The sequence below is a fragment of the Phragmites australis genome, chromosome 8 (assembly GCF_958298935.1).
Source record: "Phragmites australis chromosome 8, lpPhrAust1.1, whole genome shotgun sequence".
NCBI classification, from domain to species: domain Eukaryota; kingdom Viridiplantae; phylum Streptophyta; class Magnoliopsida; order Poales; family Poaceae; genus Phragmites; species Phragmites australis.
The window spans coordinates 37,703,001-37,827,319 of record NC_084928.1 but is presented as its reverse complement, the minus strand read 5'-3'; the positions used below and the strand labels follow the sequence as shown (position 1 = coordinate 37,827,319).

At 44.4% G+C, this 124,319-nt stretch overlaps 15 protein-coding genes and 1 non-coding gene across 24 annotated transcripts; 11 read left to right on the top strand and 5 right to left on the bottom strand.

Annotated features, from left to right (window-relative positions):
• Positions 1–6,405: 6,405 nt before the first annotated feature.
• On the top strand, positions 6,406–11,957 carry LOC133927474 (ABC transporter G family member 28-like). Its single transcript, XM_062373966.1, has 13 exons — positions 6,406–6,824; positions 6,909–6,985; positions 7,366–7,638; positions 7,808–7,871; positions 7,949–8,095; positions 8,252–8,286; positions 8,543–8,616; positions 8,707–9,572; positions 9,669–9,965; positions 10,047–10,523; positions 10,611–10,759; positions 11,045–11,334; positions 11,459–11,957. Exons 1-13 carry the CDS (start codon positions 6,607–6,609, stop codon positions 11,735–11,737), a joined length of 3,246 nt encoding a protein of 1,081 aa, XP_062229950.1. The 5' UTR covers positions 6,406–6,606; the 3' UTR covers positions 11,738–11,957.
• Positions 11,958–12,248: 291 nt separating this feature from the next.
• LOC133927475 (uncharacterized) lies at positions 12,249–19,639 on the top strand. Its single transcript, XM_062373967.1, has 18 exons — positions 12,249–13,413; positions 13,915–13,986; positions 14,067–14,271; positions 14,351–14,435; positions 14,543–14,641; positions 14,728–14,809; positions 14,900–14,959; positions 15,071–15,123; positions 15,199–15,365; positions 15,804–16,014; positions 16,600–16,657; positions 16,821–16,877; positions 16,954–17,196; positions 17,740–17,804; positions 17,887–17,943; positions 18,044–18,137; positions 18,587–18,727; positions 18,818–19,639. Exons 1-18 carry the CDS (start codon positions 12,583–12,585, stop codon positions 18,896–18,898), a joined length of 2,661 nt encoding a protein of 886 aa, XP_062229951.1. The 5' UTR covers positions 12,249–12,582; the 3' UTR covers positions 18,899–19,639.
• A 4,136-nt stretch (positions 19,640–23,775) lies between these two features.
• LOC133927473 (signal peptide peptidase-like 5) lies at positions 23,776–27,943 on the top strand. Its single transcript, XM_062373965.1, has 14 exons — positions 23,776–23,985; positions 24,581–24,739; positions 24,834–24,945; positions 25,127–25,246; positions 25,409–25,560; positions 25,645–25,827; positions 26,157–26,191; positions 26,312–26,468; positions 26,581–26,634; positions 26,746–26,838; positions 26,924–27,066; positions 27,166–27,236; positions 27,341–27,424; positions 27,553–27,943. The coding sequence occupies exons 1-14, from the start codon at positions 23,854–23,856 to the stop codon at positions 27,657–27,659; spliced, it is 1,602 nt and encodes a 533-aa protein (XP_062229949.1). The 5' UTR covers positions 23,776–23,853; the 3' UTR covers positions 27,660–27,943.
• A 2,483-nt stretch (positions 27,944–30,426) lies between these two features.
• LOC133927471 (ADP,ATP carrier protein ER-ANT1) lies at positions 30,427–33,322 on the top strand. The gene is made up of 4 exons (XM_062373963.1): positions 30,427–30,887; positions 31,505–31,873; positions 31,962–33,024; positions 33,241–33,322. Exons 1-3 carry the CDS (start codon positions 30,582–30,584, stop codon positions 32,277–32,279), a joined length of 993 nt encoding a protein of 330 aa, XP_062229947.1. The 5' UTR covers positions 30,427–30,581; the 3' UTR covers positions 32,280–33,024; positions 33,241–33,322.
• LOC133927472 (V-type proton ATPase subunit F) lies at positions 32,887–35,372 on the top strand. Its single transcript, XM_062373964.1, has 4 exons — positions 32,887–33,024; positions 33,241–33,322; positions 34,193–34,275; positions 34,943–35,372. Exons 1-4 carry the CDS (start codon positions 32,962–32,964, stop codon positions 35,105–35,107), a joined length of 393 nt encoding a protein of 130 aa, XP_062229948.1. The 5' UTR covers positions 32,887–32,961; the 3' UTR covers positions 35,108–35,372.
• A 2,372-nt stretch (positions 35,373–37,744) lies between these two features.
• On the bottom strand, positions 37,745–40,326 carry LOC133927470 (clathrin light chain 2-like). Its single transcript, XM_062373962.1, has 3 exons — positions 39,905–40,326; positions 38,599–38,752; positions 37,745–38,490 (listed from the first exon to the last, which is right to left on the bottom strand). Exons 1-3 carry the CDS (start codon positions 40,207–40,209, stop codon positions 38,053–38,055), a joined length of 897 nt encoding a protein of 298 aa, XP_062229946.1. The 5' UTR covers positions 40,210–40,326; the 3' UTR covers positions 37,745–38,052.
• Positions 40,327–49,013: 8,687 nt separating this feature from the next.
• Positions 49,014–54,346, top strand: LOC133927469 (uncharacterized). The gene is made up of 17 exons (XM_062373961.1): positions 49,014–49,342; positions 49,438–49,557; positions 49,703–49,894; positions 50,108–50,215; positions 51,331–51,408; positions 51,710–51,802; positions 52,154–52,240; positions 52,347–52,448; positions 52,536–52,655; positions 52,738–52,800; positions 52,888–53,030; positions 53,136–53,229; positions 53,322–53,380; positions 53,479–53,521; positions 53,617–53,708; positions 53,847–53,916; positions 54,002–54,346. Exons 1-17 carry the CDS (start codon positions 49,127–49,129, stop codon positions 54,068–54,070), a joined length of 1,749 nt encoding a protein of 582 aa, XP_062229945.1. The 5' UTR covers positions 49,014–49,126; the 3' UTR covers positions 54,071–54,346.
• Positions 54,347–55,059: 713 nt separating this feature from the next.
• Positions 55,060–59,004, top strand: LOC133927468 (uncharacterized). Its single transcript, XM_062373960.1, has 12 exons — positions 55,060–55,349; positions 55,460–55,630; positions 56,001–56,087; positions 56,199–56,317; positions 56,454–56,555; positions 56,939–57,058; positions 57,137–57,202; positions 57,566–57,632; positions 57,787–57,840; positions 58,039–58,131; positions 58,421–58,453; positions 58,531–59,004. Exons 1-12 carry the CDS (start codon positions 55,248–55,250, stop codon positions 58,627–58,629), a joined length of 1,113 nt encoding a protein of 370 aa, XP_062229944.1. The 5' UTR covers positions 55,060–55,247; the 3' UTR covers positions 58,630–59,004.
• Positions 59,005–59,287: 283 nt separating this feature from the next.
• Positions 59,288–63,427, top strand: LOC133927466 (uncharacterized). The gene is made up of 9 exons (XM_062373958.1): positions 59,288–59,673; positions 59,823–59,915; positions 60,108–60,203; positions 60,675–60,728; positions 60,811–61,014; positions 61,247–61,378; positions 61,480–61,545; positions 62,312–62,607; positions 62,697–63,427. Exons 1-9 carry the CDS (start codon positions 59,572–59,574, stop codon positions 62,698–62,700), a joined length of 1,047 nt encoding a protein of 348 aa, XP_062229942.1. The 5' UTR covers positions 59,288–59,571; the 3' UTR covers positions 62,701–63,427.
• A 98-nt stretch (positions 63,428–63,525) lies between these two features.
• Positions 63,526–67,932, top strand: LOC133927465 (uncharacterized). The gene is made up of 7 exons (XM_062373956.1): positions 63,526–64,189; positions 64,739–64,983; positions 65,266–65,842; positions 65,917–66,271; positions 66,539–66,633; positions 66,837–67,031; positions 67,119–67,932. Exons 1-7 carry the CDS (start codon positions 64,031–64,033, stop codon positions 67,770–67,772), a joined length of 2,280 nt encoding a protein of 759 aa, XP_062229940.1. The 5' UTR covers positions 63,526–64,030; the 3' UTR covers positions 67,773–67,932.
• A 465-nt stretch (positions 67,933–68,397) lies between these two features.
• LOC133927467 (uncharacterized) lies at positions 68,398–71,399 on the bottom strand. The gene is made up of 5 exons (XM_062373959.1): positions 71,140–71,399; positions 69,751–69,873; positions 69,067–69,202; positions 68,833–68,947; positions 68,398–68,701 (listed from the first exon to the last, which is right to left on the bottom strand). Exons 1-5 carry the CDS (start codon positions 71,256–71,258, stop codon positions 68,655–68,657), a joined length of 540 nt encoding a protein of 179 aa, XP_062229943.1. The 5' UTR covers positions 71,259–71,399; the 3' UTR covers positions 68,398–68,654.
• An 8,449-nt stretch (positions 71,400–79,848) lies between these two features.
• LOC133927861 (small nucleolar RNA R71) lies at positions 79,849–79,954 on the bottom strand. Its single transcript, XR_009911358.1, has one exon. It is a non-coding gene; the product is annotated as a small nucleolar RNA R71 (small nucleolar RNA).
• A 1,920-nt stretch (positions 79,955–81,874) lies between these two features.
• On the top strand, positions 81,875–88,290 carry LOC133927464 (uncharacterized). Of its 3 annotated transcripts, none has more exons than XM_062373953.1 (11): positions 81,875–82,247; positions 82,734–83,014; positions 83,123–83,317; positions 84,082–84,428; positions 85,310–85,601; positions 85,715–85,873; positions 86,422–86,787; positions 87,165–87,230; positions 87,563–87,611; positions 87,693–87,816; positions 87,935–88,290. In XM_062373953.1, exons 1-11 carry the CDS (start codon positions 81,941–81,943, stop codon positions 88,032–88,034), a joined length of 2,286 nt encoding a protein of 761 aa, XP_062229937.1. In that variant the 5' UTR covers positions 81,875–81,940; the 3' UTR covers positions 88,035–88,290. The 3 variants fall into 3 exon arrangements, with proteins under 3 accessions (XP_062229937.1, XP_062229938.1, XP_062229939.1); XM_062373955.1 differs by having other exon boundaries at positions 82,133–82,266; XM_062373954.1 differs by lacking the exon at positions 87,165–87,230.
• Positions 88,291–92,950: 4,660 nt separating this feature from the next.
• Positions 92,951–97,639, top strand: LOC133927462 (uncharacterized). 3 transcript variants are annotated; one of them, XM_062373951.1, is made up of 4 exons: positions 92,951–93,084; positions 93,843–93,909; positions 94,428–97,274; positions 97,402–97,639. In XM_062373951.1, the coding sequence occupies exon 3, from the start codon at positions 94,522–94,524 to the stop codon at positions 97,264–97,266; it is 2,745 nt and encodes a 914-aa protein (XP_062229935.1). In that variant the 5' UTR covers positions 92,951–93,084; positions 93,843–93,909; positions 94,428–94,521; the 3' UTR covers positions 97,267–97,274; positions 97,402–97,639. The 3 variants fall into 3 exon arrangements, with proteins under 3 accessions (XP_062229935.1, XP_062229934.1, XP_062229936.1); XM_062373950.1 differs by having other exon boundaries at positions 94,424–97,274; XM_062373952.1 differs by lacking the exon at positions 93,843–93,909 and having other exon boundaries at positions 94,424–97,274.
• A 2,742-nt stretch (positions 97,640–100,381) lies between these two features.
• LOC133927461 (uncharacterized) lies at positions 100,382–104,311 on the bottom strand. Of its 3 annotated transcripts, none has more exons than XM_062373947.1 (6): positions 103,964–104,309; positions 103,266–103,373; positions 102,201–102,964; positions 102,006–102,111; positions 101,472–101,671; positions 100,382–101,049 (listed from the first exon to the last, which is right to left on the bottom strand). In XM_062373947.1, the coding sequence occupies exons 3-6, from the start codon at positions 102,872–102,874 to the stop codon at positions 100,767–100,769; spliced, it is 1,263 nt and encodes a 420-aa protein (XP_062229931.1). In that variant the 5' UTR covers positions 102,875–102,964; positions 103,266–103,373; positions 103,964–104,309; the 3' UTR covers positions 100,382–100,766. The 3 variants fall into 3 exon arrangements, with proteins under 3 accessions (XP_062229931.1, XP_062229932.1, XP_062229933.1); XM_062373948.1 differs by having other exon boundaries at positions 104,205–104,304; XM_062373949.1 differs by lacking the exon at positions 100,382–101,049 and adding an exon at positions 101,056–101,315 and having other exon boundaries at positions 103,964–104,311.
• A 7,307-nt stretch (positions 104,312–111,618) lies between these two features.
• On the bottom strand, positions 111,619–115,514 carry LOC133927460 (DNA-binding protein RHL1-like). Of its 3 annotated transcripts, none has more exons than XM_062373946.1 (11): positions 115,072–115,514; positions 114,842–114,952; positions 114,494–114,580; positions 114,179–114,405; positions 113,911–113,989; positions 113,610–113,756; positions 113,120–113,159; positions 112,966–113,025; positions 112,701–112,732; positions 112,530–112,571; positions 111,619–111,973 (listed from the first exon to the last, which is right to left on the bottom strand). In XM_062373946.1, the coding sequence occupies exons 1-11, from the start codon at positions 115,351–115,353 to the stop codon at positions 111,929–111,931; spliced, it is 1,152 nt and encodes a 383-aa protein (XP_062229930.1). In that variant the 5' UTR covers positions 115,354–115,514; the 3' UTR covers positions 111,619–111,928. The 3 variants fall into 3 exon arrangements, with proteins under 3 accessions (XP_062229930.1, XP_062229928.1, XP_062229929.1); XM_062373944.1 differs by having other exon boundaries at positions 115,048–115,513; XM_062373945.1 differs by having other exon boundaries at positions 113,610–113,753; positions 115,048–115,511.
• Between the last annotated feature and the right edge of the window lie 8,805 nt (positions 115,515–124,319).

Below are 124,319 nucleotides of genomic sequence, written 5' to 3'. Positions count from 1 at the left end.
CGGTGCCCCGAAGGTCTCACTGAAGTACTCGGGAGAGGGTGCTCGGGGCTGCGCGTGGCAGCCCCCGAGGACTCGGTGCCCCGAAGGTCCCTCTAAAGTGCTCGGGAGAGGGTGCTCGGGGCTGCACGTGGCAGCCCGCGAGGACTCGGTGCCCCGAAGGTCTCACTGAAGTACTCGGGAGAGGGTGCTCGGGGCTGCGCGTGGCAGCCCCCGAGGACTCGGTGCCCCGAAGGTCCCTCTAAAGTGCTCGGGAGAGGGTGCTCGGGGCTGCACGTGGCAGCCCGCGAGGACTCGGTGCCCCGAAGGTCTCACTGAAGTACTCGGGAGAGGGTGCTCGGGGCTGCACGTGGCAGCCCCCGAGGACTCGGTGCCCCGAAGGTCCCCCCAAGATGCTCGGGAAATAGTGCTCGGGGCTGCACGTGGCAGCCCCCGGGGACTCGGTCCCCAGAAGGTTCGCGCAAGATCGTTCAAAGACTCAAAGGGCCCCGTCGCCAGAGTGTCATCCAGTCAAGGGCCCGATGCCGCATTTAATAGGCGCGCGTGGCCTGGCATTCTGACATCCTGACATTCTCGGCTGCCCACGCCCCAGTGTCAGACCCGGCCATGCCCTGGCTGGGGGGCGTGGGTTCATTAAATGCACGGGTCCCGTCCCGTTTCCACTTGCGCACCTCGGGATAACGTTACCAGAATCGAAGCACTCGGCCTGCCACCCTGCCCTGGCAGGAGAACAAGACAGAGTGGGCGCACCGGGCACCTCTGAGGCTGTCCGATGGGCCTTTTTTTTGTGGCACCCCGAAGCTTCCGCAGCGGCTAGTGGTCGAATGCGCGCCGCCTTCCTCCACCGCCCCTGTCACTTCACCAAAATGAGATGATTAGGCCTTTCTCCGTGGCACCTGGGCATTGGCATCCCCTCTTTCCCATTCAGGATATGTCGAGGTCGGCGCATCTATAAAAGGAAAGGAAGGAGGACGCTAGAGAAGACAGAGAGACGAACAACGAAAAAGAGGAGGACAAGAGAAAAACAAGAGGTCAGTCGAAGAACAAGAAATCACCACCCCCGATCACAAGACAATCAAGAAACCAGCTAGCTAGAACATAAGAGCCTCCTGCTCTTTGTAAACAGCTCTCCCTCGAGAACCAGATATACCCTTGAAGGATCTCCTTCAAGGATAGATATAACACTCATACAGGAGTAGGGTGTTACGCCTCCGCGCGGCCCGAACCTGTCCAAAAACCCGGTGTCCCCGCAAGCCATCGCATTTTATTTCCTTTTCCGCTCATTTCCCGTGCAAGCTTTTCTAGGATCATCCCCCCGGCCGAATCTCTAAAAAGGGGTCTCTCGGGATCCCTGCGACAGGAGTTCACTCTCCGACAGCTGGCGCGCCAGGTAGGGGGGAATATCCCTAGATTGTTTGTTTCCCTTTTTTTTCCACAGGAAAAGATGGCCGGTGGGCATCGTCTCCAGTGTTCCGGCTCCACTTCCAGTAACGGAACGCCGCCCCACGGCCAAGAGGTTTTTCCCGCCCAAGGGGATCAGGGCGCTGGGCCCATCAGCGCCGCCGCTGCCGGCGTGCTCTCTGACCCCCAGCAGATGGTCAGGGCCCCGGCCGCTAGGCCCGCCTCTGGATCACGTCGGGCGCCGCCCCGGCGCAGGCTCGCTTTTAGTGAGGCCAGCCCAGGGAGCGCCTTGCTTGCAGCGCAAGCCCTCCTCAGGCACCCTCCCATTCAGGCCACGCCAAACACTCCGGAAGGCCGGTGGATGCAAGACATCGCCGCTTTGGTCGGCACCGCTCGCCGCCAGGTACAGGTCGAGAGTCCTCGGGGGCTGCCACTCCCGAATCCGTGGAACATCGAGCATCTCCGACGCTTCTACCCGTAGATGGTCAAGTTCGCGGTTCAGGTTGATAAGGCCGGGGGCTTCTCCTCGCCCGAGCAATCTGGAGGCTTCGCCCCGTATGGTAAATCGCTGTCGCCCAACCTTGTAAATATCGTACATTCAGTATTTTAATAAAGCAATCACTATGGCGAATTATTTCTCTGGATTCCCTATGTTTAACCTGTCTGGTGAGGTGCTCGGTTGTGCGAGAAAAAGTTCGCTCTCTCGTTTTTTCCCATTGATAAAAGAATCCCAATCGGTATACATGCGAGCAGTCGCCGCTGACTTACGTCCGACGTGGTAGGCTGTGGTGTTCGGTGTCGTGACGGGCTCCCGGGCACTAACCGAGTTTCGGGGCGCTCTGAGTAATCCCATCACTCGAGCTGCTCGAGTAGGCCGGAGCTCAGGCCCCCGGAGCGAGCTGTCGGTGCTCGGTCTGGCCTGTCATACCCGGGTGCCACCGAACCATAGGACCTCTAGGTTATGCCTCTGTCCGCCCTTGTCTTCCGGTTCGGGTATTCGAGAGGTCTCGGGTCGAAAAAACAAGAGCAGTCTAAGGCAAGTACCGCACTAACAAAGCGCACCAGACAAAGAAATTCTACATTTTCTCTATCAAGTCACAGGACAGCAATCACAAGCAGCTCGGCCGCGAGGGCTTCAATGCCCCGGTCTCTGGTCGGCCCCCAGGGTTCTTCGGGTGGTCCTACCGCCTAGGCTTGGGTGGTTGGGATCACCCGACCCTAGGAGCCTCGTATGCCCATGGGCGGTCGGGCGCTCCGTTGAAAGGATCAAGTTCCCGGGCCCCCGGGCTCGGAATCAACCCCTTCTGGGTCGGCTGGCCGGAAGGCCGACGGCTGCCCGGTGAGTGGTTATATTCAAACAAATCTGCTTTCAGTAACTTTATGTTCCCGAGTCATTCTCGGGGGCTCTCGCACTTTAATCTGCTCGGTGAGGTGGTCTCCTGGCCCGTGAACAAACCCTGCCGCGTGTCGGCCTTTTTCTAGAACGACAGAGCGGTTCGTAGAAAGGAGTACCGTGCGTGCGATAACGTTCGACCGAAGCCCTTCGTGGTGGTCGTGGTGGTCGGTCCGCTCTTAAGGACCCCGAGCACTACCGAGTCCTCAGGTGCCCTGGGTAATCCTATCACTCGAGCTGCTCGAGTAGTCCGGAGCTCAGGCCTTGGGGGCAGGCTGTCAGTACTCGGTCCGGCCCTTTTTTGAGCCCGGGCACCACCGAACCGCGAGGACTCTTGGTCACATTCTCGCTCGCACGCGTCTCCCTTCTACCGGCTGAGTGGTCGCAAAGTGAAAAGGTGTTCACTGGGCACGGCGTGTTCCGGGCAGGGCCGTTCTATCTCCCGGGCAGGGAGTCTGTGTCTTTGTTTCTTAAGCTAGGCAGTACGGACTCGCGAGAGCTCGAAGGCTGGCTGCGCCAACACCGGCGACCACAACTACTTCGTTTTTCGGGGATGGAAAGGTCGGGAGCGGCCCGACTGAGTACTCCTCGGGACTTCCAGACAGAGCGCCGGAAAGAAACCTCAAGCATACAAAAGAAATTGGAGTTTCGAGCCCAAGGAAAAGCTGCCATTATATTCACAAGACCTGGACAAAGCTTTTTCTAAAGGTTCACTCCTACATCTGCAACAAAAAAGATAAGGGCGCCGACGGCCTAGTCTGCGGCAGAGGCGTCGGCTGAGTCTTCTGAGTCGTCCCCGGGGGCTGGCGGTGGCGGCACCTCCCGCCTGAAGCCAGCCGCCACCACAGAGGCGGTACTGCTAACCGCTGCCCGGGCGGCCTCCTCCTCAGCCTCGACCACTCCCTCCCGCGCCGGCTCCAGCGGGAAGTTCGGGTCCCTGCTTCGATAGCAGGCCAAGACATGCTCGGCCACGGCATGAGCCAGGCCGCGCCCCTCCCGGGCGGCGAGCTCCTGGACTGCCCAAGGCAGGGTCTCAAGGCGCTCGCAGACTTGCTGCAGCTCCAGCACTTGCCGCGCGGGGCCGTCGCCCTTCGTATCGCGCGATGTCAGCATTTTGCCAGGCGTATTTTCCTCGATCTGCGCGGCAACCGCACGGGCCGCCCGTATGATTATCACACCCCTCGGAAGTTGTATGGACACGCGTCCACTCATTTGCCCGTTGGGGTCTGCTTGATGTCTAGAAACCGCAGGGGCCACCTCCGGAAAGCTTGCCGCGTGGCATTCGGCCCGCCTTGACCTCGGTCGCGACGAAGGGCCCATTCGCAGTCTCTGTCCCATCGGCTGCCAAACGGGCCCGGGGGCTACTGTCGGTGTATTTAGAACCAGGGGTCCCTAAGTCCCGAGGCCAAACCGGCCGCCCACCACATATCACCACCCTGCAAGGTAAAAGCAGAGACTCGGGAGAGGGTGCTCGGGGCTGCACGTGGCAGCCCGCGAGGACTCGGTGCCCCGAAGGTCTCACTCAAGTACTCGGGAGAGGGTGCTCGGGGCTGCACGTGGCAGCCCGCGAGGACTCGGTGCCCCGAAGGTCTCACTCAAGTACTCGGGAGAGGGTGCTCGGGGCTGCGCGTGGCAGCCCCCGAGGACTCGGTGCCCCGAAGGTCCCTCTAAAGTGCTCGGGAGAGGGTGCTCGGGGCTGCACGTGGCAGCCCGCGAGGACTCGGTGCCCCGAAGGTCTCACTCAAGTACTCGGGAGAGGGTGCTCGGGGCTGCACGTGGCAGCCCGCGAGGACTCGGTGCCCCGAAGGTCTCACTGAAGTACTCGGGAGAGGGTGCTCGGGGCTGCGCGTGGCAGCCCCCGAGGACTCGGTGCCCCGAAGGTCCCTCTAAAGTGCTCGGGAGAGGGTGCTCGGGGCTGCACGTGGCAGCCCGCGAGGACTCGGTGCCCCGAAGGTCTCACTGAAGTACTCGGGAGAGGGTGCTCGGGGCTGCGCGTGGCAGCCCCCGAGGACTCGGTGCCCCGAAGGTCCCTCTAAAGTGCTCGGGAGAGGGTGCTCGGGGCTGCACGTGGCAGCCCGCGAGGACTCGGTGCCCCGAAGGTCTCACTGAAGTACTCGGGAGAGGGTGCTCGGGGCTGCACGTGGCAGCCCCCGAGGACTCGGTGCCCCGAAGGTCCCCCCAAGATGCTCGGGAAATAGTGCTCGGGGCTGCACGTGGCAGCCCCCGGGGACTCGGTCCCCAGAAGGTTCGCGCAAGATCGTTCAAAGACTCAAAGGGCCCCGTCGCCAGAGTGTCATCCAGTCAAGGGCCCGATGCCGCATTTAATAGGCGCGCGTGGCCTGGCATTCTGACATCCTGACATTCTCGGCTGCCCACGCCCCAGTGTCAGACCCGGCCATGCCCTGGCTGGGGGGCGTGGGTTCATTAAATGCACGGGTCCCGTCCCGTTTCCACTTGCGCACCTCGGGATAACGTTACCAGAATCGAAGCACTCGGCCTGCCACCCTGCCCTGGCAGGAGAACAAGACAGAGTGGGCGCACCGGGCACCTCTGAGGCTGTCCGATGGGCCTTTTTTTTGTGGCACCCCGAAGCTTCCGCAGCGGCTAGTGGTCGAATGCGCGCCGCCTTCCTCCACCGCCCCTGTCACTTCACCAAAATGAGATGATTAGGCCTTTCTCCGTGGCACCTGGGCATTGGCATCCCCTCTTTCCCATTCAGGATATGTCGAGGTCGGCGCATCTATAAAAGGAAAGGAAGGAGGACGCTAGAGAAGACAGAGAGACGAACAACGAAAAAGAGGAGGACAAGAGAAAAACAAGAGGTCAGTCGAAGAACAAGAAATCACCACCCCCGATCACAAGACAATCAAGAAACCAGCTAGCTAGAACATAAGAGCCTCCTGCTCTTTGTAAACAGCTCTCCCTCGAGAACCAGATATACCCTTGAAGGATCTCCTTCAAGGATAGATATAACACTCATACAGGAGTAGGGTGTTACGCCTCCGCGCGGCCCGAACCTGTCCAAAAACCCGGTGTCCCCGCAAGCCATCGCATTTTATTTCCTTTTCCGCTCATTTCCCGTGCAAGCTTTTCTAGGATCATCCCCCCGGCCGAATCTCTAAAAAGGGGTCTCTCGGGATCCCTGCGACAGGAGTTCACTCTCCGACAAATACCTTCCCCGATATTCCTGTACAAACTTGTTTTAGTACGTACAGGAGCTCCGGATAGAAATACACAATATCTGATTTTTAGATTTACTAGTTTAATGCACGTGTGTTGTAACGAAGCACAATATTTATAGCAAATAATATAGTTGATTGGGTGTTCTCGTCCTTGCCACCCTTGTGGTACTTGCCGATATGGATCTCCTTGCACGACAACCCAAAGGCGAGTGTGGTGATGGCCCAGGCAATGAGGGGGACGCAGCGTTGGTGGGCCAGGGAGATAGGGCGTGGGTCGAACAGGTGAAGAAAATCGAGTATTTATTGAGTGGTACGAGGTGGATAATTTGTGTAAAATTTAAGATTAATCTGTAGAACGTAGAGATAAACCGTATGAAGATAGCACTACTGCTTTTTAAGTATTTAGATTAGACTAGATTAGATTATATTTATTCCCCGGTCTCTCTCTCTTTCTCTCCCCCCGCCGGCCGCAACCTTCGGCGCGCAACTCTCCGCGCCACCAACACCACGAGCAAAATTAAGCAAGAAGACGAGGGGAGGACGCGCGCGCGGAAGGAGGGTCCGACTCCGACATGAGTCTTCCCCTTGTCTCCCTCCCATCGCCACCGCCTCCCCTATACTCGCTCCGTCTCCATGGCGCGGCTTCTTCTCCTCCTCCTTCTCTCCGCCGCTACGGCCGCCGCCGCCGTCAACCCCCGCCGCTCCCTCGCCGCGCAGACCAGAGGCGACGTGGCGTCCTTGGCCGCTGGGAGCCCGATGGTGGCGGGGGTCATGAACGACCGCCTCAAGTCCATCACCACCTCATTCGCGCAGCAGATGGGCAGGGAGTTCCACTACTGCATCAAGAACATGTAAGCATGTCACCACTTCACTTCCATTCCAGCCGAGAACCACCTACCTACCTGCTGCAAATGCAAATCCTTTCAAAATTGCAGGGATGACGAGTGGAACACCGCCTTCAATTTCTCCTCCGATCCCACCTTCCTCACCAACTGCATGAAGGAGACCAACGGTACATTCTTGCTTCGTTTCAATCCCCTTCATTTTGTTTTCTTTCTTTTGCATTTCGGAACAAAACTAGTGGTTTTGCGGCCTGCCCGTTTAAATTAATGATACCCGGGGTGAATTGAGTTTGAAACTAAAATTCTAAAAAGCAACGCATGCTCGATATACATATGCCATTTGGCTTGCAGTATCAGGATCTGTATGAACCAAACTTATTTATAGCTTTTAACGGCCGGAGAAATGGCACATTGGCTAATTGAACGACCAGGCATTTTCATGCCCTGCCTCTGCATTAACGTGTCACAATTTAGCTTTGGTCTTCTACTATCCATCAGATCTGGTTCTCACATATACCAATTTTCCATTCCTTCACGAACGGATCAACAGGAGACCTACCACAGCGTGTGTGCACGGCCGCTGAGATGAAGTTCTACTTTGAAAGCTTCCTCGAAGGCAATGGAAAAAAGAACTACGTCAGACCAAACAAGAACTGCAACCTCACATCATGGATCGATGGCTGTGAGCCTGGATGGGCATGCAGTGCTGGCAAAGAACAGCAGGTCAACTTACAAGATGCTGTCAACTTCCCTTCTAGAACTCTTGATTGTCGAGGTTGCTGTGCTGGCTTCTTTTGCCCTCATGGCCTCACTTGCATGATACGTAAGTTAGCCCTGGCAACCACATCAACCATGCAGCATGCTTATTTATACAGGAGAAGATGTCCAATCTTTATCTGCTCACTTCCTTTTTTATTTTTATTTTTAAAGATTGCTTCTTGATAGCATGACAACAGTCTGATAGCTCCATCGTTGCTCACCTATGTATGCAGCATGTCCTTTGGGAGCATACTGTCCCGGGTCCACTTTAAATAAAACAACAGGAGTCTGTGATCCGTAAGTTGCAAGTTGTATTTTCTTTCCATTATATGGTGCTTTCGGATTATGTTGTCAATACTGTACACTTGGTGCAGGTACAACTATCAGCCACCTCCTGGGAAGCCGAATCATACTTGTGGTGGTGCTGATAGATGGGCAGATGTCGTTAGTACCGATGATGTTTTTTGTCCAGCTGGTTACTACTGTCCAAGCACTATAAAGAAACTCTCTTGTAGTAGTGGGTAATTCTATCTATCGAATGCTTCAATATTTAGTCAACCTCTCCTAGAATCATGATCAGTCCACACAAGTAGTATCTGAGTTACTTTATGTGAAATGTGGCTTAAGAATTTTATATCATTTCCAAATACTAACAAATATAAGTTGCACCTTTTCAGGTTTTACTGCAGGAAGGGTTCAACTTCACAAACCAGTAAGTTAACTTATCTTTCCATATACAAAATCTGATAATTGGATGCTTCCATTTTTGTACTTCATCCTTGTGGCAATATATGTGTGGATCTTTCCTTTAACTTTCAATACGGCTGACTCCTAGGGAAATGGAGAAGTTGTCAAATAGGGCTGAAATCCACTGTTTTGCTTATGATGATACTGTCATTTGGTTTTATATCTTCAGCTTGAAATGTCCCAACCTTACTGTGTGGCCACATTTCTTTTCTCAATTGCAGAATGCTTCAATAAGGGCAGCTGTAAACCAAACTCTGTGAATCAGGACATTACCATATTTGGTGCACTGCTAGTGGTAACATACAGTTCCAGTGGAAGTCAAGAATGTGGTATGTCTTGTAACCTAGGAAGTTGAGCTGACATCTGCTCGTTTATGATTCTGTAGGGTGCCTTGAGCTTAGTGCTGTTGATCATTTACAACTTCTCTGGACAACTTCTAATAAACCGGGAGAAAAAGCAAGCAAAATCTAGGGAGGCTGCTGCAAGACATGCAAGAGAGACTGCACAGGCTCGTGAAAGGTGGAAATCAGCTAAAGATGTCGCAAAAAAGCATGCTGTGGGCCTGCAGTCATCACTGTCCCGCACATTCTCACGCAAAAAGACTCTTAGGACACACGAACCGTCCAAAGGAGGTACCGGTCTGCCTCCAACTGAATCTGATGCTGGGCCATTGAAAGAATCAGGAGGAGATAAGAATAATCTTACTGACATGATGCGCTCACTCGAAGAGAACCCTGAAAAAGGCGAAGGCTTCAATGTTGAAATAGGAGAAAAAAAGAAGACCAAAGGGAGACATGCGCACACTCAGAGCCAAATTTTCAAGTATGCATACGGACAAATTGAAAAGGAAAAGGCAATGGAACAGCAGAATCAAAATCTTACCTTTTCAGGAGTGATATTGATGGCCACTGAAGACGATATCAAGAAAAGACCCTCAATTGAGATTGCTTTCAAAGACCTTACTCTAACCTTGAAGGGGAGTAAGAAAAAACTTCTAAGATCTGTGACAGGAAAGCTTATGCCTGGTCGGGTAGCTGCTGTGATGGGCCCATCAGGCGCGGGAAAGACCACATTCTTGAGTGCTATCGCTGGTAAGGCAACTGGATGCGAGACAACAGGTATGATACTTATAAATGGGAAATTGGAACCTATTCGTGCATACAAGAGAATCATTGGCTTTGTCCCGCAAGATGATATTGTCCACGGGAATTTGACTGTTCAAGAGAATCTCTGGTTCAATGCAAGATGCAGGTATGTAAATTGCAACCTCAGTAGATTCCGTGATTCATTACTCATCAGCTAGTAAACTTAGACTGAATTTCTTGCACATGCCATGCCATGCCCCAGGCTTTCTGCTGACATGTCAAAAGCTGATAAGGTTCTGGTCGTGGAAAGAGTTATTGAGTCGTTGGGACTGCAAGCAGTTCGTGATTCTTTGGTTGGAACTGTTGAACAGCGTGGCATCTCAGGTGGCCAGCGCAAACGAGTAAATGTAGGGCTAGAAATGGTCATGGAACCCTCCGTGCTTATTTTAGATGAGCCAACATCGGGTTTGGACAGTGCTTCATCCCTGCTTTTACTTCGCGCCCTACGAAGGGAAGCTCTTGAGGGTGTCAACATATCTATGGTCGTTCATCAACCCAGGTTGTTTCCATATTCACCCTCTTGCTTGTATGCAGCCTTACACTCAATCAAGTTAAGTAACTGAACTGGCTTTACTTGCAGTTATACGCTGTATAAGATGTTCGATGATTTGATACTTCTCGCGAAAGGTGGTATGACTGTGTACCACGGGCCTGTAAAGAAAGTGGAGGAATACTTTGCAGGATTGGGCATTGTTGTGCCGGATCGTGTGAACCCACCAGACTACTATATAGACATCTTGGAAGGAATTGTGAAGCCAAACTCAAATGCACCTGTAAATGTCAAAGATCTCCCTATCAGATGGATGCTGCACAATGGATATGAAGTTCCACGAGATATGCTGCAGAGTGCTTCTGACGCAGAATCATCTTTCAGGGGGGGAGGGGATCATGCCTTAGGTGATGACTCTGGGCAATCTATTGCTGGTGAAGTGTGGGGCAATGTCAGGGACATAGTTGGACAGAAGAAAGATGAGTATGATTACAATAAGTCTTCTGAAAACTTATCGAATCGACGCACTCCTGGGATCCTTAGGCAATACAAATACTACCTGGGGAGGTAAGTTATTCTACCAAAGCAGAGACTTTAGCTTTTCTGGTAATCTATTATCATCGACAATTCGACATCCTCTTGTATTTTATTCAGGTGTGGCAAGCAGAGGCTTCGTGAGGCTAGAATACAAGGAGTTGACTATCTGATACTGGGTCTTGCTGGTATCTGTTTAGGCACACTAGCAAAAGTGAGCGATGAGACATTTGGAGCACTTGGTTACACATACACTGTCATTGCTGTCTGTAAGTTTTGTCTTGATCCTGACATGGGGAATGCCATTTATGATGTTTAAACCTTCTATTTGCATTCTCTGTATTTTTCTAAGCAAGACTAGGAAGGGGTATATGATAGAAAAGGTACACATCAAACCAGTACGTTAAGTGCACTGCTGCTTAGGACGCTAAGTTAATGTGAAGCTGTTTGTTCTGCATGCGGAGAGAAGATAATTTTGCGACTGTATATTTGAATTTGATTACCAAGAACCAGAACTTAAGGTTCGTTTGCAAATAAGCTGCTGTTGGCTGCAGCTCTGCTGTGCAAGATTGGGGCCCTGAGATCATTTTCGCTCGAGAAGATACACTACTGGAGGGAGAGAGACTCTGGCATGAGCTCGCTGGCATACTTCCTGTCGAAAGATACAATAGATCACTTCAACACGATCATCAAGCCAATGGTGTACCTCTCCATGTTTTACTTCTTCAACAACCCAAGGTCGTCAATTTGGGAGAACTACGTGGTTCTTGTGGCGCTTGTCTACTGTGTGACGGGAATCGGCTACACCTTTGCCATCTTCTTCCAGCCTGGTTCCGCACAGCTGGTGAGCTGCTTTTTTGTATCTGTTGTATAAGCGTTTGCTCCATGCATCGTCCCAAGATGTAGTGGAGATGTTGTTGGGATCAATATGCATACTAACTAATGGGTTTGTTTGTTTTTGATGACAGTGGTCGGCGCTGCTTCCGGTTGTTCTAACTCTAATAGCAACCCAGCAGAAGGACACCTTCTTTGCTAATCTGTGCTACACAAAGTGGGCTCTGGAAGCATTTGTGATTGCGAATGCTCAGAGGTATTCTGGCGTGTGGCTGATAACGCGGTGCGGTTCGCTGGTGAAGAGTGGGTACAACATCAACGACAAGATTCTGTGCATAGTGGTTCTTGCGGTGAACGGGGTGATATTCCGGTGTGTGGCATTCTTCTGCATGGTGATCTTCCAGAAGCACTGATATATGAGCATGCTCTGTTCCTTGTTTGTTTGTCTTTCTGTCTGTCGGCCCATAGATAGATAACAATGTGGCATAGCAGCAGATGATTTGTTCATCATGGCATGTAGCGAGTAGAAGAAGAATACATTATACATGCAGTGTTGCTACAGTAGAAAGGGAATGCCAGATAACAAGTTGATACTCCATATGAGAGGAAAGAAAAAATGGAATCCTTCCCTCCCTTGAGGTGGTAGTAATAGTCGGTAATTTTGTTGTTGGAATAAATCTTTCCTTTTTTGCAAGAATATGGTAGTACTTGTTAATTTCCTTTTGCGAAGAGGAATGGGTCCAGGCTTGTACTGGAAGCAGCAGGACTGGAGGAATCACTTCACTTGATCTGGATGCAGGATGCTCATCCCTCACAGGAAGAGAAACCCCAGCCTCAGTCATTGCATTTGCAGGCCACCAAGAAGCTGAAGCTGCTGCTGCTGCTGCTGCTCAGGCATGGCTTGGCGACGACAGGCAAGTAGCTGGCGCCTGGCGGAGAAGAAAATGTTTGGGGTCAGGGGTAAAATGGTCTCAGCAAAACTCGTGGGAACCGGTGGCAAATTCTGAAATTCTACCCGATTCCGATTCCGATTCCGACGAGGGAGCTCATCAATTCCATTTCCAGGTCGTGACCTGAGAGAGCTCGCTCGGTAGCTGTGTTGAGCCCCTGCGACCCCGATCCAACCCATTTCTTCTTCCTCCTCCTCCCCCACAGGATGGAAGGGAAGGGAAGGGAAGATATCTGAATTTCTGATTCCAGAGATCCAAGCGAAGATGACGCCATAAGGAAGGGAAGGGAAGGCAAGGCAAGGACCTCCATGGACGAGGAGGGCGGCGGCGACGAGGAGGGCGGCGGCGGCTCCTTCGTCCTGCGCTCCGGCGTCCGCGCCGGCCTCAAGCGCGAATTCGCCTTCGCCATCGCCTCCCAGGCCGCCCTTTCTTCTTCATCGGCACCCCTCGGCCGCACCCGCCGCTCATCCCGCGCCCTCAACCCCCAATCCTCTTCCTCCTCCTCCACCCCCGACCCCAATCCCAAGCCCAAGCGCCCGCGCCCACCAGATCCTCCCCAAGAGGACGCCCCCGCCCCTGGAGGACACCATGAGGGGGACGCTCTCGAGCAGCCGGGTCCCGTGCTCGCCTTGATGGCTGCTGCTGAGCCCAGCCCTCAGCCGCCGCCACCGCTGCTTTCGACTCCACCCCCCCACGCCCACGCCCACGCCCACGCCCACGCGGATGATGCGGATCCCGCACACCACGCCAACATCATCATCCCGCCGGAGTCGCCGCCCAGGCGGATCACGCGCTCCATGCTCCTCAAGCCTCCGCCTCCTCACACCCCCGCTACTCCTCCTGCCCACAATGCGCCTCCACTCAAGCCCAAACCGGAGCCACCGGAGGAAGAGGCAATCAGGAGGCGCTTCACCAGATCACTCCTGCTCAAGGACAAGGACAGCAACGACGACGACCTCTCAGGTACCACCACCGCCAGCAATTCCTCCTCACCTTCACCCAACACCACCACCACCAGTATCAACAGCAACAAGGGGATCTCCCTAAATACAAACAAGATCCCCACCAACCTCAGGGAGCTGCTCGCCACTGGCCTGCTCGAAGGCCAGCCCGTCAAGTACATCATGAGGAAAGGCAAGGTACGCTATGCATGCTCCCTCTGTTTACCCATCACTAACTAATTCATCTGTTCATCACATCCATGCATCTTACTTACTACACCCTGCAAGCAAAATACAAACCCATAGTACATTGGAAATGGAATACAGACTTCTTAAGGATTTCATTTCATACACTTATCCAGACATCAGGCATATCCAGGTAAGACAATGTTGTAGAGGGTAGTATCAAATATATATTCTTTTAAATTGAATAGAACTCTGCCCTATAACTAGAAGCATCTCATCGCCGCCGTAACATTGGCGTGATCTACTGCAGTAATGTCTTTCTGTTAGCTAATACCTTGGTTCCTCGTGTCACCTTATGATGAATGTAAGAAAACATGAGGTACCTTATCTTTATCTATATGTTCTGCATGCTGAGATTCATATCACTCAGTTGCATCTTCCATCTCCATTTTTGTGGTCAGATCCATGGTTGCTGCCATTTTTACCAGGGATGTGTTTATGGTCTTATTTCAGCGAGCAGTACTTCGGGGAGTTATCAAACGTATTGGCATACTGTGCTCTTGTTCTTCATGCAAAGGCCGAAAAGTGAGTTTTATCCCCTTCTGCAAAATCACCACCTTGCTATCCCAGCTACGAGAGTCCAACCAATGTACCATGAGTTGCAGGTCGTTTCACCTTACTATTTTGAGGTGCATGCTGGGAGTACCAAAAAGCACCCTTCCGATTACATTTTCCTGGAAAATGGAAATAATCTGCATGATATATTGAGGGCATGCACAAATGCTACCTTAGACATGTTGGAGTCTGCAATACAGAAGGTGATAGGCCCAGCACCTCAGAAGAGGACGTTCAGATGCCAAACATGCAAAAGTGGGTTGTTTCTCCTCTCATCCCCACCAAGCCCGGTTTTGTTTAATGCTAAATTTTTGATGAATATATAATCTTTCAGGTTCATTTAGTACACTCTGCAGTGGGAAATTTGCTTCTTTATGCGATTCATGTCTCGAGTCCAAGGGAGCTAAGAATAGTACCAGGTAATCTTTGTAATAGACATGTGGCTGTTTCCAGTTTTGCTGATCATATCAAAGTTTACATTTAGAGTTCCACACCGTTGCTTTTTTGCTGCCTTACTGTTATTTAGGTCATCAAAAATTGGACGAAGCTCAACTTCGTCTGCTAAGGGATGTAAGAGTTCATCCCCAGGAGCAAAAACTGCGAGTGCAGGCAGGCTTACAAGAAAGTAAGTGCTGTTGATTATGATAAGCATCCCTTTTCCTCAGATTTCTCACATCTAATTGTCCCCTTTTTGCTGTTTTATGACAAAAGGGATAAGGGGTTGCATAAGGTGGTTTTCATGAGCGGTGTTTTACCAGAGGGCACTGATGTTGGCTACTATGTTGGTGGAAAGGTCATTTTCTTGTTCATCGTCACTCAACTTCTCATTTCAGCCAGTACACATGTTATTTTGTCATTAACACTGGCAATGACAACTTTCTAGAGGTTACTGGATGGATATATAAAGGAACTTGGGATCTATTGTCATTGCTGCAACACAGTGGTAAATTGTAGTCTCTTTCATTAGATACATGTTGAAATTCAATGGAATGTATCGCAAACTCAACTGATAAGTCAGCGTCTTAATCTGGAATTCGTTATACTCAATGAACAGGTTAGTCCTTCACAGTTTGAAGCTCATGCTGGTCGAGCTGCTCGACGCAAACCGTGAGTTTATTGTTGTATATTTTTTGTCAAGAGTTACTATTCAAACTCTGATCCCTTGTACTAACACTATTGTAGTTACCACAACATATACATGTCAAATGGTGTTTCACTGCATGAGCTGTCAATTTCACTTTCAAAAGGTCAAAAGATATCGAACAGACAAAGTGATGACTTGTGCAGCATCTGTTCAGATGGTGGGCAGCTTCTCCTTTGTGATACCTGCCCAAGGGCTTTTCACAGAGGTAATGACATTATGCATAGCCAATAGGAGATGTTGCCTCTGTGCTCACTGCTTAATTAAGTTGCCTTTTATTCTTTTAGGATATGTGACTGTCCAGATATAGGTTTCCCAGTGGAATGGCTGAAAAATTACTGTTCATAGCATTTTTTACTGATGCTTAAGTCCAGGTGTCAGGGAGCCTACCTTCCTGAGATATATCTAAAATGAGTTGTAACACTATGTCTGATTTGTAGTCTACATGAGGATTCCTGGTGTATTTACTTTCTCTTTAAATTATGATGTTGCATTTTGACACTAATGTTCAACTGTTTCTTACTGCCATCTTTTCAGTTATTATTCCTAATATCTGGTGTTTATCAGGAATTATGTTTGGTGAACCCCTTTGAACAAGGCCACGTAGCTGGGTTCTCATTACTGTTATACTGTATGCCTGTTGCAGAATGTGTTAGCTTGTCTGCTACCCCAAAGGGAACTTGGTGTTGCCGATATTGTGAGAATAGGCAACAGAGGGAAAGTTGTTTGGCATATAACAACAATGCAATAGCTGCTGGGAGGATTGAAGGAGTTGATCCCTTGGAGCAAATATTTACGCGGTCCATACGTATTGCTACAACACCTGAGACTGGATTTGGCGGTTGTGCACTGTGCAAGTAAGTGTTCATCCATGGTGCTTGTATATTCACTCTGGCTTGCTTTTCTTTTACTCTTTTCATAAAATGTAGATACATCGAATCTACCTTATAAAGTATCTTTTGCCAACAAAGGAAATTTGACAATTTCTTATCAAATAGCGCTAGTTGTTGTAGTCTTGTAGAGCATAGACTGGTTGAGCTAAGGAAGCTCAATGTCGGAATGTTTAATTTTCTCACTCCTTACCAACTCATTGGTTACATTTATGTTGATCTTAGTTTCATTAATATATTATTTTAGTCTTTGTTACCCTAGATAATTCTGTTTTAGTATTTGTTCATATTTTTGTTTACTTGTTGTGGTTGTTATCGGTTTTGCGCTAAATATTTACTGGTTTGTGAAAGTCATATCATTGGTACCTCCTATCAGAAAGAAAGTTTCAGAATGTTTTCATTGAATGCCAAGTGCCATTAAATCTGGTACAGGATTCAGGATACAGCTTTGTTACCTATATATGCTTTCATTTGACTCTCTGATGGTCTGAAGAACCTTTTATTTCATATGTATAATCCGTGGAGAATTGTCTGTTTGAATTATTTTGGCAGGCTCCATGATTTCAGCAAAAAGAAATTCAGTACCCGGACCGTGCTGCTCTGTGACCAGGTATGTTTGCCAATCATATTTTGCAGTAGTGCTCTTTCCTAATTTATGTGCATTGTGTTATCTTGCTGTTTCTGAGTTGTGCTTTATTTTTTTAAGGCAGTAGTGGCAATTTGGTTTTGTAATAACGGAATAATCAGTCATTCATATATTGTTTTTTGATCAGTGTGGGAGAGAATATCATGTTGGTTGCCTGAAGGAACATAACATGGCTGATTTGACGGTGATTTCCTAGCCTGAGACATCTGGAAGAGTTTGTAGCAGAAACTAGGAACTGTATTAATGATTGACTTCTGCAGGCATTGCCTGAGGGAGCATGGTATTGTTCCACCAACTGTGTGAGGATTAACCAGACACTGCAAGACTTACTTAGCCGTGGAGCAGAACCTGTTTCTATTGTGGATGTAGATCTTATAAAGAAGAAGCGTGAAGAGAAAGGTTTAAATGAGGATGGTGACCTTGGTGTTAGATGGAGAGTTTTGAAGGACAAGAGTTCAGCAGATAGTAAATTGGTGCTCTCCAAAGCTGTTGCGATTTTCCATGTGAGTTTCTGTCACTTTATACTAGATATTAAGTAATTGACGAAACAGTTGCCCAGTGACTGTTTGTCACTTGGTAGAATTTGCGATAACCTATGACTAGGATGTCGCAAATGTATAGTACCTTAAGAAAAGAAAGTGATCATTATATAGGATTGCACGGAGTGTAATTTTCGATAAAGGAGGCGAAACATATAGTCCATGTCTTGTTTTGCTCATTCCCCATGTCATGCATAACCTTGCAAATCTGCCGGTTTAAGCTATTAATCAACAAGAAAAAATTGACAGGATAAAACATCTTTGCTTTACTAACTGATGATAGTCAAGTTCAGGCCCAACTTATAGAAGGGGAAATAATATTATTAACTGACAATAGTCAAGTTCAGGCCCAACTTATAGAATGGGAAATAATTATGACAAAACAGATCATAAGCATGTAGAGTTTTTTTTTTCATTTGTTTACAAAACCGAGGATGCATCATTTTGTTTATTGAGTAATCAGCGCTATTGACTGTTTTCGTAATCTAGTATTTGCACTTTCTGCAGGAATCATTTGATCCCATTATCCAGATTACAACTGGGCGAGACCTCATTCCAGCCATGGTTTATGGGTATGATGGACTAGTGCTGACTCCTTTATTGGTATCACACAGAAATCAAAATTGTGGACATAATATATGCATTTATTTCCAGGAGGAGTGTAAGGGATCAAGATTACACAGGAATGTATTGTGCTGTGTTAACTGTGGGGTAAATTTCCGTGCTAGATTGTTTCTCGCTGAAAATGAAATGACAATATCAACCAATTAGTTTTAGTTGCACAACTTTAATTTTGATTTTGTTGATGCAGCAATGCTGTAGTTTCTGCGGGTCTTTTCCGCATCATGGGTAGTGAAATTGCTGAGCTGCCATTGGTTGCTACAAGTAGGGATAGCCAAGGCTTGGTAAGTTCATATCTATTTATGTTTGAGATATCTGATGTATTATAGTCAAGTTTTAATTAATTAAATTTACGTATCCTTTAGAAAAAAAAAAGAATGAAAGTTTTGAGCGTATAGAGTCTCTGAACTAAACCAGCTGCACAGATTATGCATCTGCGCAATGCGTAGTTTTTCCAACGACACAAGTGGACAAGGGACTGCAAGTGCAGTCCATTGCCTCAGTAACTGCTGTAGATGCTATAGCCTTTGAAATATATAGGAAGAGAACTTTAATGGATGATGTTTTGGTAGATAAATGCTGCTAGATGTTTGAGTGCTTTGGAATAAGGGCTATTTATTTGAATGTAACTACACGGTTGGAGCTTCCCTTGTTACAAAGTTGTGCCCCATTTGTTCAGACATGAACTGAGGTCTAGTAGTATTGATCTTTCTTTCTTCTCTGAACTGAGCAGGGGTATTTCCAAGTGCTTTTCGCCTGCATAGAACGATTGTTGGCATCTTTGGAGGTGAAACATTTTGTGCTACCAGCTGCAGAGGAAGCAGAGTCTATCTGGACAGAGCGGTTTGGGTTCACAAAGATAAGCCAGGATGAGGTTTATATATGTTCCTAGACCCAACTTGTCCGTATGTGAGACTGAAATTAATTTGAGATTGTAATGATGTAAATTTGTTTTGTGCTGCAGCTGCGTGAATACCTCAAGGGTGGACGAACAACCGTGTTCCAGGGAACATCAACCCTTCACAAGCTGGTCCCCAGGACGTGAATGCTAGTTCTGTGAGTATGGCATGCTGGGAGCAAGGAGCATGAAGCTAAGAAGCAGCTCTTTGTTTGCGTGCTTCTGAAATTGGTGTAGATAGGAAAGGGCGCCCTGGCCATTTCTGTGAGAAGTTGATGAGCATGGTGGTATTGGCATTCTGATCTGCTGGGGTAGCTGAGGCGAAGAAGAAAATTGTGTAAGAGATGAGGTACAAGCAGCAAAGGCAAAGGCAAAGCTGAGGAGAATTTGAGGCAGCTTATAAGGCGGCGGAGTTTAGCACACGCATTGTGGGCTGCTGTGCTTCTCGTGATTTTGCGTTTGTTTGGGTCGGAATGGGATGGCGACTGCCTGTGCTTGTGTTTTCTTGGGTCGGAATTTTTACTGCAGAGGTTACTGTGGTATTTGTGGAGTGCCTCTTTGATTTATGATAGGATCTAGTGCGATAGTGCGTGTATTGCAGTTGTGTGTGTGGGGGGGGGGGGGGGTGGGTTGGGGATGTATCAAATTCAACGTACATCATCATCATGTGTGATGGTGTGTTTGTTCCGCCTCGGCACCGGCACCACCGTCGATGTTGATGCATTATTGCAGTGCAGTAGTAATGTAACATATTTACCTTACATAGTCCAAGTCACCTGTATGTCTAAATTTATCCTAGAAAGTAACTGAACCAATGTAGTTCCCGGATGGAAGTATGACATTTTCCTCGTTGTTAGTTGCATTTATCCTTGAAATTTCACGTTATCATTTGGCCGGGATCAGATTTTGCCCTTGCTGTAGCTCACACTTTTCGCCCAATTTTAGCTTGTTCAAAGAAAGTCATAACTTCAGTTGAAACTACAGACATGATATAGCATGCAAGTATGGCTTGTTGCTCAACATTTTATGTAATATTTTTTAGAAACTTTCACATCATTGTTTCGGAGTCTAAATATTTTTTAAATAGTCCATTGTTTGAGCACAATTTCTGTGTGTGTGTGTGTGTGTCTATATATATATATATATATATAGTATCAAAATAACTCAACCAATATTATTATCTGATGCAAACATGACATTTTTCTCGTTGTTAGGTGTGTTTATATATTCGCAAAATATCATGTTATTGCTATCAAAATTTTCCTTAATTACTGATCACATGTGCGTCCAATTTTAGTTTCTCAAAGAAAGACATATCTACAAACATTTCTATTAGCTGCAAGTCTGCTTTTTCGCTTATGACTTTTTACAACTTTGTTCGTGAAATTTCACTTCATGGCTTCATCGAGGTAAAAATTTGTCTTGAGCGCAAGTCTGTAGTTTCGACTTTGTTCAATATTGAGCGCAATTTCAGTTTCTGTAAAAGTTTGTGCATTATCAAAGTAAGTGAACTAACGCTGTTGTCGGATGCAAGGATGACACTTTCTCTTGTTGGATGCATCTGTCCTTAAAATTTCACTTTATTGTGAAGGCTCAGATTTTTCCTTGCTACACGTAGCTCATTGCTTTCAGCCAACTATAGTTTTGTGAAAGAAAATCGAAAACAAACTACAAAATTATTATTTAATATATCCAAGTTTACCTTGTTGCTTTTGATTTATGCAATTTTATTTGTAAAAGTTTCACTTTATGGCTTCAGGGTTGAAATATGATGTGGGGTAGTTCGCTGTTTGAGCATAATTTATGTGTCCGGAAAATTTATGTAGTATCAAACTAGATCATCCAATGTTGTTCTAGGATGCAAGTATGAAATTTTTACTCGTTGTAGATATATTTATCCTCAAATTTCAGTTCATCGTTTGGGACACATTCATTTTGTCTTGCTAGCTCATGGTTTTCATCCAATTTCATTTCTTCACAGGAAGACGTAGCTTTAGGCGAAAATTACAAACATTGCTCCCAGATGGAAGTATGGCTTGCTGGTCATTGTTTTATATAATTTAATTTGAGAGATTTCACTTCATGGCTTCGGGGTCAAAATTTGCTTCATTATAGTTCATTGTTTGAACACAATTTTAGTTTGTGCAAAAATTTATGTGCTATATCAAAGTAACTCAACTACGGCTATATATTCTCAATGTAAGTATGACATTTTTTCCTCAATAGATGGATATTTGTCTTCGAAATCTCACTTTATCGTTAGGCCTCAGATTTTGTGTTGCTATAGCTCACGATTTCTGGACAGTTTTAGTTTTGTGAAAGGAAATCATTATTTTATGTAAAAAGTACAAAACTTGCTATCTAGACCAAGTATGCCTTGTTACTCATGGTTTATTGTGATTTTATTTGTAAAATTTGCTTTATGGTTTCATGGTCCAAATTTATCTCACTATAAGTTCACTTTTTGAGCGCATTTTCAATTTCTGCAAAACATATATGGTTTTCAAGTACTAGTATAGTCATCAAATGCAAGTATAACAAATTTCCTCATTAGCTGCATTCATACGGTAGTCACGCAAGGCCAAACCCAGCGCGTAAGTCTTCTAGAAGGTATATCCAAAAGCATCTTAAAATCTGGAATTATTCATGGACTCTGGGATAACAATATCTTCCAAGGCAGATTCGAAGTCCAAAGTCTCAAATGGAAAATAGGATAATATAAAGTTGTAGATCTTAACAGGGGCTTCAATTTACATATATGGAAGACAAATTTTGGACTCCGGAGCTAGGGGATATTGCCCCTTAAAATATGTGTTGCGAACCAGAGTCCGAAACAAAATAGATTATTTTGCAACGAGTTTTTGGGATTAAGACAGTGTTTCCATGGAAAGTGATAATGGCCAAAGTCTAGAATGCGTAGGTAATAGTGATTGTGGTGATTAGATCTATTTAGTCATCCCTTGCAATACATAGGTGTATTAACTATCTGTTATTGTTTAGTGATAAGTTGAGAGAGACGTAATGTCAAATAGATGCCTATGGTAGTTACTGGTAACTTTGCCTATTAGCTACCATCGTGAAAGGATCACAACAAAAAGAAGAGGCTAGTAGGCAATAAACTAGTGGAGATATTAGGTTTAATAATTCTAAGTGAACCAAGATATGAATTATCTTTAGTGCTGGAACTACAACTATCTTGCTAAGAATTAGTATTATTATTAGATATCATTGCTTATTCTTGCTTAATAGTAACTCTCTCTTTATATGCAATTGCTATCTACATTAGAGGATTAATCTGTTGATTGGTTAGAAAACCCTAGGATCTCAATTATTGATTTCTTGTGGATTCAATAACCTTGAAATGCTCCAAGTAAAATGCTACAATGACCTATATGCTTGCGGTAGTAATATTGTGTCCGTATCTAGTGTCAACAAGTCAGTGTGCATTATTTTTAGCTGGCGTCAACATAAATAATGTGGGTGGATCTCTGGTGTCTAATGTGCATCCACCACCAGCAGATGCTCTGCAACATAAGAGGCAAATGAAGAGGGACCGTCATGCGCAAATGTGTATACACACTCTGCTGAAGGGGAGAGGTACTTCTTGATGGTGCTCCTCAACCACATGGAAGGTGCAACTTCATATGAGCATTTATGTACTGCACATGGCATGAAATACTCTATCTTCAGAGAAACATGTGAGAAAAGATGCCTAATAGAGATTAATAGATCTTTCGATGACTGTTTGACTAAGACTACAATTTTATAGGTGCCTTGTTCTCTAAGAAGGTTGTTTGCCACAATTTTGATTTTTTGCGAGGCGACCAACATCCGTGCATTACAGGTGAATCATCTTGAATCAATGCCCAAATATTACCGTCATAGCCACTCTAACTCAACACCAGTTGAGAAAATGGTGGATTTAGTACATTCGATGGATAAGGATATCAGAAACTATGGCCTTTCAGAGGTGGTTGAATCATATGATTATTCTTGTGATCACTTAAGAGATGCTAGAGAGGAGATATTAGTCGATGTGGAGCAATAATATCTAGATGTGTTTATATCTTTGAATGTGGAGCAGCAGGCTGGGTTCTATGAAATCATGGATCACATGAACAACAACAAAAGCCAAATTTCTTTGTCGATGGTCCAAGAGGCACATGGAAGATGTACCCATACAAGGAACTGCTTGCTAGAGTGGGTTCACTAGGCCTGATAGTCATTGCAACTGCAACATCTCGTATAGTAGCGTTGATCATGCCCAGTGGACGCATCGCACACCATATATTCAAAATTTCGATTAAGCTTGGTCAAAACAGCATGTGCAAAGTGGTATTGCAGAATTTCTTCATAGAGCGTCTTGGAGGAAGCATAATTTTTTTTATCTCCCTTAGATGACATTTCACTTTGTTTCAAGTTCACTAAGAAACAATTCTCAATCCGTCTGAGTTTTACAATGACCATAAATAAAGCGTAGTGACAAATCATTCTAAATATTGGTATTTACCTTTCTGAGCCTATTTTCTCTCATGGTTAGTTTTATGTTGTATTATTAAGGAGCGTGTTAAGGTAGATGACTTAGATTTTGGCCAAGAAAAATAAAAGCATAGAAAGGCAAAAAAAAAAACATTATATACAAAGGCATCTTGAAGCGGTGAATCAATTTTGTTCTTCTTTCATGCAACTTCCCTCTCTGCATATCTACTATAAACCCTCGTTGTATATCTATTTTTAGAGCTAGCATTATCTATTTTCATATCAGAGTGTAGCGTTTACTTGGCAATTGTCACTTTGGTCGTCAGGTTACTTTTCATATCAGAGTCCAAAACTAAATAAAAAAGATTAATAGCACACCAATCAAGCAAGCCTACTAAATAATATCAAATCAAATCAAAAAAGGCAAGAAACCAAAAAGGTCAGGTAAATTCATGAGGCGGATGGACTGGGCTGGGCTGGATTGGACCGGACCCAACCCAAACCCAAAGCCCAACCCAAGCCAAGCGAGTCAACCCCTCCCACTCCACCTCCGATCCAAGGCTCCAACCAACCAACCCTGTCGTCCCTTCCGTCGGCGAGGGTTGGACTCGGCCACTTGGGAGATGTTGGCCGCCGCGGCGGTCCTGGCGCTGCTGATGGCGTCCGCGCTGTCGGGGGCTGCGGCCGGTGGCGACATCGTCCACCACGACGACGAGGCCCCCAAGATCCCCGGATGCTCCAACGATTTCGTCCTGGTTCGTTGCAGGGTTTCTTTTCCTCCTGTATCATCATCTTCTCTGCTTCTCTCCTCCTGGCTTCTTTCTTTACGGAAGAGAATTATTAGTATTTGCTGGACTGCCCAGCAGTAGTTCACTTCAGTCTGGCTTTCCATTTCGCCGCGAATTGAATCCATCCGTGCTGAATCCCATTCTTGCTGCTGGATGGATTGCATCAGTTTCCCAACCATGATGGATTAGTTAGAGAATAGAGATCACCATGCATGTAGTCCTTTTCACCTGATAATGCAATTTTTTGCTTTAGCCCCCCTATCAGCTATTCGCCTCCTTCCTGCTAGCCAGGCCCAGGCTTCAATGTTACTAAACACTGCTACGCTCCCATAGGTTGTTCAATTCATAAGAGGTAAGGGTAATCCTACTTCTACTTCTACTTTGAATCACTGATTGCCCAATGATTTCATCACCAACGCCTTCTTCCAATGGGTGGACACCTTAATTAGCTGCTTCGAATGTGTGGACACTGCCATGCTTTGATTTTCATCTAGCTAGCTTGTCCTATCACATTTCTTTCTGCTATTATTCTCCCCAACCATCTCCCTGTTAATAATGTAAGGTAAAAGTGCAAAGTTGGGTCAGCGGCAAAGAGGATGACGAGTTTGTTGGTGTTGGTGCTCGCTTTGGTCCCAAAATCGTCTCCAAGGAAAAGCACGCAAACCGAATTAAACTCACTCTGGCAGACCCTATTGAGAGCTGCTCTCCTTTGAAACACAAGGTTTATCTTCTGGAACATGAAGTTACAGCTATTCCTATTTTTCTCTCCCCCAACTTCTGTGTGCCAGCAGTTGAAAGCTTCACTTTTGTTCTAGGTTTCTGGAGATGTTATATTAGTTCAAAGGGGCAAGTGCAAATTCACAAAAAAAGCAAAGTTTGCTGAAGCTGCAGGTGCTTCTGGTATAATAATCATAAACCATGTCCACGGTACGTTGTCTCCCTATTTTTGACTTATGGCATTGCTTCTTGTAAAATTTTACATATGACCCTAGCCATGTTCCCTCAACAACAACACCTATTACTTTTTTAGGGAATTAAACCAAACACCTTGTATCACTATTCGAGGAATGTTTGATTTCACTTATTATATCATGCATCTACCCTGCAGAACTGTACAAGATGGTCTGTGAAAAGAACGAAACAGATCTTGATATACATATACCTTCAGTTCTCCTGCCAAAAGATGCAGGTGACACTTTACGTACACTTCTTACGAGTGGTAACGCAGGTAAACCGTTAACTCTTCGTTGTCACCAACATTTCAATTTTTCGTGTGGAACATGAGGGTGTCCACTTTTGTTACCTAGCCTTTCTTTCACTTTTATGTGAACTTGGATTTTGGTTATTTGCTCTACCTGAAATAGCTTACTGAGATATCCTCGTCTCTTAGTTTCTGTGCAGCTGTACTCTCCAGACCGTCCTGTAGTCGATACAGCAGAGGTGTTTCTATGGCTTATGGCCGTTGGTACAGTCCTTGGTGCTTCATACTGGTCAGCGTGGAGTGCTAGAGAAGCAGTTATTGAACAAGAGAAGCTCCTGAAGGTTCTGATCACTAATGCCATGTCACTTCGCTCTAATATAGCTACGACTTAAAATGATATACTGACAAATGCACTAATTATAAAGGATGGCCATGAAAGCCTACTGAATGTTGAGGATGGAGGTTCTAGTGGCATTGTAGATATCAATGTGGCATCGGCGATAATGTTTGTGGTGGTTGCATCATGCTTCTTAATGATGCTTTACAAGCTGATGTCTTATTGGTTTGTGGAGCTACTGGTGGTAATCTTCTGCATCGGTGGTGTAGAGGTGCAATTCTATCTAATTTGCAGTTTTACTTTCAGAAACATAATTACAAAATATTTGTTGTTGCTTAAATAGTAAATCATATCAGTTGCTCCGAGTCTCTTTCTTTCGTTTTCTTTTTTCTTTTTCTTTTTAAGAAACTTGAGGGGAAAGCTCCCCTACTCCGAGTCTCTATTTCATGGTACAAGTACCGTAAAATGGCCTAGCAGGATGGTGTGCAACTATTACACTGAGCCAACAATGTTTTGCCAGTTGATTGCGATGGAAGCTGCTGTTTTAGTTAATCCCTTACTGCTATTCCTTTCTTGAACTAAAGCCTTTTGTTTGTGCAGGGTCTGCAAACATGCTTGGTGGCTCTGTTATCAAGGTACAATGGATTTGCTTGGGAGTTTGTTTGAATCAAGCATTCTGTTCAAAAACTTCTCCAGCCAACCTGAGTTTTTCTTTTCCTCTTAAAACAAATATTATTGACTAAAATATCTCTCAGATGGTTTAAACCTGCTGCGGAATCTTTTGTGAAAGTACCGTTCGTTGGAGCTGTTTCACATCTTACTCTGGCAATTTGCCCATTTTGCATTGTATTTGCTGTTCTGTGGGCTGTTTACCGCCAAAAGCCCTATGCTTGGATTGGGCAAGATATTCTTGTGAGTGCAACTATCTGCAGTTTTTTTTTTCTTTTGCGGAGAACTAATTGTAGTATTCAATGTCTCCCATTGTGATTGTCACATCAACTGATTTCAGACTCTGTACTTTCAGGGTATTGCACTGATAGTTACTGTCATCCAAATTGTCAGAGTACCTAACGTCAAGGTAATCTAGCTGCTCTTGATTTTTAACTTTCTGCATGCTGTTGAGCTTTGCTACTGGTTTTCTTGATAACTGTTGAGGTATGGGTTTTGTTTACCTTCTGGCCATGATCAGGTGGGTTCAGTTCTTCTCAGCTGCGCCTTCTTGTATGACATCTTCTGGGTATTCGTCTCCAAGACGTGGTTTCATGAGAGTGTGATGATTGTGGTAAGTATCGTGAAGGGGTATTCTGATGTTTAGCGGCAATGGTGTCCAGGCTTTGCTGGTTATACATGTCGGTTTCTTCTCATAGGTTGCCCGTGGTGATAAGACTGATGAAGATGGTGTGCCCATGTTGCTAAAAATCCCACGAATGTTTGATCCATGGGGTGGATACAGCGTCATTGGCTTTGGTGATATCCTTCTCCCTGGGCTGTTAGTTGCTTTTGCACTTAGGTAAGTCTGCTAAATGTTTGGTTATTCTTTCATGTGAGTTTTGCCTTTCTAATTTGTTTATTTAGTTGAGCACACTGTTTTCTTTTGATTATTGCTCAGATATGATTTTGCTGCCAAGAAGAGATTTCAGTCTGGTTACTTCTTGTGGTCAATGGTGGCCTATGGTTCTGGTAAGTTTAGCTCACTGCGAATCCACACAACAGGCAGTTGTGTGCTGCAGATTGAGCCACGATTTTCGTGACATTAACTGGCTATGCTTTTCTGGCGATATCAGGACTTCTTACCACATATGTTGCGCTGAACCTGATGGATGGGCATGGCCAACCTGCCCTTCTTTACATCGTGCCCTTCACGCTCGGTGAGGATCTATCTATCTCGATCAATGTATTGGCTGGACTGGAGCAGACTCTGTAGTGTATGCAGATGATGTCCAATGGAAGGGGCCATAGCAAGTAAAGCTTAACACTTGTGTGTGTTTTGTTGTAGGCACGTTGATAGCGCTTGGGTTTAAGAGAGGGGAGCTGCGAAACCTGTGGTTCAAGGGAGAGCCAGAGAGAGTATGCACGCATACTCTCTCTTCTTCCTCAAATTAGCAGCAGGGTTCGACGGCCCCAAATTAGCAGGGAGCATGCCTTCTCTAACTTCTCTTCTTCCCCTGTAATAATGTATCCTCAATCCTCATTACTCTATTTGTAGGGTGAGTAGTAATTAAGAGTGTCTTCCGTTGCTGCCAGTAAGTAATTCCTACTAGTATCCTCAATGCTCATGGCCAGCTAGAACACAAGAGTGACTTTACTGATTCGTAAATTACATTATATTGGTGAAAATATGTACTATACTGTATCCTTAATTATTAGCATATAATGGTTTAGTGTGATATGCTGCTGCAATATTGAGTTCAGCTGCCTCCCCTCCTGTAAGTCAATACGAGTCTGACAAAAACAAAATTCCACAAAAATTGAGAGTATATATGCATGATCAATTGATGGATCAATGTTAAATAAAAAGAAAAGGAAAGGAAAATAATTGAAATTCATGCAGCTAAATATGCTTGCTTCTCTCGCTCTGTCCCTCATGTCAATTGGAGTCACGTACCATGGATCAAGCTAAGTCATTAGCAGTGATAGACCAGAGAGCCTCCACTCTTGCCGGCGTAGAAAGGCGTCGACGTTGGTGCCAGCCTTGCCGCCGTCGACGCCGCAGGCAGGTTGACGCTCTTCTCTGCGGGCAACACGCTCTCGCGCGTGCAGCGGCCGGTGACGCCTCATGTCGAGCACTCGTGCGTCCTCCTCGCTGCCTTGACGCCGCTCGTGCGCAGGCTAAGCGTCGTCACGTCCTCCACGGGTGGCGACGGAGAAGGATTCTTGGCCGCTTGCGGTTGACGAAGAACTAAACATCTTATACCCTATGAATTTATAGGAGAGTCATGGAAGGCTCCTAGTTGCGACGACACATACGATGAGCTCAAGTGTCCGTGACTCTTCAGCTTTCAATAAGGTACAACAAGTGTTAAGGTTTATAATCATGATGGCAGAGCAGACTAACAATCATCTAATCAAATCAACTGCCCTATCAAGTCCAATTCATTAAATGCGCATCCAGGGCACATGTGGGTGCTCGTGCTCGTGCTCGTGTGTATGTATTGTGAGGAGGGAGCCTTGCATTTGCATGTGAAGGAAAGGAAGGAGGAGGAGAGCAAATTGGTTTTGCCTCCCGATGAAAAGATCAGAGAGAGGACAGAGAACTAGGGAGAGAGAGACATGGGGCAATGGCGGCAGAGAGATGAGAGAGGACTTTTGGGCTGCTCATGTGGAAAGATCAGAGCGAGAGCTCAGAGGTGTGAGAGAGTGGAGAAAAATCTTTAGGGGAGAGAGAGAGAGTGAGAGTGAGATATGACGGAGAACATGAATGACAATTCAATGTATGAGATGGAATTTGTAATTGGAGGTACCATAATTCAAATAAATGTATTTGAATTTGAACTAAGATGGGATAATTCAAAATGAATTTGAATTGGAAACAAATTTGCGAAAATATCAAACTGGAAAGTATTTGAATATAACTCGAATGATTCGAATTGCATTCAATAATACAAAATCAGTGATGATTTGAATGAATCGGGATTTAAGATAGTATTTAGGATAAATTCAAAAAGGACTGTTTGAATTTGGATTAGAAATTGAGTTTGGCATTAATTCAAATAAGGATATTTGAATTAGGAAAAAGATTTCAGACTTGAAGCCTCGGAATTTGAGAGGGGTTTGAATTCAAAATAATTGAATTCCATTTGGATTTGAGCTGAAAAGAATCTAATAATCAGATTTGGAATTGAGAGAGGTTCAATTTCAAAACATCACTCAAAGAACCATAAAAACATTTAAACCAAAATGCACATGATCCATTTATTGCTATGATTAATTTAGAAATTAATTTGGTGCTCTCTGAAATACTTAGCCAAAATAATATATTTGAATACACATATAAGTATATACATATTTAAATATATATTTCCTTGATTTTATACTAGTTTAATAATTAGAAAAAAAATAATTTGAAGTGAATTTTACTATATTTTTATATGGTAAAATTCAGGGTGTTACAGTGGGGATACCACTATTTTATTTTGGCTTTTTAAAATTTAACACCTAACACTATAGGTGAGCGCGGTTGAGCCAATGCCAACTAACCAAGTGGAAGTTTGCTACGCTAGGGTGAAGCTGCTAATGGTATTAGTTAGTGTATTGTCGTATATATGAAGCATCTCAACTCAAACTTTTCAACAACCATTGGCTCATGTCATACGCTCTAATATTGGTGTTTTAACACCCTCACTTTCTCACCAGCATCGCCAACAAATCTAACTTCCTCAAGAAACAAGGTTTACGGAGGAGGCATAACACTAAGAGTAATGCTAGTCTCTAGGGAGCTATACACCTACCTTTCTGCTCCAATAAAGTAGGGTATGTCATCCTAACATCTACAATCTTATCAAATTTAGAGTCGGTCATCCTCTGCGTCTCAGCAAAGGAAGTACAAATCCCCCATTACTAACAATACATCTAATAGTTCATGCTAACAATGAGGAGCATTGCATATGAAGATAACCATAATAAAAGAACGAGATTGCAAACAACAACTAGAACAAATCAATCTTTATTAAGTATATAATTATTGACAATTAGTAAAATTGATTATACAAATACTTATTTAAAGTAGAGATACATATTCATCAATTAAACGTATGGAGAGGAGGGTACGAGATTTTATACCTCGCTGGGATCTAGTAACCAGTGGTTGGCATGCATGGCTGGATCTAATCCAAATCGGCTTGAATCGACCGAATATATCTCGCTCAACTCCGATCCTTGGAATATTGCCACCGCCGGGGCTGGGAATGGGGATGGGAATGGGAATCCCACCGGCAGCCGCCAGGCACCAACGAAACGTTTCCCATTCATAATCCCTCCGAAAGGAGGGGATCCGACCACGCCGGCCGGGAGAGGGAGACGGGAGTGATGGCCGCGCCGGCGGGACCGAACAAGCGGAAGGATGAGGAGAGCCTGAGGAGGTCGCCGGCGAGTGTGGCTGCAGCGGACTTCGCCATGGGCGGCGCGGCCGCGGCGGTGGCCAAGACGGGGGCCGCGCCGCTGGAGCGCGTCAAGCTGCTGCTGCAGAACCAGGGCGAGATGCTGCGGCGGGGCTACCTCACGCGTCCCTACAAGGGCATCGCCGACGCCTTCGCCCGCGTCCTCCGCGAGGAGGGAGCCGCCGCGCTCTGGCGCGGCAACCAGGCCAATGTCATCCGCTACTTCCCCACCCAGGTGAGGTCCCCTCCCTCCTTTGCGGCTTCGATTTCCTGTAGCACACATGGCCTCAGTTGGCCACGACTCTTAAGGCTGCCATCTTTTCCTCACCACAGTATTGCAATCCCAATTCGTCAACTAACACTGTCATCCCAATAATCTGATCGCTTATGTTATGTACTTATGGAGGAGTTCCTATCCATTTCAAAACATTATCATACACATGAATTGGGCCACCCAGTTGTGGTGCTCATATGAAAAAACAAGACTCGACATTTGCATCCGTATGTTCTTGGATGTTCTGATGCACACCACATTGCAAATGCATACGCTTTCTTTTTTTTTTTGTGGGGGGGGGGGGGTGTTGATGAATCAAGCCTCCTCCAAGATGGTAGAGGAACATTAAGGCCGCATGCTCGCATGATGATGTGCTGATAGTTGTCACTGCAGAACAAACTTGTGCCTCTGATTTCTGCAGATTCTCTGTAATAGCTAAGAGTGGCAACTGTGTTTCATTATCAACTATCAAACGTGGCACTCAGAAGATGTATATACCCTCAACTCTTTGAAGTGATGAATGAATCTGTTTTCATGAATAAATAAATGAAAATTCATTCATGCTCTTTACTGTACAGGCTTTTAACTTTGCATTCAAGGGCTACTTCAAGAGCTTCTTTGGCTACGAAATGGAGAAAGATGGAAAGTGGAAGTTGTTAGCTGGAAATGTAGCCTCTGGCAGTGCTGCAGGAGCTACGACGTCACTGCTGCTATACCATCTGGATTATGCACGAACAAGGCTAGCTACTGATGCAATTGAATCCAGGGGAAACAAACGTCAGTTCAGGGGGCTGCTGGATGTCTACAAGAAGGCGCTTACAGCTGATGGTATTCCTGGACTGTATCGAGGTTTCAGTGTGTCTATTGTGGGCATCACGTTATACCGGGGTCTCTATTTTGGCATCTATGACACCATGAAGCCTCTTGTTCTAGTTGGGCCATTGGAGGTAATTCCATTCCCGTGACATAGTAATCCCAGTGAGGTTCCAGCTAAATCACTACAACACCCTTAATTTCTGATGGTTGCTATTCTAGGGAAATTTCTTCGCCAGCTTTGCCTTGGGCTGGGCAATAACCACATTCTCCGGGGTCTGCGCCTATCCATTTGACACAGTCCGTCGTAGGATGATGTTAACATCAGGGCAGCCATTCAAATACAGGAACGGCTTCCATGCAGTAAAACAGATAGTTTCCACTGAAGGGTTCTTCACACTATTCAGGGGTGTTGGTGCAAATATTCTGTCTGGAATGGCCGGCGCTGGAGTTCTCTCCGGGTACGACCAGCTCCAACGGTTTGCAAGCCGGCATGGTCAGAATTTTGAGCGCAAGATGAAAGAGGCATTGAAACGATGAGCATATGCATGCAGATCCTTGGTTGAAGGTTGGATCATTCAGATGGGATTAGAACTCCTGGGCCAGCAGAATTAATGGAACTGAAAAAAAGACCCCGAAAGTTAATGGGGGACAAAAATTCCAGGAGGTGAATGGTGAATCTCCCAAGGACAGGAGATGGAGTCATGCGACAAAATATAGTTCTGAATACGGAATACCTTCCGTGATATGTAGACCTGACCCGATCGTTGAAGTGTGAATATATATATATATATAGATGTGCACTGTCAATGTAAACTGTAAATAATACACTTGAAATTGCTTCTCTCTCTATACCTGGTTGTGAGTGATATTTGCATGTGGAGTTCACAGGCAGGCAGTTTGCTGGCCTGGTCATTACAGACTGGTAGTATTGTGATTTTGATTTTGTGTGTGTTTCAGGCCATGTATGGCAAGCAAGAGCTGTCAGTCGGTCACTGAGAGGTGGGCCAAGCCAACCATGGGCCTGGCCCACCTGTCAGTCTTACGGCCTTCCCCTCGGTGGAGGGGAGGGAGGTCGTCGTCTTCTCCTCCTCCTTGGGGCCGGGGCCAGATCTTCGTATTCCAATTCCAATTCCAGTCTGCGCTGCGCACGTCGGAGGGAATTCGATCCGATCTCCGCTTGCGCTGCTGCGTTAAATTCAAGGGTTTGCATCCGCGAGCCATGGCGGGGAGGGCCAACATCCCCACCAACAACTCCGCGCTCATCGCCATCATCGCCGACGAGGTAACCCACCCTGCCTCCGTTCCCCCGGGGTGTAGCGTAGGGGGGATCGACGAGGCTCGTGCTCCCGGCCCCCGGGGTGTAGCTGGGTTTCTCGGATCCAGGGGAGCGTAGAGAAGGTTTCTGGATTTGGGGATTCCTATCAACCGTGACTTCTTCCTCTCTCCTTTTTTTTACATGGAATGGAATGGAATGGAAACGCATGTTTTATCCTTGCAGGACACTGTAACTGGCTTCTTGATGGCTGGAGTTGGCAATGTTGATCTTCGCAAGAAAACCAACTACCTTCTCGTCGATAACAGTAAGTAAATACCTTCAACTTGTCCACAATAACAATACTGTTAAGGCCAAATTGCTCCCATAGCTCTCGAATCCAAGGGGTTTGCTCCCACGCCATTAGTTTTTGCACGATTTCTCTCTTAGCACTGGACTTGATACCACAATTGAAGGGCCCCTTGAATCCAGTGCTATGAGAGCAACTTTTCCTATTGTTAATTCGTTCGTAACGGTCAGCATAAGAGCCGTATAATTCATATAGTACTAGTGCAATATTGTCAATTGTGTTGCTCAGCAATCATAGCTACCCCTTAGATTCTACTGGTACTGGATGTCGCATCCGAGGAAGCAGATACTGAACTACTGATCAAAATAACTTCTCAAAAATCTGGAACTATGTAAAGAACATGCTGTTGTTGCAGTATTCATGAACATGTACAACACCATTATCTGTTCATTCCTTTCCCACACTAGTTTTGTAGCACTGTCCAAAAAGGCCCTTGTTATGCATTTTTTGGTAATGGATGTTACAGACTTACAGTGTGTGGCACTGTGACCACATGTCATGTTTTTCTATTCCTGCTGCATTTGGGTGTTAAATGTAATTCTCTTGGACCAAGGCAGGAGAATTTTAGTAGGAGATATCTAAGCTTCTGTTCTACTACTGGTTTTCTGAGTCATGAATTACTGGTTTCCTCAGTCATGAGCCTTCATCTATTTTAGTAGACAACCTTGAAGTCACTTTTAGCTCATAAGCTTATTCATGAAGCTAATGCCCCGGTCATTATTTCGTTCTGGAGTGCTTGTTAGTTGTGCTGTCTATTATTTCATACTTTTATTACACTGCTGATCCTTAGGACTCAAAATCAACACTGTTTGTTGTGCCATGCCACAGAAACAACGGTGAAACAGATTGAGGATGCATTTAAAGAGTTTACTGCGAGGGAGGATATTGCCATTGTGCTCATCAGCCAATATGTAAGCGAACCATCACATGCCGATATTATTTGGGTACCCTGAAGAGATTGATGCATCGCTAGTTCAAAATCCTGTAATTATATCATTCTAAACAACAGAAAAAGGGAGGTAGGAGGTCAGGAGTCCTTTTTTTTAGGGTTGAGTCAATCCTGTTTAGTTTGTTTGGCTACCTTCTGCTGCTGTAAACAAAATAGGTGAGTTTGCTGAAAATTGAAAAGCCGTACTGTAATTGATTGCTTTAGCTGCACATGAAGAATGGAGTATCTAATTCTAAAGAAGACTTTTCAAACTCTTGCCAGTATGTTGTTCACAGGTATAGAATTCGCTAACTCAGTTAGAAAATATGCTTATTAGCCTTTGTTACCTGCACCTTAATTTACAGAAACATATCTTGCAGCTCTTTTAATTCAAGCTATGCTTTTAGTGCAAGTTCATTAGTGCCAACTGCTGGACAAATTACTGTTGGATACTCTCATTATGCATAAGCGTGAATATGATAAAACAGTCTAAAGCCATTATGAACATCATGAACCACAGTACCAGATACCTAATAGGAACCTCGTAAGTTGTATCCCTGCAGGTGTGCATGGAACAGCTTAGATCCAGCGAATGGCTAGTAGTGGATAAGTGCTTACATGTCTTTGTTGTATGTCTCTGCCTCTGACAGATTGCAAACATGATAAGATTTCTGGTGGATAGCTACAACAAGCCGGTCCCTTCTATTCTGGAGATCCCATCCAAGGATCATCCATATGATCCAGCACACGACTCAGTCCTCTCCCGTGTGAAGTATCTGTTCTCTGCTGAATCAGTGGCGTCTGAAAGGCGATGAAGGGCACCCTCTATCTACTGTAGGAGGAGGGGCATGTGTTTGTGTTATTGTGTAACCTGTTATATCCATTTGTATTTAAAAGTTGCACTTACCATGCGGTTGTGAAGCGCGGGACAGCAAGCAGCGTGAATAAGGAGTTTACAAATAATTGGGTTGGACCAACCAACTAGTAACTGGTTTTGAAAGATTGAAATGTTGTTTGCTGAAGCTGTTGCTTGTGTTTAGAGGATAATATTAATATGTAGTGTGATCAATTTCATCATAACCTGTGTGGTGGCATAGTATAGTAGCCTGAGCTATTTCTGTTAAGAAGGAATGTTGGTAAGTTGGTAACCAACTAACTAAAGCTCTGATCTGATCGATCCCTTTGGGAAATGAAATGGCACCAGATCAGATTTCGATCCCAATTTGCTGGAATCGATCCAGCTAGGCAAATGGATTTCTCTTGTTGTGCAGTCCCTATGATTTATTATGCTCTTGCTCTTGTTGGGGATCAGAGATCAGATCAGATTACTCCATCCATCCTCATGCTGCTCCAATGCAACCTAGAGTTTTAACTGAAAAACTGTGCCGAAGAATCAAAATGTAGCACCACCTCACCGATAGGAGAACCTCCTTTACATGAATGAATTACTCTACTCTACTTGGTGCCTTTACCTCCTCATACACATAGTTACTTTTGGTTCATCATGTTCATACTCTGATTGATTTGATGTACAATTCCTTCTTTCTCCTTTCTATTGCACATTTTAATCTCTCCCTCTAATTATACCATATGCAGTAGGAGGAGGGCCCTTTCCTACTATGTTGTTCATTCCAGGATTTATGAGTGCTGATCATTGACCAATTAAATATGCAATACATCAGGTTCCTGCACAAAATCTATAAATGCACTGCACTGTATGATATACAATATGGCAGTAGGTTGCTATCGCGGTTTGTCGTTTCTTGTCTCTATCTATCTATGCATGATTGCATCACGTACTAAACGGCCTTGTTGGATTCTTTTGGAAATCAAATCTGGTATAGAATGCTTGCATGCTTCCTGCGTGAATGTTGTGATGTGTGAATCCAACTTTTTCTTTGGTGCGGCTTTGTCACATTACAAATTCAGTTGCACAGCTCCTCTGACCTTGTCGTCAATATGAGTTTGACTCCTCTGACAGTCCTTGCAGTGACTGATATCGTACTTGGTTCATCCTGTTTACAGTGGTCGACGTAGCAGAATCAACATGAGATGAACTCGTCCTTGGCTGCGAGGCACTGGTGCTTGTCGAGTTCTGGTCTGGGTGCCATCTCAGATCTGGCGAAAGCATACAGTGGCAGGCTGCGGTGCCTCAAGCTCAACAGTGACGAGAACCAGGATGTTGCGACGAGGCACGGCATCAGAAGCATCCCTACCATCTTGATATTCGAGAATGGGAAACAAGTTGAGGATGCCGGTTGAGTTTGTTGAGGACCACTCATTCATTTTTTTTAATTGTGCCTTTCCCTAATATTTAAGATTATTAAATCAAGAATTGGAACGTCCCTAAACTATAAAAAATGTCTGTCCTTGTCAAAAATACTAAGCAAGTGACACAATTAAACTTAGGAAATATAGAACAGAATGAAAGCTACATGCACACACATGCCTCAAGAAAATAGAGACAAAAAAGTAATAATATGGTTCTTTTAATAGTGGGGTGGCTCCATGTAATTACATCTCTAATGCAATTATTTTATGAAATCAAGACCAATCTGCTAGGAAAGCTCCACTGATCCTGCCCCCATCTTATTGTAGTATTGCGCTTGCGCACATGTTGTGCTTGTTGGAGTTGTGCGGTTTAGCATGAACCTAATTAAATATTCGTGTTGTTTCCTCGTTCAGTCTTGTCCTCTGGTAAACAGTTGTTGCAATATGTCTCTGTGTTCATCTCATTTCCTTTGTCTGCATGGCCCGTTTACCTAGATAGTGCTGTTGTAATATCAAAGATTAGATTACATTTGTTATTGACTGACTATTTGAGTTTCTAGGGCACAAAATTCCACAAAGTCAAATGACAGGAAGTAAAACAAGAGTAAGTAGATGTTTGTTGTTCCTCTTTTACCCAAAATCAAAGCAACTACAATTCCAACATCCAAAGTGCTAAGAGCACCACAACTTGTTATAGTTGATGAAAATGATGCTCATATTCTTGTATTCTTGTATCTAGCTTCCTGGACCGTGGAGCACGCAGAAAAGCTCCGCTGTTGGGCAAGAGTGGCGACTAATCTTCAGTTTGAGCTCTCCGTGGAGGAGGTATGTGGAAAGAAGCCTTGCTGATTTGTACAGCAGTGCATCTGCAATCTCTTCATCAACCCTGGCCATCATGCAATGCAATGTAGTGTTGTTGGGTTGGGCGTCCAGGACAGCATCGCACAGGCGATTCAGCTGGTCCCTCAAGGAGGAGGAGGAGAGGGAGGCTTGGTGGGGATGGAGGAACAAACAGCCATCTCCATCCGCAACAGCAAGCAGAGAACAACCAGCACCAGAGGCAGCAACAAATCATCATCCAACTCCAACCAGATACCAGATACCAGATACCAGATACCAGATAGCAGAGCAACCAATAAATCAACAGCAAGCTTTAGCAAATATAAGGAAAGTACCTCCACTTGAGACGAAAAAAACACAGAATATATGCCGCAGCGGATAGCATACAACCAGTTCCACACAAGGAAATCCCAAACACAAACACGTCCTCCCCGGCCCCCTAATACAGACAGACAGCCTCCTTTACCTTATTATTATCAGGATCAGGATATACATCCCCTCCCTCTCTACAAAATGCAATAACAATATGCAATCCAATCAAGGTCCACAGCATTCCCTTAACAAATACACACTACGTGTCTGACGCCACCTCCTCTGCAGTGACATATCCTCCTACCGCAAATGATTAGCTCAGCACTCTCCTTCTCATTCAGGCAACTGAGACCGGCTCAGTTGCCGGTGCTGCTGCTTCTTCTGCTGGTGCCGCTGCCGCTGCCACCGCCTTCTCCATCTCAGGGACAGTGCCATTGGCAGCTGCCACCGGCTTAGCTCCATCCTTTCCAGCCACAGCTGCCACTGGCTTAGCTCCATCCTTTCCAGCCGCAGCAGGCGGGGGAGGTGGCTTCATGTGTGGCGGGGGAGTGTGCTTCAGCTTCAGCAATATCTGGCGCATCCGTGACATGTCCGTGGCCTTCCCAGGCTTTGGGCCCTGGACCACAACGATCCCAGGCTTCTTCTCCTTCTCCTTATCTTTCCTCGCCCCTCTCTTCTCAATGTTTGCAATCTCGTGTGGGATAAGTTCTGATATCGCTTTCCAGTACTGCTTATCTGCACCAGCATGGAACTTCTCCTGGTTGGCTAGGAAAAGCTGGCAACAACAAGTAAAATTGCAGAGAGAAAAAGAGCCATCAGGTTTTCATCTCATGAGACAGAGAGAGAATATGCAGGGTCCTGATCTCAAGAAAGTACCACCTACCTTCTCCCTTTCACGGTTTTGGTCCTTGCTTGTCTCAACATTGAGCTTTCGCTTCTCAACAAAAGCTTTCTTAAATTCTTCAGCATCAAGGATGATTTGGCTCCTCTGCTCCTTCTCCTCCTCCTCCTTTTTCTCAAGGAGGATTGCATTTTGACTGTCGAGAGTTGGTGTTACCATATACTTTATACATTGATAGATAGAGGACAACGATCAACAAAAATACCAGCAACTTTTATCTAGCAATCACCTAAGAGCAGGTCCCTTAAGGAACAGTAGTGTTCTAATTGAAGATATACAACGTAAGATACAGCGATCTACGTGAAGATATTCCGTGTCTGTGGCTAGGAACTTAGAATAGTGAGCAGATAAATAGCACACAGCAAGGGGCAAATAACACCAACAACATGGCTTACTGCTAGCAAACGTAAATTGAAACATGCTACTGTTCTATCCCAAGGTAGAATATTGATGCTCTAGTCCGTTAGGTAAATTATAAATAACAATACAATATTTCTGAGACAAATAACTGTTTCGTGGGCATGATAAGCTCCTAACTTCCTGTCAGCAAAAAGAAAATCTAATAATAATAGGACCAAACCACGCACAGACAATCAAGCTTATGGTTTCGTAAAGCAGCGCTATAACTCCAATTTATCCGCGTGTTATGATAACCAGTTGTTAGAATAAACTCAAACTAGATTGCATTAGCCCATTTTAGCATGCCTAACTCAAAGTAATTGCAAGATGAAGTTGCAGCAGGTAGAGTTATGATGCAAAATGCTGCAGCAGTTCCACCCAAGTTACTTTTACATCTACTCTAGAAATGCAGAAAATAGTTGTTGGATGCTTCTGCAGAATTCTGGCTCAACAAACTGCAACATGATGGTAAAATGAAATTATCATAGGGCATCCTGAGTGCAGTATTGTATAACAAATCCATGGAAACACTAATCTACTACTTTTGTGAGTCTGCAGTTTTGCTCTCGACAATTAGCATAGAATCCTAAAGGCATTTTCCCAATAAAACTGAGGCAAAGCGTTAGTCATGGGCGTGGATGGCAACATGTGCACTGAATTTTGAGCGGATTGGTCAGATCGCGTATGGAATCAAGGCTAACGCACGAAAGTAAATGCCATTGAAGTAGTCTATCTGATACAGTAGGTGATTAGGCCATATCATTGGTCAGCTCGTCAGATCCAGCCCTCTACGCAACTTGGCGCGTCGCGATCCGGCACGTAGATCTAGCAGCCAACGGGAGCGGATCTGAGCAGCAGAAGAAGGGGGAGAAGCAATCGAGGAGCTTACCGGCGCCACTCGCGGAGCAGGAATCCCTCCTCGCGCCCCATCTCGGTGGGCGGCGGGAGGATGGGCCCAGAGTCGGCGTCGGCGGGTGGCGCGCCGAAGGGGTCATCGTGGAGGCCGCCGTTGGCCTCGGGCATGCCGAAGGGGGAGGGTGCGTCGGAGCGGAAGGCGTAGGGGTCCGGGGAGGCAGGGAAGCCGTCCCCGGAGACGTGGACGTCGGCGGCCGAGCCGTCGAAGCGGAGGAAGGCGTCGTCGTGGAAGGGCGCAGCGGCGGGGGAGGAGGTGGGGGAGTCGAAGGCGGTGGCCATGGCTCGCTCAAAGCCTCGGGATCTGGATCCTGGAGGAGCAGAGCAGCTCTGTCGTGTAGGTGGTGGAATGGAATGGCGATGCGATGCGATGCCGGCTGGCCTGTTCTCTATAAAGCATAGCAGCCTGAGCCTGAGGAGAGGGGACGACTTAGAGCTCATGACCGTACTGCCCCTGGGAAATTGTTATTCGTATATTTTAAAATTTAAAATATTACAAATCTATGCACCCATTTTGAAATTTTGCAAAATTAGACTACTCTCGCCATCGGTGCACACGAAGTGAAGATCGCCCACTAAATGGGCGAGAGATTAAAAAACCGTTCTCTGATTGAACGATTTATCTTCTCGCCCATTCAGAACGCGAGTAAATGCTATGGTGGTTGGCTACCTTTCGCTGGTTAGGCGGGCGATTATTTGCCTCGCCCTATAAAAGGCCATGGGTAGCAGCCGGGAGATGCATTCCCTCACGTGTGAGGCTCGGTAGAGAGAAAAGAGAAAGGAGAGAAGGGGAGGGAAGGGAAGAAACAAAAGCAAAAGAATAGAAGGGGAGGGAAGTGGAGAGAAGGGGGATGAGAGGAGAGGATAAGCGGTGAAGTCCTAACATATTCGACCTTCGTTGGAGGTAAATAATCTAATTTGGGTATTTTATTTCACAAACCAGTTAGATTAGCTATAAGATCTAGTTTCAGATATTTGTTAGCTATCATATCTAGACTGTATTATTGTTAGAGCAAGGTTAGCAGATCTACTTTAGTGTTAGTGGTACTTTTAACAAATCTAGGTTTTTAAATAAGATAAAGTAATAATTAGACCTAGGATTTGATAGTTAGGATTAATTCTTTGAGGTATTTACGGTTATAGTATTTAAAGTATGTTTTTTATATACTATTATTTTAATCTATTCCTTAGGATTTAGTATTCTTTTCCAAATTTAGTTTTTTAGACCGAAATAATAGTATATTTTTTATTGTCAATCATGGGCAGGTATGCTAGACAAGTTATATTTCAAGATTTTTTCTGGAGAAGGGAATATTATTTGTGGTCTGAATGTGGTAGATTTACCAGGATTTCAGTCAGTGGATAAGGGTATAGCTAGAGCACGAGAAATGACTTTCGGAGGAGTGTACAGGTGGTTAGCGTGGGGTTTCAAAAAGGATCCCAAGAGCTAAAGATCAACGTTGTAATGAGGCGTTTGGTGAAGATTATTTATGGGAGTTGTTTCTAATAAATAGAACCTTAAGTTGGAAGAGGTACCTAGAGTGGTCAACTGAGCATAGTTGGCCACTTGTGTTACTTACTCAAGCTAGCTACATGCAGGGAGTTGGAGAATTGCATGTTGAACACGAAGATGAATCGAATACGGTTGTGGAGGATGACAAAATGGTGCTAGATGTGGTGCAAGAATAGGATGATGGGCAGACCTCATCTCCACCGATGCAACCAATAGGTGTGATTGATGATGTGAGAACTCATTCCAAATATAGTTGAACTGATAGAGTGAGAGGTGTTAGTATTAACCTTGACTTGTGTAGTTAGCATGTATGTCATGCAGGTCTATTAGCTAGTTGTTGTGTTAGTTCACGAATGTGCGTGTGTGAGTGCACAGGTTAGCAATGGCCAAGTCTCCAGGGACGAGCGTTTGTGGTGCTCGTGCGGTTGCCGCGTGTGGCGTGGGTGACATGGGTGCACGCGAGCTCGCTTGATGGCCGGGTCTTCAGGATCGTCTGGTGGCTGCATGCAAGGAGATCATGCTGAGTTTGTTGCTCGGGCGTGTGGACCAAGTTAGCTGCATGCAAGCGTGTGGAGCTGGAGACTTATGATCTGCGAACGTGGGTGCGTTCGTGCAGGCTCCTGATGTATCCATGTCATGCTATATAAGCTGTACTTCTTTTGGTTATTAAGTGAAAAAATAGAGGAGAAAAAGGGCGTTCGTCGCCACAAGTGTCTGTGCGCACCACTGTGTTTTCTTCCTGCGTCTGTTCCTCGCGTGAGTTGAGAGCAGAGCTCGGGTTTTTCCCAACAAGAGGGTCTGGAGTACCACCAAGCTGAAGAATATGACACCTTAGACGATAAGGATGGTGATCATGTGCCTATGGAGTGGAACAATCTTGATTTTGCAAATCTAGTCATTAGTGAAGGTTATCATGTGCCGTGGGAGTACACTGAAAATGATCTATGCCGAGGGGCTAGACACCCTAACATCCAGACTGTGACTGATGATGTGGTTCAATGGGCAGCATCTCTTCAAAAACAGTTCAAGGTTGTCAAATACAGCAAGAGGGAGTATGATGTGAAGTGCGTGAAGGATGGTTGCTTGTGGTGGGTGCACACCTTCAAAAGGAAGTGACTTGATTACTGAGAGTGCTTAATAGTGACAGAGCACACTTGTGAGTTGGAGGCTGGAGAAGTAGCATAGATTCATTGTGGTGCTGACGACGAATAAATTTTCTTGCGATCCTTGTCTCTGAAGTATTCAATAATTTTGATTCATCACTTTCATGCATTTGATGAGTCTTTCTGGTGCAGCTGACATAGACCCATGCACAGACGCATATAGTGTACCCCGACTTCACGACCCAGTTCGACGAGCTCATGGACGATGACTCTATGGCCTCTCTACGTTGTGCTTCCTGGATACAAAGTACTGGTTGACCAGGAGGCCCTGGTGTTCGACATCTACATCGAAGAGTACACGTTGCAACGGGTGATGCGTCGGTTCAATCTGCCACCATGACCTCCCACTACCCGTCATCCACACCGTGCCTGCCCACGTTCACATGTAAGTATTATGAATTGTTGTTTTCAATCTATATTCCCGCACCGTTACTCAGCTAATAGATAGTAACATCTTGCATGTTGACGCAACAGGGTACACTGCCAGATGTCATGTGCGCACGACGTATGGTGCAGTGGACAACGTCTCGGACGAGGTTGTCCTATGAGCACAGTGTCCCCATCAGACCCTCTCACACACTCAGCGGACCACACGAGAGCACGGAGCCGTAGGGTGCTGGGACCTGGGTCGCATAGGAGGATTGTCCTGAAATGGGGACAAATTTAGGGACTAGTTTGTCACGTCCCAAAATGTTAATCACGTAATTAATCATTCATAATCATCATGACAATGGTTTCTACACATTTATTTATTAAATTAAGTTTCAAATATGTTTCAAAAATATTTAGGAGATGGTCTAGAGCTCTTTAGGAAAGCCCTAGATACTTTGGAGAAGAAGAAGAATAGAAAAAGGAAAAAGATCGTTTCCATGGTTTGACTGGGATTCCCAGCGGTCTGATCGCCAGGTCAGCCACATGGGCTTGCCACGTGATCTTTCCGCGGTCCGACCGCCAGAGTTCAGAGGCTCGACTTAAGTGAGGCGATCACTCTCTCTTTTCTCTTTTCTCTCTCACTCCCTCTCCCTCACCCAAACCTTAGAGAGAGAAGAAGAGGGCGACCCCGACGACTGGAGATCGACGGTGGGGACTTCCTCAAGCTTCCTAAAGGTTTCCTCGAGTTTTTCCCCGTCTTCTCCATCGCTGGAGATGCTTTTCCTCGGGCTTCTTCATCTCAAGCTTAGCGACCACCTTCAGACTTGATCCACAAATCGGAGTTTCCCTGAGGCGAACCAATCGGATATGAAGTTCCCCTACGCCGTTCCTACCTCTAGTCGCTCACCATTTTGATTTGAACCGAGAAACCCAAGTTAAACAAGATCTAGATATCATCCACAAGGTTTCACGTGTTTGTGTCATGCATGTTGTCCGAACAATCATAGAAAATATTCTCCTAGTCTTGTGGAGTACTTTGATAACCTTCGTAGTCGAAGGTTTCGCCAGAGCCTTCGTTGGCGGCCTCACAAAGTGGCGCATGTAGAGTCTCACGGTCAGACTGCCACTAGGGTCGGTTTGACCGCCACCGTACCGTCGGTCTAACCGCCAAGACCCTAAACTTTGTGTATGCCACCCGTCTGACCGTCACTCTACCGTCGATCTGACCGCCATCTATTCAAAGCCTTATGAACCTAGGACGTCTTATTTGGGGTTCGAACCTTTTGTGATATGAATCGTTCGTCGGTATTTTGCAAATATTTTCGAAACACGACTGTCGGTGACATGGGAACTGGGGGTCCCTGAGTCCCGAGGCTAGGACAGCGGAGTGCCACGTGGCGCCCTCCCTCAGGGATTATCTCCCCGAGGTCCGAGAAGTCTAAGTTCCGGGAGAGGGCGCTCGAGGCCATAAACAGTGGTCCCTGAGTACCCGAGTTCCCCGAGGATCCAAGAAGACTAAGTTCCGGGAGAGGGCGCTCGGGGCCATGAACAGTGGTCTCCGAGTACCCGAGTTCCCCGAAGATCCGAGAAGACTAAGTTCCGAGAGAGGGGGCTCGGGGTCATGAACAGTGGTCCCCAAGTATCCGAGTTCCCCGAGGACCCGAGCAGGCACAGTTCCGGGAGAGGGCGCTCGGGGTCATGAACAATGGTCCCCGAGCACCCGAGTTCCCCGAGGACCGAGAAAAGACATATCTGGGAGAGAGTGCTCGGGGCTATGAACAGTAGTCCCCGAGCACTCACAGTTCCCCGAGGACTTGAGAAGCCCCTTGCCGGTGGACCCCACAGGGGCTCAACGGTGAGGTGTCAATTGGTGAGAGGCCCGATGCTGCATTTAAGAGGGTGCATGGCCTATCACTTCCAACCACTCTCCCCACGCCTGCTGTCAGCCCCTGCCACCCCCTGGCAGGGAGGTGTGGGGACATTTAATGCGGCGGGTCCAATCGCGCGTCATCCGGCACGCCTCGGGATAACGTCACAGGCCTCGAGGCATATCGCTTGCCGCTCTGCTGTGTCAGGCTCGCTCTGACCGAGCGGGCACGCGGGGCTGCTCGGTGGCTGCCCGGTGGGCCCTCCCCGCTGCGCCCGCTGAAAAGCGGGATGATGACGACAGGACCGGACGGGGGCGCGTTTCAACCCCCCGTAACATCAAACTGCAGCCCATGATGATTGCTTTCCATTTATGGTGCCTTGAAACTCGCATCATACTTTCTAGGCACGCTAACCGCTCTGATGGGATATAAAAGAGGGGCGGGCTCCCCGGAGAAGGGCAGGTCCAAGGATGAGAAGAACTTTAGTAGACGAAGAACGAGACTCGGAGCTCTAGACTTAGACATACATCCTTGTAACACAACAGATCCTCAGAGAGGTGTTCTCAGAGCATTTATAGCATACACACATGAGTAGGGTATTATGCTCCGTGCAGGCCAAACCTGTCTAAATCCCCTAAGCATTTATTTCCTCTTGCATCCGATCATCCACTCCACCTGCATCTCATTTACTCTCATTTAATTCATATACGAGGTGGACTCAGAATCATCCCCTCAGCCGAATCTCAAAGGGGTCCCTCCGGATCCCCGCTTGTGGAGTTCATCCTCCGACAGCGACGCTTTATTATTGTTCGATCATGCATTATATGCATACTTTTCTATCGTTCACTTGTTTATGCGGTGCATTCTTGATTAGTTTAGAGAGTGTCGCGTCGACGGTCCAAGCGGTTGAAGGCGACATCGGACCACCAGAGTTCTGTGAGTGCTGCGCAGGTAGCGTTAGGCAAGCGCTAGAGCAGCAAGGCAAACATCTAAGTATATGCAACCCACTACTTTGGATTGATTATGTCTAATATGATAAATTATATGTTATGTATGTTTGCATGATCAACGTTCCAGAGTCCGGTGATATGGATAGAACCTACGTTGATGCATTATCTTAACCTTGATATTGTTGTTGATCCTTATCATTATAACCTGGGTATGATAATGTTAATGTCTAACTTCAAAGGTTAATCAAAATGCTTAGTAATGCATAGGTTCTCAGTAGAAGTCGATTGGTGGTTCAAACATTGTTCACGAGCTTAGGGCTTACTGATGGTTTAGAATGATAATGACATTGAGATGGATGAGTTATGAGGATGATACGATATGTGGACGGTGCTAGGGGTAAATCGAGAGAGGAATCCATATGATATAGACCGCTTGCATCATTTAAGCATCGATCGTTGTTGTAGTTGGCTCTAGTACTTTCCGTACTAACCATATGCCGATCTAATGGTAGGATAAGCCGATTATCATACGTCGTGCTAACGCTTGCCTTGCGACCCTATGACACGTAAGAGAAAAAGAAAAGGAGAAGCAAAGTGGTGGGGAGCTGGAGGTGTTCGGGACACGCTCGCGGTAACCCTAATGCTATAGGGTATGTGCAAGTAGGTAGTTTCTGGTATGAGAAAGGTTGACATGAGTACTCTCTTGTGTAGGCCTGTGTGGTTACACAAGCCAAATGATCCTCGAGTTGTGTTGGTAAAGATGTACCCTTGCAAGATGTAAAATCGTAAGGTGTAAAATCAATTCGAATTACCGCGCTCTCGGTTGTGAGCATGCTTTTGTCCATTTGCAACAGTCGTAGAGTCACAAATGTGGGATAATGTGGTATGGTATGTTGGGATGTGGATGAGATGGTTCTATTCATAGATATATTTATGATGATTCTGTTACAGATATTTATAATGTTGATGGTTACATGATAGGAGGTATATGTGTATGGTTAAGAATAGATTTTTACATATTTGTGTCAAAACTGCTTTTGCATATGAACTTTACTTAACCTTATGGTCGATCCTTGCTAATTCATCCAAATACATAATTCTTGAAGTTGAGTTATTTATATGTACCTAATATGGATTAAGTCTTGCGATTACTTTCGTACTCACGCTGCTCTTTCAAGTGCTCGATGTGGAGGAGGTAGTGTTCAGCTACTTTGCGCCTGCTGATGTAGGTGGCGGGGATGAGTAGTGTAAACTACTTGTGTAATGTTATTTTTGGTAAACCTAAGGGCATATGGCTCTACCTATCTTTGTTGTTAATAGATTTTATCTTCTGCTGTGTAGTTTCTCTTTTAGCTAGGTGGTGATCTGTTTTATTATCCCCCTATCTCTCTTTTGTTATAAATTGTCAAAAATTGTTAATAATTAATATAATTTTACTACTCGCTCTTTATTAAGCTTTGTTGTGATGATATATGTTGAAAAGATATGTGTTCCGATCTTTGGTACAAAACAAATGATGGGACTACCAGAATGGTATTATAGTTAATCATTGTATTCGTGATTATGAAAATGATCAACTTAATAATTAATTAGAATACTATTTAGATGGTTCCTCACATAGTTTGTATCAGATATTGTGCACATATTATTATACTTTGTTTGTATCGTACATCCGGTTCCTTTTTCCAACTTACGTTTAGGATGACCTTAAATTAATTGTCTTCTCAATTTTCTATTTATTTATGACGACCTTAAATTAATTCTAAGTCCCATTTAACTACTTACATATGATTGTTTCATTAACATTTTTGTTAATTTATTTACTCGCTGTTAATTTACTAATATGAAATTGGGTTATCACATCTTTGCAGTGACATGGATTCCTCGAGAAACAATCCCCTCGGAGTGCCCCATTAGCATAAGTGTCCATTGTGCTCATGTGGGGACCGAGCTCGGATGGCGACTTACTTCAATGTAGAGACCTTTGGTCAGAGGTTTTTCTAGTGTCTCGGATTAGACCCTGATTTCAAGGTGTGTTTCCCTTTCACGCTCTTTCGCACCTTCAAATTCTATATTCTGAACTAGACTCCTTACACGGTTACACCATGCTTATCGGTGACAACCTTATCACTTTAAGAAACCACGTTTATCAGTGACAACCTTATCACTTCAAGCAATAGATCAATGTGGTTAGGTCGTCGTATGATAGGGGATGGATCAGAGAGGCCAAAACCAGGGGGTATAGACTCAGGATAGAGGAAGCATGACAATGATAGGAGGCATGTCGGTTGCGACATGAGGAATGTTAGTGGCAAGAATAGGAACACAAGCAACAGAGGAGTTTTAAAAGAAGGGATGAGGAATGTCACCTTCGGGAGGAGAAAAATTAAAGAGATAGGATGATGAATTTCAAAGGCACGAGTAACTACTTCAGAGGCGTTAGGCTCTTCTACGCCACCAAGAAGAGGAAGAGCGTGAAGCAACACGTGCGAGAAGGGAGAAATATCCCGGTTCCACGTAACAGAATTCATGTTCTATCCCCGATATTCTAATATTCAAAATTATGTACCACGGACTTTCTAAAACATGGAAGTATCCCCTACATATTGTTTTTGTGAATAAAAATACTGGATTCAACTCTCCTATTTACAGAATTGCAATTTCTATAAGTAATTCGATTTTTCAAAAAAGATGGAAGAGAAGTACGGCAATTTAAGGGATATATATTTCTTTTTTATAAAAGGAACCAGTTCTCTCAAAGTACCGAAGTACTTCTCTTTCACGGGATGCGAGATAGTTGCTTCTCACTCGCTGGATGGGTGAGAGGTACTTTTTGCCCATTCAATGGGTGAGAAGTGCCTCTCTGCTGGCCTTGCTTGGTCCACGTTGGCTTTCATGTCAAGCTCTCGCTTGTTGAATAGGAGATTTTTACTTCTCGCCAATTGAACGAGTGATAGTAGACTATTTATGTAAAATTTCAATCGTTTTTGATTTTTTATGGTTTTCGATGTGTAATTTTGATCATTAATATAGTTATAATATCTAATAAAAATATTTTTTAGACAAATCTACACGTGTGATTATTATTTTTTCAAACTAAAAATTTAAACGGTCATAGTTTTAAAATTTTAATAAAATTCTGATAAAAAGATAAATATTTATGATTGAAAAGAATATATAAATAAAAAATCCTGCCCGCGGTGGGCTTACAGATTCCAGATCGCAAACAGCTAGTACAAAAGTTGGCCCATCAAACAAGCACAGACTTCTCAAACCCGACTGCGACGGCCTCCGTCTCTCTTCCTGAACCCTCCCGCGACCACGCCGCCGACCATGGCCGCCGCCGGGGAGGTGGACCCGACTCCCACCCCCGACCTCCCCAACGGTGACAAGACCAAGTCACGGGATACCGACCGCCGCCGCCGCCGCCGCAAGGCCAAGAAGAACAAGGCCGCCGCCAAGGAGGCCGGAGCCAGCGATGCCGATGCCAAAGAGGCGGATGAGGGCACTTCCGGTAAGGAGAATGCCGATCCGAACTCCAAGCCCCAGGTGAGTGGCTTCCCGCGCCGCATCCCCGATTCCGACACGCCCAGGGGCTAGGCTTAGGGTTTCTGATGCGATGCCATGTCGTGGGTTCCGTGCAGGTGGAGGTGGAGGTGGAGTACGTGCCGGAGAGGGCCGAGCTGGACGACCCCCTCCTCGACGACTTCAAGACCATCTTCGAAAAGTTCACCTTCAAGGACACTGCAGCAGCCGCCGCCGAGGTACCCTCACCTTCTCCTTAACAAATCTTATTTTAGTACTACTATTTTTCAGGGTTCACCATGGTGTTTCACTAACTTGGTTTGAGCCGTGAGGCTTAACTGTTTCTTCGGTTGATGAACCAAACTTGGGGGTTTTCCCTCGCAGGATGAAGAGAAGAGGGAGGAGGGTGGTACCAGTGCCGCAAAGAAGGGGACATCAGATGACGACGACGATGACGATGAGCAGGAGATCCAAAGGACGAAGGAAGGAGGGCTCTCCAATAAGAAGAAGAAGCTCCAGCAGAGGATGAAGATTGCAGAGCTAAAACAGATATGCAACAGACCTGACGTTGTAGAGGTGCTTTCTCCATTCCAATCAAGTGACCCGGGTGGCAGCACTGTGTCTTTTCACATCTACAAAACAACAGTTTTCTGTCAGTGGATAAGCCAACTGATGAACTATTTTGCTATTGCTGTTACCCATGTCACTCTTTGATACTACTGGAAATCTAATGTTGCACAAAGATTTATCTTCATCTCACGTGTGATGATTTTTTCTTCCCATTGCTAGGTCTGGGATGCAACTGCCGCGGATCCAAAATTGCTTGTATATCTCAAGTCCTACAGAAATACTGTCCCTGTCCCTAGACACTGGTCCCAAAAGCGGAAGTTCTTGCAGGTTTGTGAGTTTTAACTCATCGAGTGTGAATATGGGTGCTCATGTGTGGTGAAATTAGTCAGCATACAAAATGTGATTGCATCTTCTCAGTTAGTCATTGAGGGGTGGGAACATACTGTCGATATGGTTTCATCCCTCTTTTACAGATATGTAATTCTCGCAGGGACTGCTGTAACAACCAGGGAGTCTGGGCATGGCGGTATAAAACTGAGTGGGTTTTATAGTGTGTGTGTATATACTGTATATCTATTATGTGTCTAGGCGTATTATAGTTCACTGTTGCGTCACCCTCTAGTTACGATCCCAAAAGTAGTATAGTTGCGATCCACAAGATATGCTAATTAGTACAAATATATATGGTCGTAACTTGATACCTTCTGTAGTTGTAATTATGTGATTTTTGTCATGTGATCGTAACTTGTTCACCTCTGCGCCCACACTCAGTTACGATTCCAAAAACAGTATAGTTGCGATTCACAAGATAGGTCAGTTACTACATATATATATATGATTGTAACTATATTATTTTTGGGACCGCAACTATACTAATTTTGGGATCGTAACTGACCCAATTACGATCCCAAAAGTAGTATAGTTGCGATCCACAAGATATGTCAGTTACTACAAAAGCAATACTATGTTGTAACTGTATAACAATCCTAAAACTTCATCAAAATATAGTCTTCATGGATCTTATTTTGTTAAGCGTATTGTTTCAACAATATGGTTCAAACGGATTGAAAATCGGATCTGTGGTTCTAGAGATATTGCATTTTAATGATTCGAATCAACAAAAAGAATCTCTGTTGCATGCTCTGGTGGGTGGAGTTTGATGTGTACGTGGCATCAGCGGATTGGTTCTCTTGGTTTGTTGATTCACAGAAGGCTCAGCTGGCTCGATCGGCCGTAGTGGCGCAACGCAAGTCTGTTTTGCGCCTAGGTGCAGAATAGACTTGCCGTGTATATATATATGATGGTTGAAACTAGTTTATTTCACATGAGGTCTCTTCTTTGGAACAGATACAAGACTCAACATAGCATTCAGCATTGCCATATTCATCTGTTGAAAGTTTAAACTGTTTATTGTTTGAATTAACAATATGACCTTGTTTCAGGGAAAGAGAGGTATTGAGAAACAGCCGTTCCAGCTTCCTGATTTCATTGCTGCAACTGGAATAGAAAAAATAAGACAGGTAACTCAGTAACGTTTTAGTAATTTACTTTCCTCTTTCAGTCTTTCAGCTAGCTCCCTCTTTGCCAGAAGGAGCACATCAGAATTGTTTGTACCTTTTTGTGTGGCCAGCTGGCAGATTATATTTATTTATAGCGGTCTGCTGGCTGGTAAATTCTGCATATTGAATGGCAAACTAGTGTTAGAATCTGTGCCATGATAGGCAATCTAACATGCTGGTACAGTCGCTTAAGAAGCTGACAATTCTACGATGTGATCCTCACGAGAAAAAAAAACTAATTGATTTCTAAATCTATATGCAGGCTTATATTGAGAAAGAGGACAGCAAGAAGTTGAAACAGAAACAGCGGGAGCGCATGCAGCCCAAAATGGGCAAGATGGATATAGATTACCAGGTGAACTTCTTTCCACCTGCATATCTAGTTATTCATATTATTCCAAAAATTGTGAAATGTGAAGCTTTTTTGTGACTTGTGTTCATCTATAGAACCATGACTTCACATTTGACTTGGTTATATGCTATGGGTGTTTTTGACCATTTTCTCATGCAAACATAGAGTCACCACAACTGTTCTTGAGTATTTGTTCGTAATGTCACGCTTAATTGCTCTTTAACTTTTAGGGAACTAGCATTGGCAGTGGTGTTCAACTGAAGTAATGTTACCATGTTAGATCTGTCAGTTATCCGCTCATGAAATGATTGTCATGCACGATGGATTGTCTTACAATCATTTTGTTCCCTGCAGGTTTTGCATGATGCGTTCTTCAAATATCAAACAAAACCAAAGTTGACTAGTCATGGTGATCTGTATTATGAAGGCAAAGAATTTGAGGTACTTATGCTCTTGCATCTAACTTCACGTTATATAGAAAAAAATGCACAAATATCTACCAGATTTCCATACATGGTTATGGTATCATAATGCACACAATTAACAGGTCAAGTTAAGGGAAATGAAGCCGGGCACGCTGTCCCGAGAACTTAAAGAAGCTCTCGGTATGCCTGATGGCGCCCCGCCCCCATGGCTTATAAACATGCAGGTTTATTCTTGTAACCTGTAAACAGCTGTTTTTGTATCGATAACGACTTTGTGATTCGCTAACTCACGCCAATGCATAATTTGTCAGCGCTACGGTCCGCCACCCTCTTACCCTCATCTGAAGATCCCTGGTCTAAATGCTCCAATCCCTCTTGGTGCCAGTTTCGGTTATAGACCAGGGGAGTGGGGAAAGCCTCCTGTGGATGAGGTATATTATATATTAAAACATGGCTTCTATGCATCTAAGTCTACACAATTCCTTTCTAAACTCTTATGTTTCTTGCCAACAGCATGGGCGCCCACTTTATGGAGATGTTTTTGGAGTCCTCCAGCAGGATGAACCTAATTACGACGTAAGTTTCAGTTTATTACGTTGCAGTTTGAATTTTGTTTGTCAATTTTATAAGCTGAATTAATATTTGTTTTCTCCACTTTTCCAGGATGAACCTGTTGATCGCAGCAAGCACTGGGGAGATTTGGAAGAAGAGGAGGAGGAGGAAGAGGAAGAGGAGGAGGAGGAGGAAGAACCAATGGAAGATGAGGAAATGGAAGATGGAATTCAGTCCGTCGACACCATGTCAAGGTAAGTAATTCCCTAATTTTCTTTCATTAGTGTTTTGTTAGGTAGTAGACGTTTATCTTTAGCAGTGCATCAGACACTTGGTTTTAACTTTTCTCGTGTAAACAGTACTCCAACTGGTGTGGAAACACCCGATGTGATTGACCTTCGAAAGCTGCAGAGGAAGGAGCCTGAGAAGCAGGCAGAAAAGCCGTTATACCAGGTAAGTACTTTGTGATAATTGTTGGTGGTATTGCTTGGGTTGAGGTATCCTTGTTCATAGTCGTAATGTTTTCTTTCCCCTTGCTGCTGAAGGTTCTTGAACAGAAAGAAGAAAGGATCGCCCCTGGGACACTATATGGGTCAAGTCATACGTATGTTTCCCTAACCAAACCTGTTGCATGTCCTCCCTTGATTCCTGTTTGGTTCACCATGAAGTCTTAATGACATGCTGTATGTGCTCAATTTACAGGTATGTGCTGGGAGCACAAGATAAATCATCAGCTTCTAAAAGGGTGAGTTTTTGTCTGCTCCTTGGAACCAGTTGTTTTCCTTAAAGATTTGACCTATCGAAATGTTGATCTTTTTTCATTTGTTTGTTTGCTGCCAGGTGGATCTGCTCAAGAATCAAAAGTCGGACAAGGTGGATGTCACCATCCAACCAGAGGAACTGGAAGTAATGGATGACGTTCTGGCAGCCAAGTAAGATATACCGGGGAGTCCGTTGGTTAAAATGAAATCGATGGCCTTTTACTATCTATTGTTTCACCCAGGCTATAGATGATGTTGTTTCCTCTCTTGTTCAAGTCATAACATGCCTCATTACGATGGATGTAACAGGTACGAAGAAGCGCGAGAGGAAGAGAAGCTTCGCAATCAAAAGGAGGATTTCAGTGACATGGTGGCGGAGGTACATTTTATTTCCTGTCACTGGGGCACTTGTTTTGTTTTGATGGCCTGGTTGATGAATGAGGATGGCCTTGTTGTGCATGCAGAACGCGAGCAAGAGGAAGAGGAAGCAAGAGAAGGAAGGCAAGTCAAAGAAGAAGGAATTCAAGTTTTAGACAAGTTGCCACTCTAGCAGGAAGCATGAATTCAGCAACCTCTGCATTGCATTTCATTGCATTGCTTTTGGGTTCCTGATGTACCAGACCAGACTGATCTTGGAGTCGTGGAGTTCCTTGTTTAACTATGGCTGTCAAGTTAATGCATGCAGTATTTGTATTTGTATTTATATTTGTTTGACCTGACCTGACCTGACCTTGTTAGGTCGCAGCTGGCTGGTTTGGTGAGCCGAGCCTGCTGTGATGTGAATTCATGTGATGCTGCGGTTCCATCTCCATGCAATGCTTGAATCGCCTTTGCCTTACAGGCTTTTGGTTAATTATTAATTTGTTTTGTGGGAATGTCTCGATTCCATGCCACTGAAAATTCAAGAAATCTCGGTCCATTCCTCTTACACCGAGATCCAAGCTCCGCTACGGTCACCGATCTCTTCTCCGGCGCTGGCACATTGAAGGAGGGTAGGATTCGAAAACTGCGAGGGGTGCCAGAGGTCGGGAATCTATAGAATGTACATGTGTACGTATATATGTGGTCATGTGTATGTATAATATGTATATATACATTCGTATGCATATACATATATTTGCACATATAATATAATTTTTTTAGAAATTTCAGAAAAATATCAAAATGATTAATAAACCGGTTGAAATAATCTAAAATGCAAAGAAAAATATCTACAACTCAAAAAAATATGAAATAAATTTTGATAGGTGCGTATTATTGCCGTTTACATATTAAAATTATGTGCATACATGAAAATACTATTATTTTCTCTATAATTAAATATATATGTTAGATATTGATAACTTTATAAATAAATATTGAGATATTTAAAATTAGTGAGCCTATTTTTTTGTTTTTATTATACTCTGTGTAAAAAAAATGTGCGACGTGGACGCGCTAATCCGCCCCGTTAGCATTAGCATGCCAAATAAGTTAGTTGGTGGCGCAAGCAAGAAAAAATAAAAAAAATAAATAAATTTGGTGCGCTGCTGCTTTTGCGCGCCGCACTCCCTCTCGTCGTCTACCTTTTGCTTCCTTTCCCCACTCCGCCCCCGCCAGGGCTCCTCCTCCTCCCCCCCTGTCGCCACCTTCCTTCCTTCTACAACCTTCCCGGCCGCTTCCCTCAACTCCTCTCAAAGCACACAAGGGGACCGGCCCTGGCCTGGCGCGATGAAGCACCCGCCGCCCCACCCGCGCCGCTGCGGCGTCGTGGTGGCGGTCGTCGCCCTCGTCCTCCTCGCCTGCCTCCAGATCCAGTACCACCACCTCAAGGTCGCCCTCCTCCGACCCATCGCTCCTGCTTTCCATTTTTAGCTTCCCAGCCCAACACTTTTCACGGTTACCTCCCCTAATTAATATTGCCGGTGCCCTGCTCACATCAGGTGGATCTCGGTAAGGGCGGCTTTGCCTCTGGCACGCAAGAGAGTAGCAACCACTGGGGGACCAGGAAGACTGCAACTGCCACCAGGGGTTTGCCGCGCGGGATCGTCGAGCCCCATTCCGACATGTATCTCCGACCGCTCTGGGAGGACTCAGCTGCTGCCAACCACAAGGTACCCTACCTATCTGCTATCTGCTGCCAATCTCTATTACTGTGTAGCTGGTTGCTTAGTCACTAGATGTAGTCATTATTTTGCCCTAACCATGCAAATCACGCTGAATTAATGTTTCAGTCGTTACATATGCTGTTAATCCACCGATTGCCCAGTGGATTAGCAAACCTGTTAAGCTCAGGGGCTGCGCCTACAGACTTTGTGAGGTGCTGTGACCATTCGCTTAGTATCTGGTCAAAATCGTCGCAAGTTGCTTCTTTCTTGAAGTACAGATGTATTATTAGCGTCCTAAAGCAAGCTATTGAACTCCCAGGTTGTTCATTAGGCGGGATACTTCCTTGCTAATTATCCTACTCTCCTATACACGCAGAATAATAAACATGGTGACCACAATGCTCTCCTGGCCATGGCAGTCGGCATTTCCCAAATAAAAAATGTCGACACTATGGCTCGTAAGGTCTGTGCTTGTCTCAAGTTCCTTTCCCTTATCATTACCTCACTGTGTTGTTTGGGAAAGAGGAGAGATTTATCTAATATGGCCTGACCTGTCACTGTTTGCTTTCTCTAGTTTTTGAACGAAAACTACGCAGTCATGCTCTTCCATTACGATGGAAATGTAGACGAATGGCGCCATCTTGAGTGGAGTGATAAGGCCATACACATTCTAGCTCACAACCAAACAAAATGGTAATTACACTAAAGTTCGTTGTTTTATATTATTTGCGGTAGCTGGAGCTTTGGTAGCCCTTTTTCCAGTATGTACATGTATTTTTCTTCATCATATTTTTCCACTTCCCGAAATGAGCTTATATTCCTGCTGCAGGTGGTTTGCTAAGCGTTTTCTGCATCCTGATGTCATGGCTATCTATGACTTCATCTTTTTATGGGACGAAGACCTTGGAGTGGAGAACTTTAACCCGAGAAGGTATGGGTGAGGTCATAGTTCTTTTCCTCTAGTTAGACGCATTACTCAGTGCTCAGTACGGAATTCAAATTTGCCATATTGTCATTCAAGTGCCGGATATCAGCCATTTTTAGATCAGCTGCATTACGTTGATCCTCATACTCTTTTATGCTATAGCCTGAGTAACTATCAAGTATCAATTGGACAGAAATTTAACATTTATTCAGATGGAATTTTTGCCTGTTTGAGCCATTTGGTGTTACTGTTTGGTGGGATTTTGCTATAAGAACCTTTGAGAGAAATGGTCTTCACTTCCTTATAGAAGCTTCCTGTGAATACATCTATGATATATTTCATTTTCTGTTGAAAGGCACTTCCTCATTTTTCATGCTGTATCTTCCTAGGTATCTTGACATAATGATTTCTGAAGGCTTAGAAATAACACAACCTGCTCTGGACCCCGATCTATCAACTGATATCCACCATCGAATCACAATCCGCAATAAGATGACAAAAGTGCACAGGTGCTTCTGTCTTTCCTTTGTCTTCATGAAACAATTCTTATCTATGCACTAAAAACCACCTTTTCATTGTTTGTGTAGGAGAATATATGACAATCGGCCTAGTATGAATTGTTCCGACGAAAGTAAAGGACCTCCTTGCACAGGGTAAGGATCGAATCTTTAGCCTCATGCAGTTGTTTGGGAGATATTCTAAATAGTGTTATGCAATTTCTGTTTTTACCTCTATTGGTTAGACTTGTAGTGCTCATATTTATCGGTGTCCTGCTCTGCTTAAGTCTGATATACTTTATTTTATCATTTTCTTAAAATTAGTTACGTTGAGATTGTTTATTCCTAGTTTGGTTAGAGCTAAAACTGCCACGTTGTTGGGTAGGATCTTTGGACGCTTTGATCCAGGAAGCAAAATTGCATCGCGCAACTGATTGATTCTTGACCAATTATCTTATGAACTATTCCAACGCATTCACTCAATTGTTTGATGATATTGTGATTTGCATTCTTGGATAGGTGGGTTGAGGGCATGGCGCCTGTTTTTTCTCGTGCTGCTTGGAAATGTGTATGGCATCTAATTCAGGTGCAAATTCTTTTCCTCTAGCCTGTTCATTTTCTTTTAAGGTTACTTAGATAATAAAATGCTCAATACAACCTATTGTCTGATTTTATGAAGTGTGAGTGGAAGGTCACAACTCTTAATAATCCATTGATTATTTAACGTCTTGAGCTTGCAGAATGACCTGATTCATGGATGGGGCCTTGACATGAAGCTTGGCTATTGTGCTCAGGTACTCAAGATAGTTCAGATACCATAGCAGTATGCAAGATTCAAAATATGTCTAACGTTCTTTTAAAATATCTTATAGGGTGCCCTTTTAGACATATTTCAACTACCTTGTCCTCTGTTAATCAAGATGGATGCTAGACATCCGTTTGCTGGGAAAAGTAACCGAAACACTGATTACCGTAGTCACATGATATTTCAGGGTGATCGAACCGAGAAAGTTGGTGTAATTGACAGTGAGTATGTTGTCCATCAAGGGATACCATCTTTAGGAGGGCCGTCACTTAGCAGCAAGGTATATTTGTCATAATAAATTGATATTTCTGCAAAACTTGATGTATCTACACTGTATATGCGAACGCTGTATTGGTCTACCAGTTGTCTTCAAATTGTTTGGTGAGACTATGATCTTTTCATAAATGAGCTACTCTTGAGAGTTTTTCTTTGCTGTGTTTTCCCACCGGTTCTTGTTTCTTTACCCTTATTTGGTGTATACTTGCATGATAGTAACATTAATATTATCGCCTAATCAAGAATGAAGGTTATTGACATATGCCATTACTGGCATCTTTTTGTTGGTGCAGACACCTCGACGATCATTGGATTTGAGGACCCATGTGAGTATAATCTATTATATTGTCTTCCTGGATCAGTGGATTAAAAGTTCTCATATTACATACCCTTGCTCTAATAGATAAGGAGACAATCATCAGCTGAGCTGGAAAAGTTCAAAGAACGGTGGAACAGAGCTGTAAGGGAAGATGAAGAGTGGAGTGATCCTTTCCAATCTTGATTGCTTTGAAAGCAGAATCTGGCACCAGGATGCAAGACCACCTCACATGAGTGAACCTGTCCAGTGGCCACGCTCATAACAGTGGTTGGACTCAAGGCCATCTCACATTGCAACATGTGGGCATCGTATCAAACAGTTGGTTATAGGAAGTTTTCAAACTTATACACCATTTTGTCCTCGAGAGCTAAAAGAACCACTGGAAATGTCATCGTCAATACAAGGGACAACTGATCAAGAACCTCAAACTAACAGGGGACTGAATATACACACTGTTGTAAATTTCATTCAATCTCCATTTGACTACAGCTGTATAGTGACATTATATACATGCTTGTGCAGTTATTTAATCACAAATCTTACATAACCTTTAGCAAATTTCTTTCCTGTTCATCTGCCATGTAGCAACAAGCCTTGCATAGTTCAATCCCATTACTCAGAAATGAAGTTGAACAATGTCTGGAAGCTCAAAATAAGAGATGCGGTCGAATGTTTGATTCTGAAGTATCCGCAGGAGGTTTTGATCTATAGGATTCTTTATAGAAAGATGTTTATAAGATTTTGATTTTATTTTTCTGATATAACGGTTGACGCGTGCCAGGTTGACGCGTGCAGAAGAGAAAGGATGAGATCATGTGTTAGGAGGGAGAGAAGCTCTTTTAAAAAATCCGATCCTATAGAATATACGATGCTGTCCCTGTGTGTATTCCTGACACTGGAAACAACACAACTTTGTGTTCCTCACCAAGATTGTTGCTCTCTTAAGGTTTGTTTGTACATTAACAATACTTTGGGTGACTCGATTCGGGATCCTGCTGCTGCCGTCCGCGAGTCCTGCTACCACCTCGCCGACGAGGATTTCCCCATCAAATACGAGGCCGACCGTCTCCCCCCGCGACGCCAAGATCCAGGTCCCCCAGCCGCCCCACGCCCGCCACATCGACGATGACACCGGTTTCCACGAGGCGCGCCTCATGGCGGACATCTCCCTCCTCTCCGACAACGTCCGCGTCGCCTCGGGCAGGCGGCCCATCGCCATGGCCTCATGTTAGTTTAAGTTTATATTATCCTACGGCCAAATATAACACCAGAAAGAGCTTCTTAGATTGAGAAAGCATGTGCTGTTCTACCTTTGATCCTCACATTCAAGACCTAACATGTGTCGGCAATCGGCATTGCACTCCATTGCCATGCAGGGTTCTGAGACTGTCACTGCAGACCTGCGCCATTTTGCCCTTTATGCTTTTGCTGGACGCACTGGCATGCTCAGATGGAGCCGGAAGAATGAGGTGCGCCCTGTAGGTCTGTATTTAACTTCTCATTTCATTCACAAATTTGACTGCAATGTTATTAAAAGGATATTTCTCTTTATTTGTGTCTAGCATTGAAAGGTCAAAAATAACCTAGTGATTACTCAAAGACTATTGTCAACAAAGTCCTGTCTTATATATTGTTGCTATGTTTCTCTTTTGGCACGGCAGAACATCCAGTCACAGCCATCAGATGCTGCAGTGCTGATACCACAGCACAATTACAAGCTTGATGTTCACACCCTCAATAGTCGTCAACCTGGTCAGGTGAGGATTATGTTCACTAAGCTTAATAGTGAATTATTCCTTGCAGCAGTTATACTTACAAATGAGCAAGTCTCATGTCAATGTTGCCACATGCTTTTTGTTGCTTCGTTTAAGTATCGTATCGTGGATTGTCTTCTGACAGAGTTGTTGTCTACCAGAGTTATTACCTTATGCTCAACAGGAACACAATGTTGTCATCAGTGTACTCTTGTTTAGCAGATATAGGTTGAACTACTTACTTATTTTCACTCTACTTGGCGGCAGTGCTTCTCTAAACTAATAGTGGGTTATGTTTGAACTTGGAATGCCGCATACCCTAGGAAAGTTCATATAAACTCTAGTCTAGATAATCGGTAAAACTGGTTATCAGATTTTGCTTAGCATCAGTATAGGTCAAGGGAGAAGAACAGTGGTTCATGCAGTAATATTTTTTGTTAATTGGAATCTAACATGGCACATGTTAATTTTCAGTTTGAATGTCGTGAATTCAGAGAATCAATTCTTGGTGTCATGCCTCATCATTGGGTAAGAAAAGTACTTGTTTTCTTGTATTTCAATTTTGATACTCTGGAAGTGTTGAACTCAGATTTGAGTTTTTCCTTTTCAGGATAGGAGAGAGGATACGACCCTACAACTTGCACATTTTAGGAAGCATAAAAGGAAACAAGTAAAGAAAACGCCAGGAAAGGCTGTTTTCAATAGCGTGCACGAGCCCATTGAACACAATCCACCTGGAAAGGATGCTTCCAATAGAATAGCTAGAGCGCTTGGGAAGGCTGCAGATATGGCTGGCTCAAATCAAGTCAAGAAGGTATAATGCATAGACATGGTTGTTGCATTTCAGAATTTGCCTTCTCTTCTAGGAACAATTGTGGTCATCTTGAAGTCCCTGAGGCATTGTGGATGTCCTTACATATTTTATGTGTTCTCTCTTTGTTGCACTTCAGTTTGCTTTTGTCCAAATAAATTACATTGCTCGCACACCATGGAGTTAAACACCTCATGGCTTTGTACTGAAATGCAGTTTGTTGCTCTTATTGCAGGCACAGATGACGCCTTACATTCCGACAATCACTAATCATACTCAAGTATGGTGGGTTCCTAATGTTGTTGTTGCACATGAAAAGGAAGGAATAGAGGTTGTCCATCTAGCTTCTGGACGCACAATATGCAAGGTCTGCAAGATCCCCTGTGATTGTATTTTACTTTACTGTAATGGAACCGTGTGGTTTATGACCTGTGACTTGATTTCTTTTGGAATTATTCTCATTTCCAGCTTCACTTAATCGAAGGAGGCCTTCACGCAGATATTAATGGAGATGGAGTTCTAGATCATGTTCAGGTGCGTGGGAGTGTCAAGATTAGTGCTGGAATTTACTTTCCGATATGCACCAGCTTTTCTTTGGCTCTGGGTAATACAAATATTCATGTAATTCATATTTTCTGTCCGTAATATTGAGAAGAATTTGGGGTACTTGGATATGCTTGTCAAGTAGGTTGACTGCTTGACCCATAAGGTGTTATGGTCTGCTGTACCTCCTTATGCTTTTGCATTCATTGAACAAATAGTTCAAATGATATCAGGGATTTAGTTTGTTCTTTCTGGAAGGAGAAATCGAACTCCTCTGTTTAAACCTGAGCTTAGAATATACTGGAATATTACATTGTATTCTCTCTCTATCCTTGTTATGTTATTTGATCTGTTTTTCTATCGTTTTATGCAAACATGTCATGCATGCTTGTTGGTGCGTCAATTATTATATATTGTATCTCATGTCTGATGTGCAAAAGTTGTATCCAATGCTTGCACCATTATAATGTTAATGTGATACGGGAATTCCCTTCTTAGTTTGCATTAAATTACCAGTTCTTTATTACATGATGTTAACAAATTTATTTGGGAAATAACAGAAATAAGTAGACTACCATAGACAGACTCGACTTAGAGCTGTTAAATCATTGCAGCCTCCTTGTGTGCAGCCTTCCCAACTCAAATAAAACTAGTACAATGGTTTCTTTGATAGGTCCAATGTTGCTTTCCTTGTTATTTGTTAATCATTGCAACCTCCTTGTGTAAAACTGATAGTTCATGGTGATTGTTTCTGTAGGTTGTTGGTGCAAATGGTATTAAGGAGCAACCTGTTGTAAGTGGGTTCATGGAAGTGCTGAGACCTTGTTGGGCAGTTGCTACATCCGGTGTACCGGTGCGGCAGCAACTTTTCAATGTGTCTATCTGCCATTACAACCATTTCAATCTGTTTCATCATGGTGATTTTTCAAGAATTTTTGGGAGGACATTTGATCCAACTGGTTTAGAGGTTGTGACTCCTATTCTGATCCAGAGAGATGATGGTCATAAACACAGGAGAGGATGTCATGGCGATATCATCTTTTTGAAAAACTTGTGGGTTTTTCATGTTGATGCAACATTCATGCTTAACAGATCCAAACCCTCTTGGTTACCTGGAAATGCTGACATGTTTCTGGTTGCAGGTGACATCGTACTCTCCTGGTCACGATGCAATATGGAGATGGCAACTATCAACAGGTGCAACATGGTCCAACCTTCCTTCTCCATCTGGGATGATGGAGAACATGGTAGTACCTACTTTGAAGTCTTTCTTTCTGCGAGCTTATGGCCCGAAAGAGGTGATCATCGCTGGTGGCGATCAGGAGGCTCTGGTGATTTCTCCTTCTGGTAGCATATTGGCACTTATTGAACTTCCGGCACCTCCCACGCATGCTTTGGTTCTTGAGGATTTCTCTGGTGATGGTCTTACTGATATCATTCTGGTAACATCTGGCGAGGCAGCCTGGGGCACTTTTCTTCAGCACGCTTGTGGGGTGCCTGATAGTTGTGATCGGAGTGATGTTTGTTTCGCTGCACCTCAACTCGTGGAACAACGGTAAACCAAAGGCTTCAGCTGAATACAGATGATGCAGAGAATATGTTATTTGTTAGAATCATACCAACCGTCCACCCAACCTGAGGTTTTGATACGCTAATCGACTGGGGGATGGGATATTTAACCTGTGTAAGCTTGCACAAAATGTTTTGATCGTGGATTCATGCTGTATGATAGAGAGTATTTCCAGAAGTGTTCCTATCTATGATGATAGTAGTAGAGCTCTGTTAATAGGTATGATGTGATGCGTTTGATTAAGCCAAATCATCGAGGTCAAGAGCATTGGTGTTGGTGTTATAATATGATGAAAATTTTGAATGCTGTTTTGCTCGGAAGCAGGCCGACGTGTTGACCAGCACAGCAGGGCAGGGGAGGCTTTACCTGGCTGGTTGTAGTATCAGCTAGCAAAATAGACAAATAGTTGGTGATGGTTCTTCTTCAAACAAGTTTCCCTTGTTTTTTTTCCCTTTCCCAATACAGCAATTCCTGAGAGAAGTTTCTACTCTGCATGTGAAATGGAAAAAATGAAGGAACTTGAAGTTCGTCAACTGCACGCCTTCTTGACTTGACCAAGGAATCAAATGAAATTCAGGCAAGTGTAGCAACAGTACTAATATGGTAAGTCTCATCTGAGAACAAACCAAACCAAGGAATCAAATTCTTGCTTGGATAAATGAAATGATTCCTGTCGAAACCAAACAAATTCAGCATAGCCATAACCGGGCCTTAAAGCAAGGAACGCTTCGCTTCTCCTCCCCGCTTTCCCCCGCGTTCGTCTCCTTTGGAACCAGCGGATCGGAGGGACAAACCTTGCTGGTTTGCAGCAAGGTCTTCTCTTCTCCTCTCCTCTCCTCTCCTCTCCTCACATAAATTCAGGTACACTGCTTCTTGTTGCTGCTGTTGTGACCGGCGACAGCGTCCATGGCGGCGGCCTTCCTGCTCGGCTTCCTCCTCGGCCTCCTCGCCCTGGCGGTCGCACAAGGGGCAGCGCTCCTCTGGGCCATCCGCCGCCGAAAGGGGGCGCCACCTGATGGCACCGCACAACTCCCCGTCGACCCGCTGCTACCTTGCGACAAGCAGGTCAGCCAACTTCATCCCGCTTGCTCCATGTGGGTTGAATTTCCTTCTTTTCATGTCGCGCTTGCTTGCAATCGGCTCGATTGGAAACAAGCTTCTCCTTCTTTCTTTCTTGGATAGCGCACGCCTTGAGGATTCCTTTAGCTTCATTTTCTTCGGGAATTGGCTCCATTTTGTTTTCAAGAATAATTACCTATTTACCTGACCTGGGAGCGGTTCATACATAGATACTTCACATTCTGTCTACAATTCAACTCGTATATTTTTTAAAGGACCAACTTTTTGTGATTGATTTGTAAATGACGCCTTCTTTTGGCTTCTTACTATAGTATTGATGCTTTTGGATTCTGCACTTATCACAGATAATGCTGATTAGATCAGTATGCCGTCCTCCTATCTTATAACTTTTAAGCTGACATTTTTGTACTCATACAGAGTTACAAGTTATGTTTTCGCCGCTATTGATTATCTTGTCTTATACATTCTATCCATTTCACATGTTGACGAGTAGGTTCTTTCTTTCCCAATCGCCACCATATGTATGTGTTACAGGGTTATCTGTGGATGCTAGTGCAAGAAAAGATACCAAAAGTTAGCAGCGGTCGATTTCCAGCTGGAGGTAACCAAGAAATCAAAGAGAAGAAGAATATTGTGGAGGTTCTCCCTGTAAAAATGTTGGCCAAACTTGAAGGGCACTCACTTAGCTTGTCTGGACCTGATGGTTCTCACATAACCATAGAGCTTCTCCATTGCACAGTTGTTGCTGTTTCTGCATCAAATCTTCCCTCACGTAAATGGTTAGTGCAAATTCAACGTCTTCCCATGCATCTGCGGTTCATCTTTTGTGGCTCTCAATAAGTAATTTTTAAAAAGCTCAATGTTTGCCTTATGTTTTTTACAGTTGAGCCTTGACTTACGATAGAGTATGTGTTTTCATAATAGCCAAATTTGTTATACAAAGCAGTTAGAGTAGACATTCTTATCAAGTGACTATAAGTTCTCGGTTAATTGATTTGAAAGCTGCTGGTAGGATATAATTCACATGGTAGGCTATAACCACCATCAGTATTTGCTTTTAGGGCCAAGAGGTATCCGATAAAACTGGAAAGCAAGGAATCTGAGATTTGCAAAGGGAGCAAGGTATGCTATGTTTATGCAGACACCTCTTGGGAGAAGGAATCGTGGTGCAAATCACTTCGTCTTGCATCTACTGCAGACAAAGAAAAATTGAAATTGCATACCATGTTGACTGAAGAGTTCCGGAGTTACATATCCTCTTTGAATGCTGGATACCCTTGTTTTCTGAAACCCTCAGTGTTCTCGGGTGAGGAACATGTGGTTATGGACGAGACAGTAAAGACTGATGGATCTTCAAAAGTCCGCCTTTTCCTAAAAAAGTTTGCGAAGAAGGCATCTATAAATGCTTCCCAAGAGAGTAAAGCAAGACTAGTGCTGTCAAAACAAGATATAAAACAACCCAGTACCCCTAGCTCTCCTTTGGGTTACAACAGCCAACTTTCTGATTCCCCCAATGCAAATGTAGATGAAAAGCTTGTTGATGAAGGTACACTTTGTTGGAACCTCCTATTCTCTCGGCTGTTTTTCGATGCTAAGATGAATGATGAGATAAGAAAGGCAATCAAAGCACGCATTCAGGTCAGATAGCACTTACATTTTCAAGTGGATTTATCCTTTATCCGTATTTTTATTGATGTCTTCTTATTGGTCAGCGAACATTGTCAAACATAAGAACTCCATCTTACATTGGTGAAATCACACTTAGCGACCTCAATCTTGGAAAACTTCCACCGTATGTGCGCAGAATGAGAGTCATCCCACTGGATTTGAATGAATTGTGGGCTTTCGAAGTTGATTTTGAATATTCTAGTGGAATACTACTGCATATTGAAACAAGACTTGAGGTTCAGGAGCCAGAGTTGCAAAAGGACATAATGAAGACTACTCTGAAAGATGATTCTAATGGGGATGTGAATTCTGATTTCCTTGATAGTATTGAGCATTATGGTAACCAATTCAGGTCTTCACAAGCTTTGGCTTCTGCAATGGAGGATAATGATGAAGCAGGTTTGTTCCGATTCCTTTATGCATTTTCTTTGGCTGCTTATTTGTTATTGGATCAACATTTACTATGTGTGTAAATGATCAGATAAATAGTAAATGGTGTGAGAACTCTTATCATTTATCTCTTCTTCATGTGGAAAGCATGGTTTCTACGCTCACCCGTCGTAAACTTGAAATGTTATTTTGATGAATGGTACTAGAGAATTTACATTAAGCTTGTGAAGATCACATATTCCATAACTTAAGGCATTTGATGACTTTTTGTGGCAGATGCATTAAGGAAGTCAAATAGCACTGGATGGGCATCAACATATATGTCAAGGTGGAAAAATATCTTGCATTCAATAGCTGACCACGTCTCGCAGGTTAGTTCTTGTTTTGCTATCTTTCATATGCTGTACTGAGTACTGACACATTACCAGATGGACATTTGGTATAGTGAACTAAGGAGTAATCATGAAAAATCTATTCTGGCCATTTTCATATTTCTAGATAGCATTTTGCTTCTGTTTGAAATGTGTCCAGGAAGTTCTGACTTGTAAATGCTTTCTCATTTTCCTTGCAAAAGGTGCCACTTTCATTGACAATTAAAGTTTCATCTATTCGTGGGACAATGCGCATACATATAAAGCCTCCTCCCACAGATCAAATTTGGTACGGATTTACATCAATGCCGGAGCTAGAGTGGGAGTTGGAATCTTCAGTTGGGGATAGGAAGATCACTAACAGCCACATTGCCTCACTTATCAGCAACAGAATCAAGGTGTTTTTACATACCTTCGATGAGTCATGACCAACTTGTTATTTGCTGGTTTGCGTGTTTAACTCTGGAGCATTTGATGTGGTACAGGCTTCGCTTCATCAGAGCTTGGTGCTGCCAAACTGTGAAAGTATTCCCATGTCGTGGATGGTATCAGAAAAGGATGACTGGGTGCCTTGCAAAGTTGCACCTTTTATATGGCTGAACCGTGAACCCATTGAGAGTGCAAGTTACACTGCAGACACGACTACGCCCCAGTCCGAGACTGCTGTGTGGAAGGCCATTATTGCAAACAACACAGCCAACAAATCGAGTCCACCTGCTTCTTCAACAAAAAGCGATGAATCGCCCAAGAACACAATATCTGTTCATGGGCCAAACCAAGAAGCTGCTGCGGAAGCATCAACTACAGAATCTTTACTGGTTTCAGCAAGTGGAGTTCCCTTTCAGTCTGACGACGCAAACGATCAGTTGCAGATGCCACTGTTGAGCAGCAGAGAGTTTCAGGAGGACGCTTCTAGAGAAACAGGTGCGGGCTCTTCGCTTGAGAGAGCATTGGTGACTGCAGGGGAGCAGTCATCGCCCTCTGCTTCTTCTGGACCTGGTGAGGATGCGAAGAGGCGCGGTAGGCGAGCTCGAGTGATGGATTTGGGGAGGAGAATGGGGGACAAGCTGGAAGAGAAGGGCAAGCACATTGTCGAAAAGATGCGGGAGAATGCGAGGAGCAACAGCCTGCGGGACTAGGAGCGAGCCACTCCTGCTCCTGCTCCTGCTCATGTTCCTAGACAAGTTAGGATGTAGTAGTTACTGTTAAGGGATCATTGCACTGGCTGGAAAATTCAGTGTACAGTTTTCACATCTCATCTCCCCACTGAATGAATATAACAAACATGTCATTTGTTCAGTTCCTTTGTTGCTAATTGAAATTAATGTAGCATTACCATGAGAAATGAGGTCAAAACTCATCATCGTTGATATGGTGGGAATCAAATTTCACGATCTGTCTGTCTATGTATCTAATATGAAAGCAAGCAAGAAAGCATGGATAAGAAACCTTGTATGTTACAGTAATGTGAAGAAAGCAAGAAACAACCTCACTAATGCCAAGGGAACAACAGAAGCAATATGCAATAAACACGGCATTCTGCACGACGCATATTGCAGATTGTATGTTACAGTACTTAACACATTTTCTTATGGAAATAAAAGAGGGCGGCATCATGACCCAAAAGCGTAGCTACGGTGGATGCAAATGGAACCAACCGATCCAAACCCAAATGGTCTTGAGGTGCCATATATTTCTCGAGGGCGCAGGAGCTCATCAAGACAAGAGGAAGAGGTTTATTCAGGAGAGTAGGGAAAGCAACAGTGACTTGGAAGGATTACTCAAAGAGTATGCATGCAATAATCTATCAATTTCATACAAATTTCACTCCATGTTAGCTTTGGTATCTCACTACACACTTAACAAGCAAAGGCACAGGCAACCGACTACACATTTCAAGGTTGCTTCACTTCATCTCCCTCCGTACGTAGATACGCAGGTAGCTACAGCCTACAGATTTGTTTGGACTAAGCACCCACCACGACCTCTGCTCTGCTCCAGTCACTCACACAGCACCATCGTCAATCTTGAGCTCCCTCCAGGGCTTCTTTCTCCATCTGTTGCTCCACTGCTCGCACCGGGGTAGTAGCAAGAAGTTCAATGATACCAACATCAGAAAGTCAATGCCCAACCAGGATGCAGATATAAAGAAACTCAACAGGGATCATCTACCAATTCTCTTAATAGATGGATACTCACATGCAATCTCTGCCAGTGCTTTCTGTGTGCGCTTTTCCAGTTTGTCAATCCTCTTCTGCACGTCACGTTTCAGATCCCAGTTTGGATTCTTTGGGGCTATGTTTCCAAAAGGGTTCTGCATGTCAACGGATTGGTTATTTAGTTGGCAGCTACCATGTCAAAATACACCAAGATTATAGCATGGTTAGCATGATATTTTTGAATCTGGAAACACCAAAATAAAATATCCACTACCTCAAGTTGATTCGGTTCTGCAGCGTCAGCATTGATTGGATCTTCAAACTTAGGAAGAGACACTGGAGCCAGCTTACCACCTCGCAGTTGTTCATCATGAGGAAGGTAGTTTCTGAACTTCATGGTTGGAAGCTCGCTGCATCAAAAACATTGCGCACTCATAAACAATGATATCACCGGGCGTTGAGAAGGATCCAAGTCTACCAAAACAACAATTAATCCAATGCTCTACACAATATGCTTTTTCAGCAAACGAACATGTAATGAAGCAGAAAGGTTGTATAATTGTAAATAGTAAGGCCAGCCAGCATCGACAAGAAGCAAGTTCACAGCCACTCAACGCTTCACACAAAGTGCTTTGTCGAATGATTTTACCAAGCCCAAGTCATAAGAGTACCAACGTTATGAAAAATATAACCAAATTAAGCTTTCAACAGAACACCAAAACCTGATGGCATTGGTTTAACAACTGAAAGCATATCAAGCTTTCAGTCAGTTATCAGTAATAGAGTGCACAAGTTACAGATCATCTGCGTTAATGTAGATTTTCTTACATTCACATACCAGGAATTCAGTGGATAATCAGATAGAATTGTACAATATAGAGTTTACAATGCAAATGACGAAGGACATAGAACGTGTGTGACCACACTTAAGTAAAGTTTGTCTGTTTCATTGCCTTACCCCTCATCTTCAACCTCCTCAGTGTGGCCAACATTCTCCTTAGCATCCTCATCAGGTGCACACTGAGGACCTGATAATGCTGGCTGTTCCACGTGCTCTTCTGCGGCCTCATGCTTACCATTCCTAATACAATCAACAAGCATAGGAATCAGTAGCAAGTACTGACACAGACAATTGACAGCATTTGGATTTTATGTCCATACTTTATCCCCATTGTTTAGAAGACAACAAACAGTAGACAAGAAGATGTCTTAATTCTTAGGGAGGTCCCTCAAATTGCAACTGCATGGCTGGTGAACAAAATATTTCAAGTAGGCAGCTAGAACAATGCACACTTGTATTCCTCACTAGCCTAGAATGCCAATGGAAGTCTTAATTCCCTAATCATTCTTGTTGCTTGAGAAATTTGGAAGCTTCAAAATGATTGTGTATTCAATGGAGTCTCCCCCGGCTGTTGATCTGGTGAAGCAGACAGTGGCTGTGCAAAGGTCGCTTTGGTGCGCTTCTGATGCAAAGGACCTCCAGGTTCTTTTTGCTAGGTCTTAGGTTTCTTCGGGTGTTTCTTCTTTAGCCTTTTTCCGTTGTCTGTTTTTGTTCATCCTTGTGTGTTTTCTGTCTGTGTTCTGGGGGTGTTTTTGTTCGTTTTTTGTGTGTGTTTTTTAGTGTGCTGTACTTCAGTCTTTTTCCTCTCCTATTAATGAAATTACACACAGCTCTCATGCGCGTTCGAGAAAAAAAGAATGCCAATGGAATTCGAGCTAAAGTCTTGATTCTCGAGAGCAATTTCAGAAAAGGGGATAGACCAGCGCGCGTGCTATACTAGATACACAACAAATCCATGAAGATCTATTCGGGACCCTATTGACAAGTACAATCACGCGCCAACTGGGAGGCATTAGAACATGAAATTGCAGCATCAAAATATATGTCTGTCGGATTTATTAGCGATTTGTGACTGCCAGTACCATGCAAGGGAAGTGCAATTCTGTTTCTACTATATTAACACCTCAGCTGCATTACTAGCGTATATACCCAGAGACTAGTTCTACTCGGTGCAAAATTTACTCACGAAAATTCTCAGAGAAAATTCAGAGAAGGGCAAAATCAGAGAGCGATCTATCGTAGAGAGTTAGAGACACAAACAATTCATGTGGATCTAGCCAGGACCCTATTTACAAGTGCAACCATGCACCAGATTGCAACATGAAAAGTCATTCCACTACAACTGACTGTTGGATTTACTGATGTCAGAACTCAGAATGGCAGTGCCAGGCAGCGGAAGCGCAAGTATACCCAATTAACATCACAGCTACATTACCAGCATCTACTCGCTACAAACCCAGAGTCCAGTCCAGAGATTAGCAAGACGAACGGAGGAAGAGATCGTACTGCTGTTCTCCCTCAGGAGCGGGAGCGGGGGCGCCGTCGGGGGTGGAGAGGAGCTCCTTGGCGGCGCGGAGGGCTCGGAGGCGGTCGCGGCGAGCAGCGGCATCCTCCTCGGCGCCCATGTCGTCGTCCTCCTCGTAGCCGGCGGGGAAGGGGAGAGGAGAAGCGCGGGGCAGTGGCTAGGGTTTCGGCTTCGCCGCGGGAGGAGGCGTCCCGTTCCGATCCGTTTTCTACAATTTTCCGCCGACCGTTTTCGGATTTTCAGGAATTTCGCGGAAACAGCACGAAAATTGTTTCCCTGTTTTGCCGACCGTATGTCATTATCACCTTTTTAGTTGGAAATTTCTTATTTTTTAATTAAAATCAAATTTTACAAATCTAACCAATCAGTCCAAATATCATCTAAATCCCAAACTTCACCTAAACCCTAGGGTCTAGTCTCAACTGGCTGTCTACATACTAATGTCGTTCTAACTCTTACTTCTGCGCCACCTTCGACCCTAGTTTTTTATGACTGTATGTTATGTCGAGTACTCAACGATATGATGACTGTTTTTCAGTTGAGACTTATGTTATTACATGGTATATCTGTGTATGGTATGGATTACTTTATTGGTATGAATTAATTATATGTCACGTCAATACTTGAAGTTATGGTTCTACGGATCGGTGTTCCCGGTTTGAATTATCGATTTCTAACCAATACTGACGTATTTTTATTCGGATTGTGTCAGGAAGGGTCTAAGGAATACAAATACCCATACTATATATCAAGCTAAGAATCAATCTCGATATATAGAGACTTCATATATGATAAAAAAAAAACAATGTCACAACTTAATGTGATATTTGCGATTACAGAAGGGACCTTTGAGAGTAAAAAAACAAATAAAACTTTGTAGCTAGCATTGTCTCCTTATTCTGTATCTCCCACAGGTAGTCGATGTAGAGCACCACATTTGAATTCTCCATCCTCAGAACCGAAGTTGAACACCTCAAACATGATTCCTAAAACCATAAATAAACCACCAAACCAAGGTTAACCATTCCAAGCCATTCTAGTGTATTATAATTATGTGTGGTATTTCTCGTCGTGCATGACTGTAAGCACAACTAATTAATCTGTTTTGCATTCTGTAGAGGTTGTACACTTTACTTACAATACGTGTCATCATGTTTTGCCTAGTATCTGTTGGCTGACAGAAAACTATTACACACTTCCGAAGTGTGAGCTAGGAATCCACTTCAAGGCCCACTCTTGCGCTATACGGTTCTAGGGATATTCTATTTGTTCCTTGTTCTATCCTCTAGTCTATATTATGTTAGGAGAAAACTAATTAGTTAGCCAGATCAGTCCCATACTAAACTTATAGTTGTACTATAAAGCTCGGTATGATTAAACAATGAATCAGTCCTTAATATTGTTTGGCAAAATAATCATCATCCAACATAAGGAGATCACCAATTATTCGACAAAGCACACAACTTGCTTGGAACACAACATAGGCCATCTAACATGCTTGCCCCGACCATAAGTTTCATGTTGCTAAAAATATAATCATAATTTTATCTCGTTGCATAGAACAATTATCAAAATCATTATACCGAGTGTGTTGATCCAACTTCCAAGCAAGGCTAAGCAAGATAGATATGAAAAAAACTAAGTCGAGCTTATCCTGGGTTTCCCACCGACAGCTATAAGCGTGCAACTTTGTAAAACAAAAATATTTAGAAACTTAGGAGCAAAATGCATCAAAGATAACTTGCCTTCACTCTGATGCTCAGCGGGTTCCTTGAACTCCTGATTCTAAAAACATGCAAACTCCTCCTCTGGGATGTTGGCGTCTAATCATAAAATAAAACAAGACAGTAAATACCAAGAACTAAGAAAGAGCCAAATCATGCAAAACAACTCAATTTGTTATTTTTATGGTTTTTGGTGAATTATTGGTGAAGGCAACGATTAGATCGGAGTTGCAATGGTGGAGATATAGCTTGGAAGGGTGAAAGGAAGGTGTAAGAAATTTCCTGGTATTTTTTGGAGGCGTCTGGAATTTTCTAGGATTTTTTGGATTTTATAGCAATTATTTGAAATAAAAAGTATTTTTAGGAATTAATAAACACTAAAAAGAAATATAACAGTTTATTTACATTTATTTTACTAAATAAAATTCATTTATTATTTTATCCTAATTATTTATAAATTTTGAAGAATTAAAAACATTAAAGAAAATTTATTCAAATATTAAAACATTTATTCTAGATTTTGTAAAATATTATTCAAAATTTATTTATTATTTTATCACTAAAAATTTTAAAATAGAATTAAAACATTTTATTTTACAAAGGAAATCATTTTAAAACCTTTTCTAATTTATTAAAGAATTTACTAAATTTTCTATAAAGAAAACCCTATTTTTTGGAATTATCAATTTTCATGAATTATTTCTGTACGTGTAAAGGGTTATATGACGTCAACAGAGGATTAAAAGTAAAAGGGGAAAAAGAAATGCTGGCAAGGCAGGCTACGTTAGACGGGTTACTAACATGGCATCACATGTCGGACAGGGAGCTGACGTGGCTAGTCCAAGCGGCTACGCTGACTGGGCATCGGGCTCATTAATGTATGGTGTCAATTTGGAAACGGACGGGCGATACACAAAAGGGTACATGATGTTTTAATTTGGGTAGTTCGCACAAGATCTGATGACGAATTGAGCCAGCAACATAACATAGGACATATTTGGCAAGCACATGTTTGGTTTGCTGAGTAGGAGGTGGTAGGTGCACCGGTGGATGTATTGGTCATGTTTGGTTGGTTGCGTACATGATGCGTCCCAAATATGTATCATATCTATTGAAAGTACATTTAGTTTTGAAGTGTGGTTTTAATAATTAATGATAATACATATGAAATAATAATATTATTGATAATTGTTAGTAGGTTGTTTCAGAGGTGACGCATAGAGGAGAGATATTGTCGATGTATCAGGAACCGGGGGTCCCCGAATCCCGAGGCCAGGCCAGCCTTCCGCCACATGGCGCCATCCCGCGGGGTCTCTCCTGTAAGATGAGAAAAGATCAAGTCCCGGGAGAAGGCGCTCGGGGCCACAGTCGGTGCCCCCCGAGTAACCCCAGATCCCCGATGATCCACGGAATCCAAGTACCGGGAAGAAAGTGCTCGGGGGAGTGTACGGTCACCCCCGAGCACCCTAGTTCCCCAACGACCAGGAGAGCTAAGTTTCGGGAGAGAGTGCTCGGGGCTGCGTGCGGCAACCCCCGAGCACTCGGTTCCCCGAGGATCCGTACAAGTGTGCCCAGGAGAGAGTGCTCGGGGGAGGTGAACAGTACCCCCGAGCACTCGGTACCCCGAGGACAAGGAAAGGCATTCTCGGGAGAGAGTGCTCGGGGAGGTGAACAGTACTCCCGAGCACTCAGTACCCCGACGACCCAGAAAGCCCCCGAGGGGCCCACCGATGAGGTGTCAACCAGTCAAAGGCCCGAGGCCGCATTTAATAAGCGTGCGTGGCCTGTCACCTCCAATTGCTCCCGCCGCGCTCAGCGTCAGTTCCTGACATGTTCTGGCAGAGAGGCGTGGGGTTATTAATTGCACGGGTCCCGTCCCGTGCCATCCGGCCTGTCTCAGATAACGCCGTAAGGACCAAGGCGTTCCGTTTGCCGCGCTACTGTGGCAGGGGAACAAGACAGGGCGGGCACGTCGGGCTGCTCTGCGGCTGCCCGGTGGGCCCTCTCCACGGCGCCCGTTGCCAGGGCATTTATTGTGACGGATGATCGGACGTGCGACGCATTTTCCACCCCCGGTCACTTCGCCCAGACGAAATGATGACGCCCTTTCTATTTATGGTGTCTCGGAACTCGTGCCCCCCCTTCTGTTCGGGGCACGTTGCTGCCGGCGGGTACTTAAAGCGTTCGGCGGCACAGAAGCAGGAGACGAGAAAGAGAGCTGAAGAAGACGGTTGAGAGGCAACGAATAGACAAGAACACAACGCAAGAAAAACACGACAGGGAAGACAGAGCCCAGTCCCAGCCAACGAACAAGGAGCCCCAAGCTCTTAGATAGACCAATATTCTTGTAATCAGCAACATCCTTGAGGGACTTCCTCAAAACAGTTATAGTATCCATACAGAAGTAGGGTATTACACCCCCGTACGGCCCGAACCTATCTAAATTCTGGTGCATTTACTTCTTCTTGCACTAGGACAACACCCTCACCACTGGCCGTTGCATTCATTCTCATTTATTTCTCCGACGAACGTATTCAGGATCATCCCCCTGTCGAATCTCTAAAAAGAGGTCTCTCGAGATCCCTGCAACTGGAGTTAATCCTCCGACAGATATGCATCAAAATGAATGAGCCCAAGTGATGCTTGGATTAGTTATGATAATACCTATGGAGTAACAATTATATTAAGAATTGTTATTAGGATTATTTCATAGGAGATGTATAAGAAATAAAGCATGGATTCGTTGAAGAATGCCATGAAATAAAAAAATACATCGTTATCATTGAACTCTTAGTGATGCTCATGAGATGAATGAGAAGCTCAAGAAAATTAACAATAAGTATGAAGGCTAAGTTACTTATGGAAATAAAGTAACTGAAGGTATGAGATTATTAATTAAGTTTTATGGACTAATCCATGTGCTTTATGCTTAAGGATGAGTTAGGGTTAGATTCCATAATCAATATGCCAAGTTGAAAGAAGTAAGATCAAAACAAGCTTAGTGAACAATTTGTGTACTTGATGCTAGTGGTTCATGCCTAAGTGGTGAACCGGATAAAGATGATGAAAAGAGATAAATCTTACGTGCTTGGTGCATAGGAAGCAATCAAGTAAACTTCATCAGCTTTCGGAAGATCACGTGAAGATCAAAATGGAAACGAGGATGATCATCATCATCAAGAGAAGATGAGTTGATGACGAGCCTTGAAGAGCTATAAGAAGTATCGGGGCTTGGATGATGTGCTTGTCAAGTCCAACGGGATTGCTCAAGACAAAGGTATAACTAGAATAGGTTTTCTAGTTTTGCCGGTCTTAAGGAGTTTGAAAGAAGACCGAGTTATAGAATCGATAGCCGTACTATCAAGAGGGACTGTCGAAAGCTTTGCTCGATTGTTATGTCGAATGCTCAAACCATATACTTAGTGTATGATGAGTTTGTGTTGAGAGTTCGCTTTATGAGTTCAGGTATCTAAAATGTGTTTTAATCTAACCCTTTGTGTTTTTAGTTTTAGTGGTAAAAAGTGGTTGTGGTCAAGACTTAGTGGTGGTTGACATGTTCCATGTGGTTCCTAGTTTAATCTCGAGGGATTAAGCTTTGGAAAATTGGAGGAAGTGTTCAAATCAGCTTTCAAAGTGTTCCTAGCTTTTATCAAATGTGCTGAAGATCACAAATTTAGTAGAGATGTGTAGCCCTCTAAATAAGCTTTTCGTAGAGTTCAAAATCGTCGAAATCAGACTTCGGGATCAAAAGTTATCGCCATTTTCAGAGGGTCGGCTATGCTAATATCGGAAGTTTCGATTCCCAAAATTGGAAGTTCCGATGTCAATCGGAAAGTCCGATGTTTTAGAAATCTAATGCTCTCAGGTTTGAAGTTAGCTTTTAATTAAAAGTTCCAATCTGGGGGATCGAAAGTTCCGATATGTGTTGGAAATTGGCTGTAATGGCTAGTTTTCACTCGTTGGGATTCATGGGATCGGAAGTTCCGATCTGTGTAGTCTGAGTACAATGGCTAGTTTTTCAGAGTTGTGTATTTATATCCCTTAGCCTCATTTAGTGGGGTTAATTGCTTAGAGGGATTTGTGCTGCTCTTGTGAGGTGTTTTGAACTTAGTGTTCCACCTTAAGTGCTCCCCTTCCCTCTCTAACAAGATTTGGTGAAAATCAAGTCTTGCTGGCTTAGTGAGTAAAGAGAGAGGTGTGTAAGGGGTGTGGTGCTTTGGTAGCCCACGGTTGTCGTATAGGTTGTGTGTGTTTGAGCACTTGATGTTAATCGTGTGCGAGTTCGAAAGTTTGTTACTCTTGGAGACCACCGTCTCCTAGACAACTCGATGGTGGATTGTCGACGATCTTCTCAAATGAAGATTATGAGGAGGTCTGAAAGTCGTTGTGGAACTCACCATCTTCGGAGTGCAGGAAGAGTTGACCGTAGTGGAGGAGAGGAGTGCATGTGTGCAACCTCATGAGAAAAATGGTTGAAAAAGATCTGGCTCAAGTGTGACCGAGCTTCCTCAACAGAGACGTAGGATATCGGTGGATATTCGAACTTCGGTAACTAATTATTTGTCTATGTGTTTATTTAATCTTGTGCATTACTTTGATATCCTTGTTTGTACGCTTATTTGTATGTGCATATTATTAATTTTTGATTCTGAAATCTGTTGTTTTGAAATGATCGGAACTTCTGATTTTGAAATTGGAACATCTGATGAACAGTAAAATCGAAACACCAATGAACAGTAAAATTGGAATTTCATATTAGAGTTATCTTGCTAGATTTGGATAATCTTTGTCACACTTCTGGATTGTAATTTCATATTTATTTAGGGTGATTATGCACTAGCTGAGCCTAATATATTTTTTTTTTCATTTGTGAAAAATCCGTTAGTTCATTTTCGCTACAAGTTTAGACCAAACAGTAAAATGTCTATTCACCCCATTCTAGACGACACCATTGTCCTTTCATCTATATACATTTTCTTACAAATCATGACTAATTATTGCTCGACTAACTCTTGATTAATTGCCAGATGCACAGGATTTGTGTTTAGATTGTTAAACCATCGGAAAAAGGAATAAGTGCGCAAATTCAGGAACGTAGCTATCAAGATCTCGTAAAATGGAAGATAACTGCACTAAGCACTTCTCAATTGGAGTTTCTAGGAGGTTTGGAGGGGTCATAATAGGAGATTGTACCACTTGATTGTACCGATACTCCTTGAGATCAGTGCGTCAAACCATGCAACTTTCGTGAAGGCTTCGAGGCGAAGTAACTTCTAGATGCGTTGCAAAATCCTAATCATGGGGTTATAAAGAGAAGTCATCGATCCACATCAAAGGCATCGCATCCACATCTAAATACACCACGCTGCTGCTACACCACCATAGTAAGGGTTCATCCTCGCTGCCATTTATCAACATCATTAGAACCCTTATACTAGTTCATAAACAATTATCTCTTAGTATACTCCATCATCGTATCAAGGAAGCTATACTATCTGTATCTATCATGATGTTTATTTCATGATGGTGTTCTTCCTTGGATTCCTTTATTGCTCCACCATTATTGTGATGGGTGAGTAGTTCCATTAGGGACAAGGGGTGCATAGGCGTCATGTAGTGCCACATTAGTGTAGATCGGGAAATGGCCTTAGCATAGATATATTTATGCAACTCCTTTTGATTCTCTTTACTTATTTTTCATATTTGTTTGGCCACAATATGATGATTGGATCATAGTCAAGGCAGTGATTGCATAGACAACACATTTGTGTACGGGGCTCAGTGATAGAGACAACCCCAGCATAGGGAAGCACTCTCACAAAAGGAGCATGGCATAACCACGAAGCATAGGTGTTATTCTGGGATTTAATCCCCTAATAAAGGTGTATGATGTTAACCCTATGTATACCATGGATAATTGTTGTTGTCTAAAAGGGACACAAGAAGCCCAAAGGATAGGGATTATTAAGATGCACTGCCCAAGTGATGAAGCATATGTATTGCCAAAAACTGTTCTTTATTGTTTATTTATTCCTTTAGATGAATTCTCGACTATGCGTACCATTAGCTACATGGCACTACTGTGTCATCTGCTATATCTTTTATAATTGTTACAAGTCTAATATTAATCACATGATCATTTACTTTGTGTAATTTAGTATTAATTGTTCTTTACAATATTTAATACTTTAATTTAGGATTTCTATTCAATCATTTCCCCTTTATTACAACCTTGGCTAGAGAGATTTTGCAGGTCAAGCTCAGTAGATCTTCACAATTCATTAATGGATTAATAATTAAATCTAGGGTTACTCTAGTAAAAAGAGTTGTCGAGTTCCTTTTAGAGACATTGGAGGAGCAAACCTATCAGAAGGCAACAACTTTTCAGGCGTGTTGTGGGAGGCGGGGGGGGGGGGGGAGCAAAGCTTTTATACAACCAACTTTGCATTTTTGCAACTTTAATCCAGTCTTGATTTACTCTATCTTCAATTTTTTAGTTATACCATTTACTTTATGTCTGATACCGAATATCAAAAAATATCATCACTTGGCAATGTAGATATCAATATATCAATAGTTAATCTTAAAAAGAATAGACATAGACTAGCAAAAATAGGGAAGCTAGTCATATGTTAAGCTCTTTCGCTAGTCAGCCTAATGCTACTCAAAGGTCACCAATAGTTTAGCTGTTGATCACAGCTATTAACTTTTAGATAAAACCTGCCCTGCTGAGTCCTAATGATGATCCAATGATACACATACAAGCTTTCTTCGAGTTATATGAAATAATAAAGGTAGAATGTGTTGAGTCAAGCATAATTAAGCTTAAGTTATTTCCTTTTTTCCTTTTTTTAGAAAAGTTAAATAATAGTTGAACAGTTTAACTAACGATAATATCACGAATTGGGCAGTGTGCACTTCTATGTTTTTTTTTATCTAAATAATATCCACATGCCAAGATAGCTTATCTTTGTAACGAGATTATTGCTTTTAAACAAGAAAGTAATAAAAGTCTTAGTGCTGCATGTGAGAGTTTTATTGAGGCTCTCGACGAATGTTTTGATCACGACTTAGAAAATTGGATGATTTACATACTTTTTATAATGCTATTAATTAAGAATCCAGAACACATTTAGATACCACAACTGGAGGAGCTTTCTTGAACAAAACTATTGCTAAAGCACAACAACTGTTGGAGGATATTTCTGAAAAACACTCCCAATGGCACAATGAGAGGGTGACAATGTCATCAAGAAAGGTGAATGCCATAGAAGGACCAAACCTCATGGATAAGATTGATAAACTCTTAAATTTTATGCAAGGCAATACCAACTACACTTATGCAAACTCTATTGGAAAAATTGCCGATGCAAACTTCATCTGAGGTTATGCACTTCATATAATCCAATTGGCGCAACCGTCCTAATTTTCCTTATTGCCAATAACAATAATAATAACAATCAAAATGTTAGTCCTCCTAATCATGTTTACCCACAAAACAATAATTCTTTAGAATCAATGATTAAACGATTCATTGCTGCTCAGACAGAGTAGAACAGTTTTTCACTAAAAAAATTAAAGAACACAAGATTTCTATTTCTAATTTGTGTAATAAAATAAATAGTCTCTCTTCAAATATTGTTAATCTTGAGAATAGGACTAAAGCTATTGAAAGCCACATCACCAAGATCACCTAAGGACTAAGGCTATTGTAAATACGGAAAATCAAACTCAAAGTCTAAGTAAGAACTATTGAACAACATAGGGACAGGTATAGATGAGTCTCTAGGTGTGCCTAGGCACACAAAAAAAGATAGTGAAGTATAACAAAATGGCCCACCAGCTATGCCCATGATCAACTAGAGTTGCTTCATGTTGGCATGCTCAACAACACAACTCTTCGCTCCCTAGATCCTCCTTTTTCAGCTCAACGTCACACTTGCGATGCCTGGATCCGCCCCTAGCACAGGTGAGCGGACAATTTTCGATCAGGTGTACGACAGTCGGTAGATCGATAACAGGATACTAGGTTAACGAAACAAGATAGCACCACCATAAACCTTGCAAGGCGCAAGCTACGGCTAGATGCTACAAGTTCGAGCAGGTATTCCATCTTGTCCTCTTCCTCACCTAAATGAAAAATTCCTAAATGGCTACAGAGGATCGAGGCCAGGATATGCTCCATGTGTATATGGACACGATTCGAGCCTCCCAATCACTTCACTTGTAGCATATATTGATGTACTAGAGCTTATATTTATATTGATGTACGTCAAAATTTCTAAATGGCTCCAGAAGGTCAATATAGGTGTGGAATATACATGCACGTCAATATAGGTGTGGAATAATAAAAATCAAATTATTTATGGCTCTGCTGATTTAGAGATTAGGATATACTCCGTAGCCATTCAGGGAGTGTTTGGATTCCTTGCTCCGCTCGGGTATGCACCGACGGATGTAGTCGTCAGTTTCACTGTTTGGATGTTTACATCGGTGAGAAACGCTGCACCCGTCGGTGCAAATGCATCCGTCCAGCTAGGTCGGCGGGAAACGCCGAATTCGGCCGTTTCTCCCTGGCCTAGCCGACGGGATACAGCGAATTAAAGCTAATGATAAATAATTAGTAAATATTAGCTCATATTACTATATTTTAAATTAGATTAAGGTTTAATATGATAAATTAAGTATGATAGAGTGTATTTATAAAAAAATAAATATTATGTTAACCCTTATTTTTTTATTTCAATCTTATACAATATATACTTATACAGGCAAATAAACACAATCTCTTCTCAGCCAGACTGAACACATACAGCCAACTAAACAGATCCTACTATATCTCCCTAATCTATCTCAACTCAGCCTGTACGAGCCGTACAAATCAGACTGAGGACGTTCGGGCAAATAAACACACCTTAAAAATTGGAGTAGTGAAAATCAAATTATTTATGGTTGTAGATCTGCAATATAGGTGTGGAATAAGAATTTTTTATTAGGCAGGCCTGGCCCACGTAACCAAACAAGCTCAGCCGCTTCTGCTTCTCCCGGAGCGGCGGCGATGCTCCGGCTCGTCGGCTCGTTCCCCCGCCTCCCTCTTCTGCTTCTCCCTAGCCCCATCCCATCCACGCTCTCGCGCCGCCGTGTCCTCCTCCTCGCTCTCCTATCCTCCGGGGGGGCCCGTTCCGCCACCCCCTCCTCCGCGATGGCGGCGCCACCGGTGCCCAACAAGGTGCCGCGCGAGCTCGTGGACCACGGCGACCTCCGCGTAGATAACTACTACTGGCTCCGCGACGACTCCCGCTCCGACCCCGACGTCCTCGCCCACCTCCGCGCCGAGAACGACTACACCGCCTCCGTCATGTCCGGTGAATGACCACTAGAATTGTACCGTCTGCTCCTTTTGCTGTTTTCGTACAATCCTTTTCCTGCACACCATCCCGGTGCCTTTGCATACCACTCGATGTATTCCATCTGTTGGCGAGCGCGTGCGATCAATGGAGGATCTGTGCTTAATGCTAGATGCCTACCTAGATGGATTTGGCGTGTTCACGCCACTGGATCAATCAGTCAATAAATCTATGCTATTGCTGTTTCACTGAAAGTAATTGGATACGGTACGTTTAATGTGTTTGCTACTGGAATTCGTATGCTTGTAAGAATATGCAACGCCACTACTTATCTTGTTATAGAGCTACAGTGTATGCTCATGCTTTCTTGGTACCAGAGGTCTGTTTTTCAGACGAATGCTAGTAGAGGTCTTTGGCCAAATGCATTCAAGAATTATATAGGATTCTGTCCCTTTTATTTCAACCCTGATATGCTGACCCTGGTAAGTGGTAACTCTCTTCTAGATGTCAAGCAACTCGAGGATGAAATATATGCTGAAATTAGAGGAAGAATTAAGGAAGATGATATAGATGCACCTCTTCGCAAAGGGCAGTACTACTACTACGAAAGGACATTGACTGGCAAGGAGTATGTGCAATATTGTAGGTGTCTAGTACCTACCTGTGGTCCTATTACAGTCCATGACGTGATGCCCACAGGATCTGATGCGCCTGATGAGCACATTATTTTAGATGAGAATGTAAAGGCTGAGGGCCATGACTACTACAGCATCGGGGCTTTCAAGGTATAATTTAGATCCACCATTTGTCCAGACAAATGGATATGTTTCTCGTGCACTTGCCTCTTTAATTAACGTTTCTGGTATCTAATATAAGTTTATTGTTCATTTCAGGTCAGTCCCAACAATAAGCTAGTTGCTTACGCAGAAGACACTAAAGGTGATGAAATTTACACTGTTCATGTCATGGATGCGGGGAGTGGAGAATCTGTTGGGCAACCACTTAAAGGAATTACTTCTAGCATTGAGTGGGCTGGTGATGACCACCTTGTTTACATAACAATGGATAACATTCTTAGGCCAGATAAAGTATGCCAGTCCTTCCTTCTCCTACATGAGATGTGTCTCGTTTTGTGACTTCTGTAGAACAGTTGGCCTAAGTCATCATTGCTCCCAAACTCTCAAGTTTAACAGTGCAGTACTGTGACTGGTGCTGTTCCCTATGTGCCAAGTATTGTTTATTGCTTTTATTTTAAAAAATGAAAGAGCTTCCATACTTTTTTGTCAATACAGGTGAAATTAGGTCAGACATGAAACTTATTATTTCCTTGAGGATTTCCATTTGTATGCTGACGATGATGCTTGTTGCCCACAATTCAATTGTTAATGTAATCTGCTTGATTGTAACTTACAGTAGTAATATCTGTTTTTCGTTACCAGGGAAATGAGGTCAAACATGAAACTTGTTGCTTTGAGATTTTTCATTTGTATGTTGAGGGTAATGCTTGTTGCTTTGAGAATTTTCATTTGTATGTGGACGTTAATGCTTGTTGCTGACAGTTCAATGGCTAATGTAGTTTACTTGATTACAAACTTACAGTATAGTCAAGTGCTCAAGTCTGTTTCTGCTGTTGTTTCCTGCTAGCTGTGTAATGCAATACCTTTGCTTTGCTGTTCAAAGAAAATACCAATGACTTGTTAAGATGTTTCAGTTATTTTTCTTGTATGTAGATGTTATGTTATTGGATATTGCAGTACCCAAGTTTTAGTGCTAGCATCAACGGCCGGCAATCTTTTGGGCAGTGTTTATGATAACTATATTGACCTTGCCTTTCTTTTACGGGCATTTGCAGGTATGGCTACACAAGTTAGGGTCTGATCAATCAAGTGACACTTGTCTTTATCTTGAGAAAGATGACACATTTTCTCTTGGTCTCCAAGCCTCGGAAAGCAAGCAATATTTATTTGTTGAATCTGGAAGCAAAAATACAAGCTTTATATACTGTCTGGACACATCCAAACAGAACAAGGACCTTGTGGTTTTGACACCTCGTGTATATGGCATTGATACAACGGCTAGTCATCGTGGAAATCATTTCTTTATTAAGAGGCGAAGTGACAAAATCTACAACTCAGAACTGGTTGCTTGCCCATTGGATAATGTAGCTGAGACCACTGTACTCCTACCACATAGAGAAAGGTACTTACGTTATTGTTATGCAAGTTTCAGATATCATTCTTACAGTTGATATTTCATGCACCCAGTATCAATTTTTGTGGAACAACATCTTCTAATTGATTTCATTTATATTGTTGTAATACTATCGTTTGTTGACTTCGACTTGATAACAAAATCATTTGTCAACCCTTTCATAAACATTTGGTAGCACAAGTCTCAATCTTCTTCTTGGATAAAATTACATTTTCTGTACGTATATTGGAACCCTGGAGATACTTTGCAGCTGCAACATAGGCCTTTTCCTCTTTGAAAATTCTATGACGAGAGAAAAGTAGGAAAAAGGCGCATTCCTGTACTAGCATTGTTTGTTATTGATCGAAATTACGTGTTGCCAGCTGGAGCATGGATTTTCACACTTGTGGGTACCAGGCAGTTTCTATTTGCTTGTTACATTGTGCTTCTAATTTGTCTGGCTTCAGCTGTAAGATTACAAAGGAATGGGAGCAAAGGAATTTACATTTAATTGGCTTTACGAATAGCAAATTTAGCTATGGACTATGGGTCCATTGTAGGAATCAAATCTCTGATAGGATGGCTGTCAAAGGTTTAAATTAGTTACCACTGCTTCCTAGGTTTTGTTATTCAGAGCTAGGATTATGTAAGAAGCTTGATACTCTCCCTTGATATAATAGGGTTCACTGAAACTGCATCTAACAGAAAATTTCATGCACCTACTAGTTAAGTAATTCAACCTGCACTTTACATGTTTACAAACTTAGTTGATTGTGCTTTGCTTTTCTTGTCAATGGAGGCATTGTTTGACATTTGTTAGAGCTGCATTGCCCATTGACAACAAAAGTACATACACAGCACGTTTGCATCAAAACTTGAACTCCCTTCAGTGTGAAAATACAGGACTTCCAGCTCTTTGAGAATCATATTGCTGTATATGAGCGCGAGAATGGCCTACCCAAAGTAACTGTATATCAGCTACCAGCTATTGGAGAGTCAATTGGACAACTTCAGGATGGTCGAACAATTGATTTTATTGATCCAACATATGCTGTGGACCCCGAGGAGTCACAGTTCCATTCATCTGTTCTTCGATTTCATTATAGCTCGATGAGGACCCCGCCCTCTGTTTTCGACTATGATATGGATTCAGGAGTGTCTGTGCTGAAGAAGATTGATACTGTAAGCTGTTGGTTGCACTGTTTTTTTATTAGTGTTTGGTATTCTGATCAGTATCAATGTCCTTTTAATTACTTTTACAAGCCCCTGGTGATTTGATCTTTAAATGTTCCTAGGTTTTAGGTGGATTTGATGCGTCAAATTATGTAACAGAAAGGAAATGGGCTGTTGCTGCTGATGGCACCCAGATCCCCATGTCAATTCTATACAGAAAAGACCTTGTGAAGCTTGATGGCTCAGACCCTATGCTGCTATATGGCTATGGCTCCTATGAGGTACATTGTGTTTTTTATTTTGTTAAAAGAAAGTGTTTCTGCCATTATGAATGCATTGAACAACTTTGTAGACTGGCATGTAGTTCATGTCAACATCTGTGGTTCATCTAGGGATGCAAATGATTCATTTGGAATGCTTATGTATTTCTTGTTTATATATACAGCATGTACAAACTGTATTTTTTAATTTGCTAACGCGGCGTTATGTTTTCACTTGCTCTTATTCATACCATCATTTTGAAGTGACAACAGCCTCTTGAGCGTTCAGTTATCCTAGTGTTTCCTGGCAGAATGAAATACTTACAAAATTATTACCATAAAGTTTCCTTGTTAGGAGTTAGGACTTAGGACCCAGAAATGAACCACCAGCAAAAGGTGGGATCAGAATCTTGTCTCTCAGCAATGTCTAGCAGGTAGCAACTAATAAAATGTGGTAACTTGGCACTGAGACTATCAAATGATTCTAGGTTTCACCCTTTCAGCAAGAAGTATAACAGAATGTTATTGTACTAACTGTGCCCTTGTTTTGTTTGTTCTTATGGTAACAGATATGCATAGATCCGAGTTTCAGGGGATCAAGATTCTCTCTGGTAGATAGGGGTTTTATATATGTGATAGCTCATATTCGTGGTGGTGGTGAAATGGGCCGGAAATGGTATGAGGATGGGAAGCTATTGAAGAAGAAAAACACTTTCACTGATTTCATTGCTTGTGCCGAGCACTTGATAAAAAACAAATACTGTTCCAAGGAAAAGCTTTGCATCAATGGCAGAAGTGCGGGTGGCCTATTGATGGGTGCTGTCCTAAATATGAGGCCTGACTTGTTCAGGGCAGCTGTTTCTGGGGTCCCTTTTGTTGATGTTGTCACAACTATGCTTGATCCAACTATCCCATTGACAACAGCTGAATGGGAGGTATCCATTTCCTCTTCAGTTCAGATGCTTTTTATGTTCTTTTTCCTTTCCATGTTTCACTATCATATTGCCATATTATCATTAGCACAAATTAGATGTGGAGATGTGTGCCCTTTCTGGCAATGTTCTTTGGTCTCTTTATAGTTTGAACGCTTTTAGTTGTTTGAATCAGTTGTTTATTTCGTTATGCCTGAAAATATGACTTTTTGAGAACAATTTTGCCTGAAAATAGGAATGGAATAGTTGGTGCTTGCACGATAGGGATGTTTCGGAACTTGTATTACGACAATTGCAACAGACGAGCTGTATACTTGTTTATTTTAGTTATCTACTTGTTTGGATTATCATCAGTTCATGTTTTTTTATCCTTGGTTCAGGAGTGGGGTGATCCAAGAAAAGAAGAATACTACTATTATATGAAATCATATTCTCCTGTTGACAATGTAAGTGCTGATGTCTGTGTCTTGCTTCACATATCTAACAATCTAGGATAGGATGATGTTTACTTTTGGTGGATATTTTTGTGTTGAAGTATATTTCATGACACTGGCGGTTGTTCCCTTTATTATTGGTCTAGACCCGTGAATGCATGGATAGGTATTGTGATTCTAGAATGGAATTATTTGCAATGTTGGAATAAAACCTGTCAACCTGTTATACTAGGAAGTGTCTTCATCTTGCTATGTGTTTCCGTTATTTCTACGACGTGATGTTTATATTGACTGCAAGTGCGCCTGTGATGTTTGTTTGTTTGTTTTGCCATGTCATGTGACAGGTGACAGCACAAGAGTATCCCAACATTCTTGTCACTGCTGGCTTAAATGGTAGGTGGTCCTGAGTTGCTGATATTGACTATGGTTTATGAACATAGGTAGCTGACTGATTGGTGATAATGAATGAATTAGATCCCCGCGTGATGTACTCTGAACCTGCTAAATATGTGGCAAAGCTAAGGGAACTGAAAACGGACGACAACCTTGTATTGCTCAAATGTGAATTGGGTGCCGGACATTTCTCCAAGTCGGGAAGGTACTGAACTAAACTCTCCTTCGCTCAGATTATTTATTACTACTAGTATGCATGATGACCAAAGGAGTAACATAGATAGCACTTGCTTCATTTTTTGTTTTGGGGTGGGGGGCTGCAGATTCGAGAAATTACAGGAAGATGCCTTTACCTATGCGTTCATCCTCAAGGCGCTGGGCATGACTCCTCAACAAACTGTGAAGCCGTTGTTGATGAAGTGAGACTGGAAACCACTAGTGATTTGATTTGATTTGGTTCGTTTTTTCTTAGTCACTTTACTCAGCTTGTTGAGTAGACTGGTGATTCAAATGTGTATGGTGTTGTGAGAATTCTTCTTTTCTTTGGTATTTGGTAAGGCAAGTGGGTAATGGGCTCCTTAGTAGAGTATTTGTTAAGGAGCGATGCCAACAAGGAGAGGCCAAAAAATGTCTCGCATCATCCTATCCTTTATGTATGTATTGGTGTGGACTTCTGGAACTCTGGTGCGGTGCCGACATCCACCTATGACCCCGTCTTCTTGCCTTGGTTTTTTACTCTAAGCAACACAGTAAACAATATTCTGTCTTGTCAATGAGATGGATCCAATCATATAGAAAAGACATAGGTGTATGATTGGATACAATCGCGCTCAACTAGGTTGTAGTAGTCGGCCTCTAACTCATTTTAGAGTATCAATCAGCAGCATGATAAAATCACGAGCCAAGAAACAACGCGAAAAGACGAAGAAAAGGACAATTAGATTCATGGCACTTTAATAAAAATACCATTTCAAACAAATAATTCTTCAACAAATACTATTATAAATTATGCAAGTAGAGTACTTTGTTAGAGAGTACAATATACATCCCTCTCCCCCATATTTGCAAGCTGGAGTTGAAGCTGGACTTGGTGCTGGAGCGGGGCCACACTATTACTACAGCTGCTCCTGTTGCGTGTGGTGTAGACAATCCGAGTTGATAGAGACCACAGGTAGGCAGACAAGTAGCCCCGAAGCCTCCTCTCCTTCCCTCCGCACCGCTTAGATCCAGCCAACCCTCCTTCCATTCCACCGCTGCAGCCCTCTTCCATGGAAGAAAATTATATGAGACCCTGTGCAGAAAGGTCTTTGTGAGACCCTGATCTACACCGTTCGTTCTGGATCCAACGGTCTGATTGAATATATGTGAGGGAAGTACAGGACACGTGTCACGCAGAGATGAGGGTTCACGCAGAGATGAGGGTCTTTCTGTGAGACCCGGTCTCACAGAATTTCTTTCCCTCTTCCACCCCTCTGCTGCTACCGATCTGCCATGTGCTGGAGAGAGACATATCTCAATCCCATCCGAACTTGAATCGATAAGGAACCCTAACAGTGACGGATCTATAACTAAAACTAACATATGACGGGGGAGTTGATCTATATTACTCTCTTCAGTCAAAAATACATAACATTTAGATTTTACATAGTCTGTCTTCAAAAATACTTTCATAATCTTATAATTTCTTAGATTTTATACACAAACTACTAAAAAATGATTAAAACACATATGATTTCTATGTGTCTCATATAAACATTTTCAATATTTGACCAGATATTGTTCAAAATATCAAATATTTATGACTGAATAAGTACTAAATATATTAGCTATTTAATACAAACTAAAGATTACAATCTTCACGCTCTCCTCCACCCCGTGTAACCCTCGCCACCTTCTTATAGGCATAAAAAAGTTATGAAAAGCTTTTCTATTGGACGAGGCTATGAAATACTTGTCACTTGTCAAAGCTCCTAGCTATACCTTATTTTTCTTCCGCGAGAGTCCTTACATACTATCTTACAAATATCATGTACCTATAAATTTTCCTACAAATATTTATCTACTAGATGATGGCATATTGCCATGACAAAACTATCTCTAGTATATTCTAAGAAAATATAAGATCCAATGTAGTATGGGGAGGAGTCTAGCAATTCGCATTGTATATATATTATGTTTCATATATACTATAAAACACATGTTGGGTAAAGCTACGAGATAAAGAAAAAATTGACGTGAGAAAGATCTTTTAGTCACCACAAATAAAGTTAAATTTGAAGCCTATACTGGGAGAGGAAAATAACAACAGCGAGTCGGAATGGATTAATGTCGGAAGATCGGTTGGTTTCAAGTGTCTAAAGAATAGCAAAGCTATTATATCATAGTGTGTACGTGGAATGCGAGATTTTCACTAGCCCTTGCGTACACATGGCTTATCAGAACCGTTCGTTTACATTGAAAAACGTGCTAGAGAGGTAGGTATAAAGAATCATAGGGTAGATGAGGAAAATCAATAAATAGATAAGTATTCAATAGGATAGATAGACAACTGAAATAAACCACGTGTCTACAAACCCATGTCGACTTGCATTGATCTGTGTACATGTAGGTCAATAATCCACTGCTAAATTAATAAAATGAAATGAAGTAATTAGTGAAGTTTCCAATACATAGCAAGTGCTACTTGTGCTTTGCAAGTTGAATTGTAAGTTGCATTAGTTTATTATTTTTTTAAATAACCACTAAAGAAAAGAAGAATTACATGGATTATATTTAAGTGGTACTATTTGTCAAAAATATGTATTATGGCAAACCCCCCTATAAAAAGGTGCGACAGCTTCCCTAGCTACTTGGGTAGCATTGGAGCTACACAAGAGAATGGGCGTGTTTCAGTGACAGGCACTAGCGTGATACATCGGTAGACGTCAGTGTCAAGCAAGATCTCAAGTTTTTACTCTAGGTCCATCGGAGACCTGACACCACTCGGGACAACACCATACTGGAATTGCAACACGTGAGTGTGAACGATCCTATATATAATTGATCATTAATTAATACTAATTCTGTAGCACAGTTTGGTTTTTATGAACGATAAACTTGCTTGTATTTGGCTGTATGCATCCAACCAGCTAGCTCATTCGGGCTTGGTTGACAGAGAGATGAGATATTCATAGTACTAAGTAGCTAGCTTAACATTGACCTGTCAATATAGTCAATTTAAGTAGGCTGTTGACTGGACTGTATTGCTGTATGGCCATGGACTGCAACTTACAATTACTACAAGGCCACATGGCACGTGACGTGTGTCTTTCAATTCCATGCTGAATGTGTCATCTCGTTGATCCCTGCATATATGTTTATTTTAATTGTTTGTACTGACTACAGTGGTAACAAAGAAATAATCGATCATTATACTTATATTTTTTTTAAGCATTAGCTACAACCATAAATATTAATTAATTAAAATCCATTAGAACTGAACTGGCGCATGCACGCATTGCATTGCATTGCATTTAGGGATCAATTAGCTAATGCACAGACCTGGTCCATAGTTAGCAGCTCGATCGCTCAAGAAATGGGTTGGCTCATCACGGATTGTATAATTATGACTGTTGAGGCCTTAAATTCAAGTTTTTTTTGGCTCTTTTCACGTTTTCTCACAAACAGATTAAGAATTATTTGTTTAAGTTTGGATAAACCATTGCTTCGTCTAATGTCTACAGTACATTTAACTTAGATAGTACTAAATATTTATGTTGAAAAGAAAAATTTATATCCAATATCATATTTTGTAAAAATTTATGATACATGTATATGATGCACTCAATGTGTATGAACTTGTCCAACATGTGTATTAAAAATAATACCTTAAGATGGATGTAAAACCAAGCAAATTGTTTTTCCATTGAGATCTGGAGATTGTGTGGGCTATAAGATATGCGAATCCGCCGTTTATTTAGGGCCCGAAACAACCCACGGTCTAGTTCTATAGTCTTGATATGTTAAAAAAAACTCCACTTGAATGTCTAATTCCTTTTTACTAAAGAAGCTCGTGTTCAAAATAATTGAGCATAGACTTTTTTGTCAAGACGTATCTTGTCTTTATTACTTTATGATGAGTTATTTTCTTTGGTTAACTATACTTGTTGTTTTCTCGATATTTGCAAGTTCATTAAAAAAAATTACCTCATAAAGGAAACAAAATCATTAGGTGGGTATACTATATCTATTTGTTAATTAGAATTCCTTCTAATAACTTATGCATTCTGTTATCATTTTCAATTGAAGGATTCTTGAATATAATTAAACGAGGATTCTAAATGGATAGATGCTTTCGATTTTTACGGGAGATTAGTATTCAATGGAATTTCATTAGGATCTTTTTTTTTTACAGAATTTATCACTACTTTAGCTACTTTAGCGGCTTGGTTAATTACCTAGAATTCACAATTATTTTATTTCCTAATGCTAGCAATGTATAGCGATCAAATATGATTATTTTTTTCACGGGACCTTTTACTTTTTTATCACGTGGGAGTTAGAATTAATTAATATTTATTTACTTTTATCCATGTGAGGGGGAAGACGTCAGTATTCATGTACCAACTTTAATTTGTATACTGCAAGCGGCTCCATTTTTTTCTTTATGGAAGTTCTGGGTATAGGTTAATATGGTTCTAACGAACCAAGGTTAGATTTGTTATGAATGATTAATCAATCTTTTTACTGAGAAATGTGAATCGAAAGTAGTGAAAAAAATTCCTATACTGCTCTCTTTTAAATGAGAAATGCAAAATAAAAAAAGTGAAGTAAAGGTGCTCGGACATATTTGATGTTGCCTCTTGTCCCCCTTTGTTTCAAAGAAATTTTTTCTGAAGAAAAGAAATGATAAATTTATTCATTCATTCGTTAAATCCTAGTTCGGAACTAAAGGGGCTTGAAACTGTAGCTTCGCTTGGCATGACGGTGTTATGATCAATTGAGCTACAATCCTAATAGGTGTATGGCATATTGTTTTTAAATAGAAAAAAAAATTATATTAATCTGTTGTACTGTAAGAAATAGACGAATCATATATTACATACTCATATAGAATATATGGGGATAGTGAGAGTGGTATAACTAATATGTCACGATTTTTTATCTAAAAATAAATGACAATCCGTCTTTCAATAAGAAAAACTTTTTTTTAAGAAAAAAATCAGAGAGATATGGATTTGAAAAGAAATCCCTTTCTCCATATCTCTGTTTGTATGGATCAGATATTTTTTATCTGGAAGAAGAAAAAAAATTGATTTAGTTCAAATTGACGAAGCCCTATTTTTGGACATAATCCCGTGGCATAATTCCAATCTCGGTCACGGCTTCCGTCTTCTTCCTGCCGCACGCGTCGTCGCCCATTCGACGACCGGAGCGGAGCGCTCGGTCTCGGTCTCGGCTTCTGCCTTCCGCACGCGGCCTTCCCATCGCAACGGTATGTCAGCGCTCCCTTCTATGCCCCCTGATGCTGATCGAGGGAGACTGCGTTTCTGATGGCTTTCTCACTCGCCGTTGCTTCGCTCGGGGTCGTAGATCTGCCACCGGAGGGGGGTGGTTGTTGCTCCGCCGCCTGCCACCTCTGGCGGCCGCCAGAGCTCGCCAGGGTGGTAGATCCGCCCCTGAACCCTACCCTACCCTAGCCTGCTGCTTGGATGCTCAAAATTTTCTTTCGTACGAGGCGACTGGAATCGTTCTCCCTCTCCGATTCATCCAGTTTATCGTGGATTTGTTTCCTGCATTCTCATATCGCTAGGTTTATTATTGTTTTCCAAAAAGAAAAAGAATTTGGGGGTTAGGTTCTACTCAACCCCCATGCCTCCCGTTAGCTCTGCCCCTCCCCATTTCATGCTTTTTTGGACAATTCAATTTAAATTGAAGATGGCCAACTATTCTTAGCCATACTTATTCCGCGGGCATTGCATCTAGCCCTTGCTTCTTCAGGCGTTAAATCAAATCAAATGCCTCGCGGAGACGTTTTCCGCCCATTTCATTTTTCAGAAACTAACCAACAATTCTGTTACACTCAGCGTAGACCAATAGAAATTAGGGCAAGCCGTGAATACAACAAGCAAGATAGCACCTCCAAGTGTTATGTTCCGACTAGCCTTTGTCGTTTCAGGTCTTGATTGTCCTATAACAATTAAAAAAAAACGCTAGAGGCCGTTGCTCAGTTGGTGGTACTTTCTGTTGCAGAGGAAACCTGGACGTTGCAAAGGGTGAGGGGTGCTGAAGAATTGTCCCTCGGCAGTTTACAAGGCAGGTAACCCAAGCTCTTTGTAACCTTGGCAGCTTTTTAATTCCATGCATGTTTACTGAGCCATATCAAGAAGAAGTACACCACAATAATTGCTGAAACATAGCCTATGTGCTGCGGGGAATGACACAGTGTGTCTTGTTAACATGAACTAAGTATTGTTAAGAATATTAGAAAAAATTGCATGCGTACTTTGTAGTGGTAGTGCAGATTGAGAGCTTGAGATAACTTTGCCTCGCAAGCTACTGTTTTGTAAACATGCTCGAGACAAATAATTTAACCAGCAAGCTAATGCGTTAACTAGCCTGTTTATGTCTTGATGAATAATGAGATCTAATTCTTTATTGGGCTATGGACGTGTAAATAGTCTCCTAGTTAAAGCCTGCTGCTACTTTACACTGTTGTTCATATATTTTTTTAAACAAGGAATTGTTTCCTTTTGACTCACACTAACTGTGATGATTTTGTTCAAAGTCTACCCACAATACTTCGTATTGACCAAACTATATGCATATTTCAGGAAGTTATATGACCTGCATGAATTTTGGTAACTACGGAGCCAAATAAGATTCGGTCCAACGCCAAAGTAGCAGTGCAGTGATAAGTGCTGGAGGGACAATGCTTGAGGATTTCTTTACTCTTACTGAGATGAAAGATGGCATTTCAACTGTTGCAAGAATTGGAGAGCTGGTATCTGAGATCCAGAAGCTAAAAAATGCTGTTGGGCTTAACACAGCTGACATGATAAGGCAGTGTTCAACGGCTGCAAACACACTGGCATCCACCAAAAACGAAGAGTGTCTTCAGTATTTCATTCAGCTAAATGGTGTTGGTCTTCTCAACCATTGGCTTCGGGATGCTCAAAATCGTGGCGAGGATGTCAGGAATTCAGCAGAAGGTCTAATAGTTGCAATATTAACTGCGTTGGAGTGTCTTCCAATTGATAATGAGCAGCCAACTTCTTGTGGAGTTATGTCTACTGTTCGTAATCTTCTTGCTCATGGAAATGCCAATATCAACCAAAAGGCACGGGCACTTTGTCAGAAATGGGGCAGTGTACCAAAATATGGTACAAAGGGCCAACATTTTGATACAAAAGAGGCATGTCAGACCGATCAACTTAAGCTTACAGGAGCTAGCCAGGAGACAGAAAATGATAAACAGAGTGGAGCAAATGAAGTTGGAAATTCTGTTGAAGAATCAAAGCCTGAGGTGATGACTTGCTCAGATGCCCATTTTCCTGATCCTTCCTTGACTAATGATAATACAGGTGGAACAAAGCAACCGCCCATGCTAACATCCCCAAGTTTCTCAAATGGAAATGCCACTTTAGGAGATGTGAACTCCTTGGTATCATCTCCTGCATGTCATGTGGGTTTAAAAAATGTGTCCATCACCAAGGAGACTTCTGCTTCCAATGATGTAGGCTTGGCCACTAATGGCATGCACCGATCAAACTCTATAAATGCAAAGAGTGGTACTGGTCAAGATGCACCAGTGGATGTGACTACAGCGGCCACATCTATAGAGCCTAATAAACCTGACAATCTGTTTGTTAGTAACACAATGAATATGGAGGACACTATTGTTTCGACTAGCTCGAGTATCAAGGAATCAGGTCGATTTGCAGCAGAAAGATTACATTTGGAGAAGGATACAGCAGAAACTTTGAACCATCTTGCAATTGTAACCCGTGATTTGAAATATTTGTCCGAGGAAAGTACAGGCAAAGAAGAGGGACCTACATCATCATCTAGTTCAGATGGTATGGGCATAGGCAATGATTTTATGTTGAAGAGATGTATGAAGAGCTTTGGGGATTCCTCAAAGGCAACAGAGACAAACATGAGAGCACTAAAAGGGGAGAAATCAACACCACTAACAGACTATGATGATACCGATGCACTAGAAGTAGCGCGTTTGGTTGCTATTGAGGTGGAGCGGGAAGTCATTGATTACAGAGGACCCTTTTGTGGTTCTCCTGATATTAATTCCAGGAATGCTGATAGTCCTGACTTGGAAGCACGGAGGCAGCTTGAACCTGTTGTCGATGAATTGAATGACGATAAATCCGCCAGTACAGGTGTTGATTCAGGAAGTTCCTCATCTCTTAAGGAGGATGGGTCGGGCATTACAGATGGCAGTGGGCCTATCAGTAGAAAAAATACACGGAGTGGGGACCTGGGTGACTTCGATCTTAATGAAAATCAGTGCGCCGAGGAAACTGATTGTAATCCAAAGTCCGTTCTTAGCAATTCTGTCAACTTGTCGACACCTATAGCTGTGGCTGCTTCAAGAGCCTCATCTGTGTTTCCTGCTCGGCTCCACTTTGAAGGTGAACTTGGATGGAAAGGCTCTGCTGCAACCAGTGCTTTTCGACGAGCTTCTCCTCGGCGAACTCCTGATGCAGAGAAGTCGTTGTCAGCTTCTTCACATAAAACAAGCAACATGTTTGATTTAAATGTAGCCGACAGTGATAGTGCTACTTCTGGCGAGCTGCTTTCAACAGCAATACTGCCAGCTTCTTCTGACCTAGCTTCCAAGGATACTTCTGCAGCAGTTGGTGTGAGTGGAGGACTCAAACTTGACCTTAACTGCTCATGTGGCGATGAGGAAGATGCTATCGCTGCAAGCAATGTACCGCCATTGTGGAACCGCCAACAATTTAATGGCAATTGGAGCCAACCTTCTTCCTCCTCATCTTCAAGACAACCTGCAGTCAGAAACTTTGACTTGAATGACAACATGTCAATCGCTGATGGTTCTGCACGAGAAATTGATAGATCTTTTGTCAAGACTCCTGCAGGGGATATGTCAGACCATTCTTCAGTCACAATTATGGGTAAGAGGATAATTGTCGGACAGAAAGAACATGGCCACCAACAGCAGCATAACTTTCTGGGACCAAGTGCAGGATCTAGAGTTCCTGCAAGATCTATTCAATCTTATGCACATACTCCTGATTATAGCGTTGTCAGTTATCCATCTCAACCTGCTGTGTCTTTCCCCCCGGCTTTCTATGCACCAGGGGGTGTCCCATACATGGTTGATGCAAAGGGCGCACCAGTGATACCGCCGCTGTCAGGCTTAGGCCTTGGCATTTCTCATCCATCATTCAGCACCAGAGCAGCCCCACCCTCATCTGCTGAATTGAGTTATTATCATCCTAGCATGGATTTCAATTACGGGCTCCCAGCTGAAGGTGCACGTAGGGAAGCTGGAAACTACTGGCCCGTGCTCTACCAAGGCACGACCATCTTTGTTGATGAACGCACAAGGAATATGTCACAGGGTGGTAGTTCTGGGTTGGCACCGAAGCGAAAAGAGCCAGAGTCAGGTTGGGACATGTACCCGCGTCGCTGAGCATGAAGGTTTGTTGCTGCTGTAATCGATTTTGTTTTTTTTATTTGGTTTGTTCAATGTTCCGTTTATTGTGGCACCTTGGACAGACATTCTAGGGTATTTAATTTTTTTTTGGGCACCTGAAAATGGGTCCAGTTTTGTTAGGTTTGAAGACGTACGAGGAGAACTGAATAAGGTGAGCTACAGGTAGATTTCAGAGATGTTGACATGGCATGGACATTGTTGGCTGCTGGAAAGCTTGTGTAGATTTGGTTCTTTGTGAGTGTATTAGCCTTTTTAGTTTAACATAAAATAGCGAAATTGCTCTCCACGGAAAGCTGAAATTATGTATATCATCGTATAACTTATAGATGAAATGCTTCATTTTGTGATCCATCTCTCTCATTATATGGGGTTATTTCAAGTTCTATAGTCAATTGTAAATATGATTCTTGCGAGTTATTTTAGGTTGTTGTATGACTTGCTCCTACTTTAGGTGTGCTTGGTTCGTTGTTGTATGAGGGTGGATGGGATTATCCTATCCGGGTAAACAGTACCATCCGGGTGTTTGATTGAGGGACTTAGGGTGGAGGTGGTCATCCAATATTCCTCTAGACCCGTTACCGTTCATCCCAAAAAAATAGCCGGACAAGGACGTACGTGACTCCTCAGTCCTCACCCTGTTCTTATCAGAAGCTTAGGGGGATGAGGATGAACAGTACCCATCTGCTTTTAATTTTTTCGTTCTTCTTTCTCTATTTGGGTGGTTAGATTGTCGTACTTTAAAAATGATGAAGCTTTTTTTATAGGTTCTATAATTCATGATGAATCCATTTTGAAAGAATTCATCTCAATATCCCTTTAGATTTTAAAATAAAAATCTCAAAAAAAACTATTTTTAGAAATTCTATCAATTTTTAAGGTCTTAAAGAAATTCTAAAAATATGAGAAAATTCACTAATATTCATCTCACGTAGCGTACTAATTTTTAAAATTATTTCTAACTTTAGGTTATTTAGTGAAAAAGTGAGTTTCTTTGTTATATGCATTTTTATCATTTCAGTGATATTCTTTTTTAATTCAATCTGAATTCGAACAAATTTAAACATGTATAAATTCATCCAAACACTCATAGAATGCATATAAATTGGGGTGTTAAAAAAATCATCAGAATCAACTCAGCTCATCTAATACATCTAACTAAATAAAAAACTAACTCATCATATCCACCTAATCCTATCAAACAAACAGAACAATAACTCATCTCATTCACCCAATAAATAGAAAATTAGCTTATCTTATTCAAAAAATAAAGATGAGGTTATCCTATCCAATGTTGTCCTCTAACCAAATGCATCGCTGTAAACTTGACAAGCATGTGTTGTTTGCATGGTGACTAAAACCGCTTTTTTCTTTGAATGATGTTGTAATGGCGAAAGTCGTATCCGTTGCTGTGATTTGTAGTGTCTCAGTGGGCATAGATCACAGAGAATTTGTCACTCCAACGGCATCATCCAGAATTCCAGAAAGTTGCTGCTGCGTCGCATCGATTCAGATCCCCATGTTTTGGAACATAACCCTTCATCAATTTTCGCGGGACCTTTGAATATAGTAGAGTTGTACTGCTTTCACAGGTGGCGAGCGCAAGTAAAATAAAAGCACAAGAGAGAAAAATGGACAGGATCTGATTCTTACTAGTACTACTTATGTATGCTGTACGCATCATGACCTGACCAGCAGGATTACATGAGGAATTAGATTCCCTGTTAATTCCTCCTCAACACCACCTTCAGGCTCCAGCCCTCAAAGAAGAACATCGCATTACTTCTTCAGACCATGAAATGGAACTGCCAAAAGGTTTACACCAGCGGCAGCGTCAACGATCTCTGCTTGATTTCTTTCTTTCTTGTACCTTGTCGTCTCAGGGACAGCCTAGCCTGCCTTGACCAATTTCATGCCTGGCTAGATCACTCCTCGTCCATTCTTCTCTTCTTCGAACCTCTTCATCCAACCTGAACTAAATTGCCATAATCGCATCACAAATAGCATATGCATCATCAACTAAATTACTAGGGAGGAGTGGACTCTCAAGTTCAGTAGCAATATGTGCACATCTGTAATTAAACAGGAAGAAGTACTAGTATTAGGCTTTGAGAATTTGGGTGATAACCACGGACTCCTAAATAGAAATTAGAGTTGTAAGCAATAAGAACACAATATACAGCAGCAGCAGCAAAAAACAACACTAAAAGAGGAGTACTTACCCATGTTGCATCTGCTTTCGCTTTTTGTTGACACCATTTGGCACCGGCTGATCTTCCTTCACCTGATGAGGCTGAGAGCCACTCCCAATCTCCACACCGGGATCACTTAGTCGCTCAAACATGTTTGTATTAACTGAGGTTTGTTCTGGTCGCTCTTTGAAACCTGCAGCAAAACAATCCCTGGACAGCAAAGTTCACAACTTTGACGGCCAGCCAGATGAATCAACCAACCACAGCAAAGCATTTCATCCATAGAAGGTACAGTGTAGGGAATACCGAGAGCACGCAGCGTGCAGAGATGGAATTTGTCGGCCAGGTAAGGATGGCCGTCCTTGGTGGCCTGCGCGACGGCCAACTCCTTGAGGCTGATGACCAAATCCTGCACGCACGCACGGTCATCAGCGAGAGAGATTGCTTACGAGCTCGGGCTCGGAGAGAGTTTCGAGCCATCGTGAGTCTGCGTCTTGCCGCGCGCTGCTCTCTGTCTCCGACCCTGCGACGGAACGAGGAGGAGTTGATGGGTTTTCGTCGGCGGCGTGCGGTGGCGCCATGAGGAGAGGAGAGGAGACGACCGCACGATTCCTCCCTCCTATGCAACGGTGGCAGAGACGAGGGAAAAAGAATCACAGCAAAAACAACAGACAAGGTGCGTATAGCAACCATCGACAACACCTTCTTCTTCCTTTTCTTCTTTTTTTTTTAATGACCTTCCACAACATCTTATAGCTGCAACATTCCATTTCTTGGTGATGAAGATCTTTTTTCTTTTCTCTACGTTGTTTTCAACACCTCTTTTAATTAAAATATAACATGCAGGTTTGTTTCCAAGACCCAGCCTACTTCACATCCAAGTAGGAGCGCACAGCAAGGCATCATCAAATAACACATCTCGTTAAATTTATGTCAATTTTGTAGCAAACAACACTTGAGAATGAACAAGAAATGCTGACCACATCAAACCACCACGCGGGAAAAAAAATCCCATAAATCAATCTAACATAACAAAAGTCAGTCAGTCAGTCAGTCAGCCGGCCCAAAGACTGTTTGTTTTGTTTACTCAACGTTTTTACAATTGTATTGTGCGCCTAAAGTCAACCCCCCATCCACAATGGGTGTGCAAAAGAAAAACAAGAGTCAGAAAAACACGGAATCATTCCTCGTATAACCCTGGTGCATTTCAATTGATGACCAGGTGCAAGTAGAAAAACAACAGATAAGTTTTTACAAGGTCTGTGTGGTGCTGCAAGAACATCTTGATCATGTTGAAGACGAAGAGTCCTCGCATCGGTTGCTCAGCACACATTCCTCCAGGAATCTGGTCAGCTGAGAGGTGTACATCCCCGGATTGCTCCGGTAATGGTCGACATGAGGCGACGACACAAAGTCGCATGCCCTCACCTCGTGCCCAGCCCTCCGCTGCCCCTCCACAAATGACTGCACTGATTTCGCCGGGATAACCCTGTCGGCGGAGCTGTATATGTACAGTTGGGGACACTTCGGTTGCTTCGACGATAAGAGCTCCATCACATCAGATAACCTCCTGTTAAAAAGGATACGCCATGTTCGTTAACTGGACTAGTGTGTATCTGCTGGCTGCATTTCGTACTTTGTAAATTCCAACACTACTTTACATAACATAGGAATACTCAACTAATTCAAATAACATTGTTACATTTACTCAGAAAGTGCAGTCTCAACAGAAAGCTTTCTTATAATTTGTGAACCACCCACATCTATACTTTGCTAAGATGCAAAGTCAGCTACAGCATGGGATGTCATGGTACAGTGGATGATGATGGGAGTGTACTGTCGCAACCAAGAAGCAAAGTATTAGCTCTTGTGAGGTGAGCAGTTAGAGGTCACAGATGCCCCCACCTCCATTTAAGAACTACTCGATTGAAAAGGCTTATAGATAAGACCGAAATCCAAATGACTTGCTGCACATGTGGACATGATGCATACCTATTAATGGCTGGATAGTTCAAAACAACATCGAAAAACTTCTCCAGCACTGATAGTAGAACAGCCTCGGTAGCTGCTGGCTTGGGATCCTTATTAGACTCCACAACTAGGACGTCAGACCTTGAATCATTTGATCCTACTCCTTTTGTGGCCACACTATGTTTTTTCATGATTGCAGCCGAGAAGCCCGAAGCCCAAACCTGAGTCCAGAAAACAATCACACAAATATATTAACTTCCAACAAACTATGTCAAACGTGATACAGGAAAAATGACTAAGTAGTAGCAAATGTGAAAGAAGCAAAAAGAAAAGAAAAAAGAGGAATAAGGTACATAACTTTAAAACATTGGTCTGCCATAAAATGCAATTCGGATGGGAAGAATTCATAAATAAAAAAAGTTTTGAACAACAGTTAACCATCAAGTGAAACCAAGTGGAAAGTTCATTATGAGCTGTAGAGCCAAGAATTAAATAGCAAAAGATTTTAGAACAAACACTGCATTTTGTTCCTATGAATCTAATTAACATTACTACCTGAGGATCAGGTGCAGCAACAGGTGCTGAGTCAACTACGCAAGCCTTAATTTTCTCAATTGCTGAAGGATCCTGCCTCTGTAAGTTGTCCAGTATGACGCCATAGCTGCAACAACAAAATAAAGAAATTAGGCTTCAATCTCAAGTCGAGAGCTCATTCTCGATTAGGGAAATTCAGGATAAAGTGTATAATACCAAAGCCAGCCGGTATTACTGAAGGTGTGGAAAATAATCTTCTTCCCACTCTCCTCCCTGACCCAACCAGCAAGATGCTCGGAAAGCATCTCTACATTCTTCTCAGCTTTCCCTCCAAGGTTATAACTGACAATATCAGACATAGGGAGGGTAAAGGTCACAACATGGAAACCCCTGGAGGTGTACCAGTCGGCATATCTCTTCAGATGCTTCTGCCTTGACCCCAACCACCCAAGGAGAACCACCACCGTCTGAGACTTGCCGGCCAAGTCACCACAGACCCTGGGGTCTGGCAGATGCCAGCGGTAAAGAACATCCGATGATGAGGAAGGAACTGCAGGCATCGCCTGCTCTTGTCCCAAGGTCTTGGCAAACTTGGCATACTGGTAAACCGTCTGGATGACGGGCAAAGATGCAAACGGCACCTTAACCGGATGCAAATTTTGGACATTGCGTGGTAATAACTGCATCCCAGACAGGGCAGAGGCCGAAGGCGCTGAAACATCTGTATTGGCAGCTGGAAGCGACACAAGTGCATCCGCATTTGCGCTTGTATCAGCAAGCTTGTGGTGGGACAACCTGTCAGGCAGCTCGAGGGAGGAGACAGCGGCGAAGGCTGCGACTGCCATGGCGGAGATGGGGCGGTGGAGGGGTCCTGAGAAGGAAGCCATCATGGAGGTGTGGAGCTTCTCAGCAACAATCAGATTCTTGGCATATGCCAAGGAGGAAACCCGTGTACGTTATTTATCTGTCTGCACCCTGCCCTGCTTCATAGGAAGGAAGGAAGAAAAAAACAAGGCTTAGCTGTCTGTGCTAACACGCGGTTTGCATAAATTGAATTGGACTGAACACACACACACAGAAAAAAAAACATGTGTAGCTTAAGCTTAGTTGGAAGAGGTAATCTGGAAAAAGTCTTGTTTTTATGTGTGCCCCAATTGACCTAAGAAGAGGACTACACATGCCGAATGGAAAAAAAAAATCATGTGGTGGACACGTCTTTGTCATGGTCAAGACGCCAAAATGCAAAATACAGTGGTAAGAGAAAGGAAGATTGAGAATTACCTGGTGAGTTGGAATTGGAATTGGACACGAGCTGGCTGCCAAATAGGGAATTTGACAGCCGAGCCCGGTCGTTGGCAGCAACTCCAACTGTCGTCCGCTTCCTTAGTCCTGCAATTTAGTTGAAAAAGACTAAGTCAGACAAAATAAAATATGATGGTAGCATATGGAGTTGCCATGATTTCTAGAACAGTTGGGAGGGGGGGGGGGGGGAGGAAGAGAAAGGGGGAAAGAAATTGGCAAGGGATGGTGGGCGGTGGGAACGTGATTGTTGAAAGCGATTTGCGTTCGCAAGCTGTGCGTATGCAAAGAAAGACTTGTGAACCAATAGATTTTAGTTACTGTAGTATATACTACGAGCACAGGTGAGGCAGCGGAAAAAGGAACACGCTTTCCCTTTCGTTTCTCTCATCTCTCTCCGCCATTGCAGGAAGCATTAGAAGACTTAGAACAGGGAAAGAAGGGGAGAAAAAAAAAAGATTGTTTCTTTGTGAAGGAACTCGCTCCAGGAAAGCCGGAATCGGACGCGAAACTGCAGAAAAATCCGAGAAAGAAAGAAAAAACCTCCAGATTAAGGGCTGGTTGAATCAATCCTCAAAAGAGAGGAAATCTCGGAAGAAGAATTTCACGGTCCAAGAAAGCAACAGATGAGAGGCAAACTCAGATGAGAGGCAAAGAAAGAAAGAAAGAAAGAAACATACCAGGCAGGGGGTGGGGGGGGGGGAGAAGAGGAATTCGGTGGGAAATCAATGGATCAAACTCTGGCAGGCAATATATACCCTGGAACAGCAATCTATGTATGTATCTAGAAAAGAAAGAGGGAGGGAGGGATACAAAAATAGGCAGCGCTCCACAAGGGGAGGAGAAGGAGAAGGAGAAGGAGCGGGCGGTGGCGGCGCCCGACAGACGCAACCCAACCCTTCTGCTTTCCTCCCTTGTGACCTGTGACGATGGCGATTTGGGGACGAAGCATGACGCGTGCACTGCAACGTGAGGGAGGAAGAGTAGGGGATGCGGTGCCTACTCCCTCCCCTCTCTAACCATTTAGAATCTGCCACTACAAAATATGTTATTTTAGAATTTGTCACCGTAAAAGATAATATTCATATATGTCACCGTAAACGATAGCTAATTCGGTATGCACCACTATATCTATTACTATACTATTTTATTATCTCATAGTCCTCCAAATTAAATTGAACGGACAATTTTACCCTCCCGACTGCGCACAGTTGCCACCATGTGTGTCGCGCGGCGCCGCATCGTCTCCTGTTGCGCTGTTGAAATGACAACTATGTTAACTAGAGAGATGAATATATGTTTTTACAAAAATTTATTCTCTTTTATCATTAGTTTAAACTTAAGAATAAACTAACGGATTTTTATAATTAAAAAATATAAATATGTTAGGCTCAACTAGTGCACGATCACTTAAAATATATGTGAATGTTATAATCCTAGAGTGCTAAAAGTTATTTAAATCTAGCAAAAAAATATGCAAGAAAATTCTAATTAAAAATCCTGAAAATATTATCCACCGGAAGTTATGGATGCAACTAGAAAGTTCTAAAATTACTGTTCATCAGAAGTTCCAAGTTCAATTCGGAATTTTCAAGTTCAAACAGAGAAAGAGTTCGAAACTAAAATTTAGTACGCATAATGAGTTCTAGCTTGAACCAAATGAAATCGTGTATTACAAATAATGACTCTAAGTAAATTCACGAAAAACCTATAAATAATTTCACATGAACAAGTAGATCGAGCAAATATACACCAATAGAAAAGCGAGAACTCAAGAACAAAGAAACAAAAGAGGAGACACAAGATTTGTCTCTGTAGAGGGGCTTGGTCACACTTTGAGCCGCGTCTCTCTCAATTATTTTTCTCTTCAAGCTCGGTCACACTTGAGCTTAGCTTTTACTCTTGATTTCTTCACTTGCAGAGTCGAAATCGAAGTCTTCATAAACTTTCCACGGCACACCATAACCTTGGGTCCTCGCCTACAATGTCTAGCCAACTAAGAGTTTTAAACTCTAAGAGTAACAAACACGACGATGAATTTTTTTCGATGAAACTCAAATGCTCAAGAATGAAGTTTAGCTCACTTAGACTCAATCTTCTAATCTCTCAATCCAACTCACTTTTTTCTTAAATCTCACACTAAATTAGAGTGTGAAGGAGTTCTTTTGGCTATAGAATAATTTTCTTTTGTGCCCCCAAGCAGCTAATGAAGAGAGGAGGTGATGAGTATTTATACCTAACCCCAAAAATTAGCCGTTAAAGAGTTTTCTGACTCAATCCGAAACTTCCGTATTGCTCAAGTTAGATCCACCCGAGATCCCTATCCGGATCAAGCCCAGAACATCCGAACTGATCACAGAATCTGGAACTTCTGGATTCAACCCGGAACTTCCGGATTGAAACTTTAAATCAAAACCGAGAACCCCAACATGGATTTATGGTTGTTTGTTTACACTTATGCTTTTGGGATTTTGTGAAAAGTTATGCTTTTGTTTTGTCAGAAAAAAGCTGCTTTCGTAAATAGGTTGTTAGCTTCTATAATAAAATTTTGAATTCTCAGCACAAAGCTTCTTAAAAAAATATCTCTTAGCTAGCTTCTCAGTTTTAGTTCATTTTTCTTATAAGCAGCCTTCTAGCTTCTCCAGAATCTCGTTTATTCTGGTTTCTAGCAACAGTAGAAGCAAAACCAGAAACAGAAAATAAACAGAGTCTTAACCCAGAACTTCCGCACAACCCGTAACTTTCGAGTTAACCCGGAACTTCTAAGTTTAGCACAATAGGCCCTCTAAAAAAGCGATAATTTTTTATTCTAATGTCCGATTTTGACGATTTTAGTCTCTACGGAAAGCTTTTAAGAGGGCTACCTAGCCCACTAGAAATCATGACCTCAAACACATTGGATCAAAACTAGGAACACTTCGAAACCTGATTTGGATACTTACATATTTTCCGCACCAGACTTCTAAAGCGAACTCTCACTTAGGTTGATTAGAAACTCTTGAGCACTGAGACACGATAATTAGCTCTACGTTGAATCTCTTTTAATAGTGTGACATACATATACTAAAATTTAAAGATAAAACTCGTTTGAACCACTTTAAACCTTTGAATACCTTCAAATATCGCATATTTCCTTCAAACTTAAGGGTTGCTAACTTTTATATCATCTTTACTTCATCTCTTCTTGATTCTTCATGTGATTAATGTGAATCACTCGTAGCTTCTCATGACCTCGCATGGTATTAGCGCAAAACATTCACTCGCTTTTTACTACCGTTTTGTTCCTTCGACGCCAACCCATTTGCTTGTCCTTCACCGAATGGTCTATCGCAATCGTATCTTGCTTGCTCTTTACAGCCTTGCCATAAAAAATAACTTTGTATCCGACATCTTCAATGAATTCACTTTATCAGATATGTAGTCCAATTTTTATTCTTCACTCTTGGCATATTAGATTTTAATTAATTTTATGCCTTCTTATGGATCCTAATCACAAAGTCACTCTCAAGCACAAAGTACATGGATTAATCCATAAAATGTAATTAATAACTTTATACCTTAAGTTTTTTGATCTTCACAAGTAACTTAGCCTTCGTGCTTATTGTCATTCTTCATATAGAACCTAACTCCACTCATTTTTATGTACATAATACATAAGTTAGTCCGTAAAACTCTATTAACAATATCATACCTTTAGTTACTTGATCTCCACAAATAACTTGGCCTTCATTATTCAAACTTATTCTTCTTATGAGCATAACTAATATCTCAATGACTGATGTAATTCTTTAAACTCATGGTATTTCTTAACTAATTTATGTTTTATCATTTATGCATCTCCTATGAAATAACCTAATAATAATTTTCAGCATAATCGTTAGTCCATATGTATTGTCATGACTTACCTGAGCATCACTTAGAGCTCATTCATCTTGATACATATGTCTTTTCTATGCATCACATATGTAACAACCTACTAACAATTTTAACACAATTATTAGTCCATATATTATCATTAATTATCAAACCACATGCTACATGCACTTTCAGCTACACGAGCCCACTCGCTTAGCCACGCACACCTCCGCTTTGTTTAGCACGCGCCACCGCTCGATCCTCGCCGTCGCATGCGTTGCACCACTGCACCCCCGCACCTCACCCGCGTAGCCGTCCACGCCGTTCCGCCGGCCCGACCTTCCTTGCCCGCACACCGTCCTGGCTTTTTCCATCATCGCCCCTCCTCTGCTCGGCCAAGGCCATCGCCACCGAGAGCCCTCTCCCCTCACCGGTCTCCTTCTCCTCAGCCAACCAAATCTGGCTTTCCGCCGTCCTCGCGTGCCGCCGTGATGCAATACCGCTGCCTTCACTCCCTCTGGCCAGCCTCCATCCCTCTGGATCTCCCAGTCGCCTCCCTTCGCTCTCTCTTCCCCTCCGAGGCGCACACGTTTGGGACAGATAACCGAGTACAATTAGGTGTACAGGGGTAAAAGGGTCAGTTCAGTTCGATTTAAAGATATGTGAAATAAAGAAATATTACAATCTTTTACCAAGTTAACTATCTTTTACGACGGCATATCTGAATAGCATCTTTTGCGATGGCAAATCCTAAAGACCCATCTTTTATAGTGGCAAATTCTAAATTCCCTCTGTGGCATTGCAATCAGGAGGAATATCCTATTCCTCCGGATATTCCCGGCCTCCTCTCCCCTCCCCTTGTCGCATAATAGAACCTCTCTCTTTCTCTCGTCTGGTCGTCTTCATCTCATTCGATCACCAGTGGCTGCCAAATATAATTCTACCGGCAGAAGCGTTGGTGCATTGCAAACGTTGCCATATTTGACCAACAAGTAGGGATAAAAAGGAGACGGATATTTTGTGCCACCGAAGATTTGCAAAGTAAATATAAGATGTAATAATAATAATCCGATACTATTTAACACTATCAGTGTTCGATTTTGGATAAAAAAAAGTAGGATACATGATAACTAGTATCCGTTTTAAGTATCTGAGTGTTAGTGTTATAAAAAAATTTATTGTGATTTTGCTTAAAAATATGATAATATATAGGTAGATTATCACACATCTGTAAAGAGATAATACTAAATACTATTGTTTTCATATCTTAGCGATCACTCTATTTGCTCACACTCCTATATTGTTTAATGTATTGTATGAGAATACAAATAAAGTAAAAAAAATTCTATCCATCTGAACAACCGAAAGCTTACGTCACTGTCTACTCCGACTTTAACTTTAAGAAAAAATTATAAGATATGATACATGATGAAGAAATAATTATCCGATACTATTTATATCCTACTTTACTTTAAAAAATATAAAATATAATATAATATAAGCTATATTCATCTGTATTCGATCTAATTACACTCCTACCGACCAGAATGAAGAACCAATTTTTAGTCCGACACTAGAAAATGGATCAAAAACAAGAGTTCAAGGATGCGGAGGCCTGGTTTGGTTCAACAGTTACAATATAGAATATGGAGGCCAACAAATCAGTGTTAACACCAACCTCAATCAACGCGTTGGGGATTCAAGGATACATATATGACATGACCCAGTGCAAATGTTCAGTTTCAAAGTGCAAATGTGCACAAATAAATGCGCAAATAATGTTCAGTTTCCAAGTGCTTCATCTCTGCATTGACAAGCTGCGAGGCCATCCTGTTTAGTAGTACTTTCCAGTGCTCAGGTCATTCTATGCAGTGCGACGGCGCGACTGAAGAAGGCGATTGGTCTCGCGCCCTGGTGGAGGATGGAGCTAAAATCCGAGTCGGACGCAGGGGCGAAGCCAGAAATTAGACATGAGAGAGGGCCAATAAGACATGGAGGGGGTCAATTAGACTGAACTGCAGTTAACACGTGCTGATTAGTATTTTATTAGCGAGATGACAACGTCGTTGGGGGGTGCCAGGCCCCCTCTGGCCCATACCATGGCTTCGCCACTGGTCGGACGCATCGCAGTCTACGACGAAGGGCACATCAAAGTCCAGCAGTTGCAGAATGGGCGTTGTAGTCAGTGCGGCCTTGAGCGCTTCAAAGGCCTCGTGCGTCGTCGGTGTCCACTTGAACGCCTCTCGCTTAAGGAGCTGCATGAGTGGTGAAGCCACCTCGCCATATGACCGAATGAACTTCCGGTAATAGCCTGTTAGGCTGAGGAAGCCCCGGACGACGCGCACGGTCATGCCTGGATGGCCTCCATCTTGGAGGGGTCCATGTCGACGCCCTGGCCGGAGATGATGTGGCCAATGTATGAGACCGTCGTTTTGCTGAAGAGGCACTTAGAGCGTTTGAGAGCCAACGTGTTGTCACGCGGAAGCTGGAAGATGGCGTGTACGTGCTGCAGGTGCTCGGCCCCAGAAGCAACTGTAGATCAAGATATCGTCAAAGAAAACAAGTACAAATTTACGAATGAATTTCTTGAGGACATCATTCATGAGGGATTTGAATGTCGCTGTGGGTTGGTGAGGCCGAATGACATCACCAGAAACTCGTAGTAGCCTTGGTGCGTGCGGAACGTCGTCTTCTCCACGTCCGGCAGGTGCATACGGACTTGGTGGTAGCCGCTATGAAGGTCCAACTTGGTGAAGAACCATGCGCCCTCGAGGTCATCAAGCAGCTCGTCGATGACCGATAAGGGGAATTTATCCTTAACGGTTTTGGTGTTGAGTGCCCTGTAGTCGACGCAGAACCTCTACGAGCCTTCCTATTTTTTTACCAACAGTACCGGCGAGGAGAACGCCGACGTTCTCTCTCGAATGATGCCTTGCTCCAACATATCGCGACATTGGCGCTCAAATTCATCCTTGAGGAGCTGCGGATAGCGAACTACCGACGCTGTACCCGGGAACAGATGAATACGATGGTCTTGGCGTCACGGCGGTGGCATCCCACGCGGCGGCTCGATGATGTCCGAGAATTCCTCCAAAAGCAGTTGCATGAGGTCCTCCGTTGTCATAGCGCACAGGCAGGCGCTGCGTCCCAAGCGTCGTCGTGCCACTTGACATGGTGGTCGTTGCGCTAGAAGGCCATGGTGAGGCGGTCAAAGTCCCAAAAAATTGGCCCGAGTGTGCAGAAGCCAGTGCACGCTGAGGACGACCTCGTGACCACTGAGGGGGATGACAAAAAAAACGAGGAGGAAAGGCTCACCGTTGATGGATATGCGTACGGCCTCACAGACGCCCATGCAGGCGACACGGTCGCCGTTTGCCACACCCACACTGAGGCCCGGTCGTGCACGTGGGGCGAAGCCAAGCTGCTGCGCTGTCTCCTCCGCTAGGAAGGAATGCGTAGAGCGACACCTCCGGTTCATCGTCGCCACTAGCATCATCAATGGACGTATTAGCGTCCACCTCAAGCAGATAAATACTCTTCATGGAGCAGGATTTGATGTGGTCCTTGGAGAACTTCTCCGGGTAATTGAAGCATAGGCCTTACAGTCGTCGCTCCGCCATCTCCTCCGGTGTGAGCCGACTAAAGTGTGTCCCTGGGCGCGGGCGAGGCGGAGCCATGGCGACGCCGGCCTGTGGCTCCGCCGGTTTGGTCGTTGGGTCGACGGCCATGGTTGGCGCCGCGGCCGACGGAGGCGCAGGGCGCGTTGACGACGATGCGCGCGCGAGCGCGTGGCCACAGCTGTTGCGGCCTCATTAGCATTGAACACCATGCGTCGTTCGTACACCCGCGCCAAGCTCATGGCTTCCTCGAGGCCGGCGGGACACTGCAACTCGATGTCGGTACGCAGCCCGGCCATGAAGATGTTGCATTGCTGGTCCTTCGAGGCCAGCAGAGTCAGGTCGGGCTGCACCTTGGAGATAGAACGAAGCCATCCATACTTTCTCTTCTTCCTCCAACTGCTGCGCACAAAAGAACTGGTTACATTTGTTCAACCACGGCAGCGGGTCCTCTGAGCCATCGTAGTTGGGAAAACGCAGCTTGTGATTGATTGATTGCCAGGGCGCGACCAGTCTGGATCGTGGATCTGCCACCATGTATCTTGCCGCCGCCGGCCGCATCACTCCTGATGCCCGATGTGCCGACGTCTTCTAGGTGCTTGGATTCGAGATGGTTGACGGCGACGTGGAGGGTGGAGAATCGTGTTCGGATTTGAATGATCTCTGAGGTGTTGACCTCAACGACCTGAATGGAGCTTGTCTAGTTTGGATGCCAGGGACTGAGGTTGTCACCATTGTCGCTCATCGTGAGATGAAAACAAGAAAAGGCAGCGAATAGAGCAAAAGGCCGTAGGCACAGGACCGAGATGGTCTATGATAGATGATATGGCTCATGGATTAGGGCGGAAGGGGAATTAAAAGGGTAAACTAGCTCGCCCTCCAAGAGGCTCTGAGCAACTTTGGGTTTAATCCTTCCTCCCTTTATTGATCGAGAGTCATGACATTATATAGTTGGGGCATAATACATTAACTAATCAATTTGCTAACTAATCTGCCAACAAACTCAATCTTGCTAACAACCTGACTAACAACCTGATCAACACATGTTTACGGGAATAAGCCGTGCTTATTCCTGCGTCGTGGCCCTGTGAACGCCTACTTGCCATCTCTCCTGCGCCTGTACATTCTCCGCGCGAATGCGTCTACAACATATGGTCCCGATGTACAAGCGCATTACTCGGCCCAGTCCTCGTCACTATCATCATCCACAGCGTTATCCTGTAATGATAAGAATTATACAGGTAAGGATGCTTAACCTTGCAGCAACAGGACAATGCACAAAACGGACCATTCTACCACACTTTAACCATCAGTCCTTTAGAATCACAACCTCACAGGCTAGACAATGTGTATCCACAAGTCAAGGAGTAGATAACATGCACACTTCAATGAGCAGAGCAAAAGGTTGAAACTTGCACCATATTCACCTATTCATTTCAGTCTAATTTCAACATTGTACGTGCCAAATCATGCTAGTCAACACTAAATGCCAGAACACAGTAGCCTTTTTAGCATGGTTTCCAAAACAAACGTGCCATATCGCACGTCTGAAAGAGATACAGAAGGATATCTTGAAATAAAGAAATACAAATTGTGAAATGTATAAGGGCAACATGTAGTTTACTCTAAGTTAAGAGATTGATGGGAGTGATTTCACTAAGTGCTACATAAACCTTAAGTAATTGAAAAGCACAAAGAAATCTGCTACATTAATACAGGTAAAGGTAACTAATAGACAGATGTATATTTCAGCTGATGTAAGGAAATAATTCACCTGAGACGAACTTGAGAGCTCTTCAATTTCATCTTCTTCTACCTGTAACAGAAAACGGAAAGGGACAAAGGACCTCAATTTCGTAAATCAAAATCCCTGCTCAGTGTTCATTGCTGTTAGGCCATTCATCTACTAAGAGCAACCGACATTAAAAATTCCACGAAATAATACCTTTGGTTTTTGCTTTTTCCGGGTTCCGCTCACTGCATTCATGTAAACACAGGAGTCGGTCACATAAAAGAATACTGATACAAGGGTTGGTATACTCTATATAAACAAAGCTGAAAGTTTCTCAAAGAACCCTCCTGGAGCTTTTGGCTTATTCCAGGCCTAATCTTCTCCACCGAGAAAGGCTTTTGGAAGCTTAAACCAAATGCTATCACACTGAAGTTCGTAGATGGCTGCTAATATAAGACACATGACAACAGCTATTTACCATTCTTCCCTGATGGCTGTTTTTCCTTTGGACTTGCTCGCTGCTTCTTAGCAGCAGGACCTACAGAAAAATTGGAAACCACAGATTTAATCAAAAGGTATTTTTCGTAATACAATGGTTGGTGAGGAACACAAAATGTTATAGTATAAAGAACCTTTTGTTGCAGGAGATCCTTTCAGATTTCTTGTAGACCTCTGAAACAGAAATTCGTTTGTGAAGCTGAGTTAAATTTGTTGATATCAAATGTAAACAGATTGTGTAACACAGAAAAAAAGAATGGAAAATTGCGCTATTGCTGACAGAATCTAAGATAATCAGTGAAGCAAGCGTGTCGGGGTCAAACTTGAATGCATCATAGAGAGTTATGTTAAAATTAAGGACATAGCGGTCAGCTAGAGATAGAGGGGAAAGTATGCATACATCTTCGTAACTTTTGTGTCTACCTAGATCTAACAGATATAAAGTTATTTACATAACATGTAAGGTAAAAAATAGTCACATAGTAGTTGGTCTGAAAAAAAATGGAAGCAAAAGCACATAGCATATTATTGTCTCCTTCGTTTGTTGTGGGTCGCATCTCACCACAGGCGCCTAATGGAAAAAAATTCAAAAGACTGCATATCTAGGTTGTTTGGCACTTTCACCTTTTTCTCTTCGGCCTTTTTAAACATGCTAGACAAGGTAACCTGGACAGGTGTCTCCTTCTTGCTAGAGAGAGACCTTGCTGAAGAATCTGCAAGTTTGATGTCTTCGCTTTGGCTTTCATTCTTAACTGGTGGATTCATCATCTGCTTCAAATGTAGAATGCAAAATAAGCTACATCGTCACAAAATGAAAGATAATATTAGTAGCATTGGTAAAAAAAGGACCAAAGGCAGCTAATTACTTGATAGTAACTGATAGTCATAAATTTGAATCTAAAATAAGCAAATTTTCAGCAGCTACCTTCTCGTCCAAGTCCGCAGGTACCTCAATCTCATCGTCACTGCCGGATGAATCTCCTCCAGAAGATAACTCCGTGTACCTATACAAAGAGCGAGGAGGAATTTATTAAGTACCCTTGGGGGCAATGAGTATATTAACTTCCAAAGCTGTTAGCAGCTGGGGTTTGTAGAGACAATTATCAGGCAATTTTTCAGTCATCAGGCAAACTAGAATTGGCAAATCATTGGAGCACCCAACAAGCCAACCAAAAAGAGTGAAAGGGTCTTACTTCATGGCTTTCCCAGCAGTCCTAGCAGACTGTCTAACTGAAGGTGCTTCACTCATTGTCTGTGTGTTACCCTCATCCTTATGATCTGAATCCTCAGAAGCATCACCATCTGATTCAAACTTTGAGGAAAGGGGTTCTGCAATGTCCTTTCCAGGTTTGTTGCCAGTTGCTTCATGAATGGCGGCACCTGCTCCACCTCTAAAATCACAATCTGCTGCTGCGCCGTCCTATCAGTTCAAAATGCTGAAGAATATATGGTACGCACACAGAGGACAAAAAATAGAATAAACGAATGTGGATGCAAAGAACACAAACATTTTGGAATTCTTTTGGAAACTCAAGTTTCAGTTCTTCTGGATTTTCTTCTTTTGTCCCAACCCACCAGACTTCAGAAAATACAATCTGTCAAGAGACAACTTCAGAATAAAGCAGCTACTCTGCACATCTTCAATTTCTGAACATGAATGGTAAGTAGCGAAAGAAGAATGAAAATTTTCAATACTGTTACAGGTAGGACATGAAACACAGTAGCACTCAAACTGCAGTACTAGACAATTATGCATGCACATCTAATCGGTAAAAAAAGTGAGCTTTGAAGTTTGCACAACTGCACGCAGCAGTTCTCTACATGACCAATGGACAGAAGTGAAAGCTAAAGCTCACCAGGCTCTCGAAGACGTCCTCACAGACGACGCCCTTGGCCGACCTGGTCATCTGCAGCGTCAGGTACTTGTTCTTGGGGTAAACGTGCGTCCCGAAGAGCTTCATCCGTCCCTGCAACCACCACAAATCCGCACCCCACCCCAGAGAAAAATCACATCTTTATCACGGTGGCAAATCGCAACATCAGAAGTGCACAATCTCCCTACCGGGGGAAACTCGAGATACAGTACTGGGTTCTTGGTCCCGAGATCGGCGAGCTCCCCGACGCGACCGCCTGCGGCCACAGGCGCGAGGAGGCCAGGGAAGGAAAAGAGGAAGCGGCTCTTGCGCTGGCCGCCGCGCCGCACGATGTCGCGGCCCTGCAGTCGCGCTACGGCGACCGACGGCGCGAGCGCCGACCCCGGAGCTGCCGGCTCGCCGCGTTGGAGCAGGCCATTGGAGAAGGCAAGCGAGCGGAGATGGCGACGCTCGTCGGCCTCGGGGTCCGCGGACGCGGTGGGCTTCTTGACCATGCTCGCGTTCTAGGGTTTTGGGCGGGGTTAGAGCAAGGAAGATTTCCGAGGAGGGAGGAGACCTGGGCGAGCTGGGGCCTTGGGGGCGCAAGCGAGACGAAGACGGCTTGAGGGAAGCGGGCTTGCTACGAAACCGCCTTCGATGCAGGCAAAACGGATTTTAGCATAAGCACGTTCAAAGTTAGGCTTGGTTGTTGAAGCAACCAATTGAATTTGAAGGTGGAGTAATTGTGATGCGCATCGTCAATTCATCATCATCATAGAATTTGATGGCAGTGAAACATGCATATATACATAGAAGAAAGGAACGATGAAATTCTGAGTTGAGCATTTATATATACATTACACACATTACAAGTCTTCAATTTTACAGTTTCGAGAGGTACAGTACATTAATAATAAGAAGAAGAAGCTTCTTTTGATCTCCTCTATAGCCATGGCTAGGTAATGTTTGGTTCGTGGGACGGGGTGGGACAGAGCGGATCTATCCTGTTTTTGAGCTATTTAGTTGGAGTTTAGTGGGATAGGATGGTTCTGAATTAAAGAATATTCTTCAAAGATTCGGGACGGATCCATTCCAAAAAAAAGGCTGAACGCAGCCATTTCACTTGAGACAGGTCACTGATGGTGGGCCCGAAATCTAAAATGGAGTCGTTCCATCCCACCCACAAAACAAACATCTGATTCCGGACCATCCCATCACATTCCTAAATACATGAATGGAATCATCCCATTCCACCTCGCTCTCCAACCAAACACTACCTAAAAGTAGGTAGCAGTAGTACAAGAGAAGAAAGAGCTAGTAGTAATCCATCTGTACTAGTAGGTCTCGATGCAAGGTTAATTTCTAGTAAGGGTCTTTAGACCCTGTGGGCTGCATCGCCGGAGCTGGAGGCCCACGGCCGAAGGGGACGTCAGCGTCCAGGTCGTCGGTCTCCTTGGCGATGGGGTGGAGGCAAAGCACGTCGCAGGAGCTGGCACTGCCTGGCCACCACGTCGGGCGTCTCGGGGGCGCGGGCTTGTCGGCGAAGGTGAAGTAGATAGCGGTGCAGGCAATCCTAGCGGCGGCCATGCCTGGATTATGTAAGGAGGATTTCGGGTTCGTAGTCGCAATGCTTAATCTCCTCGGTTGCTAGCTAGCTGAATTGATGAAAATTCTACTCTGCTCTGAACCGATCACTGAATCTTGCGGTGAGGATTGAGGAGGAAACGGATTGTCTTGCCTTTATATAAACAAGAATAGTTGCATTGAGGAAGCAAAGAAAGAAATCGCACGCGGGAACACTAAACTTGTGGAGAGCCTTTTATTCCTTACTGGTGGCTTCCTGCCTTCGCCTTGGCGCAGGGGACAAAATGAAATAGATGCCCGCGCAGGTAATATGCGTACTTGAGCGAGGCCACGTGTGTGTTGGTAGCTTCGCGGTGGTTTGCCTTGGCGCCATATCATCCGGTTGCTTGTTTTGTTATTTATTGCAAAGGGCAAGCGATGCTCGGGAATCAATTCAGTATATAGTAATTTAAAAAATAAAAAATATAGTATAATAAAAAAGGAATTTGCATATACAATGATTGAATTCAAGTGATCGTGCGATGCGAAGATGGATGGAGATGGCATTTCTGTCCAACATCTAATTATGGGGTATATATGTGTAATACACCATATACGGACAGGGTAAATCGTACACATAATGGACAACTCCAGATATTACGAATCCGAATCTACGGGACCCGGTATACTCGGAGATCACGAAGGCTTATACTAGAAAGGTCTCAATCAGGTTAACCGACTTGAGTATGACTAGTATCCTGTCGGTGTATTCAGAACCAGGGGTCCCTAAGTCCCGAGACCAGGCCGGCCATCCGCCACATGTCACCACCTTGCAAGGTAAGAAGAAGCTAAGTCCTGGGAGAAGGTGCTCGGGGCCACCGCCTCTGGTTCCCGAGCACCGTAGTTCCCCGATGATCCGCAGAGCCCAAATACCAAGAAGGAAGTGCTCGGGAGAGAGTGCTCGGGGCTGCACGTGGCAGCCCCCAAGGACTCGGTGCCCCGAAGGTCCCACCGAAGTGCTCGGGAGAGAGTGCTCGGGGCTGCACGTGGCAGCCCCCGAGGACTCGGTGCCCCGAAGGTCCCACCGAAGTGCTCGGGAGAGAGTGCTCGGGGCTGCACGTGGCAGCCCCCGAGGACTCGGTGCCCCGAAGGTCCCACCGAAGTGCTCGGGGCTGCACGTGGCAGCCCCCGAGGACTCGGTGCCCCGAAGGTCCCACCGAAGTGCTCGGGAGAGAGTGCTCGGGGCTGCACGTGGCAGCCCCCGAGGACTCGGTGCCCCGAAGGTCCCACCGAAGTGCTCGGGAGAGAGTGCTCGAGGCTGCACGTGGCAGCCCCCGAGGACTCGGTTCCCCGAAGGTCTCACTCAAGTGCTCGGGGGAGAGTGCTCGGGGCTGCACGTGGCAGCCCCCGAGGACTCGGTTCCCCGAAGGTTCGCGCAAGATCATTCGACGACCCGAAGGGTCCCGTCGTCAGGGTGTCATCCAGTCAAAGGCCCAATGCCGCATTTAATAGGCACGCGCGGCCTGACATCCTGACATCTTGACATTCTCAGCTGCCCACGCCCCAGTGTCAGACCCTGCCATGAACTGGCAGGGGGGGGCGTGGGTCCATTAAATGCACGGGTCCCGCCCCGTTTCATCCGGGTGCCTCGGGATAACGTTGCCAGAATCGAAGCGCTCCGCCTGCCACCCTACCATGGCGGAAGAACAAGACAGGGTAGGCGCACCGGACACCTCTGAGGCTGTCCGACGGGCCCCCTTTATGGCGCCCGAGGGCTTCCACAGTGGCGGGTGGTCGAATGCGCGCCGCATTTCTCCAACGCCCCTGTCACTTCGTCAAGACGAAATGATTACGCCTTTCTCCGTGGCATCTTGGCATTCGCATCCCCTCTTTCCCATTCAGGATATGTTGAGGTCGGCGCGCCTATAAAAGGAAAGGATGGAGAACACTAAAGGACAATCCCCCCCGACGAACTAGACCGAAGAGAGACCGGAAGTGTGTGAAGAAGAGGACGCAGACGCTTGAACCAGCTCAAGCCAAGCTAGAACACGAGAGCCTCAAGCTCTTTGTAAACGGCTCTCCCCTAGGAACCAGATACATCCGGAAGGCCACGCCAAACACTCCGGAAGGCCGGTGGATACAAGATGTCGTCGCTTTGGTCGGCATTGCTCGTCGCCAGGTGCAGGCCGGGAGTCCTCGCGCCACTTCTCAGCATGGTGCCGCCCGAGCCGGCTCCTCAACGGGCAACACCCGCACGGGCCGAGGGGTCTCCAGGCGGAGCGCCGTCCCCCTGGCCGTGTCTGAAGCCAGGGACCTTCGTTTACACCTTGACGAGCGGAGGGGCCACGAGGATGCCCGAGTTACTCTCGAACGTCAGCGGGAGACCCGGCAGGGGGTTGGGGCGGAGGACCAGGCTTCCTCTCTCCCGGCCCGCGGCCACCGGGGATCCCCGGCTCGCCGCTTCTCGCCACCGAGGACCCCCGCTCGCGCTGCGGGGTACGGCACCGGTTGCCGTGCCTTCACCACCGAGCTCCGCCGGGTTAGGTGGCCTTCCAAGTTCCGCCCCGAGCTGCTGGAGAAGTACGACGGGTCCATCGACCCCGTCGAGTTCCTTCAGATCTACACGACGGCCGTCCAAGCGGCCGGAGGCAGCGAAAAGGTGATGGTAAACTATTTTCATGTTGCCTTGAGGGGTTCTGCCCGCTCTTGGCTTATGAACTTACCCCCAGGGTCTATCGGCTCCTGGGATGACCTGTGCCACCAGTTTGTGGCCAACTTTCAGGGCACGTTTACGCGTCCCGGTTTGGAGTGCGACCTCCACGCCGTCCAGCAGCAGGAAGGGGAGACGCTACGGCGATTTATACAGCGTTTCAGCCAGGTTTGCAACACTATTCCGCGAGTGGCCCCCCATGCTGTTATTGTTGCTTTCCGGCAGGGCGTCCGTGATGAGCAGATGCTCGAGAAGCTAGGTACACACGAGATCGAGACCACTGCGGAACTCTTCGCACTGGCCGATAAGTGCGCCAAGGCTGCGGAGGCCAGGGCGTGGCATGCTCCTCGCCCCGCTTCCGACCAGCCAAGTTCTTCCCGCTCTGATAAGCGGGAAAAGAAAAAGAGAAGGAAGCGCGAGGCCGCTCCTGTCGAGCCAGCCCAAGTCCCCGCTCACAGGGTGCCGCAAGAGCCCGATCACCGGCAAGAGCGTCGGCCGGGTGTCGATCGGCGCCCCGTCAGGGCCCCGGCACCGGCTAGGGCGCCAGCTCCAGCAAGAGCCCCGGCCCCTGGCCGAGCTCCTGTTCCAGCAAGGGCCCCCGCTCCCGGGGGTCCGAGCCAGGAAAATGGTGTCCCATACACCTGACCAGATGGCACGACCTCACGGAGTGTCGTATGGTCAAAGGACTCGTGGAACAGCGCCAGAGGGAGCGCGACGAGTCCCGCGGAGGAGGCGATACCGAGGTCGTCCCCAACAACGCCGAGCTCGGCTTCCAGGAGCCCGAGCATGCGGTCGCCTTCATCGACGGGGGCGCTTACACACCCTGCTCGCGCCGTGGCATCAAGGTCATGCGGCGCGAGGTGTGCTCGGCAACCCCGAGCGAGGAGGCCACAAGACCCCTGAGGTGGTCGGATGCTCCGATCACGTTCAGCATGGCTGATCACCCCGCCAGTACTGCAGCCGTGGGACGGCTACCTCTGGTAGTGTCTCCCACTATCTGCAATGTTAAGGTCGGCAGAGTGCTGATCGACGGTGGTGCCGGCCTCAACCTCCTTTCCAAAGAGGCTTTTGAGAAGCTGCAAGTATCTTCCAGACGCCTAAAGCCGTCACTCCCCTTCTGTGGAGTAACCCCCGGGCACTCCCTGCCCATCGGGCAGGTTGAGTTGCCTGTCACGTTCGGGAGCCGGGACAACTTCCGCACGGAGTGCGTCCTCTTCGATGTCGCGGAGCTCCCTCTCCCCTACAACACCATCCTCGGGCGTTCGGCGCTTGCCAAGTTTATGATGGCCGTGCATTATGCATACCTTACGGTTAAGATGCCCGGCCCCGCAGGCTCTATCTCCGTAATCGCCGACTCCGGCGGCGCCGTCTCCTGCGCTGAACAATCATACATGGCTCTGGTCTCAGCACAGGCCGAGGTTGATGGCTCTACAGGGGGCCCGAGACCCTCTTCATCCAGACCCCGACTCGCCGCCGACACCTCTGTTCCAACGAAGGAGGTCGAGGTGGGCGGAGACGCTACCCAGGTTGTCCGTATCGGCAGCGACCTGGGCAGCAAATAGGAAAGCGCGCTCAACGCCTTCCTCCGGGCTAACGTAGACGTGTTTGCCTGGCAACCGTCCGACATGCCCGGGATCCCTAGGGAGGTGATCGAGCATCATTTGGCCGTGCGTCCGGGCGCCCGCCCAGTGAAGCAGAAGGTCCGGCGGCAGGCGCCAGAGCGCCAGGAGTTTATCCGCGAGCAGGTCCGCAAGCTCCTCGACGCCGGATTCATCCGAGAAGTCCTCCACCCTGACTGGCTAGCAAACCCAGTCATCGTCCCGAAGGCCAACGGCAAGCTTCGCATGTGCGTGGACTACACCGACCTTAAGAAGGCTTGTCCTAAAGATCCCTTCCCCTTACCTCGCATTGATCAAATTATAGATTCAACTGCGGGTTGTGATCTTTTATGCTTCCTAGATGCAAACTCTGGGTATCACCAGATTCGCATGGCCATAGGGGACGAGGAAAAAACTGCTTTTACCACCCCGGTGGGGACTTATTGCTACATGTCAATGCCTTTCGGCCTGCGCAACGCTGGATCATCCTTCCAGCGCGCTATTCGTATCACTCTTAACTCGCAGGTTGGCCGCAACGTCGAGGCTTACATCGACGATCTCGTGGTCAAAACCCGAGACCGCGTCACCCTGCTCGAGGACCTTGCCGAGACTTTCAACAGTCTCCGCTCTACCCGCCTCAAGCTCAACCCGGAGAAATGTGTCTTCGGGGTGCCGGCGGGCAAGCTCCTTGGTTTCTTGGTCTCTGGCCGAGGGATCGAGGTCAATCCAGAGAAGATCCGGGCCATCGAGCAGATGCGACCCCCGGTTCGACTCAAGGAAGTCCAGCGCCTCGCCGGCTGCATGGCAGCCCTCGGGCGCTTCATCTCCAAGCTCGGGGAGCGAGGGCTCCCCCTCTTCAAGCTTCTAAAAAAATCCGGTCGTTTTGACTGGATGCCGGAGGCCGAGCAGGCCTTCCGCGACTTAGAGAAGTACCTTACTTCGCCACCCGTATTGGTGGCTCCCTTCCAAGGTGAGCCCCTACTACTTTATGTTTCGGCCACTCCACAGGTCGTGAGCATAGTGCTGGTGGTGGAGCGCGACGAATGTTCGGGGCCGGGTGCTGGGTCCCAGCTCCCAGAGGCCCCCGACCACTCACTTGTCCTCGTGGCTCCCCCTGGGCAAGGGGTCGAACCCGAGCACACTGCTCTTCCCAGCCAAGGAATCGAGCCCGAGTACCCGGCCAGCCGCGACCATACCGCCGACCCTGGGGGCTGTGGCAGCCCCCCGGGTGGGGCCACCATCCGGGCCCGCCGGGTACAGCGACCGGTATACTTCGTCAGCGAAGTCCTCCGGGAGGCCAAGACAAGGTATCCCCAGGCGCAGAAGCTACTCTATGCCGTGCTCGTCGCCTCCCGGAAGCTGCGCCACTACTTCCAGGCGCACAAGATCTCGGTGGTTACCACTTATCCACTGGGACCCATTCTCCGGAACCGGGAGGGCACCGGGCGCGTTGTCAAATGGGCGGTCGAGCTGGCGGAGTTCGACCTACACTTCGTCTGTCGCCAGGCAATCAAAAGCCAGGCACTCTCCGACTTCTTGGCAGAATGGACGCCCGTCCCCTGCGTCGTCCCAGAAGAAATCTCTACCTATCCCGGGCACGACGCACCCGGGTACTGGGTCATGCACTTCGACGGTTCCCTCTCGCTTAAAGGCGCAGGGGCCGGAGTGGTTCTCACCTCCCCAACAGGTGAAGAGCTCCGGTACGTCGTACAGTTGCAGTTCCGCGCATCCAACAACATGGCGGAGTATGAAGGTCTCATCGCCGGCCTCCGGGCTGCGGTGGGGCTCGGGATTCGTCGCCTCCTGATCAAGGGGGACTCCCAACTGGTCGTCAACCAGGTATCCAAGGAGTACCAGTGCACGGATCCTCAAATGGCGGCGTACGTGGCTGCAGTCAGGAAGCTTGAGAGACGCTTCGACGGCCTCGAATTGCGGTATATCCCTCGCCGCGACAATGCTCCGGCCGACGAGCTCTCTCGCCTGGCCTCCTCACGTGCGCGGGTCCCTGCCGGAGTCTTTGAAGAAAGACTCGCACGGCCTTCCGTCCTGCCTGCCGAACAGGATGAAGGGGAAACCTCGAACTCAATTCAGGGGACCCCGGCGGTGCCCTCAGTGGGAAGCCCCGTCAGGGCGCCGCCGTCCGGCGAGTGCGCTGTGCTCGCCGAATGTTCTCAAGATGCCTCGTGGATGTCTGACATCCGAGGGTACTTGAAAGAAAAGTTCCTACCCGGGGATGAGGCGTCTGCCGAAAGGGTTGCTCGGCAGTCCAAACGCTATGCCATAGTAGATGGGGATCTCTACCGACGTAGCGCAGGAGGTGTCCTCCTGAAATGCATCTCTCGGGCAGAAGGCGGCGATCTTCTCGCTGAGGTCCACGAGGGCGAGTGCGGTGGCCATTCATCGTTCCGCACGCTGGTCGGGAAAGCCTTCCGGCAAGGTTTCTACTGGCCTACAGCTCTCCAGGATGCTTCCGAGCTGGTTCGGCGCTGCAGGGCGTGCCAGTTCCATGCAAAGCAGATTCACCAGCCAGCTCAGGCTCTCCATACCATTCCCCTGTCATGGCCTTTCGCGGTCTGGGGTTTGGACATTCTGGGTCCATTCCCCCGAGCAGTCGGGGGCTATGCATACCTATATGTCGCTATCGACAAATTCACCAAGTGGCCGGAGGCGGTCTCAGTCATCAAGGTGACTAAAAACACGGCGCTCCAGTTTATCCGCGGCATCACCAGCCGCTTCGGCGTCCCGAACCGGATCATCACCGACAACGGCACCCAGTTCACGAGTGCCTTGTTCGGGGACTATTGCGAAGATCTCGGCATCAAGCTTTGCTTCGCTTCCGTCGCTCATCCTCGGAGTAACGGGCAGGTCGAGCGCGCCAATGCGGAGATTCTGAAGGGCCTCAAAACCCGGACCTATAACGTGCTCGCTAAGCACGGGAAGGGATGGGTAGACGAGCTGCCAGCCGTGCTGTGGGCCAATCGGACTACGCCAAGCCGCGCCACCGGGGAGACTCCTTTCTTCCTCGTCTACGGCGCCGAAGCAGTCCTCCCCTCCGAGCTCACTCTGGGCTCCCCTCGAGTGCATGCATACTCCGAGGGTGAGCAGGAGCATCAAAGGCGCGACGACGTGGACTACCTGGAAGAGCGCCGGCGGCGTGCTGCTGTCCGGGCGGCTCGGTACCAGCAGAGTCTGCGGCGTTATCATCTGCGCCATGTCCGGGCCCGGTCTCTCGAGGTGGGGGACCTAGTTCTCCGACGCATCCAGTCGCGCGAAGGAATGAATAAGTTGTCCCCTGTGTGGGAAGGTCCCTTCACCGTGATCGCGGTCCCCCGGGCAGGTTCTTTCAGGTTGGCGACAGAGGAAGGACAGCCACTCCCGAATCCGTGGAACATCGAGCATCTCCGACGCTTCCACCCGTAGATGGTCGTGCTCGCGGCTCAGGTCAGCAAGGCCGGGGGCTTCTCCCCGCCCGAGCAGTCTGAAGGCTTCGCCCCGTGGGGTAAGTCGCTGTCGCCCAAACCTTGTAAATATTGCACATTAAGTATTTCAATAAGCAATCGCTATGTCAAAATACTTTTTCTGGATTCCGTATGTTTAATCTGTCTGGTGA

Coding starts and splice junctions, on each gene's coding strand:
- LOC133927462 (XM_062373952.1), top strand. CDS start 94,522: ATGCTTGAGGATTTCTTTACTCTTACTGAGATGAAAGATGGCATTTCA.
- LOC133927473 (XM_062373965.1), top strand. CDS start 23,854: ATGTTGGCCGCCGCGGCGGTCCTGGCGCTGCTGATGGCGTCCGCGCTG. Junction 24,946..25,126: donor AATCATAAACCATGTCCACG/GTACGTTGTCTC, acceptor TCTACCCTGCAG/AACTGTACAAGATGGTCTGT. Junction 27,067..27,165: donor TTAGTTGCTTTTGCACTTAG/GTAAGTCTGCTA, acceptor ATTATTGCTCAG/ATATGATTTTGCTGCCAAGA.
- LOC133927469 (XM_062373961.1), top strand. CDS start 49,127: ATGGCCGCCGCCGGGGAGGTGGACCCGACTCCCACCCCCGACCTCCCC. Junction 52,449..52,535: donor CATGGCTTATAAACATGCAG/GTTTATTCTTGT, acceptor ATAATTTGTCAG/CGCTACGGTCCGCCACCCTC. Junction 52,656..52,737: donor GAAAGCCTCCTGTGGATGAG/GTATATTATATA, acceptor TCTTGCCAACAG/CATGGGCGCCCACTTTATGG.
- LOC133927465 (XM_062373956.1), top strand. CDS start 64,031: ATGGCGGCGGCCTTCCTGCTCGGCTTCCTCCTCGGCCTCCTCGCCCTG. Junction 66,272..66,538: donor GGAGGATAATGATGAAGCAG/GTTTGTTCCGAT, acceptor TTTTTGTGGCAG/ATGCATTAAGGAAGTCAAAT. Junction 67,032..67,118: donor TTATCAGCAACAGAATCAAG/GTGTTTTTACAT, acceptor GATGTGGTACAG/GCTTCGCTTCATCAGAGCTT.
- LOC133927467 (XM_062373959.1), bottom strand. CDS start 71,258: ATGGGCGCCGAGGAGGATGCCGCTGCTCGCCGCGACCGCCTCCGAGCC. Junction 68,948..69,066: donor CAGAACCGAATCAACTTGAG/GTAGTGGATATT, acceptor GTTGACATGCAG/AACCCTTTTGGAAACATAGC. Junction 68,702..68,832: donor AGCACTGGCAGAGATTGCAT/GTGAGTATCCAT, acceptor CGGTGCGAGCAG/TGGAGCAACAGATGGAGAAA.
- LOC133927471 (XM_062373963.1), top strand. CDS start 30,582: ATGGCCGCGCCGGCGGGACCGAACAAGCGGAAGGATGAGGAGAGCCTG. Junction 30,888..31,504: donor TCCGCTACTTCCCCACCCAG/GTGAGGTCCCCT, acceptor TTTACTGTACAG/GCTTTTAACTTTGCATTCAA. Junction 31,874..31,961: donor TTCTAGTTGGGCCATTGGAG/GTAATTCCATTC, acceptor TTGCTATTCTAG/GGAAATTTCTTCGCCAGCTT.
- LOC133927466 (XM_062373958.1), top strand. CDS start 59,572: ATGACACCGGTTTCCACGAGGCGCGCCTCATGGCGGACATCTCCCTCC. Junction 60,729..60,810: donor GTGTCATGCCTCATCATTGG/GTAAGAAAAGTA, acceptor TTTCCTTTTCAG/GATAGGAGAGAGGATACGAC. Junction 61,015..61,246: donor GCTCAAATCAAGTCAAGAAG/GTATAATGCATA, acceptor CTCTTATTGCAG/GCACAGATGACGCCTTACAT.
- LOC133927472 (XM_062373964.1), top strand. CDS start 32,962: ATGGCGGGGAGGGCCAACATCCCCACCAACAACTCCGCGCTCATCGCC. Junction 33,025..33,240: donor TCGCCATCATCGCCGACGAG/GTAACCCACCCT, acceptor TTATCCTTGCAG/GACACTGTAACTGGCTTCTT. Junction 33,323..34,192: donor CTACCTTCTCGTCGATAACA/GTAAGTAAATAC, acceptor GCCATGCCACAG/AAACAACGGTGAAACAGATT.
- LOC133927468 (XM_062373960.1), top strand. CDS start 55,248: ATGAAGCACCCGCCGCCCCACCCGCGCCGCTGCGGCGTCGTGGTGGCG. Junction 57,059..57,136: donor AAGATGACAAAAGTGCACAG/GTGCTTCTGTCT, acceptor TTGTTTGTGTAG/GAGAATATATGACAATCGGC. Junction 57,633..57,786: donor GTGTATGGCATCTAATTCAG/GTGCAAATTCTT, acceptor TTGAGCTTGCAG/AATGACCTGATTCATGGATG.
- LOC133927470 (XM_062373962.1), bottom strand. CDS start 40,209: ATGGCCACCGCCTTCGACTCCCCCACCTCCTCCCCCGCCGCTGCGCCC. Junction 38,753..39,904: donor CTGCTCCGCGAGTGGCGCCG/GTAAGCTCCTCG, acceptor AACTCTCGACAG/TCAAAATGCAATCCTCCTTG. Junction 38,491..38,598: donor AAAACCGTGAAAGGGAGAAG/GTAGGTGGTACT, acceptor TGTTGTTGCCAG/CTTTTCCTAGCCAACCAGGA.
- LOC133927475 (XM_062373967.1), top strand. CDS start 12,583: ATGGACGAGGAGGGCGGCGGCGACGAGGAGGGCGGCGGCGGCTCCTTC. Junction 14,810..14,899: donor GCTACTATGTTGGTGGAAAG/GTCATTTTCTTG, acceptor ACAACTTTCTAG/AGGTTACTGGATGGATATAT. Junction 17,805..17,886: donor ATTCCAGCCATGGTTTATGG/GTATGATGGACT, acceptor ATTTATTTCCAG/GAGGAGTGTAAGGGATCAAG.
- LOC133927464 (XM_062373953.1), top strand. CDS start 81,941: ATGCTCCGGCTCGTCGGCTCGTTCCCCCGCCTCCCTCTTCTGCTTCTC. Junction 82,248..82,733: donor CACCGCCTCCGTCATGTCCG/GTGAATGACCAC, acceptor ACTCTCTTCTAG/ATGTCAAGCAACTCGAGGAT. Junction 84,429..85,309: donor CTCCTACCACATAGAGAAAG/GTACTTACGTTA, acceptor AACTCCCTTCAG/TGTGAAAATACAGGACTTCC.
- LOC133927460 (XM_062373944.1), bottom strand. CDS start 115,353: ATGGTCAAGAAGCCCACCGCGTCCGCGGACCCCGAGGCCGACGAGCGT. Junction 114,406..114,493: donor TTCCAAAAGAATTCCAAAAT/GTTTGTGTTCTT, acceptor TTGAACTGATAG/GACGGCGCAGCAGCAGATTG. Junction 113,990..114,178: donor ACTGCTGGGAAAGCCATGAA/GTAAGACCCTTT, acceptor CTCTTTGTATAG/GTACACGGAGTTATCTTCTG.
- LOC133927474 (XM_062373966.1), top strand. CDS start 6,607: ATGGCGCGGCTTCTTCTCCTCCTCCTTCTCTCCGCCGCTACGGCCGCC. Junction 10,760..11,044: donor ATACACTGTCATTGCTGTCT/GTAAGTTTTGTC, acceptor TGTTGGCTGCAG/CTCTGCTGTGCAAGATTGGG. Junction 11,335..11,458: donor AGCCTGGTTCCGCACAGCTG/GTGAGCTGCTTT, acceptor TTTTGATGACAG/TGGTCGGCGCTGCTTCCGGT.
- LOC133927461 (XM_062373947.1), bottom strand. CDS start 102,874: ATGATGGCTTCCTTCTCAGGACCCCTCCACCGCCCCATCTCCGCCATG. Junction 102,112..102,200: donor AGTAATACCGGCTGGCTTTG/GTATTATACACT, acceptor TTGTTGTTGCAG/CTATGGCGTCATACTGGACA. Junction 101,672..102,005: donor TTGCTGCACCTGATCCTCAG/GTAGTAATGTTA, acceptor TTCTGGACTCAG/GTTTGGGCTTCGGGCTTCTC.